Genomic DNA, 144179 nt, shown 5'->3' with positions numbered 1-144179 from the left:
CTCAACTGTAAATTGGTATAATTGTAAAAAATGTACAGGAGAAAAGGTTGAGCTTATGTTATCTCAATCCTTGATAAAAGTTTTTAGTTTTTTAAACTAGAGAACTAATATCAAATTTATGTGTTTATTGAGTGATAATGATTTTTAATATCAAGCAGTGCCTTGGCCAAGTAATATATATATATATATATATATATATATATATATAATGCATATGTGTGCATACATACCTATATCCAGAGGTGTGTATATATACATACATATATTCATGTGTGTGTACAATCACACACATACACATATATACACACATATACCAAAATAGTGCCATTTTATGGGGAAACTTCTATTCTAGAGTCCAAATGAAGAGAAATTGCTTATAGTTGGAGAGGTCCTTGAGATGTTACTTTTTGTTGACTATATTATGCTACTTAATATCAACATTGCAAAGCAAAGCCAGATAGATGAGAACCAAAATCACTCAAAAGAATATGGCCACCTTTCACTCGTTCCATAAGAAAAACCATAAGAAAAACCCGAAATGAATGTCTATTCTGTAGCATATGATATAGAGTAGTCATATAGATCTCAAGAAACTGATCCATCAGTATGTCTTAGTTCCTTTTGGGAGCTATCTATCACTTTCCCTGCACTCAGCTCAGGTTGGGTCCCTTGAAGTAACAACTGTTAACCAGTCTCAACAAGTATTCATTAAAGGTTTGTTAAATTTCTTTTTTTAAGAAAAAATCCCCAGGCTCAGAGGATTTACAAATGAATTCCACCAAATATTCAAAGAATAATTGGCACTAATAATATATAAACTATTTGGAAAAATAGATGAAAAAAGCATCCTATCAAATTCCTTTTATGGCACAAATATAGTGATGATACCTAAACCAGGAAGAGCAAAAAAAGAGAAAAACTATAGATCAATTCCCCTAATGAATATTGATGCAAAAATTTTATATAAAATACCAACAAAGAAATTATATCCCTATATCACAAAGACCATAAACTCTGACAAGTCGGATTTTGTACCAGAAATGCAAGGATGGTTTCACATTAGGAAAACTATCAGCATAATTGACCATATCACCAAAACCCCCCCAACAGAAATCATAGAGTTATAATTATCCCAACAGATACAGAAAAATGCTTGACAGGATATAATACTCATTTCTTATAAAAACATTAAAAAAGGAAATAAATGGAGCTTTCCTTAATGTGATAAATGTTACCTATCTAAAGCCATAAGCAAGCTTTATCTGTAATGGGTATAAGTTGAAAGACTTCCCAGTAAGATCAAGGATAAAGCAAGAATGCTTATTATCACCTCTACTATTAAATATCCTACTATACTGCTATAGCAATAAGAGAAAAAAATGAACGAATTAGAATTGGCAATGAGAAATCAAAGTAACCACTCTTTGCAGATGATATGGTGGTATATGAAGAGAAACGATGATAAAACTTATAGAAACAGTGACTTTAGCAAAGTTTCAGATATAAAATAAACCCACATAAACCACTGGCATTTCTATTTACTACCAACAGAGTTAAACAGCACTAGAGATAAGAGAAAGATCCATTTAAAATAATTGTAGTCCATTTAAAATACCTGGGGGTCTACCTAACAAAACAAACCCAATATATACATAATTACAAAAGATTTTCTACCCAAATAAAGTTAGTTCCAAACAATTAGAAAAATATTAATTGCTCATGGGTAGGTCAAGACAATACAACAAAAATGATAATTCTACATGAATTAATTTTTTTATTCAGTGCTATAGCAATGATACTACCCAAATACATTTCATAGAATTACAAAAAAATAATAAAATTCTTCTGGAAGAACAAAAGGCCAAGAATGCCAAGCAAATTAATGTGAAAAATATGAAGGAAGGAGGCCTAGCTGTATCAGATCTCTACCTGTATTATAAAGCACTACTCAACAAAACAGTATGGTATTGTCTAAGAAATAGAGTGGTAGATCAATGGAATAGATTAGGTAATCAAAACACCCACTATTAAATGACCATAGTAACCTAGTGTTTGATAAATTCAAAGATCCAAGCTTTTGAGGATAGATCTTGTTATTTGACAAAAACTGCTAGGAAAATTTGAAATCAGTATGGCAGAAACTAGGTGTAAATCAACATCTCACACCATATGCCACAATAAAGTTGATACTTGATATAGAAATAAATGGGAATGCCATAAACAAACAAAGGGAACATGGAATATTTTACCTGTCAGATCTATGGATAAGAGAAGAATTCATGACTAAAACAGACATAGAGAACATTATGAGAAGTGAAGTAGATCATTTCAATTGTACCAAATTATAAAATTTCAGCTAAACAGAACCAATGCAACCAAGATTAGAAAGAAAACCAAAAAAAAAAAACTGGGAAAATTTATAGCAATATCTCTGAAAAAGGCTTCATTGCTCAAATTATATAGAGAGCTTACTCAAATCTGTAAGAGTGCAAAGCATTCCCCAGTTAATAAATAGTCAAAGGAAATAGTCATTTCTCAGATGAAGAAATTAAAATTATCTATAGTCGTATGAAAAAAAAATATTCCAAATCATTATTGAGAAGAGAAATGCAAATGAAAATTCTGAGATACCACCTTATTCCTATGAGATTGGCTAATATGGCCAAAAAAGGGGAATGATAAACGTTAGAAGGCATGTGGGAAAATTAGGACACTAATAATGGTGATAGAACTGTAAATTGATATAGTCATTCTGGAGAGCAATATGGAACCCACAAAGGACCATAAAATTATGCATACCTTTTGACCCCTAAATTCCAGTACTGTGTTTGTATTCCAAAGAGGTTAGAAATGGGGAAAAGGACCTACTTGTACAAAATTATTTATAAAATCTCTTTCTGTAGTGGCAACAAAAGATGGACTGTCCATCACTTGGGGGATCGATGAACAAATTGTGGTCTATGATTGTAATGGAATACTATTGTACCATAACAAATAACAAACAGGATGAATTCAGAAAAACTTGGAAAGACTTATATAAACTGATATAAAATGAAGTAAGCAGAACCAGAACATTGTATAAAGTAACAAAAATACTGTATGATGATTAACTGTGAAGGACTAAACTATTATCAGCAAATCAAGGTTCTAAGATAATCTCAAGGAACTCATGATGAAATTTTATCTATAGCCAAAGAAGGGAATGTCAAAGTCTGATTGCTTATCCAATCATAATATTTTTTTCCTTCAGGAGTTTTTTTATTTTATGTGAGATATGTGTATTATTTCACAGCAAGAAGAATATGGAAATGTGTACTACATGACAGCATTGGTTAACCCAGTGATGGGCAAACTTTTTAAAGAGAAGGCCAAAGGAAAGGAAATGCTCATCTGTGAGTCTGTTTCTAAGGCAACTCTTTCGATGTTTCATTGTATTGTATCATACTCATTGTATTCGTCAGATTAGGAATAATGTCTCAAGGCAGAATAGAACATTTCAGAGCCCCCTTCCACCCTAATCCCCCCATAGTTTGCCCATTACTGGTATAGCCTATATCAGACTATTTATTGCCTTAAGCAGAGTGGGGAGGCAGAAAGAGAATGACTCCAAAATTGCAAAATGTTAATTTTCTAAAACTGTTTCTACGTGGAAATGGAAGAAAAATTTAAAGTTAGAGATTTTTTAGAAGTTTTAATGAGAATTGAAACAAATTTTAATAGTTTTCATACCCAGTTCGTAGTGTACATTATTATGGATTGATCTTATTGCCCTGGTCCCATATGCAGATATATGGCTGACAATCTTTCCTACATTTTTATGGATGTGTTCTATCTTATTCTGTGGTGTTGGTCACTGTTTTCTGAGTCTTTCAATTGCAATTTAGCCTTGATTAACTCATAATGTAACGTATCTTCTTTCATTTAATTAATAGCTGCTTTTCTTAAAGATCAATTCTAATTGATGAGAAGTACAATGATACACGAGCACCTTAAGTCACAAGCTTTTTGAGATAAGAACAGTCATAATCGAGATTTAAAAAAATATTTTTAAATTTAATTTTTTTTTAGAAAACATTTTCCATGGTTACATGATTCATGTTCTTACTCTCCCCTCCACCATCTTACCCCCCCCCCCCAAGCTGATGCGCATTTCCACTGGTTTCTTCATGTGTCATTGATCAAGACCTATTTCTATATTATTGATAATTGCATTAGGGTGGGTGATTTAGAGTCTACATCCCAAATCATGTCCGCATCAACCCATGTGTTCAAGCAGTTGTTTTTCTTATGTGTTTCCACTCCTGTGGTTCTTCCTCTGAATGTGGATAGTGTTCTTTTCCATAAATCCCTCAGAATTGTCCTGGATCATTGTGTTGCTGCTAGTACAGAAATCCATTACATTTTATTATACCACAGTGTGAGTTTCTGTGTACAATGTTCTCCTGGTTCTGCTCCTTTCACTCTGCATCAATTCCTGGAGGTCATTCCAGCTCACATGGAATTCCTACAGTTTATTATTCCTTTGAACATAGTAGTATTCCATCACCAATAGATACCACAATTTGTTCAACCATTTCCCAATTGAAGGGCATACCTTCATTTTCTAGTTTTTTGCCATCACAAAGAGCATGGCTATAAATATTTTTGTACATGTCTTTTTCCCTGTGATCTCTTTACCAAGCAAGAGTTAGAAAATATTACAAAATGTAAAATAAATAATTTGATTACATTAAATTAAAAAGGTTTTGTATAAACAAAAACAATGCAACCAAAATCAGAAGGGAAACAACAAACTGGGAAAAAATCTTTGTAACAAAAAGCTCTGACAAAGGTCTAATTACTCAGATATACAAGTAGCTAAATCAATTATACAAAAAATCAAGTCATTCCCCAATCAACAATCAGGACTTTTTGCTTTAAGTCATGAGTGGATATTTGAATCATGGACTTCTGCCACCCTTTACTAAATAGTCTGCTGAACATATGGCTTCATAAGTTACAAAAAGCTATGGCAATTAGTTTAGTGTTTGTCTGGTGGTTTTTTTTCATTAGTTAGAGTTTTATTATTAATGAATAATATAGATAAATGGAAGGGGAAGGAAATTGCCTTATATTTCAACAGTTAATTTGTGGTCTTCACGTGGGACAAATCAAATTTATAAATTTCTTTTCCTGCTAAGAGTCAAGTGGCCAAGACCAAAGTTGATAACACAGGGGCCTAGTGCTTTCAGCTAGATTTTGGTAGAAATGAAGGTGTGCTAAATTGGAACTGAGGTTTTGGTTTGTTTGTTTTTCCTTGTCAGGTTTCTTTTCTTCATTTCTTTTTTCTTTTTTTGTTTTAGTTTTTGTTGTTTAACCCCAGGACAGAGTCCTTGCTTTAACTGAGGTATTCCCATCCATCCCACTGTCCTCTACCCTTTCTCCTCTCAGATCTTTCCAACATGTCTGTGCTTCCCAAACTTAAATCATTTTTCATGACACCATCTGGACCTCAAGCTCCATCTCATCCTGCTTCCCTGGTACCATTGATTCTCATTTGATAAATACACCAAAGGGTAGAAAGGGAAAGGGGTAAGATAGTATTGTAATTTTATTTCTTTATATTCTTATTATTTATAAATATGTTTATTTGTTATTTATAGAGTACATTTTCATATTTAAAAGCATATAAAACAAAAAATCTGCCTGTTTTTTTTGCGGGTTGGAACAGATTAATTGCATTTCCATTAATTTAAATGGGGAAATTTGATTTGTCACATGAGCAAATTGAGTTATGAGCTTGACCAAGGAACGAATTTAACTCATGTGTCAAGGTACCACTGTATATTAATATTAAAGTGAAGTGACCTGTGTACTTAGAAGGTTGGAATCTAAATGTAAACTATCATGAAATCTAGAGTTAGACCAAAGAATTGAGTGGTGGTATGCAATAAAAAAGAGGAATAAACTGTAATATCAAAGGAATGAGATTATATAGGACATCAGAAACCAGGTTAAAGAATGATGAGCAAGTATCCTCAAGGGCAGTGAAGAAATGGAGAACAAGCATGAACTAGCAACTGAGATTGGCAGAAGTTTTGGGCATGAAGCTGAAACAAAGCTGGCAAGTCGTGCAGTAGTGCACATTTACCTCTGTTTCTGGAGCATGCCAGCTATATTTTCTCTAGATTATTAAAAGACTAACTTTAAGGATTTAAGAATTGGCCAGTGATTAGCCTCAGACATGAAGTTGTCCTAATTATTTGCCTCATCTTATATGTTACCAAGTACATTAATTAACAGTACAAAAGAAGTTTTTTTAATAAATTTACTTTGTTGATGTCATTATGCTATTAGTTTCTTTTCTAAATATTATAGCAAGCGTGATGAAAAGCATTTTGATTAAATTTTATTTTATTTCACCTTTTTCTTACTTGGAATCTTATTTCTGTGGCTAACTGAGCCATGCCTTATGATCAGAGTGCACATTGAAATGACGAATGAAGTTAAAAAACTTTCTTTGACTTACAACAATTTTTTTTCAAAATCATCTTGTTTAAAGTAAATAGTCCATCTGGTTTACTTTTTCTCATAGCAAAATTCCTAAGTGAGCTCTGTGACTGTGATGGGCTACATTCCACGCAATGAGGTTCTTGGCCCTAAGCAAGATGAGCACAATCTGTTTCTTCTGTTTCTGTTAAAGAAGGAGAGTTCCTTCATTTGCCTCTTTAATTCATTGCCTGCATTTTATGCCTTTCTTTGTCATAATTGGCTGCTCTCCTGCTGCTCTTTTTTTTCATACAGGTAAAATGAAAATACATTATAGATACATTTCAGTACAAAACTACTGCAGTAAAATAACATTAACACTTAAAATTTCAAATCATAGCATGAGGTGTTAGCTGTGTGACTTCTGTTGAAGAGGTAGACTCAGAGGGAATGCTTGAAAAAGTTGTACTACTAATGCCCATTCTGTACCTGTTCTATGAGTAAGCAGAAGAGTTTAGAGGGATGCTGGAATCAGTGGCATTCACTTAGGTATATGTTACACAAATTAAAAGTTTATTTTTAAGTGGCCGAAATAAGCCAATTTTACTCGCAGGTAATAGCGGCTTCCTCTATTTCCTTATTATCTTCTTGTAGTAGTTACAACAGTGACTTAAAAATTATATCTCTTTGGCCTAGAAAAAAGATATTTCTTTTTCTGTCATTTTGAGAAATAAAGTTTTAAGTGTATGTTTCCCTTAAGTATCAATTAGGAAACATTAAGGAAAAAAACTAAATAGACACAGTAAAAGTAGAAAAAAATTATCTAAGTTTTTTTATATTTTTATCCATTGAGAAATGTTGAACCATATTACTGTAAGATTGTTATTTATATATGTAAGACTGTTAATTGTATAAATTGTCCTCACTAGTGTCATCTTTAAATATAGGGTTTCCCCAAAAGAATTAGTGTTTTTTTTAAGCTTTTTATAGTTTAAAACTCCACTAAAACTTTTGAAACAACCTAAATAAAGGTCAGATGTCTGTTTTAACCTCAAGACATAATAGTATAAAATTATAATTTTTTGGTTTCCCTTAATTATTTGAGAATTGAATGTAAGGGATTACATCAATTTATCTATATTGACGGGCCAAATATTCCTCGATTGAAAAGTAAGGCATAAATAAGTTTTTCTTAGCAATGCTAAATAACATATTATTTCAAACCATATAACATTGTTTACTAGTTATTATATGGCTACCTTAAATGTTACTTTAAAGTTGGTCCATTTAAATTTTGCTTTTGAAATTTTAACTTTGGTTTCTCTTGAATTTTGTATTTTCAAACTTAATTTGAAAATATTACATGTCAATCAGTATACACATGCTGTAGTGTATCTCTGAAACTGATTTATTAGAGTTGCTTATTTAAGGAGTTAAAAAATCTTTTACTTGTCAACAGTGAGATAATGACGCACTATTAATCCTCATGTTATTTCAAAAAGTGCTATTTTAAAACTATTCATTTCATCAGTTCTGAGAACAAGGGTAAGGTAGACAGCCTGCTGTAAACCAATTTAAGATGTGATTGCATTGCTTTATTCCTGCAAAGCACGAATCAAAAAGTTGATTTAATGTGAATGTAGCTTTTGAAATCTTCCTTACCTCATTTTTAGAGATGAATATGATTAGGCAACCTTGAGAGGACAAAAGAGCCCATATATAAGAAGGGAACTTTCTTCTGCTATTTCCAGAAGCCAGGTTGGGGACAGAGACTGAAGATTAAGAAATGGTTACTTTCTTTGTTCATTTGTTCTAAATATGCTTTCTGCATAGGATTAACTCAAAACAAAAGTTTTCTCAACCACTTTATTAACAATGACCCCCTGTGGAGGAATTGGCAATGTGATTTTTTTTAACTGAGGGGGTTTTATTACTGGACTACTTGAAGTTTCTTTTTATGCAACAATTTTAAATAAGCCAAGAAAATCAAAATATCATGAAATGAATTTTGGAAACATTGCTTTCATTGTACTGCCAAGTGCACATATACATTTAAATTCAATAACGTATAGAATTTAAACTGAAATAAATGCATGACAATTTGGTTTGCGTACTCAGTTGAATATTTTTGCTGGTTTGTCTTTGCAACAAATGAATTCCAGATTATTCATTTTTAGCTCCAGAGGCAGACTCCCACAGGTCAAAAAGATCACAATAGAGGAATACTGCTCAGCATAGGTGAGACAATAATAGCTAATAACAGTCCTTTAGCAGCCAGTTGGTACAGTGGATAGGCTTCTAGAACTGGAATAAAGAAGACCTCACTACTTTCATATTTGGCCTTTGATATTAGCTATGTTACTTTGGGCAAGTTACTTAACTTCTGTTTGCCTCAGTTTCCTCATCTGTAAAATGGAGATAATAATAGTACCTACCTCCTAGGGTTATTGTGAAGATCAAATGAGATAATAGCTTAGCAAAGTGCATGGCACATAGTAAGAACTATATAGATGCTAATCATAATAATAATGATTCTAATTCTTACTTGACTTCTCTTTTCTCTCCTAAGAAAAAACGTTCTTTGGCTTGGAGCAAATACAGATAAAAGGAATTTATTCATTAAGATAAAAAAGGGAATAGTAAGAGAATATCAAGTTGCTTTGTATAAGTTTAAGTTAAATGTCCCACATAAACTATATCCTCAAAAACTGAAAGACATGACAGATGTGATTGCTGAAACATTGTTAATAAACGTGGAAAGATCATGAAAAATGGAAGGCATATTACATAATTAGAGAAGAGTAAAAGACATGATTTTTGAAAAAACAGAAAATGGAATCTACAAACTATGGATCATTGCATTTGACTTCATTCCTTAGAAAAAATCAGGAAAAATATATTAAAGGATGGTTAGTGAATATTAACACCATTTACTTCTTGAAAAAGAAATAATGATGACAAAGAATTATTCTTGCTTCATTAAGACTAAGTCATTGTTAAACTTTCTTTTCTTTTTTTTTAAGTCTTACCTTCCTTGTTAGTATGAATTTTAAGAGAGAAGAATCTCAAAGGCTAGGCAGAGTTGTGACTTGCCCAGAGTCAAATAGCTAGGAAATTTCTGAGGCCCAATTTTAGGCCCAATTTTCCTGACTCCAGGCCTGACACTCTATCCACTATGCTACCTAACTGCTCCTAAACTTTACTTTCTTCACAAGGTTATAAAATTAGTTTTTAATCACATTCCTGAGTCTTACTAACTATGTAACATTGGACAACTCAGTTTCTCTGGACCTCATGTTGCTAACTTATAAATGAGAAGGTTGGACTCAAAGACCTCTGTAGGTCTTTCTAAATTTATATCTGTGATTCTGCGTCTAGAAGGCTTCAGAAATCCTTTCTGACTGAATCCCTATTCCTATGAATGCTGTAGATATAACTTAGGAAGCATTTTTTAAAATCTCTTATGCCAATCTTGCAGAAAATATAGAGAGAAGAAATCTAAGTGAAAGTGCAATAACTAAGTGAATTTGGGATGTTCTGAATGATAAACCCTAAAGAAGAGTCATCAATACTTTGAAATTAACTTGGATTCCCCCTGGAATCTGTGCTTAGCCTCATAACTTTTTTTTAAATCAGCGATTTGTGAAGATGTAAATATCATAAAGTTTTAAGTAGTGTAGATTTGTAAATAGATAAATAAAAGGGTTAAATAGTATGAATTTGACAAAAGTGAGGAGAGTAGTTTAATAAAACATTTAGTTTTATTTGAGAAATACAGATAGAAAATAGAAAGGAGGAAATAGAGATTATTACTCCAGTATCCTATGACTATACCTAAATTCCTAATACTAACTAAAATTTCTAAAACCCGACTTCTTCTGAGGACATGTACTTCTTTCCTGGTCAGACCAGGCCTATCTAACCTACCCTATCTAAAATTGATTCACTAACTATCTATCTTATATTGATAAATCAACAGTCATCACTCACAACCTCCTTAAATAAGCTTTTATTCTCCAACTTTCAGTAGTAACTGCCAGTAGCAGAGACAGAGGACTTCCTGCTCTCAAGAGATCCAGAGGCAAAAGACCCAACTGCCAACTGATTCCTTCCTTAACTCTCCCTCCTCAACTTGTTAATGGAATCTTCAGCTCTGGCACACAGACTCCTGTTAACTCTGCTTCCCCTAAAGATCTCCCTCTCCTGCCTCTTAAAGAGACAGAGGGAGAGATTAAGAAAATCCCTTTAACAATATTATACATAGGCATGATACCATGCTTATTTTATTTGCAGGTAGAGCAAAGGCACACCTCACCAGAGGGAAGAATGAAAAGCAATACTTGGAAGTTTGAAGCAAATTTGTTTACTTTACACAATATTCTCCATATATTTGCATTTCTTGTTCCAGAAATATGGAGCTTTCTGTCATTTGCTCTTTTAAAGCTTTGTTTTTCTTTTCACATCCATATTTTCCTGCCAAATCTATAGTGTTTTTAACTTGAGAGAATTTTATATAGTAACTAGGTGGTGGTTTGTTTGTTTTTTTTTAGAAAGATACATTTTAAATATGGATACAAACTAATGCTTCCTACTCATGTTATTTTATAGTCTTCAAAGTGCTTTATATGCACTTTATATGCATTGTTGTCAATGCTCACTATGAAAAAGAGCTAGTGATATTATCCCTAATTAATAGGTAAAATATATGAGGTATAGAGAAGTTGTGACTCTCTTAAGGCTACATTATGAGGAAGTGAGACTGGAAGCTAGTTAGTTTTTCTTAGTTTTCCGAGATTTAAAACAGTACACATAGTATTGGAAAATTTAAAAGAGACTTCATTACTATATTATTTTTAATTAGCTGTAGGGCATAAAAGAGGCTAGGAAATATCTGCTAATTTTTAATCTAAATATGTTTATATATTGATTAGGAGGTTCATTATGTTTTAAACTCTAAGATAAAATCACTAGAAGATGTTAGTGCAAACTAAATTCAATATTTGTTTGATAAGATGACAACAATCAGAACTTTTTTTGAATTGATGGCATCTTCTTTAGCTAAATGGCAGATGAAGCCTAACTGGATGTACAGGGAAGGTTGAGGTTTTGTTTTTACAAGTAAAATTATTTTTAAAAGAACAGCAGTTTGTATTTCAAAAACATTGAGATTATATTCCTCTTAAAAGACTTATTGAGACTGTGTAAACATCTCAGTATGGTAATTACTATAAGACAGTTCTATGTGAGAATTATCAAAGGTGAAGGAATTTGAATAATGTAGAAATATTAATATAGGAATGCTCTCAGATTGCTCAGTGTATCAGTCACTGATTTTATCTTCCACTTATTGAATAAATGAAGCAACTACAATTTACTTGAAAAATTTATATATATTTTACAGAATGCTGTTAACTGTGTATGATTGTTTTCATTGTTATTATTGTTTTTATTTCATGACTCTAAACCTCAGTTCTCTATTTTTAATGCCTAAATGTACATCTCCAGCCTCCATCTCCTAACCCTATCTTCATCTTCCTTTCAACTCCTCTAGTTCTGAGAGTCACCATTTTTCCTTCACCCATGTTTATAGGATGGGTGGCTGGTTCTTTCCTCTTCATTCTTTATATCCAGTCTATCACAGTGTCCTTTATAATTTTTTTTCTGTTCTTACTACCACCATCCAGATTAAGGTTTTGGTCACTATTTGCCTGGATTACAGTAAAAGTTTCATTTAATAATCATTTCCACCCACTGCCACCATAATAATTTTTGTAAAGCAAGCTTTTGTGATATTATACCAAAAGTCTTAGTGTTATATTCCTACCTCCTAAATATGCCTATAACAACTATTTCACCAGGCTGTTCTGATATTCAAATAAAATTATGTTATTTAAAGCATTTTGCTGACTTTAAAGCAAAATATATGTTAGGAATTATATATTGTTAAATTTCACATATTTTTATGGAGTGCTATAACTTCAGATATAGATAACAACATGACAATATGAAGATAAGTTAGAACACATGTAGCATATATATATATATATATATATACATATATATATAATTATAACATTTTATATTCCCACTGTTGGTGTTTAAAAAATTACATTGGTTGTATTGCTGGTATATCATATCTAAACATTTAGTAGTATTTCATAGAAGTTAAAGTAATGAATGATACCCATTTCTTGTTTATTATAGATCTTGATAAATATTTATAACTATTGGGAGCAAACACTTGTTGTAGTATATTTAACTTAGGTTTTGAGATAATGCTAAGTATAACTTCCATTCCTTTGATACAGAAATATTGATCACTTATTTTCTAAGAACTTTCTTTTTTTGCTTTTATCCTTGCATAAATGGTCAAACTCTGTCCCTCAATGAGAATATAGTACTCTAAGGAAATGACAAGTTACATTGATTTACTTTATTCTTATTCCCTCAAGCAGAAGTTAAAAATATTTTCAAATTTTTTTCTCATTTTCACCTGCAGATTATACTGACATGTGGTACAGATGGCAGGTGTGGACATAATAGGAGTGTATTGACAGTTCTCAGAGTCTGACTTCACAGCTTCAGTGATAAATACAGTATTAAAAAGTCAATGGGAATCTTGGTAAAAACTGATATTAAAGTATATTTTTGTATTAGTACATGTGAATTTAGGACATTGTCAAAAGGATAAGATGGGGAGAATTAGATTTTTTATATATAAGAGTAAATGTTTATTATATACATTTTGTTTTTTGAAAATGAGTATGTTAATTAAAAAAAAACAACTCTTACTTTCTGTCTAAGAATCAATATTGATTCTAAGGCAGAATAATAACGGCTAGGCATGTGGGGTTAAGTGACTTGCCCAGGATCACAAACCTGTGGTCAGATTTGAACACCGGACTTACTGACTCTAGGCATGGTTATCTATCTATTGTACTATCTAGCTACCCCTACTTTTTAATTTTGTTTTGTTTTGTTTTTTATTTTATTTTTTTAAATTTAAATATTTTATTTTTTAGAAAAATTTTCCACAGTTACATGATTCTTGTTTTTACTTTCCCCTTTACCACCCACCACCCCATATCCAACACACATTCCCACTGATTTTAACATGTGTGATCAATCAAGACTTATTTACATATTATTGATAGTTGTATTGGTGTGCTCTTTTCGGGTTTATATCCCCAACCATGTCTGCATCAACCCATGTGTTCAAGCGGTTCTTTTTCTTCTGTGTTTCCACTCCTGCAGTTCTTCCTCTGATTGTGGGTAGTGTTCTTTACCATAAGTCCCTCAGAATTGTTCTGGGTCATTGCTTTGCTGCCAGTAAAGAAGTCTATTACATTCGATTTTACCATAGTGTATCAGTCTCTGTGTACAATGTTCTTCTGTCTTTGCTCCTTTCGTTCTGCATCAATTCCTGGAGGTCTTTCCAGTTCACATGGAATTCCTCCAGTTTATTATTCCTTTGATAACAATATTATTCCATCACCAACATATACCACAATTTGTTCAGCCATTCCCCAATTGAAGGGCATACCCTCATTTTCCAGTTTTTTGCCACCACAAAAAGCGCGACTATAAATAACTGGCATGCATTTCCACTGATTTTAATGTATGTCATTGATCAAGATCTATTTCCATATTATTGATAGTTGCACTGATGTGGTTGTTCAGTGTCTACATCCCTAATCATGTCTGCATCAACCCATGTGTTCAAGCAGTTGTTTTTTTTTCTGTGTTTCCACTTCTGTAGTTCTTCCTCTGAATGTGGGTAGCGTTCTTTTCCATAAATCCCTCAGAATTGTCCTGGGTCATTGCATTGTTGCTGGTACAGAAGTTCATTACTTTCAATTTTACCACAGTATATCTGTCTCTATGTACAATGTACTTCTGGCTCTGCTCCTTTCACTCTGCATCAATTCCTGGAGGTCATTCCAGTTCACATGGAATTCCTCCAGTTTATTATTCCTTTGAGCACAATAGTATTTCATCACCAGTATATACCACAATTTGTTCAGCCATTCCCCAATTGAAGGGCATCCCCTCATTTTCCAGTTTTTTTGCCACCACAAAAAGCTCAGCTATAAATATTTTTGTACAAGTCTGTTTATATATGATCTCTTGGGGGTATATGTGTTGAAATGAAGGGATGGAGGTAGGATGGTAGGATGCATGGGAGAAAGGAGAGAGGAAAGTAGAGGTAGGGAAAGGAAGGTAGCAGTCCCAGCCCCAGCAGGGGGAAATTGACCAGAGCCCACAAATGAATGATCAGAGAGCAACTTTAGGGTTTGAATAGCTAGGTTTTATTTTAATTAGAAAGGGAAATATCTAGGGAAAACTAGGAGGTAGGAAGAAAGGGAAAAAGACTCCAAGAGAGAGATCAGGGTCTCAGGGTAGAGAGAGCCCAGCCAGCCTCCAAGGTCAAGAGAGCAAAAAGACGCCCAATTTTCCCTTTGATACTTTCCCTGAAACCTCCCCCAAAGGAAGTGGGAGGTGTCAGGGGAAATTGTAGCAGAGAGAGTCCTGGGAGATGTAGTCTTCCAGGGCTTACAATAATTTAAAATGACACAGGTACAAACCCAGCAATGCTATAGCTGGATCGAAGGGCAGGCAGTCCTTTAGAGCTCTTTGGGTATAGTTCTACATTGCCATCCAGAGTGGTTGGATCAGTTCACAAATCAACCAGCCATGCATTAATGTCCCAATTTTGCCACATCCCCTCCAACATTCATTACTCTCCCCTTCTATCATGTTAGCCAGAGGTGTGAGGTGGTACGTCAGAGTTGTTTTGATTTGCATTACTCTAATTATTAGAAATTTAGAACACATTCTCATGTGCTTATTGATAGTTTTGATTTCTTTATCTGAAAATTGTCTATTCATGTCCCTTGACCACTTATCAATTGGGGAATGACTTAATTTTTTATACAATTGATTTAGCTCCTTGTATATTTGAGTAATTAGACCTCTCTCAGTGTTTTTTGTTATAAAGATTTTTTCCCAGTTTATTTTCCTTCTGATTTTGGTTGCATTGTTTTTGTTTGTATAAAACCATTTAAATTTAATATAATCAAAATTATTTATTTTACATTTCATAATTTTTCTAACTCTTTCTTGATTTTAAAAATTTCCCTTTCCCATAGATCTGACAAGTATATTATTCTGTGTTCACTTAATTTACTTATAGTTACCTTCATTATATTCAAGTAATTCACCCATTCTGAATTTATCTTGGTATAGGGTGTGAGATGTTGATCTAAACCTAATCTCTCTCATATTGTTTTCCAAATATCCCAGCAGTTTTTGTCAAATAGTGGATTTTTGTTCCTAAAGTTGGGCTCTTTGGGTTTATCATACAGTCTTGCTGATGTCACTTACCCCAAGTCTATTGCACTGATCCTCCCTTCTTTCTCTAAGGAAGGTTCTCTAAGGAAATGCTCATTGATGGTTTTAGATATACTGTTTATTATTTTTAGGAAAGGTCCTTCTATTCCTATACTTTCTAGTGTTTTCAATAGGAATGGGTGCTGTATTTTGTCAAAGGCATTTTCAGCATCTATTGAGATAATCATGTGATTTTTGCTGGTTTGCTTGTTGATATGGTCAATTATGTGAATGGTTTTCCTAATGTTGAACCATCCTTGCATTCCTAGTATAAATCCCACCTGATCATGATGGATAACCCTCTTGATCACTTGCTGGAGCCTTTTTGCTAGTATTTTGTTTAAGATTTTTATATCTATGTTCATTAAGGAAATTGATCTGTAGTTTTCTTTCTGTTTTTGATCTACCTGGCTTTGGGATCAGTACCATATTCATATCATAAAAGGAGTTTAGTAGAACTCCTTCTTTGCTTATTATATCAAATAGTTTGTATAGTATTGGAATTAGTTGTTCTTTGAAGGTTTGATAGAATTCACTTATGAATCCATCTGGTCCTGGGAATTTTTTTAAGGAGTTCTTTGATGGTTTATTCAACTTCTTTTTCTGATATGGGATTATTTAAGTATTCTATTTCTTCAACTGTTAATCTAGACAATTTATATTTTTGTAAATATTTGTATATCTCACCTAGATTGCTATATTTATTGCCATATAATTGAGCAAAATAGTTCTTGTTGATTGCCTTCATTTCCTCTTCATTAGAGGTGAGGTCTCCCTTTTCATCTTCGATACTGATGATTTGGTTTTCTTCTTTCCTTTTTTAATTAGATTGACTAGTACTTTATCAATTTTGTTTGTTTTTTCAAAGTGCCAGCTTCTAGTCTTATTTATTAATTCAATAGTTCTTTTATTTTCAATTTTATTGATTTCTCCTTTATTTTTTTATAATCTCTAATTTGCTCTTTAGCTGGGGATTTTTAATTTGTTCCCTTTCTACTTTTTTAATTAGCATGCCCAGTTCATTGATCTTTGCCCTCTCCAATTTGTTAATACATGCACTCAAGGGTATAAATTTCACCCTGAATACGGCCTTAGCTGCATCCCACCAGAGTTTGGTAGTATGTCTCATCATTGTCATTCTCTTCAATAAAATTATTGATTGTTTCTATGATTTCTTCTTTAACTAACTGGTTTTGGAGAATCATATTATTAAATTTCCAATTAGTTTTTGATTTGCCTGTCCATGGGCCCTTACTAATTATTATTTTTATTGCATTATGATCTGAAAACGTTACATTTATTATTTCTGCTCTTTTGCATTTGTTTGCAATGCTTCTGTGCCCTAGTACATGGTCAATCTTTGTGAATGTAACATGTATTGCTGAAAAGGTGTATTCCTTTTTGTCCCTATTTATTTTTCTCCACATATCTATTAAATCTAATTTTTCTAGGATTTCATTCACCTCTCATATCTCTTTTTTATTTATTTTTTGGTTTGAATTATCTAGATCTGAAAAAGGGATATTTAGGACCCTCACTAATATGGTTTTACTATCTATTTCCTTCTTGAACTCTGCCAGTTTCTCCTTTAGGAATTTGGATGCTATACCGTTTGGTGCATACATGTTGTATAATGTTATTTCCTTATAGTCTATACTGCCTTTAATCAGGATGTAATTTCCTTCCCTGTCTGTTACTCATATCTATTTTTACTTTGGCTTTGTCAGAAATCATGATTGCCACTCCTGCCTTTTTTTTCTCATTTGAAGCCCAAAAGATTTTGTTCCAGCCCTTGACCTTAATCCTGTGTATGTCCATTTGTCTCATTTGTGTTTCTTGTAGACAACATATAACAGGATTTTGGTTTCTAATCTACTCTGCTATTTGCTTTTGCTTTATGGACAAGTTCATCCCATTCATATTCTGAATTATAATGATCAATTGTATATTCCCCAACATTTTGGTATCCTCTCCTGGTTCTATCCCTTCTTATGCTATTTCCTTTTAAACCAGTGGTTTGTTTTAGACCGGTCCCCCTTTTCCCCTCCCTTGATTTACTTCCCTTCTACCCCCTCCCTTATTATTCCCCTCTTTTTATTTTTTAAGGCCTAATTGATTCCCTTCCCCCTCTCCTTTCTTACCTTTTTTGGCCTCCCCACTCCCCTGCTCCCCTTGGTTAATCCCTTCTGACTTTCTCAGTAGGGTTAGATAGAAATCTATATCCCAATGGATATAGCTACTCTTCCCTCTCAGGGTTAATTCTGCTGAGAGTAAGTTTTAAATATTACCTCTTAATGCTCTCTTCCTCTCCTTCTTATAATTGTATTTATCCCTTCCCCTTCCCATGCCCTCTTTGTGTGGTATAGAATGTCCTATTTTTCTTATTCATTCAAGTTTCTCTTCATGCCATCTACTATTCACCCATCCCCCTTTTTCCCCACTCCGTCTCATCTTTGACCATTTAGTGCTCCAACCTCTCCCTATGAATAATTCTTCTAATTACTATAATAGTGAATACAGTTTTTAAAGATTACACCTAACATTTCTCCATATAGGAATACAAATAATTTGATCTTATTAAAGCACTTAAAGAGGCAAATTTAAACATAAAATTTTAATTTTTCCCTTTTTCTTATTTACCTTTTCATGTTTCTCTTGGTTTTTGTTTTTGGATATTGAACTTTCCATTTAGTCCTGGTCTTTTCTGTGCAAATACTTGGAAATCTTCTATCTTAGTGAATGCCCCATACTTTCCCCTGGAAGTATATAGTCAGTTTTGATGGGCAGGTGATCCTTGGTTGTAGACCCAGTTCTCTTGCCTTTCTGAATATCATATTCCAAGCCTTGCGGTCTTTTAGCGTGGAGGCTGCCAGATCCTGTGTGATCCTGATTGGTGCTCCTTGATATCTGAATTGTCTCTTTCTGGCTTCTTGTAAAAATTTTTTTCTTTTACTTGGAAGCTCTTGAATTTGGCTTTTTTTTTCCTGGGGGTTGTCTTTTCAGGATTTAGTGTAGAGGGTGATCTATGGATCCTTTCAATGTCTATTTGTTTTAGTATGGAGTCCAAATTTCTTTTAACTTCTGCTTTTTCAGGAAGACCAATGATTCTCAAATTCTCTCTTCTTGACCTGTTTTCTTGGTCTATTAAGTTCTCATTGAGATATTTCATGTTTCCTTCTATTTAATCAGTCTTTTGACTTTGCTTTATTTCTTCTTGATTGAGAAATCATTGGCTTCTACTTGCCCAATTCTGTTCTTTAGAGACTGATTTTCTGTTATAATCTCATGATTTTACTTTTTGGTTTGGTCTATCCTGTTTTCCATCTGTTTAACTTTTGTTTCCAATTGGGAGTTTCTATCTTTTAACCTGTTAATTTCCTTTTGAGTCATTTCCTACTTCTCTTGCCAAATCTCTTCCATCTTTCTCATGATCTCAGATTTGAACTCTTCAAGAGTTTGTGACTAATTTTCATTTTTGGGGGGAAGGTTTCGATGTGATTACTTGTTTGTTCTCCTCTGCTGTTTGCTCTGTTGTCTGGATTTTTTTCTGTGTAAAAGTTGTTGAGTATTAAAGATTTATTTTTGATCTTTCTCTTTTGGGATTTTTGTGACTGGCTTGCCCTTATTATTTTTTCTTTCTCAGTCAGAAATCTGGGTGAGGCAGACAGGCTCTCTGCTTATGGATCTGTGGAGCAGTTTTAGCCTGAGTCACAGCACTGTGTACTCTCTCTGCTTTATTCTCACACCCAGGGTCTGTCTGTGCTCTTTAGACTCCTGAGGTCTCAGGTCTAGTTGTTCTCAGGGTCAAGCCTTCTGATGGTCCCCTTGATTGCTCCTCTGCCCAAAGCTCCTTTAACTGTCTCAGGGTGCTGCATCCACAGTCATGCACCCCTCTGCACTGGGTCCCCACCCAAGGTCCACACCTGTGTCTGCATCTGTGTCCATGCCTGTGTCTGCACCTATGTCCGTGTCAAAGCTTGAGTTCAAGGTCTGTTCTTTAGCCTCTTGAAGTCTAAAGTCTTGCTGCTCTCAGGAGCAGGGGCTGATGATTCCAGGTAGCTGCCAAGAACTTAATGAATGCCTCAAACTTGCTCTAACTCTTGTGAGCTGGCTTTGGTACTGTAGGTGGTGTGGAGGGGAGGGGGTTGCTCAGCTCGCCTTTTAGTGAAAGCTATTTCACCCCCTTATAGCATGGAAATGCCCCAATCCCAAGTACCTTCAATGCTGCACCCTGTTGTGGGTCCCTTCGTTTGTCTGGATTTGTTTTTCTGTCCTCTTGAGGAGTCCAATATTTGTGGGTTAGGAGAAGTTAAGCAGCTGCTTTTTACTCTGCTGCCATTTTAACCCAGAAGCTCAAATTTTTTTTCATTCTTAGAATTGGTTACTGTATTGTTAAATAAAAATTTAAATAAAAAATTAAATAAAAATAACATTCATCTGAAGATTCTATAAAACTATTTTTAAGTCCTGTTCCAAAAAAATATTCATTGCTTACCTGATTCTTTTTATTTAATCAGTAATTAACTCAGGAAAAAGAAATTAAGAGAAATTATTTAATTCATATCAAATGAATGCAGGTCTTTATTTTTAAGGATCAAAGTTCACACATTATTTGAAGTTTCCTTGTTATTATTTACAATGTGCAATCATCTTAACAAAAAAGTTTCTCTAGATAAAATTTTAATCATTTATTATAAACACATTCACATGCTTATTAGCTCAAGCCAAAAATAACATGACAGATATTGCTAAATACCATCTTAAAAAATGGAACTTCATTTAGTATTGTATTTGCAATCAGGAAGACCTAAGTGAGAATGCCGCAGACACTTACTTATTCCCTGTGTACCATAGGCAAATAACTTGATATTTTCAGTCTCATTTTCTCTATCTGTAAAAATGGGAATATTGATGGCATTTATCTTAGAGGATTTTCATGAGCCCTTGATGACATAATGTGCATAAAAGACTGCAACCTTTGAAGCATGAATACTATTTTTATTTTTAAACATTGATTCATTCTGAATTTTTTTTGACATTTGAAAAAAGTTCCTTGTTTATTTGTTGCCTCTATGAATAAATAGAAACATGAGGGTTGTTTAAGAAACATGACATAAATTTTCTTCCTTCATATTCAAGTGTGCCATTGTTGAAGGTAATTTCTCTTTCTCAACTGCTGTGATAATTACCCATTGTTTAGAATGAGGCTAACATAACCCCTTGCCATTTTCTCTGGCCTGTAGATTGAAAGGAAATATCATGATTAAGAAGCTCTTAACTCTTAACAAAAATCTTAACAAATACCAGTTACTCCATTCCTTTATTAATTGGAAGTAACATGAAGTTCTGTCACAAAACACATTTGTTTCTTTTTCTTGTGTAATTGATATTTATTCAGTTGTTTCAGACATGTCTGACTCTTCATTACACACATTAGGCTTTACTTGGCAAAGATCCTAGAGTGGTTTACTATTTCCTTCTACAGATCATTTTATAGATAAAAAACTGAACCAAAGAAGGTTAAGTGATTTGCCTGTGGTCATACAGCTAATAAATGTCTGAGGCTGTATTTGAACTCAGGAAGAGAATGCTTCTTGATTCTCGATTTATGACTCTATCCACTGTGCTACCTATTGGTTATTGAGATTTTACCTAATTTATATTAGACTTAGCATATACATATTAGTTTTGAACTATTTATTAATATGTATAATTTAGGAATTCTCTGTTTATATTATTTATTGAATAACTGACATGCCCCCTAAAGTCATCTTAACACTTGCCATGGTTTTATTTTTATTATAAAGATATTTTATGCTGTAAATTACATCTAATAACAAATTTCTATATAAGTTTACTGAAGTTATATGATCCAGATTGTCTCCCTTCCTCCTTTACCTCTCTCTTCCTGGAGCTGACAAGCAATTTGATCTGGATTATACATGTACTATAATGCAAAACACATTTCCATATTGTTCATTTTTGAAAGAGAATAATCATATAAAACTCCAACCCCAAAATAAAAACTCAAATAAATTAAAGTGAAAAATCATATTCTTTGATGTGCATTCAAACTCCAACAGTTCTTTCTCTTGATGTGGATAGCATTCCTTGTCATAAGTCCCCCCAGAGTTGTCCTGGATTATTTTATTGCTGAGAGTAGCTAAGTCTGTTACAGTTGATCATTTCATAGTATTGCTATTATTGTGTACATTGTTCTCCTGGTTCTGCTTATTTCACTCTGAATCAGTTCATTTAGATCTGTCCAGCTCTTTCTGAAATCATCCTGTTCATCATTTCTTATAGCACAGTAATATTCCATTACCATTATATATCACAATTTGTTCAGTCATTCCCCCATTTTCCATATTTTTAAAGTATTATTATGGTCCGACTACTTAGTGTTAAGCACATCAGCCAAAAGTTCTTTTTGCTTAATGTTTTTCTTTGGCCTTACCTTATATCCATGAGTCTGGCTTTGACTTCTTGTGTTGCATCCTTCTGTTATTCTGCTAAGTTAGGGTGTCATGCTTTAGGAAGTTATATTTTTTCTGCTTAACCTGTGAAGGGGAAGGGGTAGGGAAAGGGAAAAGCCCCCAATCTAGCTGCTAAAATTGTTATATCTTCCATTCTGACTGTTCTTGTGAAAACAGCTTCTTTTAAGAATTCATATTTATATTTTATCAGGATGAAAGGAAGAGTGTGTTATACTTTAGGAAGTCATGTAAGCTCTTTTCTAGGTCATACCAACCATTTTGACAACAAATTTATTGTGACCTTAATTATCCACAAACGTGAGCATTTTAATATGAAGAACAAGAAAGAGGATTGAATAAGAAGTAGAAATCATGATTCAACCTAATTTTACAAAATGCAGATTTATACAACTTAACAACTTGTAACAGATTCCTTTCCACAGTCAACCAAGCATTCCATAGCTCCTCAGGGAAGCACCCCTATCATGTAGAAAAGCTGTGACTGAGAGGTGAGATACCACCCCAAAACCAAACAAGTTCAATGCAAATTCATCAGATATTATAGAAGGGACCAGAGATATTCCCACCAATCTGAAGAACATTATAAGCAAGAATCTCAAAACACCAATAAAGGAAATCTTCAATGCCAGCCTCTGTACCCACAAATATTTGTCCATATAAGAATGATGTACACCTGAGAAAGAGGTTGAGGCCCTTAAGATTCTCAGTGTTTCTGTCAGTTCAGTACTGGTTAAGGCTGATGGCAAATTTGGTGGCAAGATTAAGAATCTTACCAGAAACTGCACAGAGCATGAGGCTAACCAAGAAGGAATAAGTACTCTTGAAAAACAAATTAAGAGCCTAGGAGATATGGTTACATGTTGCCATGCTTGAAGCCAAATTTCTCTTCCTATGAAGCCAAATTTCTCTTCCTATAGCAACTTACACTATATCCTGATTAATGCAGTTGCTCAGTTTTCTTTTGTTAGAGCTTTTCTGACTTCAGTAGCACTAAGCTTCAAATTTGTGTTATCCCTGTCAAGGGAAAATGAACCTTGAGTAATATTTTCTTGTTATTTATTTTTTTAAAAGGTACTAACTAAATTGTTCAGTTATTTATATGTTCTGCACTTTTTTCTTCTCTGCTTTTTAATAAAGGTTTTATTGATGCTTTCTTTTCTATATGTTACTCTCCAGTAACCTATTTCACACTAAGAGAACTCCTCCCTGATATAATGCAAAAAATAAATTCCTTCATTACTAAATCGACATTTGAGAGTATGTGAAAGCACAGAGGAAGTCCTCAGGACAAGAAGAAGAGAGAGGAAGGATGGGGGTCCAGAGATATCTTCTGGCTGCACTTGACCTTAAACAAGTCAGAGGAGTGTGTGTGTGTGTGTGTGTGTGTGTGTGTGTGTGTGTGTGTGTGTGTGTGTTTATTTCTTCCATCTTTTACCTTGCCTGAGGACCTAGGGGAAAGTAGAAATGGACAAAAGTACTGCTTTTCAGAACTGTCTCTTACTCTGGGGTATGTCTGTCACTGAGAATGTGTAGTCAGGGAGACATAGTTTCTAAAGGACAAAGGACTGGTCTAAAAGATTGGCAGCTCTTGAGGCCAAGGTCTTAGAATGGACAGAATGCTTGGATTGTGAATACTGAGGTTTTTCCACCACTGTATGCTCATTTCATCATTAATATTTCTGAGAATTAAGCATATCTTTTAAATACATATGAGGGGGAAAAGGGTGGAAGATCCATAATCATATTAATAGTTAGGTTAAAGAAAGGAGTGATTTTTTTCTTCAGGAAGCCCTACTCTCTTATGAGGGTTACAGAAAAAAATAAGGATAAGAGGAGATAGACACAAAGCCAATAAATGGTAGATTAGATTCTTGAGTATCAAAGAATAGGGAAGGAAAATGATGGTGATGAATTGAAATAACATTTGATTATGAAGTGACCCTACCAGTAAAATTTATTCAGAATGAGACACTAGATTGCAGGAAAAAGGGGTCATGAAAAATTTTGTACTGTATTATTATGTGTATTACAAAAAAATGAAGATACATTCAAAGTAAACTTGAGGAGGCAGAAGTTGAAGTTAAAGTGGGAAGTGGGAGATGTGATCAAATTAATATAAATAAAAATATGTAACTAAGGACTGATTGAAAAGAGAAATATTGATATGATTACTTAATGGAGGAAAGCACAAGCTTGACAATTATAATCTTAAATGTAAGTCAATTAAGCTTCTCAGTAATATGAAAAAAGTAGCAGAATATATAAGAAACAAGGATCCTGAAATTATCTGCATACAAGGAGAACAGTTCAGTATGTAAAGCTAAGGGCTGGAACAACAATGATTATTTTACAGACAGCTCCAAAAAGCACAATCACATATCATTATTTTGGATAAGATACACACTCCTACAATTTCCTATACCAGTGTCAGCAAACCTTTTAGAGCTAGACTGCTGGGCCCCACCCACAGTCCACCCCCAGACCAAGTGCTGCCCACCCCCCCCAGTGCTGTGCCCCTTCCCCACCACCTAGTGCTGGGAATGCCCTGTCCCCCCTCCCCTTTACCCCACACAGGGGAGGGAGAAAGCACTCCCATAGGGACGTTTGGATGAAATGAAGAACATTCTCAGTGAGTGGAGAGTCTGGGAGGGGAGTGGATCTGTTACCTGTGAGCTGTCCTCCTTACCCCCTGTGTGTTCCCATTGGGCTGCTAAGGCAGAGGGGTGGGTCATGTGAAAAAATGTCATCAGGCATGGTGATGAGGGGGAAGGGAGCAGTTCTGTCTGAGGCCCTTTGCCTTTCTAGTAATGAACTGGGTGAGGGGGCAGTCATGTACCCACAGAGAGTGCTCTATGTGCCATCTTTGGCAACTATGCCATAGATTTGACATCACTGTCCTATACTGTGCATACCCTTTGTCTCAGGAATACTGCTATGAAATGGCCTATTCCTAAGAGTGATCAATGAAAGAGAGGAAAAAAAAAACAACAAACAACCCATATGTACAAAAGTAATGACAAGCAATACTTTTGTTATAGCAAAGACCTAAAAAAAGGTGAGTACTTTGCCTATTGATGGGAGAATGGCTAAACAAAGTTTGTTATTTGAAAGTGATAAGAATTATTATGTCATAAGATGAAATAAACTGTTTGAAAAGGGAAAAAACTTGGAAAGAATTTTATAAACTGATGCAGCAAGCAAAACCAAGAGAGTAATTTGGTTACCATGACATGTAAAGAAAAAATGTGGAACAGCCTAAGAACTCTGGTCAATGTAGTATCCAATTATAACACTGAAAGACTGATGACAAATCATGTTACAGAATAGGGCATATATTTTCAGATTTAGCCATTTTTCAGATTAATTTTTCTTTTTTTGTTGTTGTAAGAATGAGTATTTAGTCAACTTAGCCCTTATATTGTTCAGTTGTTTCAGTCAGGTCCAGCTCTTTGCAACCCCATTTAGGGTTTTTTCTAGCAAAGATAATAAAGTGATTCGCTATTTCCTTTTTCATCTCATTTTAGAGATAAGGAAACACAAACAAAGTGTCTAAAACCAGATTTGAACTCGGGAAGAGATGGTTTCCTAACTTTAGGCCCATCACTCTTTCCACTGCAGCATCTACCAGTTTTTCTTAAATATATAGTTTTTTTACTTGTGGGCTTTTAAATTTCTTTTTTGGGAAGTTTGGAGGGAGGGAGTGAAATAAAAAAAAGGAATGAAAAGCATTAATGAATCAATCATTAAACAAAAAGAAGTTCATAAAGGGACATAGGTCAGATTTGAAACTGATGTTGAATTTGAATTATAGAAAAGAAAAATTTAGAACTATAGACAACCATAAAAGAGATCCATATCATTACTAGAAGAAATGAAAACTCTGAGACTTCATCTCGCAATAACCATTAAACTGAAAAAAAAATTAAAGAAAGTATGGGACTTGGACTTTAGGAATAAATGTGTTAATATATAATATATTATTGATGGAACTATAATCCAAGTATTTTAGAAATGATGTAAAAATATTAGACTATAGATGGAGAATGAGTTATGCATTCTTGGTAATTGTCAGTATGTTGCTTTATTTTGCTGCTCTTTGTCATTTATAATATATATTTGTTCATACAAATATATATATCTATATAGGACACACAAACACAGACTTATGTTACAAGTAAGGGATATTCACCTAAGCAAGTATTTGTAAATATAGGGGTAATAGGTATATATAAATATACAAAAAGTATCAATAAAACTTTTTAAAATACATAAATAAAACAGATTATGGGAAGAGAAATGTGGAATTGGTCACCTTTGTTTCATATATAATGTATAATATGTCTACTGTGTTATATAATAAAAGTGTACCTATATAGGCAAATATATTTATACTTTTATGAAAGAGCATACAAAATAAATTTTCACACTTGTTTACATACATATATTTCTTAATATTTGTATACTGAGAAATTTTTGCTTACAAAAGATCAGGTTCCCAATATAAAATTTTGTTCCCTTTAAAATTAGTGTCTATTATTTGGTGAAAGGCCAAATAAATTGTGGTATTTGTATATTACAGAATATAGTAATACCACTATAATAATAATGAATATGTGTAATTCAGAGAAACATGAGTAGTTAAAAATGGGATAAGAAGACCAGTATAACAATGATTGCAGTAATATAAATGTAGACATATTAATCAGTGATGGGCAAACTAAGGCCCGGGGCCAGATGCAGGCCCCTGAAATGTTTTATCCACCTGCACGACATTATTCCTAATCTGATGAATACAATGAGTAGGATACAATACAATGAAACTTTGAAAGAGTTGCCTTAGAAACAGACTGACAGATGAGCGCTTCCTTTCCTTTGCCCCCCTCTTTAAAAAGATTTTCCATCACTGTATTAAATGATAAAAGCAATCAGATCAAATGTGACATTTTAGCAAGAATTCTTTTTTGTCTTTCATTGTTGCTTTACCAGATGGCTTTGCTTGAATATTTTTCTTTTTAATAAAGACAGACAATATTGATAGAGGTTATTGGGAAGTAATTATGATACAAAAAATAGAATGAATCAAAACTTTCTTAAATTATATCATATATTTGTATGCAGAATTTGAAATATATATATTGCATAAAGCAAGATGTAACTGGTGGAAGGAATTCATATTGAATAAAGCAATTATTTAAATTAACTAAAATCACTTGTGAAATAATTTTTATTATAAGTATTCTTACATTTTTATCTTTTGAAGAAAAATTAATATTTTATTTTTATTTAAAAATTGAAATACTCTGGTTTAAATTTTTTTACTATTTTCCTGCAGGAAGCCCACATTTACATACAGCAAATTTAATTTTGTTTTCAAAAATTTTGTTTATTAAAAGGTTTTTGTTGCTTATGAAAAAAGAATCCTAGCAATCCATGTGTTTTTGTTTTGTTTTGTTTTTTGGCAAGGATACTAGACTGCTTTGCCATTTCCTTCGACATTGGATCCAGTTGATCCTTTTGATAGTCAATCAGAAGTTAGGTGACTTGCCCATGGTCACACAGTCAGGACATATCTGAGGCAAGATTTGAACTCAAAGATTCTTCACTTCAGGCCCAGTGCTCTTACTGAGTTGCTGTTGCTTCTTCAGGTTTGAAATGATATAAATTAATATGGAGTAAACACTGTATATATATACATATATGTATATGCATATACATATATGTATATATAATAAAAAGTATTTTCATCAAATCTTTTATTAGATTAATAAATGACTTCATTTATATTGACTCCTATTAGATGATTTTGAGTGTAATTTACTTTTACTATATTTGTACAATCTTTGTAGTCATAGAAAAGGAAATTCATCAGTTGTATTAACCACATTTCAAGATGGAAAGGATTCAAGTATAGTCCCAGTTATAGACTATCTGATGTTTGAAGACTAACCTCACTAAATCAAGCTTATCAGAATCAGATTGGCCATTAGTAGAGGAATCCTTTGCCTATGACAATCCATAGAAAAGTTTAAGTGACTTTTTCTGAGTCACACAACTTTCAAATGTCTGAGGAAGCATTTGAATTCAGATCTTCCAGACTTAAAGTCCAGGATATTGCACTGCACTAATTTGTGTACCTGAGTATAAATAAGACAAAGATTTAACATAGAAATGAAAAAAATATTTTGTGGTATTGTCATGTTTTTAAAGAGCAGATGTTATTCTCTAGGCTAGTTAACCTAAACCTGTTAAGCACTATGAACATTAGTGAAGGATGTTAAGCTTTTTAGGAGGATGACAGCAATTAAAGTCTTGAATGTCACAGAATTCATAGGAGGGTTTTTCTTGTTTGACTTTTAACATTGTTTATCTGTCTATTCCTGTTAACTTCTTTCAATAAGAGTGATGCCCTATGAATGATGCCCTTGTAGTGAACTATGGAAGTTCCATGAATTATTAATAACCATGAGAGTTTAATGTGGTTGTATAGGCCCTGAAAGGCAGAGAATAGTGTGTACACTGTAAAGACAATTCTGTTCACCTCATCTTGATAAATTGAGAGCATCAAAAACACATTCTTACTTGTTAATACAAGAAGTGGGGGAAAGGTGATTTGAGAATGCATCAATATTTAGCCCTTTTGTAGAATCTCAAAAGGGTAATAGTGAACAGTGTTTCTTCATAAATAACTGTCTCTCTTATCTTTGTGGTTTAGTCTGGTAGACTAATTCCTTTCTGTCAAGTTAAGTTTTATGGTTTAATTTTTGCTTTACTCCTTAAGAAAGAACTGAAAAAGTAAAAACACAATCATAAGGTACCTGCTGCACAATCATTAGTTCTGTTTATATGATTTTATTCTTTTAAAATGTATTTTCTCCTGTGTATTAATCTAATAGGCAACAGGGGCCAATATAATTGCTCTTATGACAGTAGCAATTGTTTTATCAATATACCATCTTATATAGAGATGTTGACAAGAGGTTAGAAATTGCACCAACATTTGGATATACAGTTTGTAATGTTGTTTTACACAAGGAAACAATATTTATAAGATCCCAAATGTGTCCTGTAACTGAAATTTAACATTTAAAGTATTATAAAAAAGGTGAACATTATGAAGGTAGAATTGTATGGATATAGTGGGATTCTGGATAGCTCTCTTTCTGGACCAAATTGTGTTTTACTTAGTTTCTCTATTGCATAGTTATTCCTTTCATTTATAGACTTTCTAACCTGAGGGGTTTAAATTTAACCCAAATTACTTATTGATATAAAGAAATGTCTCTTTTGTGAAAGCAGAGCTGATTTATCTAGTACATCAGTACTTGTAACAACTATTAAATCCATTCTCCTAAATTTTACTCCTGTATGGTTAACTGCAAATTTAAGCATAGTTTACTGATGCAAAAGGTCCTCAAACTGTTCCTTTTTTGTTGTTTCTGAGGCATCCAAGAGTAACAAGCTACCCCATTGTGTAAATTAGCAAGACCTTAACATTCATTGTTACTTATTATAGTTGGAGGTTGTAAATTGCCATTCCTTTAGTCATGCTGAGAAACAAATTGCATTTATAGAAAAGTTAACACCTTTGTTAAGCCATTCCACTGGTGTGATAATTTGAGATTCCTGGTAGGTTTGTCCAGTATAAAAAAGATAATACAACCAGAAAAAATTTATATACATGGCCTTATAAAATGTATTAATTTTTAAAGGAAAAATAATCCATTGATAATTTATCTATAAATTACTCATGTGCCAATGTAGTTTTTCCTATAATTTAGATATATGTAGATTTTTCTATAGTTTAGCCATACTAAAGTTGAGGCATGTTTTGTAGAAAATCTTAATTTAAATGGACCCTAACTTAAAGATGTACCAGAGAAAGTAGAAGGAAGATTATTTAGATGTTTTCAGGAGGATAAATTGCTTCTTCCTCAATGGTTTTTTTATGCCTCCCCTTTGGTCATTTCTTTTGTTCCTCTAAAATTAAATGGGACACAACATAACTCATGAAAGATTTTCATACTGTCAGTATTTCAAGTTTGTTTCCAACTTGGGGGCTGTTCTACAGTAAATTACCATTTGAGTTGGGGCAGAGGTAGTTACAGATACTCAATCTGCAATGATTATTGTCTTTTTCCTGGTCAGTTTTAAATTCTTTCATGATGTTTCAGAGAATTTGATAGTTCTTGCTTATAAAATGATCAATTTTAAAAGGCCAATTTCTTTATGCTCTTTCATTTTTTATCTCCAACAAAGAGATACCATCTATTCTTATATGGGTGCTACCTTCCAGGTATCTCTACTTGGTATTCTAATAAACATTCTGCATTCTTAAATACCATTTTTTACCATTCTTTTAATTCTCTTAAGAAAACTTACTGTTAAAAGGGAAAATATTGAAAATAAATGATTACTCTCATATTAGCTTTTTTGGAGTATGGTACTACAGAAAATATAAATATTTGTTCATAAATCAGATATACTATACTTGTTATGAGGTAAGATTATATTTATCTAATTTGTTCAGAAAGGAATCATAACAATTTCATTGTGGTTTTGGTTGAAGCTATTTATGTAATTGAATATTTGAAGGTAACTGTTAAACTTGTATTTTCTTTCTTAGGAAATCATCCATTGATTTTAATTGCTGTGGGGATAAAATTCCCATCTCTAAGGACCATTTAGTAACCTTTTAAAATATGTAATTTTTGACATGTAAATAAATCTATTGGGGGAAATCAGCTCTTTGAAATGGATCTTGAGTCTTTATAGTCACAGTTTATGCTGCCTTGATTTTTTTGGGTAAAGAGGCAAGCTTTAACTCTCAAGAGTAGAAAGAAGTGCATTAAAATCAGAGATCTTGGCATACTTCAGCAAACATAATCGGCCTTTTGTAGTATTCAGAATATGTTGGTAAGATGTAGCCTGCATATTTGAAATGAAGAAGGCCTATTAATTTAAAATTGATTGGAACATCTTCATGAAATGATGAGGGTAAATCAAGAAAATTAAATACACTCTCTAATGGGAAATACATAATATGCAATGGAATACCAGCTGCACAAAATATTATTGTAGGTAAAGCTTGCATTGCTGATAGCATAGAATATTGTATCTAAGCTCTTTTATAATGTTGCATTTGCCTATTTGACTTGGAGATAATGATAAAGCTTTTGAGTAACTATCTTTTTTTAGTCTGTTAAATATTTTATATACTTAGTGACTCTCATATGACTTAAACACAGGTGCTACATGTTAATAATAGAACTTGTCTTTTAACTTTAGGTTCTCTGTTTTTCTTTAGAGTCATATATGGGAGAAAAACGTAATTAAAAAATCTTCCTCTTGAAATTCTCTGCTAAAATATACTTCAGTGACAAATGAGATACTTCCCTATATTTCTTTTTTCTTTTCTTTTTTTTAAATTAAACCCTTAACTTCTGTGTATTGGCTCCTAGGTGGAAGAGTGGTAAGGGTGGGCAATGGGGGTCAAGTGACTTTCCCAGGGTCACACAGCTGGGAAGTGTCAGAGGCCAGATTTGAACCTAGGACCTCCTGTCTCTAGGCCTGACTCTCAATCCACTGAGCTACCCAGCTGTCCCCACTTCCATATATTTCTATGATACATTGAAGGAAGACAAGTAATTTTTAGAATATAACAATAAAGCTGGCTGACTTTTTCAGACTGGACCTCAATTTTGCATGGTTACTGAATGCCAGAGTAGCTCTTAATATTTCAGGATAAGAAATCAGATTTTATGATTTGCATAGGATCAGCCCTTAATAAATGCTTGTTGACTTGATTTGAAATTCCTAACCCCATCTATGAATACCTTTCTTTCCTGGTGATTAGATCTATTTAGGAAAAGAAATAGATCAAAGGATTAATAGATGAACTTAAGACCAGTATTAGAAATCCTTTAGTAATATTCCTATCCAAAGAACTGTTCCTTTTTTCCTCCAAAATTACATAGTTTATCAGTGATGGAGACAAACTGACAAAGCCTTATTCTCCAACCTCACTTTTTTTTAGAATTTCAAGAAAGGCAAACCTGGAACTTGCAGATGTTCACCTTTTTTAAGCTTAAGAACTCACCCTGCATCATTGGATAGAAAGTTTTTTCTCCTTTTTCTCCTTGATTCTACTGACCGAAGAAGCCAACCTATCATCTAGGGCAACATATCTAACTACTACCAATATAATACAAAACAGAATTACTAGCTTTTAGGTTGAGAAGGACTTCATTGATCACAGGGCCCTCAGAGACCAATCCAGTCACTATCTGAAGTAGAATTACCTCTTCAAACTACCTAATAAGGGAACATCCAGCCCGTTGTTCAAGAGTTCCATCAGCTCCCAAGAAAGTCTATTCTACCATTGGAATACTCTATTTTTGGAGAGTCTTCCCCCCTTATACAAAGACTAAATTTGCTTCTTTGAAATTTCCAACCATTATTCACCCTTGATGGCCAATTAGTACAAATCTCTTCTTTTTCATATGACAGGACTCTATAAATGGCAACTGTCATATCCTTTCCTCCTCCAAGTCTTCTTTTCTCTAGATGAAACATCTTTAGTTTCTTCAGGCATTCCCCAAACAGCATGATCTTGAGGTATTTCACCACCTTGTTCGCTCACTTCTTGGTATTCTCTCACTTATAAATATCCTTTTAAAAATATTCCAGAGTTGCTATAACCAGTGTCGAATACACTGAGTTATTATTTCCAGAGTTTTCAATTTCATTTCTCTTACTGCAGCCTAAGATTGTATTATATTTCTTTTCTCTTCTTTATTTTTCTTATTTTTTAGCTCATATCCAATCCAAGTCATTTATCAAGCACCTATTATATATGAGGCATGATGTTAAGGTTCTGGATATAGAAAGATAAAATGGAAAATAGATCTCGTATTTAGGCCTTAATCATCTTCTAATTATAACCTCTGACATTTATATAGAATGTCATAGTTGGTCAAATGTTTCATATGATATATCTTTTGAGCCATATTATAGCTTTATTTGGTAGGTACTACAGGTATTATCTCCATTATACAGATGAGAAAGCTAAGGCTCAGGAGGATTAAGTGATTTGTCCCTGGTCACATAACTTCTAAGTGTCCAAAGCAGAAATCAGATTTTTTTCCTCCCTCTCTATTTTTGCCTTTTTGTTTCCCTGGCTTCTGTATGATGTCCCAACTAAAACTCATCTTCTACAGGAAGCCTTTCCCAACTTTTTTTAATTTTAGTGTTTTCTTTTTCCTAATTATTTCTTAATCAGTGTTTTTGTAGCTTGTTTTGTACATACTTGTTTGCTCATTAAGAGCAGGCACTGTCTTTTGTATCTTTTTGTTTCCCTAGCACTTAGCATACTGTAACGTAATAGTGTAATAATAATAGATGCTTGATAAATGTTAATATTGATTTTCAATTTAAAGCACAATGCAGTAAAAAGATTAAAATTAATATACAATAATTATTATGATTTGAATGTTTTGTTAATAATAACTAAAGAAAAAAACACTACCTAACCCATTCCTGATCACAAAAGAAAAATAAAGAGAGAGTAGTTACAGAGCTTATAAATAATACGTGGCCACATATTGTGGTGGAGAGATTAAAAGGACTTCTGGGAAATACTGAAGGATTTCTGGGGGATGAAATCCAGGGTACAAAATCCTGATTAATACAGCAGATCAGTTGTTCTCAGCTTCTAAGTATAACATTTTATTTTTTGGTAAAACAGGCTACCTTTAATATCACATTTTTGACTTCTTTGGGATTTATGGTCCACTTCAAAAAGGGGGTGAAAATTATGGTTGGATTGAGTATACAAGAGGGTGGTTGCCAGGAATTTAACCAATTCCAAATGATTTTTATGGTAATTTATTTACAAAATATAGAAAGAATGAAAGTTAAAAAATCAGAAAGAAGATAGGGTAAGATATATAACCTAACACACTAAGTATTTTGCTCTGGCCCCTGGCTCAACCCAGGCATGACTAATTAGTCTTTAGCCAGAGGGGCCTCAGCCTTGAGCCAAGGGGCTGAGGGCCCAGGGCCCTGGGATGAATAAAGCAAGGTCTTCAGTGATGAAGCCTCTCTGGAGAGGAGAGTTAATCTTTTCACTCACCCACGTGGTAGTTCTAAGGAGAAATAGAAAATAGTCCAAGATCCTCAGCCGGCACTCCTCCAGGGTCCAATTCAAGGTAAAAGAGAGAGACTCCAACTTGAGTTCAATACCCTGAAGAAGCACAGGAAATTGCAACTCCTTTTTAAATGCACTTCTTAACTTCTTTTCTGTCACTTCCTGTACATTCCTTACATTTTATGTGTACCAATTACAGGTTTTGCTTAGGACTGCCCAGTGGGCTGTCAGTCGATTCTGATTTGTCACCCACTTTAGCACACATGGGTTACATAGTTCCCCAACTCAAGTGTAAGTGGGGTATTAAACTTTTGGTGACTAAATCTAAAAATGGGCAGGATAGAGTTAATTCCATCTTCATACTCTAAAACATTTATATGTTGCATGTGTATGCATTCATGCACAGACACACGAACACATGCATACCCACACTTGTGGAATTGATTTTTTTTAGCCACTCTGTAAAACTTTCTATTTATTCTTATTAAATTTCCTCTTATTTGATTTGGCCTCTGGTCCTGACCTATAGAGTTTTTTCTGAATCACTTCTCTTTGGTTTAGTGTTAGCTATTCTTCTTGACTTTGTATCATCTTCAAGTAAGTGTGAGTAGTTTATAACAATGAAATTTATACATGTAGATATACAACCCTTTTGGCTAGATGAGGGAGAGGGAAGACTCAAACAAGAACTACTGTCATTGGGAGAATCATGATGTGATCTCCATGTGAAAGAGTCAGTCCTGCAGTACTCTGAATACAATCATATAAAAGATGGAATCGGAAATATTAAATTAAATGACCTAATCCCTTTATAAACTGAGAAGATTTAAAGAGAAAGCAATACCACAGAAGCAAAAGTATTTAGCCAGCCCTCATTAAGTCAGTTCAGTCCTCAGCAGAAGTCATACTAGAAGAAGACCCTAGTTCCAGATAAGACACATAGATAAGAAAGGGAACTAGAGAAGGAGAGGCCAGGTAGATCGGTCTTTCATTATGTGTGACTTTAGGGAAGTTTTTAAACCCTTCTGAACCTCAGTTTTCTCATCTGTTTAAAAAATGAAAGGGCTAAATTAGATTATGATTAAGATTACTTCTAGCAATAAAGCTATATAATCCTTTATATAAACCACAGTCCAAAGTAATTTTTCTGAGGGTATTTGTCAAAGATGGAATTTTGGCTAAGAATCATGTGTATAGCTGTTTCTCTGCATTTGCTATAGAGTCTGTTCTTTAAAAGAAGTATCCCTTCTTTGGCATATATAATGAATATTTTTGAGGCCTTTATGTGTCCTTTACAAAATTTTCCTTGAGTGTCATGAATAAAAGAAATTCATTGATAATATGGTAAATGAGTCAGTTCAGATGAATTGAACAAAACAAAAAACCCTCTGAAGCTTACCTAAAAACATTTACCTAAATTTGAAAGAGGAAAATAAGATCATTTTAGATAGGTATGTTCCTAAATTTCCTAACTGTGTGTAGTGAATTCCCTGCAGCTAAGATGCCAACTCCTACGTGCACTCAAAAGTTACATTCCCTAAATATGACCATATATACTTTACCCATAGGGTTCTTCAACATTACTCCTAAGGGGTTGGGTATGTATTAATAATGCTATTGTCTTGAGCTCCCATTTCAGTGCATTCTTCACAACATTATTAATTTATTAAGGAGTATCTATCAGTTATACAATGGGAATAGCTGTTGCCAACAACCCCTTGCAAAGTCTGTGGAACACTCTTCCTCTAATACACACAGAATCCAAGGGAAAGTGGGATCCTCCAGCTTAGAATATACATATGGCAAAGAAGTAGGTTCATATATCCTGGTTACACAAAATTTCTCCCAATAGACTCTACGTTCTTTTAAGGCAGGGACTATCCATTTCTCTTTTGTATCCCCACTTCTTAGCATATTTTCTGCATTTAATAACTATTAACTTATTTATTGACTGACCTCTGTATGATATGCTCAAGGAATTCTACTTAGAGATGTTTAAACATCTTTGACAGGCCCGTTATGGAGATCTGATTTTGACATCCTACATCAAATCCAATCTATTCAGGCACAGTTGTTGGTCACTGTTGCCCTTAGGACAGTACACATTTTCTCTTTTTTATTCCTGTTTTAAAGGTTTTCTGGGAAGGAAGTGGGAGAAAACTCTTTTTGTTAGCCTCCAATGTAGCGACATTAAGAAACAGAGTTGATGTAAAGACAAAAGATAGAAACAAAAATAAATAAACACATAAATAAATAAATAAATATTTTTAGTGAGATAAAGGTATATATATTTTTCCCATCCAAGTTCACAAATCCCCCAAATCTTATCTCCTATTTTAGATCTCTTGATATTACATTACTACCAATGGAGCTCATGAACTATCCTTCTGTTGTGCTCCATTTTTTTAAAATAATTTTTTATTTTTAGAAAAATTTTCCATGGTTACATAATTCATGTTTTTACTTTATCCTTCACCCCCTCAACCTGCCTACCCCCTCCCCTGCCGTAGGTAACTCGCATTTCCACTGGTTTTAACATGATTGGTCAGTCAAGACTTATTTACATATTATTGATAGTTACATTGGTGTGGTCTTTTCGGGTCGACATCCCCAATAATGTCCTCATCAACCCAAGTGTTCAAGCAGTTGTTTTTCTTCTGTGTTTCCACTCCTGTAGTTCTTCCTCTGAATGTAGGTAGTGTTCTTTTCCATAAATCCCTCAGAATTGTCTTGGGTCATTGCATTGTTGCTAGTACAGATGTCCATTACATTTGATTTTACCACAGTGTACAATGTTCTTCTGGCTCTGCTCCTTTCACTCTGCAACAATTCCTGGAGGTCTTTCCAGTTCACATAACAAGGTGGGCCATTTCTCTTGCAAAGCTTATAATTTGATAAATTCTTACATGATAAAAACTAAAAATACTAAAACCACAACCATAATATAGAAGGATTCACAATATACAAAGGGGGCAAAATACAATTTAAATACAACTATTTGAGTATAATGAGGACAAGATACCATTGCTGGGATTGTACCTTAAAGAGAACAAATATAAACAGACTTGTTCAAAAATATTTATAGCCGTGCTATTTGTGGTGGCAAAAAACTGGAAAACAAGGGTATGCCCTTCAATTGGGGAATGGCCAAACAAATTGAACAATAAATATATTTTTAAAAATACAAACAAGTATAAAAACATGAATTTTGAACTGGAAGTCATCTCAGATGTGTTCCAATACCAATCCCTACTTTGTGAATAAGAAAACTGAGGCTTAGAGAGAATAAATGATTTGCCCAGTGTCATATAAGTAATAAGTTGTACAACTAGGATTTGAACCCAGGGCTATATTCTCCAAACTTCAAATCTAGCTTTCTTTGTAGTGTACCACCATGCCTCTTAAAGAGTTTGTGAATAAGTTGGTGTTTTATTTCTTTTTCTACATCTAGTAACATTAAGCATATTTTTCTATTATTGATAGATTATTAAATGGTTATAACTATTTTTCTCCTCTTAATTGAATATTATGCAAAATAGCAAATTCTACTATGTAATAAGTATAGTGATGCAACAAACTTAGCAGATGCAATAGTTAATTCCCACTGTAATTTTTAATTCAATATAGTGGCTTTAATCATATTGATAAAGATATATAAGTGCTTAGTTTTTAGATGAAAAAATTGCTTTTGTATATAGACATTTGGTATGCCAAATTAAAGGAATCCATGTTAGGCAACCAGTGGTTACTCATCTATACTGAAACATTTTAAACACATTTATGTTGTTCTTTATTCATGGACTTTATTCTTTATTGAAGTGAATCTTTGATAAAGCAAATATTTCATCTGAGAGTCTTAAAAGTAATTTCAGTCTTTGAGGTCACCTGGGATAATGCTTCTGGTCAAGGAAGGAATCTCTACCATACCATGTGCATTTAATGCCTATAGCTTCTTCTGGAAATCCTTCTCTGGCAGGGAAGTTGCTATTTTTAATTGAAGTTCATTTTGTTAGATACAACTTCTTGGTGCCAAGAATACAGTTGAATCCAGATTCCATATGGTATTTTTTTGTAATTAAAACTTTAATATTTTAAATTTCATTAAAGCAAGGTAGCCTCCTTTTTTGACTTGTTTGATGCTACAGTTGAAATAATTCAGATTTTTTGAGTCAGAGAACCTGGGTTCAGATATCACCTCTGATATTTGCTACCTCTAAGATACCTTCCATCTCAAAATCTAGAATTCTGTGTGTTGTTTTATTTTGCTTTTCTAAAATACTTTTTTTTCTGTCTTTTGTTTTTACATCACCTCTATTTCCCAATATAGAACATTAAAGTTTACAGAGAGTTGTTTCTTCCCACTTCCTTCCCAGAAAGCCTTTAAAACAAAGAACAAAAAGGGAAAAAATGCAACATTTCAGCAAAACAAACCAACACACTGACTGAAATAAAACAAACATTGCATCTGTAGTCTTTCACATCCTAGTCCCTAACCTCTTACAGAGATTTTTGAAGAGAAATTTGAAAAAGAAACATCATTAAATCAGAGGCAAATAGTAGGGGAATGCTAAATAAGCCTAGAGATGAAAATGAAAAAAAAGATTACAATAAAAGCAAATCAAGTTTTTACTTGATTTGTAATTGAGTAATAATTTTTGCATTTTGTATTTTTTGTATTACTTAATTGTAATTGAGTAATAATTATATTTGATTAGTAATTGAGCAAAAGGTAAAATTTATTTGAACAGAAATGAAAACATCTATAAAGGACATAGAAAAGATTTAGCTATCATGCTTTCAGCCTGTGAAATATATATATGAATAACCTAATTAATTTGAATATATTGATAAATTTGATATAGTCTAAGTTCCTAATGCAGTATTAATTTGGAAAAAAGGGTTTATTTACCAAATAATGTAGTAAAATATTTTTCAGGTGATAGTCAGTTAGAAATGTACTTAAGCTGTATTTAAAAAAAAAAACAAATTGTGTAATTCAGATTTTTTCAGTGCTTCATGCCCATACGTTATTCCTTTGTATGGTAGATAGATATTTTTCAGCACACACTTCAATTTTAATATTGTTATGTCCTTTATTAATGGAAATTGCAAGCCCTTTATAGGTTTTAGTAAATTGTTTTAAAGACTTTTTGTGGCAGAAAAATTAATCACCTATGCCAAACCTGCTGATGTGTTTCGAAATTCATTTAGGTTGATCGTCAGATAAGAAACATAACTTGTAACCTGGCCTATATTTTAAGACTTTCTTGTTTTGGGAGGATTTGCTAGAACTAGAATTCCTACTTCAGGGTTAAGAAGAAAATGCTTTGTAAATTATTGTACAAACTTTTGTTCAAGTTTTAAACTGGCAAACATAGTTAAATATTCCTAGCACACATACTACAATTTTAGAATAAAGTATTTTGGGGAACTACAGTTATTTGTTCATTTCACTAGGACATTGTTAAAATATATTATTGAAATGACTTCTTAGCAAATCTCCATGAATTCAGGCTCAAATTCATTCTGCATATGATTTTAATACTAATGTTTATAAAAGGTTATTTTATAAACATTTCCTTCAAAACTCTATTGAGATTCTGATGATCAAGTTCATACCCTATCATATTAACTCATAGTTACCAATTCATTGTTATCCACTGGACAATGCAATTTACTTTACAGTACCATTCATCCATGTCTTCACTGTACCTTACCTAGACCATCTGCATTGGTTGTGTTTGTTTTATGAGGCTGAAGTGTTAAAACTTTTTTTATATTATTTGAAATGTTTGGGGAAAAGATAAATCTTTTAAAATACTTAGAAAATTGTTGCATTTTTTTTTATTAAAAGCAGTGCAAAAAAGTAGTGAGAATCATTTGGAGGAAGCTGGCAGGTACAATTAAAAGAATGGTGGAGTTGGAATTAGGAAGACCAGAGTTTAATACATACAGCCTTCAACACTAATTATCCATAACATCTAAGCAAGTCATTTAATATCTAGGAGTTTCACCTAGTTTCTCATCTGTAAAATCATGTTAATAAGAACATGTTTCACAAGATTGTTGGGAAGATCAAATGAGCTTTTATATCTTTAATTTTATTTGAAAAACTTAAGTGACATCTTTAGAATAATAAAAAAAATTAACAATCATATCATCATCATCATTACTGTTGATGGTTGGGAATAGTTCAGAGGAGCTAATATAGGCAGATATACTTAAATTCCCTATTAAATCCTTAAAGGTTGATTGGCTGAGGAGATTTACATTACTAGTAAAGTGAGATGATATGTCCTACTAATAGTCAAAAGGAGTTTTATACTGTCAGTGAAGGAACAGTTTACATAATTCTTTCTCTAAATCTTTTATTCTGTGAAAAGGAAAAGGCAGGGAGTTGAAGGGAGCATCAGGGAGTTTTCAGCTATCTGGACTCCTAGAGAAGTAAAGTAGGGTTTTTTTAAACAGCCCTAACCAGGTAAATTGATTTTCTGTGACTAAGAAGAGGACATTCTACCAGTCTGCAAGAAAAATATCCCAAAGGCACTTTGATGCTGACCTCGAAATCTAGGAAGTAAGCCTTCTTTCAAGAGAGAATTCATAGTAAGTAGGGAAAGCACCATTTTAACCAAAGTCTGGGGACTTGGTTAAACTAATTAAAATCAATTTATCATTAATCACAATTAACTATTAGTAAGAAAGATGCTAAATATACTTGAGTTTTTATTCCTTTAAAACTTTGTATGCAAATGTTCATTTTTTAATGGTTCAGACAAATCTTATTTAGCTTATAGTGCTTGCAAAACAGTAAGCTAGACTTTAGGGATGTGAGGACTTTACAGTCTAATGTGGGGAAAGTTAAAACATTTAGGTAAAGGCAGCTGGGTAGCTCAGTGGAGTGAGAGTCAGGCCTAGAGACAGGAGGTCCTAGGTTCAAACCCGGCCTCAGCCACTTCCCAGCTGTGTGACCCTGGGCAAGTCACTTGACCCCCATTGCCCACCCTTACCACTCTTCCACCTATGAGACAATACACCGAAGTACAAGGGTTTAAAAAAAAAAGGAAAAAAACATTTAGGTAAATCGGAATGATATAATGTTCTTTTGGGGTCTAAATCTATGTCCTTTTGGTATAATGTATTAAGGGAGATTAATAATGAGAAAGTTTCACTCAGGTCTAGGAATCCTGTATGGATTTATGGAGAAGATGTCAATTGAACTAGACTTTATACTTCAAAAGTATTGGGAGAATACATTCTAGAAAGCAGGCAGTAGCCTATGCTAATTCATGAAAGTTAGAGAATATAAAATCCAATCTGGGAATAGATAGCAACTGAAACATAAAAGTTATGAAGGGAAGTTATGTGAAATAAGGCTGAAAAAGTAGGTTAGAGGCATTTTGTGGAAGACTCTAAGAACAAAGCTAAGGAGTTTGTATTTTGTACTCTATTTGGATGTAGTGACTAGAGTACTGGGACTTATAGATTAGCCATCTGAACTGGTTTTAAATTTTTGTGCTTCTACTTCCTAGTTTAGATAATTCACTTTCACAAAATAATAGATCCATAAAGAGTGAAGAAATCATGGCATCATAAATTTAAAGTTGGAAGCAATCTAAGAAGTCATCTAGTCCAGGCCCTTCATTTTACAAACTAGGCATCTGAGAATCAGTGAGATTAAATGACTTGCCTAGAACCATCCAACTAGTGAATGTTTCAGGTGAGATTTAAACATAGTTTTTTTCTGACTTCAAGTTTAGTGCCCTCTCCACTATGACATACTACCTCTGGAAAAATGAAAGATATAATTAGTTGGTTTAGCCTTAGCAAGTTGCTTTTGTTTTACCTTATCTGAAAAAAGAGGGAGGAAGAAAGAATAAATGAAAGACAGTGATGGTTTGAAGGAGGTATGTACATCATCTTAATTTAATAAAGTAGGAAGTGTGACCAAAACACCACCAATATAACCTTTTGACAGTGTACCATAATTGCATGGAAAGTATCTAATCAGTGCAACAAAAATTTTATTCATTGCTTACTCTGTAAAAAAAAACAACAAAACAAACCTACATTGGGTAAAAGAAAATAGAGGCAACATGGGAACAAGAATGTCATCTTGAGTCTTGACTTCAATCAGCCAGCCAGCATTTTAAAAGGATAAGAACCTACTATGTGTGAGGCACTATTCTAGGGCTGGAAAATAAAGACACAAAAATGAAACTGTCTCTGCTTTCAAGGAGCCATCTGTCTCATTTCCATTTAAGTAGTCAGCATTTTAGTCCTCATTTACTAAACTATTGTAACAGCTTTTGGTTGTGTTTAGATTTATGTTTCCAGTATCTCTCTTCCCTGATCCACCTGGATACTAACATAGCTCTTCCCAAGTCATAGGTTTGACTATGTCACTCCTCAGCTGGGATTGTACTGAATACAATACTGAATACTGAAGAAACTTTTCAGTCTTGCATTTAAAGCCCTCTACAATCTTGTTCCAACTTACCTTTCTAGTATTATTTCACATACTCTCACTATGTTCTCCAGCCACACTGTCCTGCAAGGCATTCCTACAAATGCAACTTTCTGTTTCCCATTTTTGTGTTTTTCTGCTCATTTCTGCTTCTTAAAATCCTTGTATTTTTTAAAGCTTCAACTCATATGCCATTTCTATAAACATCTATGATCTCTTTCTGGTCTTAATGCCCTTTCTGTCTTCAAACTACTTTGTATTGACTTATCTATGTGTTTATTGTGTTCCTTAATAGAATATAACTTGAAAGTAAGGATTGTGGAGGTTTTGTCTTTGTATATCCAATTCCTTGTTCAGTACTGCCACATGATGAAATTCAGTGTGCTCTTAATAAATGTTTTTTTGTATTATATTTTGCCAAAGATAGAATCTGTTATGGAAGCCAGGAATGAGGTAGCAGTCTCTTACAACAAAGAGAAGGAAATCAAAAGTAGAAATTTTGAGTTTCACTTTCAGTTAAAAAACTTGCTCATAATCACACAGCTAGTTTGTATTAGAGGCTAATCTGGAGTTCAGTTTTTCTTATGCCTAGTAGCTCATTATTCATTATCATGATCTCTCACCTTCTTTCTCTTCCTCCCATCTGTATATGAATATGCATACACATGTAAATATATACATATACATGTATATATAAATACACCTCTGCTTCATTCTAGTGAATACTGCCCTCACTTGGGTTATGCCTATTTGTACTATTGTTTTGTCTTATGATTCTGATCCCTGTTTTTCAAAACAAATTCTATTTCAACTACTCATTTTAGCTATATATGTACTTTATGTTTGAAGTATGTACCTTTTAAACACCATATTGTTGGATTTTGTTTTCTAATTTATTCTGATATCTTTGACGATTTTATGGGTAATTTATCCTGTTCACATATATGATTGTGAAATGTTTTTCCCACCATCTTATGCTCTTTTTAAAAATTGGTTCAGTTCCTTTAATAAAATAATAATATAATATACAAATATAGCATGGATATAACTAGGAGAACTTTGAATTTAACATATATATGTATATATATGCATATATATATATATATATTTAGTTTAGTTGAAATGCTTTTGGAGACTTCATCCCTTTTTTAAACTCTAACAATTATTTCCTTAAAGTTGACAAGATAATGTCCTCCTAAAGGCCTTATAGAAATTTCTATACTCATTCCCCTTTAGCTGACAGATTTGTATTTAATCCACTGATTTGCACCACAAACTTCCAAAGGTGGCTCTGTGGAGTAGATGTGATAGCCTAATTCTTTCAAAGGTGGCTCCAAATCAGCCATAGCAAACTGGGAGGCATCTTGAATTTCTTTCCTCATTTCCACATCAATTTCTTTTAATTCTTCAATACTGGCAAGTTTGTTGCTCACCATCTATCCTTGAGAAGCATGAGAGGATCACTCTTATTCCTCACTTCCCGAATTTCTTCATGTGTATGATAACTAACACCAGGGTCACTCATGCTATGTTCATGATACAATATATCTATAGTTCCATCAGCATGAGGCTGTAAGATTTAAATTAATATCAATAACTCCAAGTGTTATATTTTTATAAGATTTATTAGTAATCACTTGAAGTAGAAGAAAAAAATAGTAGTACAAAGCTTAAGTATGACCAAGAGGGGCAAGGTTACACCAAAATATATCCTCCCCACATTATCATGCAGTGTAAGCACCTATCATAAGAGAGTTCTGGGGAGCAAATTCCTTCTACAGATCTGTAATAGTTGTTCAGTCTATCAAAAATGGCCCTTTTCTGATCTCCAAGAGCCACAAATTTTTTTTTGTTGCCTCACAGACACATAGGACATCTACTCTTATTCCTAGAATATAGTCTCCTCTTTTGTAATAGTCAGTGCTAGCTGCTGCTTTCTTTACAGAAGTTTCACTTCCATATTGATTATTTTCACAAATGAAAATACAAAGCAGTTTCCACAAAGCTACCAGATTATAAGTTTAAAATATCTGGCCTTGATTAGTGGCACAATCTCCATATAAAGTAAAACAAATTTCATATTTTCCATTGTACTTGCAAGCCAAGGCAATTCCTTTTTTTCCCCCAATTCCCTATTTACTAAAAAGTTGTCAAAAGAAAAGGAAATTAACGAATACTAGTAATCTATAATTGAAGTAGTCTTATTTTGTTCCTTTACTATTTCAAGCTTCATTTGGTCTAGACCACAATCATTGGTTTTTACCCATTTTCTCTTTTTTTTTAATCTTCTCTTTTTGATCCAAGTTTTAAAGGTGATTTATTTTGCTTCTAATTATTCCCAAACTCTACCTTCCTTTTTAAGCTCTCCTCTTCCTTTCCCTGCATGTTTCCTGCTGAATTACTACTCCAGATTGTGTGTGTGTATGTATGTGCATGTTTATCCTTCCTTTTTCTTGGTTCCAGTATCAATGAGTTTCACAAAATACATTCTACTTGCCCCATCCCTCCTCTCTGGGTACTCTCCTGGAATATGCCGAGTTATGAGAAATAGTAAATTTCTCCCTTTTGTGCCTCAATTCTTCTTTAATGCATTCCACTTTCCTTAATTTTTGTTCTCTTTTAAAACAAAGCACAACAAAGCTACTTTAGGCCCTACATCTATCTTTCTTTACTCCCTCTGTGATACTCAAAGTCAGCAAGATACTAGATAGCTTGTCTGTTTAACCCTTTTCCAAATGTAAATACTTCATCATCATTTTGTCCCTTCCAATTAATCCAATATATTTACCTTTCTAGATTCCTCTTCTTTTGTGATTAAAAGATTTTACCCATATCTATTCTTTTAATCAGGAATTCTTGAAAGTCCTCTAATCTGTTAAAATTCCATTTTTTTCTTGTAGAATTATCCTTGGTTTTAAAGGATTCTTCTTCATAATCATTTTCTTTTTTCTTTTAAATTTTTGTATTCTACTATTTCATCTTTATTAAGGTAGAATATAATATTGTGTGACTTTAACATTTTATTGGCATAGGTAGGGGAACTTATATGAGCTCGCTTGCTTGGAGGGTAAGGAGACCTCATATAAGAAATTATACTTGATCTGAACTTTGAGGAAGTGAGAGATTCTAAGAAACCCAAGTGAAAAACACATTCTAGGCAGTGGGAGGAAAAGAATTGTTCAAAAGCATGAAGAAAGAAGGACTTTCATATAGGAGTAGTGGCAAATAGGATATTTTGTATATCATTAGGTCATAGAAAGTATGAGGGAAAATAATGTGTAAAAAACCTATAAAAGTAGGCTGCAGCCAGAATCAAAAGGGCTTTAAATGTAAAATAGAGGTGTATTTTATCACAGAGGCAATAGGGAGTTATTTGAGCTTTTTAAGCTGACATGTATGATATAGTCAGCAGAGTACTTTAGGAAAATCAGTGGTAGCTATGAGTAGAGAAGGGAGATGATACAAAGAGAGCAATTATGAGTCTATTGTAAAGGTCAAGAGATGAAAAGTGATGGAGATTTGAACACGGGACAGTTATTTTATGGGTACAGAGAAGGGAAAAGTTGTAAAAGATGTTTTGGATATAGAATTGATAAGACTTGGAAACTAATTATATATAGGAAAAGATAGAGGGAAGAGGTGAGAATGACTCCAGGTTTAAGAATTAGTGTAACTGAAAAGGTGGTGTTGACATCATTGACAGAAATAGTAAAGTTAGGAGGAGCCTTGAATTTGAGAGGGAAAGGAAATTAATTCTGATTCATGCATACTAAATTTGAGATCTCTATGGAAGTCCTGTTCAAGATGTACAATGGTCAGATGGTGATTTTAGACTGGAACTCATTAGAACAATAAAAGGTAGACATATGTAGCTGAGAGTCATTTGTAGAGAGATGATAATTGAATCTATGGAAGCTGATGAGGTCACTGAGTAAGAAGATGGAGAGAAGACCCAGGCAAGTACTTTGGGGTATCACCACAGTTTGTGGCAGTCTTTAGATGTGACCCAACAAAGGAGACAGTAGGGAGGAATAAGATATGTAGAATAATCAAGAGAAAATAATGTCACAATAACCCATAGAGTAGCCAATAGTATCAAATACTGCAGAGAGGGCAAGAAAAACAAAAATTGAGAAAAATCATTATTTTCAATAATTAATAGTATTGGTCACTGTGGAAATAACAGTTTCATTTGAGTAATGAGAACAGAAATCAGACTTAAAAGGGATGAAGAGTTAAGGAACACATAAATATTTACTGCTTTCTTTTAATTTGGGGTCAGAGAGTAAGAATTATACCTGCACTTGGGGGCAATTTGGGTCATTCTGAACCTCTTAGTTAAAAAATTGACTATACACTCTGTTCAAGGAGTACCGTACTTTAACTGTAAAGAGACCCAGAAAATATGGCAATTGGCTTACTACCAACTGTATCTTCATAGTTGGAAAAAACTGGTAGCCCTACTTAAAATTTCTAGTCATCCCAGTAAACTCTGATTTATAAATCTGAACCTTTATCTGAACACAAAAATAATTTTAATATATTAATGATCAGATCCCAAACTGCAGCTGATGTTGACATCAACCAGTTAAATTAAGTGTAATTCATATTTGGACAATTATCTAAACATGTAGTCAAGGAGTCAGTAATTTAACATTCTTTGAAACAATGAGATGGGTGTTTACATACCCTGTATTAACATTTTTTGGCTTGTTCTAATTTGAGATTTTTCTTGTTTTATTTCAGTACAGATCCTGCTCTCTTAGCTAGGAGAGAAACTTGTCATCTAATGTAAAGATTAACCTGGTGGGAATTCTGTAATATGCTATTGTTTTGTTGATTATCTTTACTGCTTGATGGCTTTCCTAAGACTGTGTGGAAAATAAGTATGCTAAAACTTGATACGATTTTCTTTTCATTTAGTTTTGATGTTTTCTTTTTTAAAGGTATGATTATTTTTACCAGTGAAATCAATAGAGTTGAAAGCTTGAAAATGGATAGATGTTAAGACTTCCTTTTAATTCAGCCTGGTATTCTGTCTGCCTGTCTTATAAGAACTTGACTCTTTTGTGTGAATTTGCTGAAGTATTTGTCCCTTATGAAAGCCAATATAATCAGGAGAGCAAGCATAGATAAAAAAGTTACGTAAAATTGTATTTTAGTAGCAAGACTGTTTTGTGACCATGTTCTGCAGGCAGACTGGAGGTGACAGTATTATTTACTTTTTGTTGCTTGGGGTCCAAAGAGAATAAATTGCTATTGATTTTTGAGACATTACAGTGAAGTGTCTGAATGCCTACAGAATAGCCGGGTGGCAGGACAGCCAGTGATTGTATAGAACCTGCCTTTGAAAATGAAAATTCATTTTCTTGTTATTGTCATCAGGATTTTTTTCTGATTCTTGCAGTCAGTAACAAGAAGATGTTTGTGGGGAGCAGTTAGTGTTATAGAACTATTCTATTCCCCCACCCAAAAAATAGAAGCCAGTACTTACAAAGCCATTTGAAATAGATAAATTCTATGTATGTAGTTGTATGCATGTTGTTTCCAATATAAATGTAACATTTAATGTTGTAAGTGTCATATCCACTTTGCCAATGACACATTGACATTTTCCAAAGATCTAGCAGGATATAACTGGAAATTAGGTGCATTTAATTGTAAAGTGTATCTATCATGAAAAGTTCATTTTCTTGTTCATTTCTCATTTTGTTATCCAGATATGACCTTTAAGTATGTACATTTTTAATCAATCTAGAGAAAATTGGAAAAATCTACTTATTTGTTAGATGTATTTTTCATCTAAACATATTCTTTTTCATATTTCTTACATGATGTCAGTCACCTTCATAACTGCCTGGTGTTAACAGGGAGCTGGGACAAAATTAGTGAAATAATTACAAATATTACTTGATTCTTGAATATAATTTTTTTATGGTCAATCATATATATCCAGTGAAATTATATAGGATGACTCATATTGCCAGGATTCCTTTGTATTCATTGGGTTGTCTTCTCTCTCTCTCTCCCTCTCTCTTTCTCTCTCTCAATAAATCATTACCTTCCGTCTTGGAATAAATACTGTAAATTAGTTCCAAGGCAGAAGAGTGGAAAGGGCTAGGCAATGGGGGTCAAGTGACTTGCCCAGGATCACACAGCTAGGAAGTGTGTGAGGCTAGATTTGAAGCCAAGACCTCCCATCTCTGGACCTGGCTCTCAATCCACTGATCCACTTAGCTTCCCCTTGTCTTCTCTTTTTGATGTAAACTTCCATGCCAAAATTACTGGTATAAACACAAACTCACTGCTAAGCTATTATAATTATCCCTGTTGGAACTAAACTTTATAATACTGGAGAATGGCAATGGAAACAGAGGATATAAACTGCTGTAGCTTTCCAGTATAAGATAGTTCTTTTGAAAGAGAAACGTATGCACCCAAAGTCATATGTAATCAAGAAACTTACAGCTGAATTTATTATATTCTTAATATGCCCAAGAAGCCTAGAAATAAGTAAACCCTAAAAATAAAACAAAAGAGATGATGATACCCTAAAATACTTTTCTTGCAAGTTGATGACCTATGTAGGCTCTGAATTTTTGGAGTCTTGGTTTTTGTTCTTTAGTATTATAGAAAAGGTAGTCTTTTTTCTTTGCATCACCAGCACTTACCCTACTCCCTGATTCACAATTGATGTTTTAAGATACTTAATTGATTGATTGTTTGATCTTGAAGTTAGAGAGTCCTGGGTTTCGCCCTGGTTTGCCAATTTATAGATGTGTGTCTTTGGGCAAATAGATTAACCTGTATGGGCCTCTGTTTTCTCTTCTTTGAAATAGGAATAACAACTTTATAGTTTCTGTGAAGGATCAAATGAAATCATGTATATAATGAGCTTTATAAACCTTAACTGGCTATGTAATTACAAGTCTCTGTTATTTACTTCTATGTGACTATTTTGATTTCCTAGGCAAACTACTTTCCTACATGAACTATTGCTACTATACAATCAAATGTTGTATTTTGAATGTTTCCCAAGGAGAATATGGTAGAGGCAGATATTCTGGCCCTAGGAAAAAGTGGCAAGAATGATTTTCCTGTAAAATATTTGAAAATCTATATGACTAACTTTCTTGTTAAGTGTTTTTAATGCTTATTTCCCTATAGGACATAAATGCCATTCTAGTAGGGGACTATCATTGTCAAATATGTTTGAAAAGGTAAGATTTACAATGTCTACTGATATAGAACTTGAATCAGGAAAAGTTTTATGCATGCCTACAGATATATACATATGCATGACATATAGGTATATACAAATATATAGTAATTTTATAAATTTGTGTGTATAAAAGAAGCAGTATTTTACATGTAAAATAAGGCTAATATAATCTTTAATGCCCTCTTCCTCCCTTTAACATAAGGATTAAATGTAAAAATGGGTGAGAAGTCCTTTTTAAATACTATTTAAAATTACCAACCTTTCCAATAGAACATATGCTTTTTGTTTGTTTGTTTGTTTGTTTTTTTTATAAACCCTTAATTTCAGTGTATTGTCTCATAGGTGGAAGAGTGGTAAGGGTGGGCAATGGGGGTCAAGTGACTTGCCCAGGGTCACACAGCTGGGAAGTGGCTGAGGCCGGGTTTGAACCTAGGACCTCCTGTCTCTAGGCCTGACTCTCACTCCACTGAACTACCCAGCTGCCCAGAACATATGCTTTTTAAAGACAGGTGACTTTAAAAAAATTTTTATCCTTGTAGCCTAGCACAGTGGCTTCTACAGAGTAGATGCCTGAGAAATATATGTCAAATGTAAATTTTATGTAATTTATTCTACCTAATGCAAATTCAGCCATAGTGAGGTTAACAAAAAGATTATTCCTTTTGTTCAGTTGTGTCTGATTCTTGTGACCCATTTGGGATTTTCTTGGCAAAGATATCACAGTGGTTTGCTATTTCCTTTTCCAGCTCATTTTTAAAAGTGAGGAACTGAGGAAAACAAGGTTAAGTGACTTGACTAGGGTCATATAGCTAATAAATGTCTGAGGTCAGATTTGAAGTCATGAGCTCAATAAGTTTACATTCTACTATAGTAGTAACTGATATTTTTATAGAAGTAATAAAGCACTGTACATACACATTTTGAGATTATTCATATTATAATTTATGTTTTAAATTAAGGTACTATGTGGTATCCTTTTGGGGGATGAGGAAACTGATGCTCACAGATTATTACTTGATCTTTTTCATACAGCTAATAAGGACCAGAGGCTGTATATGAATCCAAGACTCTTTTGATTCTAACAGTGGTTTTTTTCCACTATACTACCCTAATTAATTGGAAAATTTCTAAATATATCATCTTTTGAATCCTATATGTTGGGATTATCTACTTTGTAGATTGTGTTGATTACTGACCAGACATTTGATTTTGTTGAAATAGGGAAATCTTAAGTAAGAAATTCAGCTACCAGAGCAGATCAACATCTATTTTGAAATATATATTCTTAGAGAGTTACTTGTTTCCCTGAGGTTAAATGCCTTACCAAATGTGAAACACTAAGCATATATCAGACCATGTACTTGAATCTATGTCTTCCAGCCTCAGAAGCCCCTAAATTTGTTTTTGTCTTTTGTGTTATAATAGCAATTCTTATTTCCTAAAAACTGATATTTCTTAAAGAATTCAAACTGACTTATAAGTTCATTCTGAGTATTTTTCCCAATTTAGGAAAAACAGTAGGACTTCTTATTATCAACATGCTCGGTCTCCTGTTTATATGTAGAATCCATTGTGTATAAGAATATTTAGGTTTTAAGTTATTTTGTATAATATGCTGTTGGCACTTATTGCCTAGTTTTTAATTCAAAGACTAACCAGACACCTGAGATGCTATAAACTGTTTTCAGTCTCCTGTATATCACTGTGTTGTATAGATGTGGGATTCATGTATTGAATTAGCTCATTGTTAATGATGATTTATGCCAAAGAAGTAAAAATAAAAGTTATTACCTAGAATGAACATGGTTATGTAATGAATACAGGAATGACAAGGACTGCTTTAGTGCTTGCCAGGTACAAATGCAAAGTTAAAAAGGCTCAGAGCCTTCAGTGCTTTAGGTAGATCCTTTATGGGAGAACTTAGGTAAGAATCATGGAGGCAGGAATGGATATGGACTGGTTGAATTCTGCACCACTGGAATGATTTCATACAGTTAAGTCAAAGATTCATTTATGAAAGAACTGAAAATGTTCCAAGTATCATTATGTTTGCTGTCCTCCTCCTCCTCCTCTTCCTTTTACTTTTTGTGTGATTTGTGCATGTGGGAGTAGGAAGGAATGATCCTTAATTGTGTTGCAGAACTGTTATTTCCTTTTTATATTTGTATTTCCCAATGCCTCTACCAGTGCCTTCCATATAGTGAATGCTTAATTGTTTTATTTGTTATTCTTGTTAGCTGCTTAGTAAATTAACCAAATTAATTTAATGAGTTTGGCCAAAGTGTTTTTGAAAATTGTTTTTGTTAACAGGACATTTTATTTTTCTTAGAATAAAATCTTTGCAAAGATGCGTTAGGCAATTACAAGTAGTAGCTATGGGACTTGAGATCCTCTTCCACTTTTAAAATTTCAACAGTGAATATGCTTAAATTTTTACTACAAATTTACTTTTCCTTATCCATAACTGACAATATAGTTGATTGTTCTTTTAAAGTAAGTTTGTTTTTTTTTTGGCAGGGGAAGTATGCAATGTAATGTAGGTTTTGATGATATTTCTTAGTTTTCTAGTGTGGATCATAAAGGCTATAATTATTTTTATTTGGCATCAGATGGGTTAATGACAATGGTGTACAAGAAAAAAAATTTTGTGATAAAAGCAAAGTTACTTTGAAAAATGTGCTTTAATTGAAATCCCATTTTAAGAGTAAAATTATATTATTGATTTTGATCAAAATGTCCTAGACACTGATGTATTCATCAATTCCTGTTTCACTAGGGTTATAAATCTTTTAGCAGAAGCACAAGAACGTGAACAAGATGAATATTTTCAAATTATAGTGGCACATTTCTTATAATGTGCAACTTTTTTTGATCCGTATGTAGTGCAGGAATGGAAATGGATTTTGAGAAGCACTGTAGAAAAGTTATATATAATGATTCTTCTGTCAAGAATCAAAGTCAAATGATAATCCTCTGTTCTCAAATAGACTTCTCTACCCGGGAAACTCAATGTTGACTGAAAATATCTTTAAAAGTCAAAGGAGAAAGAGCAGAAAGTATTTTGTTTTCAAGTGTAGTCAGAAAAGGATTGTATTTAAAATTGCAAAATTCTAGTTCCTTAAATGTACTTATCTAAGGAAGGTCTAAGAATAAAACATTTATTTTTCTTGCTGAGCTATAGAGGTTTGAAAGATTGTATATGATTAATCCATAAAAAATGGCAGACCCCTGAACCAACATTACCTATGTAAATGGAAGGCTTTTCACAGCAGGATATATTTTACTGCTTAATGCTCCCCACTGTATACTATTTCTCCTATTTACCATTAAAGAATTTTATGTGTTAGATGCTGTTTTGCATACAGCTCTTGTTTTAAATGTCATGACATTAAAAATGCATATACCCACTTGAAAAATTCATTTTAAAAGGTCCTTTAAATACTGTTTGTCTTGAAATAAGGTTTCAATATACTTGGAACCCAAGTGACTTAAACAATGTTGATGCCTAAGTACCTAATTATCCTTCAGTTTATTGAAGATGTGTTGTATAGGAGATTCAACATCAAATTCCACTTTATATTCCTTTCATTGTAGTCAGGGGGCAAGGAGTGCTCAATATGCTTTCTTTCCTGAACAGAAAGATAACTTTCCATACGCTTTCCAAATTCCCATGGAATGATGCTATGCAGGATGAACACAAATATTTTCATTTTAATTTTGAAAATTATTTATTTAATTATTTATTTGATTTTGATTATTTAATTTTGATTAAAGTTTTAAGACCCGAATAAAGATATTAAATAAATACAAATGGCCAATAAAAATCATGCCACCTGATATTGTGAATTGAATGTGTATTGTGTATTGAATATAATATTGCATATTGAATGTTTACTATAAATTCCAGGACTATGAAATAGAGTATACCTTTAGGGAAGTATCTCCTGCACTTGTTCACCTAAGGATTGTTAGCTAGAAACCAAATAATCTAGTCCCTCATCTTCTCCATTTCACAGAATCAAAATTAGGTGGAAGGGACCTCAGAAATCATAGGTTAGTTCCTCTGACTTTTCTAGATGAGAAAACTGAAGTCTAGAGGAATTAATTGACCAAGGTCACACGGTGGTGATTCAAACCCACATTTTCTGACTGACAATCTATTACAATACTGTTTTCATTGAAAACCCATTGCCCTCTTCTAGTGTCTTGCCCATAGAAGGGATACCATAAATGTTTGTTGTGTTATACAGAATTGAATTATCTCATTTGATTATAAAAATAATTCTGTGAGGTATTATTATTAATAATCTTAAAAATTAGAAAACCAAGAACTAAAAATGCAGAGTGCCTTGCCCCAGATTACACAGCACTTTTGGGACATACTAAGGATGAGAAACTGGATCCTCAGATCTCACTGCAGGCATCTTTCCACTATAAAATTAAAATAGCATGGAGCTTCTCCAATTATTTTTGCTGTTTTTGTTTTCAGGTGAACAGTTTAGAGAGAATAAGGTTAGTTTTCTATTTAGCACTTATAAATCATTTGGATATCCTTCATATTCTGATACTAAATTATATGTTATAATTAACAGTATTTTTATCTTGTTCATGAAGAGGAAAGTGATATAAATGATAATCCGATACTCTGTATATTTTTTGAGTAAGACCAAGTCACAACCACTTTTCAGTTTGTCACTGGGTTAAATGGCATACATGATAGTTGTTACATTCCTCATATTAATATTTGTCAGATGTTGTCATGGACTTAATAAGTCTGGACAAAGCTTTGTGAGATGTTCGACCTCTTCAGGATATGACATAATGGGTTCATGTGTTCTGATGATGCTGACACGACATTTCTGACTTTTGAATAGGTTAAAGCCACTGTGGTGTTGTCCAGTTACATCTGAGTTTTTGTGACCTGCCCCCCCATCCCCGCCCTTCAACTCCCCCAGACAGTTTCTTGGCAAAGATACTAGAGTGTCTTGTTATTTCCTTCTCCAGTGGATAAAGACAAATAGAGTTTACGTGAGTTGCTCAGGGTTACCAGGATACTAAGGATCCAAGGTAGGATTTGAACTCAGGCCCTCCTAACTCCAGGTCCAGAACTCTATCCACTGACCTACCTACCTGCCTTTAGACAAGCAGTAATAGCTTTAAAAAGGTGTGGGAGTTTGGTGAAATTATGGATGATTACAAATGTGAATGATTGCTTGTCTCTTCTTAAAGGGGAGAAGGAAATAGGAAAGAAAGAGATATTTATGAATTACCGTGTGCCAGGTTCTGGGCTAATTTTTTTATTATAAATTAATATTAAAATGCTAATAACTTTACAATTATTATTTCCTTCATTTGATCCTTACATACCTTAGGGAGGTAGATCCTATTATTATCCCCATTTTATAAGTGAGGAGACAGGATGAGAAAGATTAAGTGATTTGTCCAGGGTTATCTAGCAACTAAATGCTGAGGCTAGATTTGAAGTCAAAGATACCTGACTTCAGGCATAGCGCCTTAATCACTGTATCTACCACCTAGCAGCTTTTCTGGTGCTTATGGTACTAATTTCCATTAATAGTACATCTTTGGTGGAAACTTTATGTTAATACAAAATTGATATTAGAATAAATTTAGTTCAGGAAAAGTAAAAAAAATTTTTTTTAGTATGTGATTTTTATTTATGTGATTTTTAGTATGTGATTTTTTATTAAAAGAATGAACCTTATACTTATGTGTGCCTGTAATTGTAGAAACTGAAAGAGAACACTGTTTATTTCTATGTGGGATTTTCTATCCACAGGAGAAAAGGTTCAGTTATTTGACTCTCAGGAGAATATCCTTTTGTTATTTGTATTTCACAGTGTACATTGACATAAATAAATCTCATTTTTTCTTCTTTATGCACATGTTATTTTCTTTTGTTGTCTCCAAAGAGATTTGATGCCAGTTTCCCCCTCCCACAGAATGTACCTCCCAATCTCATATTAATGCAACATTATGACTTAGAATTAAAATGCTTGAAAGAAAATTCAAAGTTTATGATCCCCCAAGCCACCATAATTCATGCATACTGCATAAACAGTATATATTAGGGGCATACATTTAACTGCATATCCTTACCAAAAAATACTACATATATGCTACAGAAACACTGAATTACAATTACTGTGGGAACCATAACTTTGAACTTCCTGACTTGTGTGTTTAAATTCTCAACCTAATGTCGAATTAGCATAATGTTTTCACTGAATACATTATTAGTTCCAAACAGGTTTGTTGGTAAAAAATATTAAAAATATAATACTTGTAAGATTGTCACATTTAAAATGGGATAATCAAAAACATTTAAATATGTTTTAATATGACCTTTAATAAAGAGTTTCTTCAATATCTTTCATATGTTCCAAAATCTACCTACATGGAGTTTTAACTAGGCAGGGAAACATGAGGAATAGAAAAGAAACAACCTTTTTTATTTCTAGATCATTTGATAGAATCATAAACATTTTTGTATTGAACTTAGAAACCTAGTCTAGACAAGAGAACAACTAGTTAGGACTCCTAATTATGCACATCAGGAAACCAAATGACCACAATGTAGGCCATTGCTGTCTCATTTAAATGATTAGTTCGTTTCTATTGTCTTGGTATATAGATAGCTCCTTTTGTAACATGCATTTTTAGTCTTTTTAAAATGACCTTTTTTAATGAATATATATATATATTCATATATATAAGAACATTAAAAAAGAACTTAATATTTCCTAAAATAGAATTATCAGGTGTGAAATCGTGGCTTCAAAGTGATTATTGTTATTTTTTGCAAAATAAAATTTCTAAGACTCACTAGTAACAGACATTTAGGATATTATTGGAATCTTTAAAAAGTATTTTCCTTACTTGATAGTGTTATATTATACATATGGCATTAAAGTGGTTGTATTTCTCATGCTTGGAGCCTAAAGGATAAATTAATAAGATATAAGGTAGTAAAAAATTTAGAGAAGAGGTGACAAAATAATGCACAGAGTTATTTGATGGGTCTAGTAATGCTCTACATAATAAAAGTAAGTTTGATTAGTTAACTTGGCCTCAAGCATGGTGGTCTCCATGCCACATTTAGCATTTTCCACTAATATAGTGACTTCTGAGGTATCACTTTTTAAAGATTTTTACCCTCTCCTTTCCATATTTGCCTATCTTCCTACTGGTGATACACAAGAAAAAGAGGATATGATGGTTCTAATATCACAGAAGGGTTGGTGAATAGTTTTGATTTTATAAAATTCACAAATTACATGGGTTTCTTTAATAAAAAGGTTTTTTGTTACCATATATCCATCATAGCTCAAAATTTATTATCACTATCACTTAAAATTCAGAGTTGACATTAGGTTACTGCTCTTGAATTTATAGATTAAAAAGTACTGTTACTTTGATTTAATTAAACCCCCCAGTTCCTAGCATTGTGTTCTAGAGGAGAGTAGATATTTGTTTAGATTTAAGGTGGTTCATTCAGAGAATATGCATATACAAATATGTATAGGGTCCTCAGTAGCTCCATAATGAGAAGTTCTTCAGAAGAATTATATTGATAGTAAATATTGAAGAATATAGGACTTGACTTTTCTTTGGGAATATTTTGACACAGACATCTCTTTCTTTAAGCAATCTGAATGCTGCATGATGATCTCACTAAGGTGCTTTGCTGAACCTTATCAGGCAATGGGCAATTGACTCTATTCCTTATCAAATATTCCTTTTAGCTTTTTCTGGTGAAATATTTTCAGTCTTTCCTGCATTTTTGGGGCAAAAAATATTCTAGATTTAGGAGGCAGCAACAAGAGCAAAAAATAAAGTAAACCTACAAAGTGAATTATATAATTTTACCTAAATCCTTAGTCTTTATCAGGGCAGAATGAAATTATGTTTGTGTTTTGTGTGTGTATTTGTGCATGCACATGTCTGCATTTGTTCTTAAAGCAAAGGAAAAGTTTTTGTCCTGTGTCTATTTAAAGCTTGTCCAAAGTTTTACCATCTTTGGCACTATTTTTTTTACATTTTCCCCACTAAATATTTGTAGCCAAATCCTATATACTTGGTAGACTAAAAAATATCCTTTTTTTGCATTGCAAAAAATCAGCTGGCCAATACAATGAAACTTATTGAGTTCATGAATATATTGTATTTAGACTAGAATTATGTGTGGCTTTAGAATTACCTAAGAGAACCACCTTATTTTGAAGATTTAAAAAACTGAGTCCTTAGATGAGTTATATAGCTTGCCTTAGTAGAATCTGCAGAAATAGAAATCCTATTACAATTTGGTTATGAGGCTTGAATAGAAGTCTGATTGATAAGAACCAAAATATTTTGTTAGAATGGAGGCAGGTCTATATGACTGAGTCTAGTTTAGTATTCAAATATAATTTTGTTTGGTAGAGACTCCAGGAAATCATTTATAGATTTAATGCAAATTCAGATTAAGTAACAATATAATGGATACTGACATTACTATCTAACATAGGCCTTATAAAGGTAGGATGAAATCTGAAAAAGCTATAAAATTCATTAAAAATTTACTAGGAATTTTACTAGGCAGCCACTAATTTTAATCAATGAGATCAGACTGAGGAAAAAATGGATTTCTTTACAAGAATTCTTATTAGATGATATACACGACTTGCAAAGTAAACTATCACTTTAAAACTCAGTTTATGACTAAACATAATTTCAGGCCTACAATGACCATCAGACAAAATGTTAAGAAATCTAGTCAATAAAATTTCTCAATGCATAAATTACCACATTTAGAAATGATTTCATTAGTTTTCTCAAATTGCCGTTTTAAAAGTGATGCTGAAGGCTTACTATTAGAAAGGACTATTATATCATACTACAAGAAATTATCCAAGAAAACTACCCCAATATCCTTAAACAAGAGGACAAAATAGACATTGAAAGAGCCCATAGAATACACTCTACACTAAATCCTCAGGAATGTAATAGCCAAATTCAAAAGCTTCCAAGTTAAGGAGAAAATATTACAAGAAGCCAGAAAGAGATAATTCAGATATCAAGGACCACCAATCAGGATTACACAGGATCTGGCAGCCTCCATACTATAAGACCACAAGGCTTGAAACATGATATTCAGAAAGGCAAGAGAATCAGGTCTACAACCAAGGATCACCTACCCATCAAAACTGACTATATACTTCCAGGGGAAAGTATGGGCATTCAACAAAATAGATTTCCAAGTATTTGCCCAGAAAAGACCAGAACTAAATGGAAAGTTTGATAACCAACCACAAAAACCAAGAGAAATATGAAAAGATAAATAAAAAACTAGGGGGAAAGAAAGAAAAATCTTATCTTTAAGTTTTCTTCTTCAAGGGCTTCAATAAGATAAAATTATTTGTATTCCTATATGGAGAAATATTATGTGTAATTCTAAAAAATGTACTCACTATAATAGTAATTAGAAGAATTGGTCATAAGGAGAGGTTAGAGTACTAAATTGTCTAAGATGATATGGGGGGAAGTGTGGAGGGAATAGAAGATGGCATCAAGAGAAACTTGAAAGAATAAGAATAGGATAATTTATACCACACAAAGAGGGCATGGGAAGGGGAGGGGATGAATACTGTTATAAGAAGGAGAGGAAGAGACCATTAATAGGAAATACTTAAACCTTTCTCTCAGTGGAATTAATCCTGAGAGGGAAGAGTAGCAAGATCCAATGGGATATCAAATTATATCTAACCATATGGTTGAAGTCATAAGGGATAAACCAAGGGGGAGGGGCAATGGGGTGGGGAGTTCATAAAGGGAAGGGAAGAAAGGAGGGAGGGAATTCATTAGACCTTAAAAAATAATAAGAGAGGAATGAAAAGGGAGGGCGGGTGGAAAGGGAAATAAACCAAGGGAGGGGACAAGAGGGACTGATTTAAAACAAACAACTGGTTTAAAAGGAAATAGTGTAAGAAGAAGGGAGAAGGTTACCAAAATGCTGGAGAATACACAGCTGATAATTAGAATGCTGAATGTGAATGGGATGAACTTGCCCATAAAACAAAAGCAAATAGCAGAGTGGATTAGAAATCAGAATCCTACCATATATTGTCTACAAGAAGCACACAAGAGGGGGGTGGACATACACAGGGTTAAGATAAAAGGCTGGAGCAAAATCTTTTGGGCTTCAACTAAAAAAAAGAAGGAAGAAGTGGCAATTATGATTTCTGACAAAGCCAAAGTAAAAATAGATCTGATTAAAAGAGATAGGGAAGGTAATTACATCCTGATAAAAGGCAAGATAGACAATGAGGAAATGACAGTACTCAACATGCATGCACCAAATGGTATAGCATCCAAGTTTCTAAAGGAGAAACTGGCAGAGCTCAAGGAGGAAATAGTAACTATACTAGTGGGAGATCTAAATATTCCTCTATCAGATCTAGATAAATCAAAACAAAAAATTAAAGAAGAAGGAGATAAGAGAGGTAAATGAAATCCTAGAAAAATTAGAGTTAATATATATGTGGAGAAAAATAAATAGGGACAAAAAGGAATACACCTTCTTTTCAGTTACACATGGTATATTCACAAAGATTGACCATGTACTAGGGCATAGAAACATGGCAAACAGATGCAAAAGAGCAGAAATAATAAATATTACCCTTTCAGATCATAATGCAATGAAAATAATAATCAGTAAGGGCACATGGACAGGCAAATCAAAAACTAATTGTAAATTAAACAATATGATTCTCCAAAATCAGTTAGTTAATGAACAAATCATAGAAACAATGATTTCATTGAAGAGAATGGCAATGATGTGACATCCTACAAAAATCTATGGGATGCAGCTAAAGCAGTACTCAGGGGGAAATTTATATCCTTGAGTGCATGTATTAACAAATTAGAGAGGGCAAAGATTAATGAACTAGGCATACAAATAAAAAAAAACCCAGAAGGGCAACAATTTAAAAATCCCCAGTTAAAAAGTAAATAAGAGATTATAAAAATCAAAGGATAAATCAACAAAATTAAAAGTTAAAGAACTATTGAAGTAATAAATAAGACTAGAAGCTGGTACTTTGAAAAAATAAATAAAATTGACAAAGTACTGGTCAATCTAATTAAAAAAAGGAAAAAAAGAAAATATCAGTATCAAAGATGAAAAGGGAGACCTCACCTCTAATGAAGAGGAAATCAAGATAATCATCAAAAACTATTTTTTCCAATTATTTGACAATAAATATAGCAATTTAGGTGATATGGATGAATATTTACAAAAATATAAATTGCCTAGATTAACAGCAGAAGAAATAGAATACTTAAATAATCCCATATCAGAAAAAAGAAATTGAACAAGCCATCAATGAACTCCGTAAAAAAAATCCCCAGGGTCAGATGGATTCACAAGTAAATTCTATCAAAACTTCAAAGAACAACTAATTCCAATATTATAGAAACTATTTGTCATAATAAGCAAAGAAGGAATTCTACCAAACTCCTTTTATGACACAAATATGGTACTATCCCAAAGCCAGGTAGATCAAAAACATAGATGCATAAATCTTAAACAGAATACTAGCAAAGAGACTCCAGCAATGGATCACAAGGGTCATTCATTATGATCAGGTGGGATTTATACCAGGAATGCAAGGATGGTTCAACATTAGGAAAACCATTCACATAATTGACCATATCAACAACCAAACCAACAGAAATCACATGATTAGCCCAATAGATGCTGAAAAAGCCTTTTACAAAATACAACACCCATTCCTACTGAAAACACTAGAAATTATAGGAATAGAATGGCCTTTCCTAAAAATAATAAGTGGTATATATCTAAAACCATCAACAAACATCATCTGCAATGGGGATAAATTAGAAGCCTTCCCAATAAGATCAGGAGTGAACCAAGGATGCCCATTGTCACCTCTATTATTTAACATTGTACTAGAAACACTAGCAGTAGCAATTAGAGAAGAAAAAGAAATTGAAGGTATTAAAATAGGCAGTGAGGAGACCAAACTGTCACTCTTTGCAGATGATATGATGTTCTACTTAAAAAATCCTAGAGAATTAACTAAAAAGTTAGTGGAAATAATCAACAACTTTAGCAAAGTTGCAGGATACAAAATAAAAGCACATAAACCATTAGCATTTCTATATATTTCCAACACATTGCAGCTATAATAGTTAGAAAGAGAAATTCCATTTAAAATTACCCTAAACAATATAAAATACTTAGGAATATATCTGCCAAGACAAACACAGTAATTATATGAACATAATTATAAAACCTTTTCCACATAATTAAAACTAGATCTAAACAATTGGAAAAACATTGAGTGCTCTTGCGTAGGATGAGCTAACATAATAAAAATGACCATCCTACCCAAATTAATTTACTTATTTAGTGCTATACCTATCAAACTTCCAAAAAACCTTCATGCTGAATTTGAAAAAAATTATAACAAAGTTCATTTGGAGAAACAAAAGACCAGGAATATCAAGGGAAAGAATGAAAAAAAAATATGAAGGAAGATGGCCTAGCAGTAACAGATCTTAAACTGTAGTATAAAGATGTAGTCTTCAAAACAATATGGTACTGGCAAAGAGATAGAAGGGAGGATCAGTGGAATAGACTAGGGGTAAGCAACCTCAGCAAGACAGTCTACAATAAACCCAAAGAACCCAGCTTTTGGGACAAAAATTCACTATTTGACAAAGACTGCTGAGAAAATTGGAAAACAATATGGGAGAGATTGTGTCTAGATCAACATCTCACACTCTATACCAAGATAAACTCAGAATGGGTGAATGATTTGAATATAAAGAAGGAAACTATAAACAAATTAGGTGAGCACAGAATAGTATACTTGTCAGATCTCTAGGAAAGGAAAGATTTTAAAACCAAGCAAGAGTTAGAAAAAATTACCAAATGTAAAATAAATAATTTTGATTACATTAAATTAAAAAGGTTTTGTACAGACAAAACCAGTGCTACCAAAATTAGAAGGGAAGCAACAAATTGGGGAAAAAATCTTCATAAAAAAAACTCTGACAAATGTCTAATTATTCAAATATACAAGGAGCTAAATCAATTGTATAAAAAAAATCAATCCAGGGGCAGCTGGGTAGCTCAGTGGAGTGAGAGCCAGGCCTAGAGACGGGAGGTCCTAGGTTCAAACCCGGCCTCAGCCACTTCCCAGCTGTGTGACCCTGGGCAAGTCACTTGGCCCCCATTGCACACCCTTACCACTCTTCCACCTATGAGACAATACACCGAAGTTAAGGGTCTAAAAAAAAAAATCAATCCATCTCCCAATCGATAAATGGGAAAGGGACATGAATAGGCAACTTTCAGATAAAGAAATCAAAACTATCAATAATCACATGAGAAAGTGTTCTAAATCTCTAATAATTAAAATCAAAACAACTCTGAGGTATCACTTCACACCTAGCAGATTAGCTAAAATGACAGCAGGGAAGTATAATGAATATTGGAAGGGATGTGGCAAAATTGGGACATTAATGCATTGCTGGTGGAGTTGTAAACTGATCCAGCCATTCTGGATGGCAATTTGGAACTAGGCTCAAAGGGCTTTAAAAGACTATCTTCCTTTTGATCTAGCCATAGCTGTATTCTTGAGCAATTTAACCTCTTTATACCTTTGACAACACACTTAGTCTAGAAAAAGTGCTTATATGCATCAGTAGAAGGAATTTCTTTATCTAGGGGTTCCCTACAAAAATGATATCATGGATTTAGTTTAAATTACTATGTCTATCCTGAAGAAACTGAAGAAAGGATGATTCTAACGGCCAACTTTAATAATAAAATAATCACCCATTCATACCTATGTCTTTTGAAATCTGGCCACATTTATTTTTCATTCCCTTTCACTCTCTCATCCTTGATCTCTGCTTTTTATATTGGGTCCTACCTACAAATTTATAGGGTCTGCATCCAAAAAATATGGTCAAATCTACTACATCCTAAAAAATTTCACTTTATTTCATTATTCTCTCAAGCTAAGCTCTTCTACTACTACAATTAAACTTTATGCTAGTTTCCTTATTTATAAAGTAGAGTTAATGATGTCTGATTGTTATGAGGATCAAATGAGATGGATTATGCAAAACATTGTCTAAAACTTACACTGCTATGTAAAATTTGGGTATCACTACTTTTCCTTTTCATATACCTGGAAAGAGTGGTCTGTACTTTTTGCCTTCAGTTGATATAAAACCCACCTATTTCCCAATACCTTATAATATGGTGTCCAACTGTACTGAAATATCTGTCTCAGAGGTTGCCTGTGTTAACTTATATATATATATATATATATGTATATATATATATATATATATATAATGAATTTATTCTAAGAATTTCATCATCCTTGACCTCTTAGCTTTTGACACTGTCATTAATATTTTTTCTCTTGTAATTTTTCATTACTTTATCTTGTATCTTCAACAAATAATTCAATGCTTTGCATAGAGGAAGTACTTAATAATTATTTTTAATGAGCTATATTAGACCCAGGATAATATTCTAATTAGTACTTACTATTAACCAATAGAATAAATCAGTTCTGTATTAAAATAAATAATTATTTTATAGTTCTTATTAGCAATTGCTAGAAAGAGGCTGATATATCAAGAGAGAAAATACAAAAGGTATAGTTGTCAATAAACTAACAAAATATTCTCTTCTGTAAGACTACAAAAATGAACCATAATTACTCATTCATTCATTTATTCACTTATTTATTATCTCAGTCCTTCTGTTTAAAGTCTTATCTCATTCTGGGATTGGCAAGAAGATTATGCAAATCTTTGAGCAAATTATTTCAAGTCTCTGTGATTCATTTTCTTGTGTAGAATGAGAAAGTCAAACACTATGTTCTACAACACCATGTTCTACAAACTGTCTTTTCCTAATTTTAAGTATTCAGTGCTCAAATTAAATGATCTGAGTGTGTGTGAGAGAGAGAAAAAAGAGAGAAAAAAATGGGATGAGATTTGGTAGAGATAGGGATATCCCAAATAGAAGATGATAACTGGAGTGGAACAGGAAAGAATAACTTCCTATTTTACTGGTGAGCTGTTTACAATCCAATTATCAACTTTTAAATGCTTGTCAATTTATGTAACACCCTATGCCTTGTTCACAAACATGAGTATCTAAAAATATTGCCTAAGCAAAAAGCTCAGTTGTGAAAGGTAATAGTGTGAAATTCAATAAATGTGTGAAATTTAAATACATCCATTGAACAGGCATTAGTGAACCTAAGGAAAGCAGCAGATATTGAAAGAAAAAATTATTGTAAATGATTAGGCAAAGATTAGATAAGTAATACTCAAACCCAGTTAATTTTTAAATTATACTTCTGTGTTGGATACAATAGAACAATGATATAAGTTTGCTTTTCATAGGGTGAGGTTAATATTTTTATTCATCTGGTCCAGAAACTTTGGAAAATATTTCCATTCATACGGTATAAATAAGTACTAATTCCCCAGTCTTAAACACACAATTCACAAACATCTTTTTATTAAAATAGAAAATGTGTAAAGAGGTGAGAGCAAAGGGCATAGGAGAAAGTCTTGGGGTATAACCATATTTGGCAGGAGAGACAGTAATAATTATTTAGCAAAGAAGACTGATAGTGGATAGCTAGTCAGGTGGATGGAGAACCAGGAGAGAGAAATGTCATGAAAGCCCACAGGGTGGGTAGTATCCATGAGGAAGGGAGGTATTAATAGTATCAGGTGTGGTGTAACAGAGTTCAATAAAACTGGGACTGTGAAAATACCATCAGGTTTGGCAGTTGAGTCCATTGGTAGTCTTTCAAAAGAATATTTTGAGTAGTGCAATTGTGTAATGAATTTGAAATGAAAATGGAAGTAAAAAGTATTGCTTTTTTTGGACTGTGGTTATGAAAATAAATGAAAATATTATGTTATGAAAATATCTTGAGAGAACTGCAGTGTCAAATGAAAGGTTTTTTAAAAAATATGTGGGAGACAGACATTTATAGGCAGTAGGTAAGAAAATAGTAGATGGGGAGGTTGTAAAATAGATAAAAGAATGGAAGATTTGCGAGTGTGTTCTGCTAGAGTAGTGGTCCCTAAACTTTTTTGGCCTACTGCCCCATTTCCAGAAAAAATATTACTTAGCGCCCCTGGAAATTATTTTTTTAAATTTTAATAGCAATTAATAGGAAAGATATATGTATTAATGTTTATACCTTTTCTTCATAAAATATAAAGGTATAAATTAGAAACATTGAACTTTGAAATTATGAAACTATTTATTGAACTCAGAATAGAATGTAGTACAAAAAAAGTTAAAACCTGTGGCCATCACTGCCCTCCTGGATTGCTGCAGCACCCACCAGGGGACGGTGGCGCCCACTTTTGGAATCACTGTGCTAGAGTAAAGGGAAGGCTAATAGGGTCAAGGGCACAAGTTGAGAAGTCAAGTTTTCCTTTTCAAGGAGAAGGGCCAATTTTTTTTCTTTCTAGTTTGGAGTAAAGGAGGAGAGAAAAGGAGCTGATATTAAAGGTTTTTTAAGTATAGAACAGGGAAGAAATAAAAACCACTTTTCCAAAAAATTTAATTTATTAATCAAAAATACAGGTATGCATATAGTCTTGTACATGTGTCTATAAATTTCCACTGCTAATAAGAAGAATAGTATTGGCCTCTTAGGAATGTTTTCCTTATTGTATAGTGAAATTCATTGGTTTAAACTGGGTTTCCACCATCAATGAAGCTAAATAGTTTCCTTTACCTTAGAAATAATGCATTATTTTATTTAAGCATAATTTAAACTTCTTATAATTGGAAATTTGGAAATAATGAATTACATCTTAGTAAAATACATTGGACTTGTAATCAGAGAGACCGGGGTTCAGATTTTACCGTAGACCCTACCTGTGTGACTGGGAAAATTGTTGGCCATTTATGTATCTTAGATACCTCTGTGAGACTTATCTGCTTCTAAAAACTGTGTTCTTTATCAATGGAAAGAATTGTTATGCATAAATTTTCTGTACTGATGAAATTATAGATTCTTTCCTTATTTGTATATTTTATTAGCAAAAAGGGAAGCAAAGTTTTCGATTTTGTAAAAGCATGATGATGATTTTTTGAGGAAAATACTAAGTTTCAGACATAATGGGTAGAGGATTGTCTTTGAAATTGGGAAAACCTTGTTTCAAGTCTTGCCTCTGACACATATACATATGACTGTAGGGAGGTTAATTAAACTTTCCATCCCCTAAGAAAACTAAGTGGCAAACTTGGAGATAAGTTATGTTATCAGTGGAAGGAGGTTCTACAATAAATCTCAGCATTGATGAAATCATTGATCTGGATCCCTTCTTACCCTCTAATAGCCCACAAAAAAATAAAGTTTCAATTGTGTAGTAAATATTAACATGAATAATTTTTTTCTATTTTAGTCTTTTTAATACCTTCCTAAAGTATGAAGAAGCCTATTTGATGCAGTGAGATGGCTTCTTTATTAGGAGTTCTGAACCTAAGGACTATGAAATTAGTTAAATATATATTAAATATATAGTATATGTTTTAAATATATAATATAAATTAATGGATATTTATAACTGTATTTCCTTTGTCATTTTGTATATTTTATTTCATATATTTGAAAAATTATTCTGAAAAGGGTTCCATTTTCTTCACCAGATTGCCCAAGGGGGGGTGTTAAGAATTCACCAAAAAAAGGTTAAGAACTTCTGTCTTAAAGAACTAATTTGGGAAATTTCCTGAAGATTTTAACTTAAAAACCTTTAATTCTTTTTTATTACTACCATATATTATCATATTATATATATTTGAAAATATGGGACAAGATAGTGTAGTTCTTAATATATGGATGATTATGGTCATTGCATCTTGATGTTTTTAAAATATCTTTGATTTTTCAGTTTCCTATCAATCTTTTGGCTTAAACTTAAAAGGACTATAAATTTTTTAAAATTGTTAAAAATAAAGATTAGGAACTTGAAAGACTTGAATTAAAAATTCTGATTGGAGATTGATGTAAATTTAATAGACTTTGGTTTTCTGAAAATGAAAAATCTGGAAAATTCCACTGTGTGTATATATAGGCTGAGGTTCTTCAATCAGGGAAGGTATCTCTAAGGTACAGGGGAATTGGGCCAGTAAAAAATGTTTTATATCTGGCTGGAGGACTTCTCTTATTAATTTCTAAGTCCCTTGAGGGAGGGGACAAAAGGGCTCCTCCCTGCCACTGAAACTGATGGCTGCAGGAAGTCTTAAATAGGTACTTCCTGCCAAGATGGATGCTTGTGGTTCCCTCCAGAAATAAAAGAAAATAATTCCTTCCCTCTTTAGCCCTTGTCTTAATCTTCGATATAATGATTCATCAGAGTCTTGTATAGGTAACAAAGGGGATTTATTAAAGTCAGGAATAATCAGAGGGAAAGAGGTTTTAGGTTTTCTATCTTCTGCTAGGGAGAAGGCTGGATGGTGGGGGAAGGGTCACAGGAGAGGTTTAGACTAAGAGAGTCCAGCTCTCCTGGTCTGGAAGGTTTGACTGCCTTTGAAGTAAAATATTTATCAAATCACTAAATTGGGGTTAACTTGTTTAGGATACCCTACTTGCCTACAGAATCTAAACCCACAATGTTCAATCACCAAGCCACCCTTCCTCCCTTAGGGCCCAAAGGGAACTTCAGGGAAATAGCAGGGATGTAATGGAGAGATCAGGGAGAGGTCCAGAGAAATCATATAGGTCCAAATTTCCCCAAGACAAAATAAGCACAGGCCAATGCCAAAGCCAAAAGCTAAAGCCAAGGCTAAAAGCCGAAGCCAGCAGGCTAAGCCAAAGCCCAAAAAGCAAAAGCCCCCAGTCAAAGTGAAAGCCAGAAGGCAAAAACCCTGTCAATTGGACTTCAGCCATATTTATAGCCTCAGGCTCCAACTGACTTTCTGAAGATTCTAAAATCTCCAACTGCCTTTCTGTGACAGTTTGAAATTGCAGAAGCAAAAGGCTTCTGCTAGCAATCTTGCATTACATTGGAATGCACTGCAATTTATTGAGTAGGGGAGTGAATGTAGTCAGAGCTATGTTTAAGGAAAATCTTTTTATAGTAGTATAGAGGATATAATGAAGTGGTGAGATAGTGAAGACCCAAAGACCAATTAGGACAATCTTCTGAGGTCTCTTTCTTTAACATTGTATAAATATATCTTGGTTTTTTTTTCTAGATATGTCGATACAGTTTTTAATAACTCATTTCTGATATTTGGCAGTCCATGTTTCTCTCCCTTCAAATCCTCCCCCCTTTCCAGAAAGGCATGTAATTTGACATAGGTGATATATATTTTATCATATAATACATACTTCCATATTAGTCACGTTGTGAAACAAGACACATATTGCTTACACTAGAGAAAAATTCATGGAGCTTGGACATTTCTCTTTCCCTAAGCTGAAAATTAATAAACTGCATAATAATGATGAATGTAACAAAACTGTTTTTGACAAGTTAACTCTAAATTCAGAGTTATATTATTATATTATTCTTAGACACTTTTCAGCTAGCTGTCAGGAATGTAATGTTGTCAGTAAGTACTTATACTTTGCTCTAGGTGTATGTATTACTGACATTCCTGAGAGTTATGAGTAGAATGAGCATTTTTGTGCTGAATCACATTTTAATTTTTTTTTAAAATCATCAGAGAGATGTTTTTTTTTTTAAATCTAAGAATTCTTCCATTTAAGAATCTATTTTGTGTATTGGTTCCAAAACAGAAGAGTGGTAAGGTTACAGAAATGGGGTTAAGTGACTTTCCCAGGGTCAACCAGCAAGAAAGTGTCAGGTCATATTTAAACCCAGGGTCTCCCATATCTAGGCCTGGCACTCAATCCACTAAACCACCTAGCTACCTCCTAGAGATGTTTTCACATCAACTACTTTGGTCTTAACAAAAAATGGAAATCACATGAAGATTAACTAAGAGGGACAACAAAGATGAGCATGCAGAACTGAAGGCACATTTAAGGGATAGATGAACAAATATTCGTAAGGTCTCTAGAATACTCCTGCTTTAACATATAACACATTTGTATGGACTCTATCAGCAAGGTTGTTTGACTTCCTCCACTGGCACAAAGCAACAATAGAGTAAGAGTAGAAAAGTGGATGATAGGGGCAACCCAGAGTTGGAAAGGTAGCATAACCAGCAATAGGACAAAGGGATACAAGATTCAAAAATATCCCCAAAAAGGACAGTATTCAGTAAGTGGTTAACTTTATGGTCCTCCTTTCAAAAGGGGAAAAATGAGGCCTGGGCTAATGTGATAGACTGGAATAGCAGGAGAAAGTGGAAATAGCCAGAGGCCTTGTTGAACCCAAAGAATACCTTTTGAAAGAATGAAACAGAAGAAGAAATGGAAAAAATAAGGTTATTATTTCAGAGAAGAATATCAGAATTCTGGTGGAAGTGAAATGCTAGTGATAATAACAAGATCAAATATGGGACCATCTCTGTGTATTGGCAAGGTAGAATGAAGATGTTAAGACATAGAATTTAAAGAAATTAATGTACTTAGAGACTGATGTGTTTGAGTGAGTAGAAAATGTATGTTTAATTTTTAAAATAAATAGAACATAACCGTATTGTTCAAAACTATAGTTAGCAGAAGTTCCCTAATTATTTGCAGGAAGGAAAATGTACATAATGGGATAATAATTTCTTTCCAACACTTCACCTGTCTGTAGAAAAACAATTTGGATCACATAACTTCATAAAACTTATGTGAGAAATTGTTATTAAATGTAATTGATACTATAGAATATATTTACAAAAATATTCTATCCAATACGTCGTTAAAAGACTGTTGTAGTGTATATTTATAAAGTAGTTATCTATGAAGATTCATTGATCGTATCTCAGAGGAAGTGAAGTGGTACAATGGATACAACAAAAGGTTGCAGGATCTAGACTCAGAAAGCCCTAGACTGAAGTTCAGCCCCAGATATTTATGAGCTGGGTGACTATGGGCAAGTCTTTTAACTTTTGTGCCTCAACTCCCTCATTTTTAAAATGTAGATAATGATAGCACCTGCCTCCCATCTTTGAGTATAAAATAAAATAATATTTGCATAGTGCTCCATAAACCTTAACCTAGTTTTCCTATCTTGAAATAAACTCCTTTGCTCCTTTTGCCTTAAGCTCTAGAAAAAAAAATTCTCATTTCATTTCATTTTGCTTTGGTTTCTGTTTGCATTTTTTAATACTATCAACTTTCCCCTATTCCTTATCTGATGTTTCTATACCTCCTGTACTATTCTGCCTAAGGGTATGAAGTTTTAGACAAAGAAGTATGTCATTGCAAGACATTCTCATTGTTATTAGAGATATTACTTGATGTGAATTTTCTAACACTTTTATTTTATGCTGACTTAACTGGGAAATCTCAGGAAACTACTTTTGTAGAACTAATCCAATAATTGCATAATTATACTATGGAAATACCTGTTAATTCAGCAATACCAATATTCTAATAATGAATAATTGACTTGTACGGAGAAGTAAAAATCATGCTTATCAAATGTACAAATTACACATAGCTGGAGGGAGAAATAGTTTATTGATAGAATCAATATTTCAAAAAATCATTGACATACTGGAACAATAAGCTGAAATTTAATAGAGACACATAAAATCCTGCGTGTATATTTTTAAAAGTCAACTGCATAAGTATAGAAAAGTCTGATCAGCAGTTAATATGAAAAATATTCATGTGTTATATCTGAGTCCAAGCTCAATATAAGCCAAAAAGTATAGCCTGGATACTAAAAAGGTCACTTATTTTGGGGCAACAGCAATAGAAGAAAAATATTCAAAGCAAGAAAAGTAATAGTCCACTGTACTTTGCATGTGTCAGACCTTTCTCATTCTAGGTATTTTGTTTAGTTCTGGACATAATATTTTAGGAGAAATGTCTGTAAACTGAAGCATATTTATTCAAATACAGCCAATATGACAAAGGCTTGGGAAACAAGCAGCTTGAAGAATACTTGAAGGAAGTGATGAGGTATTACCTTGAAAAAAGAAAATTAGAGGAAACTGAAAATAGTCATTTGAAAATACTTAAGGGATTATTATATGGAAAAAGGATAATACTCTGTGTGGCTTCAAATAATGAATCTAGAATTAGATGGTGGAATCCCATCCAGGAAGCAGGAGTTGTCTAAAATTTGAATAAGCTGAATTGACATTAGAGTTGTTTCATCAGAGATTAAAAAAAAACTATTTACTTGTTAGGAGGTATTATAGATTTATTTTTTGCATTGGGTAGGAATTTGGACAAGACAATCTCTGAAGATTCCTTCTATTTTTAAGAATATAGGATATAAACACAGAAGAAATTAATTCCCATTATCTTCAGAGGTTGTCAGGGTTTGCAAAGCACTTTACAAATATAATCTCATTTTTATCTTCACTAGAATTCTGGGAGATAACTATTATTGGTATGCTCATTTTAGAGATGAAGAAACTAAAGTAGGCAAAAGTTGAATGACTCCTGTGGAGTCTCAAAACTAATAAGTATCTGATAAAGAATTTGAACTCTATTCTTCATGAATTCAGATCTAGTACTCTACCCAATAAACCATTTAATTTCCTTGATTACATTAACTTACATACACTGTAGATGTTCAGATATGTTGTGCTTGCTTTCCTTTGTTTATAGTTTGGCTTAGTTTTGACTTATGGCTAATTATAGTCTCTGCTTTTCCTACTTATAATCTGACTACTATTATTTGCCAGAGGGTGGAGAAAGTTCTACTTCTGTATTTGAGCAAATTATATCATGCTTATTTGAGGTATATGGATAATCTTAATTTTTTTAGCTAGAAGGACATTATTGATTATTTAATAAAAACTCTTGATTTTATGTTGTGATCAAGAGGCCCTTAAGTATGTTGAGCTTTCTTGAACTGGATCTGATCCTTCAAGGAGGTGGAGATGGGGGTAAACTGGCTTCTTCCTCTTAATTAAAGAGATAGCTGTTGTCTGTATTTCCCCAAAAGTAGGCAACAAACTTTTCCAACTTGTGTATAAATACTCAATGTACAGTACAGGTAGTGGGTATGGAAGAACCTTTTTTTTTTCTCTATGATCTTCTGAATGAGGAAATCTCACTCTAAAACAGGTATTTTAAATTTGTGTTGTAGCACTTTTTGGCATTATGGTAAAGCCTTTGGACTTCTCTTACCCTGACATTTTGAAATAAATAAAATACAATAATAGAATTACATCCCCCTCACTCTCAGAGATCCATGTCCTGGAGATCAAAAGTCCTTGTTCTAGAAATCCTAGTGTTTGAACTCTAATATGGGAACTTTCAAAATTGTAGTTACTTAGGAAATTGCCCTTTATTGGTTTTGTAATTAGATTTCAGGATCACACTGACTAGAGAATTCAAAATCCAGCTCCTCACTTCTCACCCTCTCCCCAAATGCACACACATATGCCAACAAAACGATTTTGGTTAAGGAATGATGTCCTTTTATTCCTTTCTCAGGTCACCAGCTTTTTGTAAACCACTCAAGTAGTTACCTGTGCCTTATTATTCACCTCCAAACAATTTCTAATCTCTATGCTATCATCAGATTGTTTCCACAATTTCCCAGTTTAACTTCCGATCCACTTCCATTTACAGATTGTGCTTTATTTGAGACTATGCAAATCAGTGGCAGAACTAGGACCAGATTATAAATCTTTAAAGTCCTAGTTCAGCATTCTGTCTAGTGAATCATACCACCTACCTGGTGTTGGGACAATCATCCGTTGGATTGGTTCTTACCCTTCTGTGAAAATTCCTGGTGATTCAGTCGTTAGTCTTTAAAATCTCATTCTGTTCTAATTTGTACTAAAGTTTTTTTCTGTGTCCATACATGCATATGTGCATGATCTCTATCCCATGTCAAATTTTAAACTTAATAAGGAATAGGAATCTTCTCATAATTATTATTGTTTTCTTTTTTTAATGGCTTAAACAAAAGGAAATTTATTTGACAAGCAATTGCACTGGGTTATACATGTATCATTGTTCAAAAAATTTCCATGTTATTCATATTTGCAGTACAGTGATCTTTTAACATCAAAACCTCAATTATATCCCCATTCAACCACTTGATCGATCATGTTTTTCTTCTGCATTTCTGCTCCCACAGTTCTTTCTCTGGATGGGGATAGCGTTCTTTCTCCTAAGTTCCTCTGGATTGTCCTGGGTCATTACATTGCTCCTAGTAGAGAAGTCCATTATGTTCGATTGTGCCACAGTGTATCAGTCTCTGTGTACAATGTTCTTCTGGCTCTGCTCCTTTCACTCTGCATCAATTCCTGGAGGTTTTTCCAGTTCACATGGAATTCCTCCAGTTCATTATTCATTTCAGCACAATAATATTCTATCACCATCAGATATCAAAAGTTATTTATCCATTCCCCAACTGATGAACAACCCTTCATTTTCTAATGTTTTGCCACCACAAAGAGTGGGGCTATGAATATTTTTGCACAAGTTTTTTCCTTATTATCTCTTTGGGGTACAAACTCAGTAGTTATATGGCTGGATCAAAAGGCAGGCATTCTTTTAAAGCCCTTTGGGCATAGTTCCAAATTGCCCTCCAGAATGGATGGCCCATTTTATAACACCACCAGCATTGTATTAGTGTCCCAATTTTGCCACATCCCCTTCAACATTTATAGCTTTCCTTTGCTACCATATTGGCCAGTCTGCCAGGTGTAAAGTGGTACCTCAGAGTTGTTTTAATTTGCATTTCTCTAATCAGGAGGTATTTAGAACACTTTTGCATGTGCTTATTGTTTTGATTTCATCATATGGAAACTGCCTATTCATGCTGCTTGACCATTTATCGATTGGTGAATGACTTGATTTTTTAAAATTTGACTTAGTTCCTTATATATTTGGGAAATTAAACCTTTTTAAAGAGAATTTTGTTATAAAAATGTTCTCCCAATTTGTTGCTTTCCTTCTAATTTTGGTTCATTGGTTTTGTTTGTACAAAACCTTTTTAATTTGATATAATCAAAATCATTCATTTTACATTTTGTAATGATCTCTATCTCTTGCTTGGTCTTAAATCTCTTCCTTTCCCACAGATCTGATTGTTATACTATTCTAATCTATTTATGATTTCACTTATTATTGTTTTCTTAGTGTTTAAGAGAGTACATAGGCAATGGGTCATTGTTCTCTGAATGGGATTATTTCATTTTTAATTCATTCCTCTTTTCTCCTACCTTTATATTACTGTTCTGATAATATTGAGTTCTAGGACAAGGATGGGGGGAGATGAGGATAAAACATTTAATAATATTGAGATAAAATCTGTCAAATACCAAGTTGCTTAAAGCAAAAGGATGTTATTGATTACAGCTGGCTAAGCCTCAGTGAATAATTATTTTATTACAAGGTATTCCTCTGCATATTATTAAACTCTGATAGGACAGGTATATTGAGAAGCTAAATTGGATTATTGTGAGCATAACACATATACTTCTATCTGTCTTATTTAAAGATTACCTGATAAGAACAGCTCCTTGTAATCTGGCCTTAATCCACTCATTATTAGCTAATTCAGTGGGATTTTTAAATTTTCTTATTCTTCTTTTCACTTCTAGAGTAAATCATCCCTTGCTTTTGGGCGACTTTTTCCCTTAGGTTCCATGACAATGAACTTTCATGATTGCCTTCTTATATTTATCACTATCTTTTTTTTAATCTTTCTTTATGAATTTCCATTCCTGTCTTTTCTCTTAAACATGGCTGTCTTTCTGTCTTCCATTCTTGGCCTTCCATTTTAAAAAATTCTTTCCCTTAGTGATCTTATTTGTTTTCATGCTTTAGTTTAGATAATTCCAAAATGTTTATCTCTATTGCCAGCATTTCCCTAGAGATCCAATTTCATAATTCCAAATATTTTCATTTGTATACCTCTCTGTTCCTCAGTCTGAACTCATTTAAATCAAATCAATAAATCTTTTTTAAACTATTACTATATACAAGGAATTAGGTACTGGAGAGAGGAGGAACAAATTAAATAATCTCTGTTACATTTTATTTGGGTGATAGAAGATCCACTCCTTCCCATTTGCCCCTCCTTCAACCCCTGAGAAGGCAAGCAATTTGATATTGAGTATGCATGAATGTGCATGTGAAATAGATTTCCAATATAATGATTGTTTGAAGGAACTTGCGATGTTTATTCCTGAGAAAGAAGATTCAGGAGAGAAATATTATCTATATTGAAGGGATAGTGTTTGAAGGAGGTATTAAAATGGTTTTGTTTGGCTCCAGAACTAGAGCTGAGAGCAGCAGATAGAAGTTGCAAAAAGGCAAACTTAAACTTGAGTGTAATGAAGTAAAGTACTAAAATTTAGAGATATCTAAAAGTAGTGAACTGCCTGAGACATTAGTGGGTTTCCTCTCAATGGAACCTTCTTTGGGAGTTCATAATAACATGATTTAGTTTTCTTATACTTTGAATTGATAGTTATTGATTTCCCTTACAACTTTAAAATTATCTGATTCTATGAGTATTTGGGGGGGGGAATAATAAGGTTGCATTAATTTCAGTTTTATCTATTTCTTATTTAAAAAATTATTTCTTTGTTACATTAGAATATCCAGTTAACTCCTTGCCTCCCTCCTCTGCCCCTTTAGAGAAGGCATCATTTGATGAGAAGATATATGTATATGTAAAACTATGTCTTACTTATTTCATTTTAACATTTTTTCTCAGCAGGGGACATGCACAAGGAATCCCTTATGTTTTTTTGCCCTGTATAATGTTCTCTTGTTTCTGCTTATTTTACTTATCATAATTTTATCTAGATCTTTCTGTGTTTTTTCCAAAATTAACCTGTTAGCCATTTCTTACAATGCAGTAGTACTCCATCACAATCATATGCCACAATTTGATTGGCCTTTCTCTAGTTGATGGGCATCTTTTCTATTTCCCATTATTTACCACCCCAAAGAGAATTGCTTTAAATATTTTAGAACATAGAAGTTCTTTTTTCCCTGATCACTTTATGAAAAAAACCTAATAGTGGTATTGCTGAGTCAAAAGATAAACAGTTTTATAACTATTTGAATATAATTCTTTATCAAAAAGACAGCGTTATTTAGAATCCTGATTTTGTATTGTTAGTATTAGATAACCTGTTGTTAGAGCTACCATATATAATATTAGCTTTATGTTATCTCAAAATTTGGTAATTGTATCTTCTTTTATATAAGCTATTTCACATGTTCAAGTCATAAATATACTTCTATTACAAATGAAGTATTGATGTATTTATTTTAAATGTATTTGTCCTTACATAATTCATTAATTCATTTTTTATTCTAAAAATTCAATTGGTTTGTTGCTTTTAACACTCTAGAAGTAGTTTTGTAAACAGAAGTTTTATAACCAACCAGGCTATTTTTCCTATAAATGCATTGAACAAGTTATGTACATTCCCCAATTTTATTTTGTATATTTTAATGAATTTCTTGAAAAATCTGCAATGAATGTCACATTTCAGAATACCAAATCTTAAAAATCATAATCAAGGAATTTACAAGACCAATGAATACTTTCCTCATAACTACATAAAAGGGAAATATAATTTGTCATAAAAAGTAATTCACATTTTTAAGGTGGAAAATGTATATCAATAAATTTTATAGACTGCCAGAGTCTACATAATTCTTTTTGGAAGTAGGAAAATAGTTTAAGCATCACGTAGTAATGAAAATATGTATTCATTCAACATTTTATTTATTTTATCTATTATCTCATGATCACAGAGTAACTGATGGCTAACCCATTGCTATACTAAAACTCTTGTGGGATGTCAGTAGAAATCAAGGAATAATCTCATCAAGTTAGTTTGTATGTCACCCCACTGTATAGCAAATTATTTGATGTCATGGATAAGATATATAGGATGGGTCAGAATTAGGTAAATTATTATCTGCATTGATAAATGGAATATCCATATTGATGAGATCACAGATCCATTGGGGTAATAAAATCAATTATAAACAGATTGAATGTGTTTGTGTGAGTATGTGCAGGAAACAACTGAAGAATATGCATATTTATCAGACCTAATGCAGTCCATGTTGAGGTATGGAGTCTTATTTGACTCCACACCCTCTCTTCACATGGCCCTGGCACTGGTCTTGTTCCTTTATTTTACTCAGAAGGATTATTTCCTGTACCAGAACTCATGCCTGATTGGTAACTGCCTAATGTAGTCATCTATATCAAGCATGCTCTTATCATGCTTCAGTTAATTTCCCCTCTTTGTGTTGTGTCTGTAGCCCCCATTCTCTTGCCAAGTAGACTGCTTCTTATTTTGTAAACCATACATTGAAATACTTAATGCTTTTACGTCCAAAACTTTTCTGCAGTCTACTTCTGCTGCACCCCATCTCATTCGCATTTCTTTTACTCAGTCTGCTGTAACAAAAAAAGCAGCAAATAAATAACTGTAAAGAATTATGTATGTAAATTATTAAAGAAATGAATTATCATGACACACCATTGTGAAATGCATCTATAGCAGTTTGTAGGGAGAAATTAATAGCTTAAAAAACCTATATCAACAAATTTAACAAAAGTAATACCAGTAAATGCAGCCTGCAACTAAAACAAAAACAAAGATATCTAAATAATACCTAAACAGTCCACAAAAAAATCCTAAAAAATAAAGTTTTTTCTTAGAATTGAAAAGAAAATGGCTACTGAAATAATAAAATTACAATATTATTTTTTTTGAAGAAAAGAACACAGCAACAATAAAATGGACAATTGATTAGACAATTTTACTAAACTTAAATGAACTATAGGGAGTGGGAGGAGATAGAACCAAGTATATATATATATATGTATATATATATATATATTTGCTTGTGATTTCAGCAAACATTTAAAGAACATTTAACCTTTCTGCTACAAAATGTTTTTAAAATAGAGGAAGAAAAAATTATAATAAATTCCTTTAATTATATAAATATCATTTTGATACTCAGACTAGGAAGCAATAAGGTAGGAACATAAAAGTAAGTATAAAATAATTTACATAAATTGTTTTATTTCTGTTTCATTATAGTTTAAGAAATACTGACTATCAAGTAATAAGACAATAAAGCTTTTTTTGTAATAAGGGAGGTTTTGGGGTGGGGATGTCATAAATATGATATAAAAGAATTAAAGAACTATTTTTAAAAGAGGAAGACATTTGGATGATTAGCTTTGAGAAGAGGAAATTGGGGGATACGTAGTAGCTTCTTTAAACCATTTGAATGTCTGTCATGTGGAAATAGGATTAGATTTTTTTTTCATTTGGCCCCAGAAATCATAATTAGGTTCAATAAGTGGGAGTTGCAGAGAGGCAAATGGTAGCTTATATAAACCAAAACTTTCAATTAGAGTGGTCTAAGAACAGGGAAGATTTGCCTAAGGAAGTAGTGGGTAGGTGGGTTTTTACATTTGTTAGGGATATTGTCAAAGCCTTTTTTGTTGTTATTCAAATAGAGGCTTAGACTAAATAATTAGAAGGTACCTTATGATTATTTGATTCTTCTTGGAAAGATTAAAGTGGTTTTAAATGCTTACTGAAATCAATTATTTAGTAATTATCTTAATTTTTTCTACTTAAACTATAATATTCTGTCAAAAAATAATTATAGGAAATATTATAAAGCAAAAATGGAAAACTTTAGTTTTGACAGCCAAACAGTAGAGTGACCGTGATAACATTAGCATTTACACAAAAAAGCTGAACTTTGATAGACTCAGTTCAAGGAGGCTTAAGTAAATGAAGTACTAAAAAGACTTGTTATAAAATAGTGTTTTCATTTTTAAAGGGGTTCCATGACATGGACCCTGAGGACAGCATTAAACCAGGCTCCAGTATACAAAATTACTGTTAATGAATAATTAAGGGTCAGTTTACATTTCACTCACTGTAGTTATCACACTATTTTTCTTATTAGTTTGCAGCTCATATTTTGTCTAAATAAATTATAGCTGAAGCCAATGGGGGAAAGAACATATGGGATTACAGCTAATGATGACCCCAAATCTGCTTCTCATTTTCTTTACATCTATTTTGTGTATTCAAAGACCTTTTTCAAGTAATTGAATCTTTCCTTTCAGTGATTGAACTTCAAAGAAGCTTTTGCAATTCCCTTGTTTTCTATTATAACCATAAAATTAAAATTTTTGTCCCAGGCTCTGTAATTTAGGAAAATTTCTTTGGGAGCAAATTAAATATGAAAACTCACTAGTTGTGTAGAAAATAGATTTCACTTTACTTGCTATTAAGTACCAATTAATATATACCATCCTAAAAATTAAATATGTTACTATTTTCATCAGGGTCACAGAGTTACAAAACATGTCTGGGACTGTCAAATATGTCTAGCCACTAAGCAGCCTTTCTGGGTGGCATTTAGCTTGTTCTTCCACTTGGCACAATGGGAAAAGCAACATACTCAGAGAGTCAGTGCGTAAAGAGGCCCTGAAGCCATGAAGACTTAGATTCAAATCAAGGTTTCATCATAGACCTACTAGGTGAATATCAAGTCACAAGGTCTCAGTGGTCCATTTAACTAAAATGTGTAAGTTTTAGAGAAAGGGCTGACTTGAATTGGTCAAGGGAGTTTTCTTACCTGAGTGTTCCTCTACAGGACAAAGAAATCACAGATCCAGGCCACTAATATAATATCAAGACAGCTAAATAATCCAGAGCAGCTTCAATTTGTTTAACCTCAGATTCTCAACTCTATAGGCTAAATTTCATGTGAAATGTCACTACTTTCTTTTACATTTGATTATTTTTAAAGATACCACATTTCTAAGTGAAATGTTTCTATTTCTGTTAAGAAGATAAAAAAGAGTTAATAGTTTTTAACTTAGGTAGAAACAAATACCTGAGAAGAAAATTATACATAAAAGGCCAAGAATCACTAGACACATATTTGTTCAAAAAGGTTTGGGAGATCTTGCTCATGTAATATTTTATATTTGTAAAAAATATTTTATTACCCTAATTCTTAAAAACTAAAAAACAAATTGTTAATTAGCCAGTATTTGGTATAGTCTATTTCTAGGTAATACATAATATGTGTGTGTATATGTAAATGTCCTTCTGCAAAAGATAATCTAATTAAGCAGCTTTAATCAGTTTACATTCATTGTTTTATGCCTTTTTAGAGCTGTATAGCCTCTACATGTAATAGATACTCGGTATAACAGTAACAAGTTGTAATCATAGATTTAAGAAGTAAAAAATTCCAATTGTAGATTAAATAATTGTGTATGAGAATCAGTAATCAATCAATAATCAAATTGTGAGTAAAATAACAAGAAAAATTGCTTTGGCAAAGGTTGCCACATATGGAATAGAGAAAACTTAGTCAGCCCCCATAAGAAAATAAAGAAAAACTTTCACCTTTTGAAGAAGGAAACCTTTCAAAAGACAAAATTCTGGTTGCCCCTCAAGAAAAAATATTCAGCTCATTTGCCCACCCTATTCTACAGGAGTTTTGTGTAATCTGATTCTTTTGCATATACTATAAATACTTGTTATTTCCATAACTTCATGTTTTAGACTGTGCTCAGTGTGTCTCTAATCCTGATTGTGATTTACAGTTCTTATAATATAAAGTCAGTTTGGGCTCAAAAATTGTTCCCCAGTATTTTTCTATTATACTTCTCTTCCAGAGAAGGATTCTAGATCAGTAATGGTGAGATAGCAATGTTTTCTCTGTTGCAACTGTTCCCATATCTATGTTTGGGGGTTTTGAGCACTGAAATAAATTAAAGGGCCAAAGAATCTGATTCATCCCTTGGTTCCCATTGGGTCTGTCCTTACAGGGAGAGCAGCTTTTCTTTAGGTTGACTGTATATATCTGAGAAAGATTCCTCTGACTAAGTGGTTGTTACATACAAAGAATAACTAAAGTTTTTTCAAAGCCTGCATTTCTGATTTAATTCTTAATATTTCTAAACTAGTCTTCAGTCTCTAATAGCCTAAGGGACCATAGGGTTGTGGGGGTGTGCAGTGTGAAGATGATCCAGAGTGGCTTTAGAGTCATATTAAAGTCTAATTAGGATATGTTTAACAAAATGAATAAGAATACAATATGACATTGATAATGTTAATTTAGAGTGTTATTTTTTCAGTCAACTTCCAGTCCATTTGACTCTAATGCTCACATATTATAAGAATGATAAACAAGTAAGATAAGGTTCTTTTGTTCAGTATTTCATATATTTGGATGTCTTAAATCTGTCTTATACCTATTCCCATCCCCCTTTATCTCAGGAAATTGCTTGGGGCTAGAACAAGCCCATATATGCTACTTATCCATATAAGACTTTTATGTGAATAATATCCATCCTATTTGAGGGCATCTTCAATGAGGTATTATTAGGGAATGAATAGGCTTTTATAAGAAATAATTTACTTTTGAAAATATCTGCACTGTCACACAATTGACTGAAAAAATATTAAAAAATATATAATATCCCCCTGGTCTTATTGTTTGTTGTCTATAATAAACCTTTTGAATCAATTTGGAAAAATGCTACTTTGAAAGCTCTCTACCCACAAGGTATTTCCTATGCATACATCAAAATTATGCAATTTTTGAAAGATATAAAAACAAAATAGCCTTGTTTCAGGAGCCTTTGATAATTAAACAAAAGACAAGGCATAAAGTAGAGAAATGTGTGCTTGCCAGGATTATTCACTGCTCTCTTGGGGGAGATCCAAGATGGTCTAAGTTGATGAGGAATACTTTATAGTAGAAGTCTCTCAGATAATTCTCTTTTTGTGTGTGTGGGGGGGGAGTCTTTGATGATTGCTTAAATCTCTGGCATTATTGTAAGAATTCCTGGTTGGGATCCTTAGCATCTTAAGAGATGTCAGTTTGACAATCATCCGTATCATGGTGGAAGTGTTTATTGTGGTTGAAGAGACTGAATAATGCCTAATAACTAGAAATAAAGGCTTGCCTTTTTAATACCAGCAGTTTATCAGTGTTTTAGAACATTAGAATCTTTAGATACTTAAAACTGAATATACTCACTGGAGAAAGTAGAGGTATAGTGTATGTCTGAGAAGATTACAACACATAAAATGAGGATCCACCAAAAAGAAGTAGAGTAGGGATAACCTCAAAATAAAAGAAAAAACTGATATAATTATAAGAATAATAATTAAATTGATTAATTTAGTTATAAGTGATAAATTGACTTCCTATAGTAGATTTGTAGTAGGATCTGACTGAAAGTCATGAAGGCATAACTAGGGGCAGCTAGGTGGCTCAGTGAATAGAGTGCTGACAGCTAGGTGGCTCAGTGGATAAAGTGCTGAGCCTGGAGTAAGGAAGATTCATCTTCCTCAGTTCAAATCCAGCCTTAGACAATGGATGCTGTATGACCCTGTGTAAGTCACTCAACCCTATTTGTCTCTTTTTCTCATTGTAAAAGAAGCTGGAGAAGGAAATGGCAAATCCCTCTAGAACTTTTGCCAAGAAATTCCAGTGGGATCTTGAAGAGTCAGACACAACTAAAATGACTGCCCAACAAAAAATCTATTCTATAATTGTGAATGTGATGTTAATGTTTTCTATCCATCTACTATTTCCAATCTGAAATCACTGCCTTTTTCATTAAAGAAAATGTTGCAGGGTAGAAAAGGCCTGGTGACATCCTTGCAATCAAAAATATATGTAGATATTCTTCACAAGTACTGGTGTCTCTTGCAGTCTATTTATTAGAATAATAGATTGATATAAATCACAGGAGAAGCATCCTATGTCGTAAGTAGATTTAACTCCAAAGCCAAGAGAGCTGGGGTGATAACTAATGCTAGTCAGGTGGTCATACTTCATAGAAAAATCTGGTCTTGTCCTGATATCCTGGCAGTGGTACCAGGTGGTATTAGAAGAGTATATGAGATTCTTTTTAGTCAGCCATACTTCAGAATATGTTGTATTTAGTTGTAACAATACAATTTCTTTAGTGAATATAAAACTCTGGAAACATATGACTTCTGACAAGGGAGAAGGAAATATTAATATAGCCCCTTACAGTGTTCACCATTAATCCATGAATTGCCATGGTCCTTCTTAAGTATTTTTTGGATTTTCACTTCATTTTAGCCCTTAATTATCATTTTTTTTTTAAAAAAATATTAAATTGTAAAAGTAGCTTCAACATTATTTTGATTAAAGTTTTAATTGTATAGTAGTGTAAATGTCTAAACACATCTATAATTGCTGAAGTTAAGATATGGTCAAGGGAATTGACCTCTCAAAATATACTTTTAAAAACTGGAAAAAGTATAAGACATAACTTCAAAATATTAGTTACAAATGGTTCTTTTCAATATATAGCCCCACATTAAGAAATTTCAAATTGTAAAAATTATTTTCAACATAGGACTAGAAAACTGTTATGCATAGCTACATTATAACATATGCTAGTTGTATATCCCTAAATATAAAGGTCAATCAAGCTTATATTTGTTAACTGTCTCCTTTAGGATAAGTATTATGTTATTCACTGGGAATATAAATGTAAAACAAAATATTCCCTGTCCTCATTTTGTTTACAGTTTGTTTTGGGGTGGGAAGAGAGACTGTGTGTACACACATAATTAAATATAAACCACATACAAAATTAATAAAAAAGGTAATTTTAGGGGAGGAGAGAATTAAGAACTGGAGGAATAAGTACATTTTCCTTTATTCGCATTAATGGAAGGGTAAATTGAAGTTGTTGGATTTAATTTTCTTAGTTCTGTATTTTAGCTTATCAATGCAGCATTATGGCAGAAATGCTTCTTTGCAAAGAATATAGAGACAAGAGACAAGAAAGAATTAAACTATTGATGACTATGTTGCTGCTTCTACATTCTCTACTTTTTTGGTATGGATGGGTAGGTTGTTGACAACAGTCGTCTAACCCAGAGTGAAGTGAAATTTGTTCTATCTCCTCTGGAGAAAAATATCTCAGCCTACAAGACAGCAAACTATTGGCTGTTTCAGGAGATTTATATAGAATATAGAAGAGTTGCCATACCTCCCTATCTTTTTTTTTACTTTTGCGCAGCTCATTTTGAGTCAAGTTCTTACTCTATATTCTGATTTTTTCCCCAGCCCCTTCTCTTGGTTGCTTTTTTATTCTTGTAAAAAAAATAGTTACAGTAGAAAAAAAGAGTCTGTGAGAGGAATTTTGCCATGGAAAATGGAGCCAAGGGATGGATAAAACAGAGTCTCAGAAATTCCTTTTCAGCTCCTTTACTTCATATTTCTTTACATGCTGCCATTGTAGATTGGGCCAAGAATGAAATCGTCAGAAGGTGAAAGGGCCTTCTTTTAGTTTTCCATTCATGAATCATTCATCTGCTAGGCATTAGCAAAAGAGAGCTTACTGAAAACCTGACCCTCCTAGAAAAACATATGAAAGTAGTTTAGTGTGTCTATAAATATTAATAATTTTAATAACCAATAGTTTATCATATTATATAACCCAATTGTTACATGCTTGTTTTGTTAAGATGTTTCTTTAATAAAAGCATAAGATAAAATTGTGCAAAAAATAAGGGAGAAATCTAGTATAATATATCTTTGAATAAAAGATTTTTAAAATCTTTATCTTGCATAGGAGATGAATTTTATCTTTACTGACCCTATCTTATCCATTGTCCCTTTTGTTTCTACATTCTCTAAACTCCTAAAATACATGTGCTCTTATAGCCTTTTTTTCACCCAGATATAAGTTAACACAGTGACCAATGTTAAAAATATTTTCAAAACTTTTTTATTCAATTTAAGGTATAAATGCTGATAACCTTTTAGATGTAATCTCCTCCCAGGAATATTTAAACTTTACCATGAAAGTGGTTTAGATAAATGCAACATTCATCTTATTGTGGTCAAACTTGTCTTCCTACCATGGTAAATTAAAGAGATACACGTGGTCCTTACTTCAGTTGCATGAAAGTCAGCTCAAAATTGATGAAGGTGCCTCAGGACCAAATCTGGGTGTGGTCAAGTTTCACAGATACTTTTACATTTACTTAATCAGCCTTTAAATAGTCAAGAGCATGTAATATCTTCAAATATCATTATTTGTATCTCTCGCTAATTTAAAATCACCATTTATATTTCAATAGTGAATATGCAAATAAAGGGTATTGTTTTCTTCCTTCTTTTGCCTCAGTTTCTTCATCTGTAAAAAGAACTAGAGATGGAAATGGCAAACCACTACAGTATTTTTGCTAGGAAAACCCCAAAAGGGATATCGAAGAATAAAAGCATGAACAACAAAAAGCTCAAAAGTACTCTATGTATGAATTTAATCTTTTATTTAAAAAAACAATATATTGTTAAGCACTATAGTTTTGGTGTCTAATAATGACAACTCTTATTATGGTAACTGTCTGTATTTTATTTCCCATGAACATTTATCACATTCATTTGCCTGTGCATTGCTTCAATACTGGCAAAATTCCTAGATCATATTGTTTTCTTTTACTTAATGTCAAGTAGGACACATAGTTATTTAACGCATCGAAATTGCTGATAAAGTTGAATATAGTGTCTTTAAGTATCTCATCAAGGGAGGATAGTAGTATCTTCCTCTACAGTGAATGTGAGAACTTGCATTAGCCATCGATAATTGTGACAATACACTCAGAGTAATAAAACACTTTTAAGTTTTTTAAAGTGCTCTCCTTCCAATTCTTTGTAGCCTCATTTTACAGTTGAGGAAAATGTATGATGCTGCATCACTTTAGAATCACTAAATATTCTAAGACATCAAGGCAGGATTGTTAAACTATGTCATTAAAGTTTCAGAATTGGGGTTCAGAAAGCACAATTGCTTCTCTTACCTTTGTCCATAATTTCAAGAATTAGAAGGGTTCTTAGAGTTAAACCAAAACATGAACCACAAGAACTTCATGAGTTACAATTCCCTTTAATTTCTTAATAGAATTCATAAAACCTTTGTTTGAAAATCTCCAATGATGGAGACTTCACTACCTTCCACTCTACTATTCTCCATTAAAAAAATGTCCATTCCACCTTTGGAGAGCTATTATTTTATTTTTTTAAACCCTTAACTTCTGTGTATTGGCTCCTAGGTGGAAGAGTGGTAAAGGTGGGCAATGGGGGTCAAGTGACTTGCCCAGAGTCACGCAGCTGGGAAGTGTCTGAGGCCAGATTTGAACCTAGGACCTCCCGTTTCTAGTCCTGACTCTTAATCCACTGAGCTACCCAGCTGCCCCCTAGAGAGCTATTATTTTTAGGAAGTTCGCCCCACTGCATTAAACCTAAGTTTACCTCTATATACAAATTCTGGCCATTGCTTCCACTTCTGTTCTCTGGGACCAAACAGAAAAAGTCTAATTTCTCTTTTCACATAACAGTCCTTAACATACTTAGAGAATCTTTCAGTCTGTTCTCATCTCTTTCACCTTCCCATTTCTCTTCATTAATTTCCTGAACTTTAACCTTATATGATATCAAGAATCTCAAGAATTTTCACTTTCCTGTTCATCCCATTTTGCTTATTTTCTTGTCTCCTTCTCTCTGTGTTTCTGTCTCCTTCTCTCAAATATGGTCTCACCCACAGCAAAACTTATCAATATTATTATTAATATAGATTTATTTACTGTATCATTATTATTGTAAGTTGGGAGATGGAATGCTTTTTGGCTGTCATGTTGTCATGTCAGACCTAATTCCTTTAAATTTGCCTCTTTTTAATATCTCCTGATCATTTTCACAGGGATTGAAAAGAAGTCATACCTCTTGTATCTCACTGTTGAAAAACTGATTTTTTTTAACTCAAGAATAAGGTGACTTTTATTCCTATTAAATATCATCTTATTGAATTTGGCCCAAAGCTCTAGCATGTTGTAGGCTTTTTGGAACTTTGTTATCCAGTGTTTTTATTAATTATTCATCCCAGGTTTTTGTAATCTTTAAATTTGATAAGGATGCCATTTATATTTTACATAAATCACTAATAAAATAAATACCACAGTACCAAGAAGAGATCCCTTGGAAGGATACTTATAACCACTTTATAAATTGATTTAGAGATATTAATAAATACTCAAAGGGTACGGCCATTTAGAAGTTCTAAATCAACATAATTGTAACTTAGCTATCTCTCCACATTGTCAATAAGGATAACACGAAAGAATTTGACAAATGATTAATGAGTGTAGTTGTATCAAATATTCAAATGGAACAGTGATCTTACTGATGTTTTTCCCTCCCATCATTCTTGCATCTGATCCATGTCTATAACTCTTGTGTGATTCTTATCTATATCCTGTAAATTTATGACAAGTATTTCACCCAACATCCTGCACATCTTCCTTACTTTATCTTAACATCAGATGTATACCCCTGGAGTACATCACCTGTGGGGCAGCTAAGTGACACAGTTGATAGAACACCAAGCTTGGAATCTGGAAGACTGGTTTTCATGGGTTCAAATCCTGCTTCAGACACTTACTAGCTGTGTGAACTTGGTTAAGTCACTTAACCCTGTTTGCCTTTGTTCCTCATTCCTAAAGAAGGAAATGGCAAACGATTCTAATATCTCTGCCATGAAAATCTAAGATGATGTTATAAAGAGTCAGACATGACTAAATAGACTCAACAGTAATAATAACAAATATCACTTATCCTTGTTAATTCTCACGCTCACCTTGCAAGCAGATAGCCATCTTCTGTTTTGATTAGATTTTTCTTTGAAGATATACTAATTGGTAATTATTCTAGCATACTCATTCCCATTTCTCTCCATTTTCCATTGGCTAATGCTTCACTGATGCATAAAGTGTTCAATGATTTATAACCATGTAGTTTATAGAGCATTCCACGTCAGTCTAGAAATCTTGTCCAAAAAATTGTACAAGCAGGTAAAAGGAAATGAGGTAATCTAGCAGGACATGATCTTGATGAAACCATGCTAGATTCTTTGTGATCAATCATTGCTTTTCTTTTCTAGAAATGAGTCACCAAGTGAATAAGCATTAATGTTTACTAATTATGCCTTTAACAATGGACATATGATTTCACTGGTATTTAGATTTTCCAGGAGAGGAAACTTTCTTTCCCAGTGTAGGGTTGACACACTTCACTGCAATTTGTAGAACTAAAGATTTGCCTAGAACACTGATGGGTTCAATGCTTGACGGGTTAAATAGTCATTAAATATCAGAGGCAACATTTAAACCCAGGACTTTCTGGTTTTGAGGCTAGTTCTTTAACTATTACACCATGCCACTTTTTTTACCTTTAATTATATGCTCTAGAATTTTACCAGAAATGTCAAGTTCACTGGCCAATGATTTGCAAATTCAACTCTTGATACAATATTGGCCCATCTCCAATCTCATTATATCTCTCCATGATTTTTACAGATTAATAACGAAAACTCAGCAATTATCTCTTCTGATTGTTTTTTACAGTCTGTAAAATTAATCACCTGCTCTTGGTAACTTGAATAAATCAAGAGCACCTAAATGTCCTATGATAGTAAGATTGTAAATTTTTAACTCGAAGTAAGAGAAGAGATAATTTGGTTCAACATTCTCATTTTACAGATGAAGAAACTTAAATGAAGACTTTCCTTAATTTTTCTGAATACATACGATTTTAATAGAATAAAATTGCATCAAGTTTTTTAGGGTACCTTTAGAGTAAGTGGAAAAAGCAAATTAAATCTAAAATCTCCACCAAGATATAGTGATTTCCCCCCCTCCCGCCTTTTCCTCATGAGAGTCTCTGTCAACTTGAAAATTTCAGTACTTTTAAGCCACTTGGAGAAAACCAATCTATCAGATATTTAGGGAATGATAAAGTCATTCTAAATTTCAGGAAACATACAATTTTCAGCATTCTAACGTAATGTATTTTTGTTTTAATGAGTAAGGTGTGGTGGATTTTAAATGAACCATTCTGTACTGTCTACCCAGTTAATTAGTTTTGAGAATGCTGTTATTGAAGATAAGGACAGCTTCTTAAGGGAATAGTTACTTCCCTTACTAAATTGTGTTAAATCATGCAATATTGAATTTTACTAAGTTAGCTTTTCAGTGTACTACAGATAACAGCTATCAACAGGTGATTAAGTAACTTCATGGTGATTAATGGTTAAATTAGTTTCAGGCACAAATAACTGTCTGAAGATGACCTAGCTAAGTATAGAGTTTTATCACCCATAGTTTGGCCCCTAGGTGATGAACATTTTTTCTTGCATCCTTTATTGTGAAGCAAAGGCCAAAAAATGACTCTCAATACTGTTGGGCCTCTTTCATCTTCAGCAGTGGGAGGAGTAGAATACCAAAAGAGTTACAAGAACACAAAAAATCACACTTTTTAAATGTTTAAAAATATTAACTAATTTGTCAGCATAGTAAGTATTTGATCTTTCTTCACTGACCAAGGAATGGACATATTTTTGCAAGATCTGAACAGCATTAACATTACTATTCTCACAATAAATGAAACCTGGAGATAAAAAGTAGTAGCTGCTAAATGGAAATATAGTTCACAGCATCTACATGGAGAGAAAAGCAAAGAAGTTGGTAAAGTTGACTTCATTTTCCCCCCAAATAAATAAATAAATAGCAGGTGAGATAGTATAAACTAATAAATAGTGCAGAAATAAACAGAAGGGTATGTTGGATTGCCTTTGAGAAACTAGAAAGCTCATTTAATGATCACTAATTTATCTCATCTACAAAGGTCCAGCTTTTCAATAACAATATTCTACTATTGTCGATATTTCTATGATTCAGAAAACACTGTAGTCTCTGAAAATTTAATATCAATGATCTCTTCTCAAAAGGCAATGAGAGGTATGTGTGAGTAGGGTGTAATACAGAACAAATAAGAAACTTAAAAGAAGTTTAAAGTGGTCAAGGAGGGGCAGCTGGGTGGCCATGATGTGGAGTCAGAATGACCTGAGTTCAAATCCATCTTCTTACACATGTTAACTGTGTGACCCTGGGTAAGTCACTTAACTCTGTTTGTTTCAGTTTCCTTATCTGTAAAAGGAACTGGAAAAAGAAAGAGTGAGCCATCCCAATATTTTTGACAGGAAAACCCTAAATGGGGTCAAAGAGTCAGACACAATCAAAAGCGACTGAAGTGTTGGAGGTTAAGAAAATTATGTTATCAAAAAAAAAGATTAAAAGAAAAGATAATTTGGAGGGTGATAAAGTATAGATTGACAACCTAAAAGATAATGTTCTTAGCATGTCAGGAAAAGACAAGAGAGGCCAATAACATATTGGATGAATTTCTGTAGTGAACTTACAGGAGAATGTAAATGTTATTATATGAACTGAGTAGGCAATGATAGAGTTCTTTCTGGGTTGTTGAAAGAGCTATTCAAATCAATGGGTTCAAAGGTAAATCTATGTGTTTATTTGGAATTACTTGTTTGTAGTTTCCTACTTTTGTTTATAATTGTATATTCAATTCTTTTATCTTCAAATTCTTTTTTTATTATCAGTGCTTATGATATAAACGTTTCTTCAATGGATTGCTTTTATATATTTTATCATTCTTTTTTCTATAATTATTTTAGTTCCTATGATTTGTGTTTTTCTATCTACTTATTATTTAGGATATCAGTTAGCTTCAATTTAGGTCTACAATTTTGGTTCATATTTCTCTATTATTTTTATCACATTTCGATCACTAAAAGATGTGTTTATTCTCACATTTCTATATTTATTTATTAACTATGTACAAGCACATTATCAATTTTTGGAAAGCTGCTGCATTATGCTGAGAAGTAAATATACTCTTTTAGATTATTCTTAATTCTTTTCATGGACAAACCCATCACATCTAGTTATGATTATTAATTATTTCTCCCTTCATTAGAGTCTATACTCTTACTTTTCATTCCATTAAACAAAAGTTACACTAGATATGTATATATTATTTTCTTTATATCTGTGCTCCCTCATATCTAGCTAAATTCCTAACCACTTTAGTCTAGATCAGATATAGACCCCTTGTTTCACTGTTTCTTATTATAGTGTTTTTTGTATTTTATTTACCTAATCCAGTTAAGAGTGTTGTTCTGAAACCTCATTCTTGCCTTCATGCCTAAACTTCAAGAACACTAGTTCACTTTTACCTTCTTCCCTCTTTTTGTAATTCTTGAGCCCTCTCCATGACTACTTTTCATGATATCAACTCATATCTCTTCATTCTTTGTTTCCTCACTCTTAGATAAGGTAGACTTCAAAAAGACAATATTAGACACACATTATTGTTCAGCTGTGTCCAGCTCTTCATGACCCTTTATGCCATAACATAACAATGCTGTCAATGGGATTTTCTTGCCAAAGATACTGGAGTGCCTTGCTAATTCCTTCTCCAGGGGATTAAGGCAAACAAAACAAAAGCTAAATGACTTGCCTGGGATCACACAGTTCTCTGAGGACAGATTTGAACTCAGGTCTTCCTGACTCCAGGTCTGCCACTTAATCCAATGAGCCACTTAGTTGCTTTCTCAGACACAGTGAATACCAAATAAATGTTTGTTAATATTTGGATGATTGAGTATAATCTTTGCTACATTTTTACTTGAAAGTCCTCAAAAACAACTTTCTTTTTCTGTGAAGGAATCCTTGAAAGTCTATCATCCAAATAAATGTCCATTTTTTTTTCAGGTAGGAAAATTCATCACATTTGGGGAATATGTTATCTTGCTATTCCCACCATTTCTTTCTATTATTGCTATATCATATTCTGGGATTTCCTTTAGTTTTTACTGTCCAAAGTATCCCCATATCATCTCACCTTGTCTTCTTTATATGTAAACTGTCTCTTCCTCCTTGTTTGCATGACTCTTTAAATGTTAAGTTCTTAATCAAACATTTTTGGATGAGTTAAACTGGAGGTTCTTGTCCAATAGAGATCTGTGGATATTATCAATGAGCACTTTGCCTTCTTTTCTGGAACTTCTAGAAAAGTTTCTTTTATCATTTTCTGAAATATGTTTTTAGTCTTTTTAATCATATATTTCTGGGAAATCAATAATTCTCAGATGGTCTTTCTTGCCTAGTTCTGTTGTCAGGGTCTATTGCTTTGTTTTGAAGAAACATCAATTGTTCCAGCATTGGTGTTTTTAAAAAAAATATTTTATGATATTTGCTGTTCTTTCTCTACACATTTTAATTTTGACTCTTTTCCTTTTTGCAATGTCTACTGCTTTAATAAGATTTCCCATTTTGTTCTAAATAATAAATTTTATTGTTTAGATTTTAAGATTATTTCATGAGATAGTTTTCGTTAATTCTTTAATATTTTCATTCAGTTTAGAAAATTTTAGAGTAATCCCATTATCATTTCTGAAGGTCTAGTGATTGTTTTTTAACAGTATTATTCTTTTTTATCCCCATATATATACATATATGTATATGTATTTCTTCATTTTATCCCCTAATATTCATGTTATTTTAGATATAACATGGTATACTTCATATTGAGCCAGACTCAGAGTTAGGAATATTTTTAAAGTGCTTTGTCTGACATATCAATTCATCAGTCAGCTCAGTAATCATTTATTAAATGCCTACTATGAGCCAAGTCCTGGGAATAAAAAATACTGAATGGGCTTTGTTCATTTAGTCATTTTGCTGATCCTGATGTGGTCTGTATAAATAAACATTCTGAGCAAATACTGAACAAAATGCTTTAGTCATTCATGCTATGCTAGTATGCCATTTTATCTATTAACTGTGTTCTTTAGAGAAAAATGCTTCAGTTTGTTCTCTGATAATAGAAATGGAATTAAAAATATTAATATTAATGCATTTTAATAACTACATATGATCTATTAACTTAGAATGAAATTAAAATACCATAAGGACTTTTTTGATAATCAAAATGCCTTACATAATTTTCTTTCTATAGTAATGTTATATTGCGTGTCAGTCAGAAAGCTCATGAGGACAGAAGAGCATGTTTCATTCCTTGTACAATGTGCCCTACAAGGATGGTGAGCTTGTTTGTTTGTTTTGGTTTGGGAACTGGGGCTTTTCTCAAAGATACCTTTATACTTCAAATCCAGTGTTATAGTCACAAAAGCCCATAAGGTCTGATTAATAAAATGTGAAAAGTTAAGGTGATGTTTCTTTGGTTTCAGCCAAGTGACATTTTAATGAAATCTATGAAAAATATTGTCAACCTCTGTAAAGTGTGATGGGAGCTTTCAAATAAGAAAAACAATAAAAAATCTACTTCTATTAAATAATTAGTATACTTATCTAGGGATATTAAGAACCTGAAATTATTTTTCTTGATTTTTTTCATTCATAAAATTGAGAATCAGCAAACTCATAAATCATAATGACAACTGAAAAATTTGGATGGCAGCCAAATTAGGGGGGAAAACTAATTCCATTGAAAAGTAATGAAAATAATTAGTATTATTTAAAAGTAAAATAGGGAATCATTAATACTGAAATGAAATTATTCTAAATGGAACATTATCAGAATATATTTTAAATGTAGCATTAGAATGACATTGCCACAAGACAACGGTGGTCAAATGAAATTTTTAAAGTCATAATTTTACATTTATGAGCTTGCATTTATTATCTTTGAAAAATATATCTCTAGTCATGTTTGTGGTTCTTTTCTTGAATGTCCAGCTACTGATATAGTTGATTGATTTTTCATAAATTCTAACTTTTGTAGTTACTTAATAAAGAAAAAGGGGAAAGTTAAAAGAAGAAAAGGGGGAATAATTTATTAAACCTACACATTTTTCTTTATTACAACATAATAAACATTTGTTAAGCTCCTACCATGTGTAACTCATAAGCTCTGGTTATACAAATAAGAAGAAAGACAGTCCCTTTTCTTAAGGAGCTTATAATATAATGTAGAAAAACAATCTATAAAAGTAAGCTGGTAAATTGTGGGGATGGAGCCACCATAGAGGATCTGGCATGGGAGCATCATCCTCTATAGAGTTGAAAGTAAGCAAGCAGAACTGTAGATGGAAGGTGAAAAATACTTATTACTTCAATGGATCTTTGATTTTTATTCCCCTCCCAGCCCTATTCTTGGTTTTCCTTGTGCTTCAAAACCTTACTCTTTCTACTGCTGGCTCACTCTAGAAATTCATTCAGTTCCTTCAGATCCTGGATCTCCTTACTCTCTTAATATCCTTTTGTACCAATGACCCACTCACTTCAGTATGTCTTTTTGCAAGGTATACCTCTCTCTTCTCCAAATGGAGTCAGTTATGAGTTCCTCTTGGAGCTTCTGTTTTGTGGAAGCGTTGATGCCTACCTGCCTTCATTCCTCGTTCTTTTTCCTCTTCTTGACTTGCTCTGATCTTTAACATCATGCTAGGCACCTTCTTTCTCTCTGCTTCCCTTCTCTACTTTTCAGCCACCCTTTGAATATTGTCATCCCCCATTAGAAGGTAAGTTACTTAAATTTAGGGACTATCCTTTCTTTGTATTTTGATTCCCTAATGTCTGGCACATAGCAAATATATAACAATTACTTATTTTCTTCCTTCTTTCCTTGATATAATTCCAATGCTGCAGACCATACCTCCTTCATGTCTTTTTATTCTATATAATTTGTACCCATTCTTTCTATAAATCTTCCATAAAGGATATGTCCAAAAAATTAGAGAATTACTTTGGAGAATTTTAATATGCTATGGGTGTCAGTGTAGTACTTTCTATCTCCTATTGCTCCCTATTACTCTTGGCCTATTTATACCCTTTTTGATCATATGTTTTCTAGAGGATATTTTTGTGCTCCCTATTACTCTTGGCCTATTTATACCCTTTTTGATCATATGTTTTCTAGAGGATATTTTCGTGCCATTTTGGAGTAAAAATTATTATTGTGAACATGCTACAGTGTGTTTTTATCTTCAATGTATCTTCTTGTGGATCCCTTTCAATTAAATGCAATTTTTAATCCTCAGAGATCATGGAGTTCCATGATTCACAATCATACACCATTACTAAAAGAATATTGTTTTACGAAATATGTTGTTAAATCAGAGAGCAGCTTGTGATCATTGAAAGTGTTGTTCAATTTCCCCCAAAAAAACAGCCTCTCTTTTCCCCCTCAGTATTCAATTGTGGTTCCAGCTCATTCTCCATCTGCAGTGCCTGTAAAAGATGTATGTTTTCATGGGTAACTCAGTGGCTTGCCCATCCAATTTCACATAATGGGGTGAACATGAATTCTTAATCCACTGTCTTTTCTTAAGTCGATTATTTAGCCATCCCTTTTGTATGGTATTGGATATCATTAGAAGGCCCTGTAGTAATTGGGCACTTCATACAATCAGCACAATCTCTGTTTATAGGAACATCTCAAGGTTTGTACCATCCATATGTATTCCTTCTCCTATTGAGGATCTCCACAGGATATACTTCCTGGCAGCTGCTCTTGCTGTCTTTATCTTCTTAAGTGTTGTTTCCATTTCTTATTTGGAACATCAAATACTGAGATGCCATGACAAAAATGTAGTGGTTCTGATGCCTCCAGTCTCTTCCCTCTCCAATTCATCTTCCACAACCCACCAAACTGATCCAATTCATCTTCCACAACCCACCAAACTGATCCGCCTAAAATATGAGTCTGATGAAGTCCCTCCCCTCATGAAGTGCCAGCAGTTTCCCTTTGCTCTTTGACATTTTAACTTCCCCTTTTCAATTAACCTTTCTTTCCCTACTGATCTCACATTATTCCCCCTCATGTACTTTATATTTCACACAGTTAAACTGGCCTCTTTTCTCTTCCTCATACAAGGCATTCCTCTTCCATCCTCAGCCATACCACAGGGTTTAATTTTTTATGAAATGCTCTTCATCATCACCTACATCTCACAAAAACCACAACTTCTTTCAGGACACAATTCAGGCCTAATGACTACAGGATTCTTTTCTACTTGTTAGGGCTTACCTCCCATTTGCTGAACTTAATTTCTATATAATTATGTGTTTTATTGGCCTTTCATTCTAGTAGAATATATATTCTCTGAGGGAAGTAACTATCTTATTTTTGTTTTTATTTTTTATTTTAAACCCTTAACTTCTGTGTATTGACTTATAGGTGGAAGAGTGGTAAGGGTAGGCAATGGGGGTCAAGTGACTTGCCCAGGGTCACACAGCTGGGAAGTGTCTGAGGCCGGATTTGAACCTAGGACCTCCCGTCTCTAGGCCTGGCTCTCAATCCACTGAGCTACCCAGCTGCCCCTTATTTTTGTTTTTAAATACTCTTCACCTAGCACTTTACCTGGAATGTTTTACATATAGATATAGATATAGATATAGATATAGATATAGATATAGATACATATAAATAGATAGATAGATAGATAGATAAATAGATACACACATTCAGTAAATGATAGATAAATTGAGCAATATAATAATAATAATAATAATAAATAACTGGTGGAAGGGATAAATGAAATGGTTATCTTAAGGTTTTTGGCTTTAGGATCCTGGTCAAGTGGTAGTGGTTGACTTCCCTGTCTCTTGTATCTCTTTCATGGTGTATTGCTTTTCAATTAGGATGGATAGCCTGCCCTGTGTGTGACAATTGGTCAGCAATTTATGGAGTTTGCTGGCTACTTCTCAACAGAATTGGCTTCCCCAATGCTGCTTGTGGGAACTCTGATGGAAAGAAGAGAAACTTTAAAGAAGGAATAGGATTGTTGCTAGGATTGGGAGGGGGTGGTAGATGACATGGTGATAATGGTTATAGAAAAGAGCTACTCAATTTTTTTTCTTCACCGAGGAGAATAATCTTTTTATTTGAGAGCACAGGACAAAAATGAAAAATAAAGTTTTGAAACTCAAGATAAGTGGAAAGAAAGTAAAGGATCACCAAGATCTCTTTGATCGAGTCACCAAGTGATATGAAATATACTTCTTGGTAAAAAAGTAACTTAAATATTTGTTTTCTGAGCCACTATCACTAATGTACAAAAGATAATAATAAAGAGAAAAAATTGATAAAAGAGTTGAGTAGGGCAAATCTCTCGATTGTCAAGATAAGGAATAATATATTTGTACACTACAGATCAGTAGGCTTGACTTCTTTTTTCTAGCCACATTCTAGAACACACTGTTGAAAAATTGATTAGTAGAGTTATAGAAAAGGCAGTAATGAATACAAGCATTGAACATGGCTTTTAAAGAAAATGCTATACCATACTAATCTCTTTTCCTTCTTTTATCGGATTCTAAGATTCCAGTGGGGAAAATTTTAAGTTTACTTTAAAAAGAACTTAGTAACGTACCCTTTCAAATTTGGTTCAGATGGAACATCTCATATCAAACCTTTTATGATTGCCCCAGTTGTTGGTTTAATTGCCTTCTTGAAATTAATTATTTTTTACTTAACTGTGGGCATGTTAAAGTTTGTGAATACTATGAAAACTCTCAGGGTAAGAAGTATCTTCCATTTTGCCTTTGTATTCCCACTCTCCAGTATAATGCTTTGTTCCTGTTAGGCGATCAACACATTTTGTTCATTTTTAAGTTGACATTTGGATGAATTTCGAACTAGTTGAATTACTGGAATCAAAAGTAATCATTAATAGTTTAGTGCCAATGTGGAAATAGAACTTTAGTACTCTATGGATTTGTTCTTGGCCTGTACTATTTAACACTTTTATAATCACTTGTGCCTTATGGGGATTATTGGAATATGCTGAGGATATTTATATTTAAAACAGAAGAGAAGTCTAAAGGGGACAGGTATATTAGTTGTCTTCAAGTATTTGAAAAACTATCACATGAAGAAAAAAATGGATTTATTTTACTAGTGGTGGTGGTTACAAGGTACAAAGAGATATATTTGGACTTAATATAGAGAAAAACAACTTATGTTTTATAAATACACACACAAATATATATATGTATATATATGCATCTATTTTGTTAGTGGATTTTTATTCACACATGGGTTGGACTAGGAAAATCTTCAAATCTATTTCAACCATCTTTAGTTTGTGATTCTGACTTTTTAATAATCTAAGAATGATTAGGCTTATTTGAGTTTCACAACAAACTTTCTACAAAATCCTTTTCCCCTTCAATGCTCTGCTGTTTTGTGAAACAAATAAACAGTATTTAAAATCTACCATTGTTCTCCTTGTGGTTGAAAAATTAATTTACATTCTGAAAATTCTGAACTCAACCATATTTGCCAGGTTTCCCTTCTTCTTAAGTAGACAAAATGTTTGATAGTGGGATTAATTTCTGGGCTCTTTTGATCTCCTTAATGGTTGTATCTGATAAGTTCTGTGATAAATAATATTTATCTGAATAAATAAATTTTTCTTTATCCATTTTTTCTTTTTTTTTTTGCATTAACAGATTTGATTGTTTTGTCATTCAGTTGTTTCGGTCTTGTTTGATTCTTTGAGCTCCCATTTGGCTTTTTCTTAGCAAAGGTACTCTAATAGTTTTGCATTTCATTTTGCAGATAATTTTTTTGTTGTTTAATCATTCAGTTGTGTTCAACTCATTGTAACCTCATAGACCATTACATGCCAGCTCCCTTCTGTCTTCTACTATCTCCCGAAGTCTGTTCAAGTTCACGTTTGTTGTTTCCATAATACTATCTTTCCATCTCAACCTCTTCTGATCTCTTTTCCTTGTGCTTTCAATTGTTCCCAATATCAGAGTCTTTTCCATTTTTAGATGAGGAAACTGAGGCAAACAAGGTTAAGTGACTTGCCCAGGCTCATATAATTAGTAAGGTGAAGTCAAATTTGAAGTAAGGAAGATGAATCTTCCAGATTTACAGGCGGAATACTTTATCCACTGTACCACATCTGGCTGCCCTAGCATTTATTGTGTTAAATATAATCTTTCCATTTTTCCTTTTCCTTTATCTAAGTGTTGAGCTTGATCTTTTCTCTAATATAATATAATGCAAATGCCTGTTTGAGAAATAACTCCTACCTCTGTAACCAGTCATTTTCCATCAAGACATAGTTGGTTTCATGTCTGATGTGAAGTTTTTCAGGGCTCACCTTGATGAGTACCTTCTGATAGTCTTCTTGAAAAATATCCTCATGGCCTATAAATATAAGTTATCTAAATAACCTTCAAGACGTTAGTTTCTTAGATTTCACAATCTGTCTATATTTCCTAATATATTTTGTCTTTGTTAGTGGAAAAGATCTTTTCAAATTCTTCAAATAATTTCTTTAATTCTGAATTTACCATAACATTGTTTTCATTGAAACTGTGATTATTTTCATAATTGATTTTTTTGCTTTTGTTTATCCTGAGTATTGTAATGCAAGAAAAACAATTGTTGCATTTAAACAAGTTTCTTCTATTTGATCATGCAATAAAACAAACCCTTTTATTTGTTTCTTTAAGGTAAATACCTCAGAACAATCCTTCTATTTAGTTGTTACTTTGTTTTTCAGTTATTCTTGACTCCATTTAGGGTTTTATTTATTTTTAAATTGAATTTTATTTTTTACAATTTTAGTTAGAAACACTTTTCTATAATTGTTTTCTGACATTTCATGATTCAAATTCTTTCCCTTCCTCCCTCCTTTCTACTTGGTTAGACTTATCCTCCAGCAGAAGAAACAGGCTGTCACCAGGACCATATTGGATGTCTTTTTTTTCCCCAATAGAACTTTCCAGAACTTGTATTCTGCAAGTAGAGCCTCTAAGAAACCAGTTAATCTTCATTAATGCCCAATGAGGGACCCAAGCAAGGTTTTTGTGCACATACTACTGCCTATTTGATACATATCAAATAAGAAACAATAAGTAACATATTTGTGCAATCACTTTTCAATTTACAAAGCACTCTTACATACATTTTTATGTTTTTTCACAAAAATTACCATTTAAAATTTAAAGGGCTGATATTATTATCACATTTTTATAGATGAATAAATTGAAGCTTAGAGAGATAGAATTATTCAAAACTATTTGATGGGACCAGGTATTCTCAATCCTAATACAAAATCTCTTTCCAGGACACACACTGCCTCATCAAATAATGGAGAATCACTTTGATCTGAACTCAGCTGGGTGGTAGAATGAATAAAGGTGATGCACTTGGAGTTCAGAAGACCTGAATACAAATCTAGCCTCAGATATTTACTAGTGATGTCACCCTGGACAAATCACTTAAACTCTGTGTGTCTTAGTTTCTTCACCTATAGAATGAAGATAATAAAGCACCTATATCACAGGGTCATTGTTAGTATCAAATGAGATCATTTGTGAAATTATATTGCAAATCTGAAAGCTGTCTAGCAGCAGCAGCAGCAACAACAACAACAACATGAGTTTTTGCCTTCAGAATGATGTGATAGAGCTGTGTAGGATACCAAAAATTCACATGTATGGATAGAACATAGTATAACAGTTAATATCTCTTCTCTACCTAAGAGTTTTCTAATTTGTGTCCCTTCTCTATCTAAGAGGTTTCCTTACTAAATATTTGTAGAGCATCTATGAATTCAATAATTTAACAAGAATTTATTTAGATCTTACTTTCTATATGTTAGACACTATATTTGGTGCTTTGCATAAATAAGACAAAATTGAAATATTTCCTAGTATCCAGAAAGTTATATTTACAACTGGAGAAAAGGTATGAACATGGATGAATAAATGCATAAAATATATAAAGTACCAATAATTTCAGGTTTTTATTAGGGGTGAGGCTGATGAGGAAATAGAGTTTAGGTCAGGGAACGAACTTTATGGATTTCCTCCAGATCAGCACTGGTGTACAACTTTCATTTACCCAAATTAAAAGCTTTTATGCACATATGAGAAACATAATAGCAGTCTTCCTGCACAATCCAATAATTACTTGTTGAATATTTTTACCATACCAGGCATTAAATGGCATACAATGTTAAGAAATAGTCTCTCATCTTAAAGAAGTAAAATCTAGTAAGGTAGAAAAGATTTGCCCACAAATAATTATAATACACATTTAAGGTATAATATATGTATAATGAAGGAATTGGCCAGTAGAGTTCCAGTCCTGAGAACACATAGAGGAGGCTCTGCTTGCTGTCAACCTACATTGGATGGTTGGGTGCCTGTTTCTAGAAGGGTATGAGAACATGTAATAGAAGGAATATACCACTAATTTGTAACATGCATAAACATTCTTTGACTGTTTCCTGCCTATTTATGCCATAGTGAAGAAAACTTTTTAAATTAGCTGCTGAGTTGGGAAAAGAATGAACAAGCTAAATAACTGTGTCTGTCTCTCTTTCCCTCCTTCCTTTCTCCCTTCCTTCCTCTCTCTCTCCTTCCTTTTCTCTCTCAGGAAAGAGGTCTCAGGCCTTCTCTCTCCTCATACAAAAAATGTACAACATATTTTCCTTTGATCACTACCAGTCTGACGTGGTGTATAAAATAAATTAATATGATACTATGAAAAGAGAAAGGAAAGTAAGTTTAACTTTTGGCTAATAAGAGAGAGAGAGAGAGAGAGAGAGAGAGAGAGAGAGAGAAAGAGAGAGAGAGAGCCTCTTTGAGGAGGTGGCACTTGTTTTTGAGCCACAGCTACTAATCCAACAAGATCCGATGATGATAAAAGAAGTTTACAATCAGAATCAATGGAGAGAATTCTCATCCCATTGACATCTTGGCATTTTGAAGTATTGAAGTATAATAATAATATGTCTAGTTGGAGACAATAGTATGTTAATCACCCGTCACATCCTCTTTACAAAGATGCAAGTCATTTTAGGAATAGGACCTTAGATAATGATCAGCTCTGCCCAAAGCAAAATGATATGGCTTTGGCATTGTTAAAAATGGACATTTTAATAATGTGAGTGCTCATTATCATGCTGAACAGAGTGATGTTCAGATTTGGGATTGTTTTAAGGGAACTTTAATTACTGTGTTCCATTAGCAATTTGGGCAGTCTAGGAAATCAAAGTAATTGGTATTAGCTTTTCAGGAGATCACTGCTCTTTTAGTGAAAAGAAATTGTTAGCTTGGTAGGGGGTTATAGGGCTCAGGGAGAAATTACAATTTCTAGTTAAGTGAACCTTTCAGATATGGGAAACTTATTTGATAGGAAGCAGATTTTTTTGGCCATATGTTTAAAGTAATGATGAAACTACATCTATAAGATAAGGTAAATTCTTTTATTTGTGAGGTAAACAATAGTTTATCTTAAATCAAATATAAAGTTTCTTAAATTTTCCTATATTTATTATTGAGATATTTGTTTTAATTTATAGTTGGCAAGATTTCTCTACCTATGATGATTGTGATTGTATTGATCAAAATGGTTAGTCTTGTTAGGGCTCTCATTTGCAAAAGCAATAATAAAAATTAAAGCTCTAATGTGATGTTATGTAATATAATCTCATATAATACTATGGTGAGACATTTTTAAAAAACAGCTTCCCCAGGGGGCAGCGAGGTTGCTTAGTGACTTGAGAGACAGGCCTACAGATGGGAGGTCCTGGGTTGAAATCTGGCCTCAGAAACTTCCTCACTGTGTGACCCTGAGCAAGTCATTTAATCCTATTTGCCTAGCACTTACCACTTTTCTGCCTTGGAACCAATGCATAGTACTGATATTAAGATGGAAGATTTTAATGTTCTGATTCTAAGGGTTTCAAAAAAAAACCAAGCCCACCAAAAGATATAGCTTACACAAAATAGATCAATTAAAAGATGCCAATTGCTTTCTGTATCAAATCATTATTGTACCATTTTGATGTTTGGCACATTACATGTTCCAAATTATTCTACTATGACAAATAACCAAAACATGTTGACATAATGTTAATAAGATTATTTTTGTTGACTGAAACTTCATCAAGTTATTATCTTTGCATAGGCTGTTTCCTGAAATGTAAACATTTTGGATGGAACATAACTTTTATAAAATCTCCACTTATGTCTTCTGCAGTTGAATATATTAAGCATTTATGAATGTCAAATTCTTTCCCTATGTTTAAAATGAAAATCTATGAAAAAAGATTAATCCTCTGGAGAAAACATACTACAGTTAATAATAACCAACAGCTGTAAAACTGGTACAGAGATTTGTAGGTAATTAGCCAACAGGACTGAAAGACCATATGGTCAGGCATTATTCATTACTTATTTTTCATGGAAAAATTATAACAAAATAGGCTTTTTCCCTAATTAACTGTTATCTTTTGATGTATGCAGTGTGTTCTGTGTTCAACTAAAAAGTAATTTGTAAATTAGTATAAATATGTCAACACTTTTAGGTTATTTTAGACCACATCTTCATCTATAAATGGGAAATATAGCAACGTTTACTCTTTTTAATTATTTTTTTCATTAGAAACTGTGTATAAGTGTCAACTTATTTTATCATTGAAATTGAATGTTCTCTATTATAATTTCAAAAATACTTTAGTTACAATTTTAGAAGGAAGTCATAAAGAGTGGAATTTTTCTTAACACATATTTGTTGACTGAAGAAATAAACTAATAATTTGTTTTTAACATAACTGCTTATTGAACTATTTCAATATCAGAAAAAAATATGGTCTTCACAATGGAAATAACATAAAAGAACAGACATTGCTACTTTCTTTGCCTTTGTATCACGAGGGCCACTAAGATTCTTTTTGTGTGACTTCTAGCTTAAACCTTCTGTGTGTGTTATCTTCTTCCATTATAATATGAGCTCCTTGAAAAAAGGGACTGTCATCTTTTTCTGTTTGTATGTCCAGTTCTTAGCACAATTCTTTTCACATAGAAAGCACTTGAACAATGTTTGTCTTCCTTTCATCATTCTTTCCTTTTTTCCTTCCTTCCTCCCTTCCTTCTTTCTTTCCTTCCTCCATTTGTGATTAGAAAAAATGATTATTATCAATGGAAGTGAAATAATGTAATATTCTAAAGTTCTTATAATTTTATGTATGACATTTTGAAATTTATCATACTCAAACAAAAATAAATCTCACTGGAGAACTGACAAAAGGTTTGCCAACTTTTCTTCTTTTACTCTTTTTCCTTCTCTATACTAGAATGACTAGCTTCACATCTAAAATTTATGCAAAACAACAGAATTGGATCATTGCATTCTTCTAGCAAAGAAGTAATTATGATTTGTCTCTAAAACTTTATTCTTCCACCTACTAATGAAGTAGGATAAAACAGTTTATTCTGAGCTATAATAGTATCAAAAAGAATAACAAAATAATTATATATATTTTAGAAACCATAAAGTAGCAATGATAATTTGATTAAACTCCTATTGGTTTACAGATAAGGGGATAAATTCCAAAGAAATTAAATGACATGACCCAAATTATTCTTTGGATGATCTGGTGACCAATAATATGGAATTGACTTTCTTTTTTTTTCTGAAAATAGTCATTTAAAAAATCAGTACAGATCTAGCTTAATATGAGTTTTCTACTTTTTTACAATTCTACTACTAAATTTAGCAATGTATGAATATATTAAGCCTTGTTATGTTTTCTATTTAGTTAAACTGTAATAACTGTCTAAGGCATTGTTATTTATTACTTTAGATGCTTGGTTTTATAAATAGTTTCTGCTAAAATATTCTTTAGAATATTTTTCTGATGCTAACTGATGAATAAGGGCATTTATTCTTTAAAATAAAAAAAAAATATAATAGCTCAAAGTCTTTCATCTTCTCCACAAAGAAAAGTGTACTTAGAATGCTGATTATTATAACAGATTAGAAAAAACTTGGTTGTTTTTTATTTTAATTTTACAATGCAAGTTTGATAGACTAGGGTGCAGTTAAAAGCTATGAGAGATTTTCGATTTTTAAAATGTACCCATCAGTTAATTTTCTGAAACATGTCAAGTATCCCTGTATATAACTGTCCTTTCTTTGTGAATGAAAAAAAAATAAAACATTTTAAATGAAATCTGAGCTTCATGATTAGTGTTTAATTTTTCTCTAAAACTTACATTTATGAGAACTTTTTTTGGAAAAAATAATTTATATTACCAAAAATGAAGCAATTGAATTTATATTTTTTTGTAAATAAAAGGGAATATTTCATGAATGAATATTTTGCAAATTTTCAATTAAAAAACTTTTTTTTCAAATTGTTGCTTGATTTTCAGAATATATTTCTCTGTTAATATTATTACCAATTGTAATTGGGTTTGTAGGTCAGTCATAAAAGCAGGTTTAAAAACCCATATTATTCTGGAATTATAGTACTGATGAAACTATTTGGAGTATGTATGGCTATCTATCATTTATACCAATATATCTAGGAAAATGTATTTGGAACTCCAGTTTCAGAGACCAAGGGCCTATCTTCTCCTAGACGATGTTATAAAGACTCTCATGGCATCTTTTTATTCCTATAGATGGAACATTTAAACCATATATTTATTCCATACAATTAAGGAGTGTGATTTGTTCCATTTGTGAAAAAGGAAGTTCAGTATTATTTTCCAAAATTCTTATAACTTTTGAAGTCATTTAAATTAGCTAGTGTTCTACTTTTTATTCCTGATATCTAAAAAAGCAAATTGATTTTGGCTTTCATTTGTGTATAATAATCCATACCATCAGCATCCATGTTATAACCTTTATTGAAAAAAGAAATTCTATTCTATATTCTATTCTGATTCTATACAAGACTTTGTGCAATTAATTGTGCAATTAATTGGGACCAGAAGTGATACTGTTCCTCAGGACCTCTGTTCCCTTAGGGCTGGAAGTGATCTTGCTTCTCCTGCTTCCCATTCCCTTTTGACCAAAAATGTTCTTCTTTGCTTTTGCACCATAACCTAGAAAATATATAAAGCAGTGGAGTTGTCAAATGGTGTCTGGTCTTGCATCCTTTGCTCGCATAGGAATCCCCTTTTATCTCTTTCTGACCAGTTGCCAGGTTTTCTTTCTGGCTCAGCCTTGAGAGCTCCTTAGGCTGCAGCTACTTCTTTCATCACCACCTAATCCCATCAATGATGTTTAGTCCATGTTGGCTTCAGGTCCATGCATATACATTCTATGTCACAGATCTCTTTCTAATATGCAATGTTGTTCTGGCTTGGAGAACATCTTACCTTGAACTTTTGTTGGCTCTGCCACTTTACAATTCAATTTGCAGTGTAATTTTAAAGTTGTTTATAGGGGGATGTTGGGAAGGTTGACTCAGTTCTTTATCCATTCTACTCTCATGGCTTCACCTCTCTGGAAGTCCTAGGTCTTCCATGTCATAAGACAAATATGTGATTTGAGAAACCTTGTGGGGGTCATGGTTTTGTAAAGTGATCATTTTATATCTTTATTGACCAATCTAATAAAACCTGAACAGAAAATACTATTTTATATTTCCCCATGTTCTCCATAAAAAACTGTCATTTCATAATGGCTGTCCATATTTTCAATTTTACTTTGCTTTAATCTCCTTTAACAGTGCTCCAATTAGTCACTGTGGCATCCTTCTGACTTCCTGCCCATATATATTCTCTCTATTATTTAATAATCAACTCAAATATTGCTTCCATATAAAACCTTTCCTGGGTCTCCCAGTCTGAAAGGAACTTATGCAAGTCTTTCATTTGTCACTTAATCATATATTGCCATTGTATCTCTTCTATCATTGTTCATAAATATTTTACCTTTGTTTAAATGTTTTAACACAAATCTTGTTCCTGGTATATCTCCAGTTTTATTAAAAGCTCCTACATACAAAAACAAGAACCTCTTCTATATTTTGTCATTATGAGATCTTGTACCTAGCAGGTGATCAATATTATTAGATCAGATCAAAAGACTATATTTCTTTCACTGCCATCTATAGCTAAAAATCAGAGACCCTTATAGATATCCTTTCTTTGAATGCAATACTAACAAAGGCTTGTGATATATGGTAGAAGGATGATGACTTACTCAATTACAAAAGATTAAGTGAGAAAAAGTTTAATTTTATAGTTACTAATAGAGACAGGGGAGGGGATAACTGGGGTATTCAATATGCGGAGATGATTTTTCAGCCTCATATTTTTTAGTTTAGTTTTTTGTTTTGTTTTTTTTTAAACCCTTGTACTTCAGTGTATTGTCTCATAGGTGGAAGATTGGCAAGGGTGGGCAATGGGGGTCAAGTGACTTGCCCAGGGTCACACAGCTGGGAAGTGGCTGAGGCCGGCTTTGAACCTAGGACCTCCTGTCTCTAAGCCTGGCTTTCACTCCACTGAGCTACCCAGCTGCCCCAGCCTCATATTTTTAAAGGAAACTTATTAATGTACGTCTCATGCAATTTTCTGTGAATCATACAGTGTCTCTTTAAACTGATTCATTGTTTGGGCATCTTTTTAAAATATTTTAAACATATACAAAAAGCTAGTTTATGGTGTTATAAAACAGGTCATGCAACATATTTAGTTAAAACCATTAAAAAATATGGTTCAGGATAGAAAATTGGACTGTATTTCTCTGTGTATCTTTTAGAAACCTTCTCTATGAAGCAGATGTAATCATCATTGAAGTACAGTTCACAGCTTGAAAGCTTTGCTTGACATTAAAGAATAGTGAGGGAAAATGAGCGATTGCTATCATCCAAGTCTATTCTTTTTGAAATGTTTTTAATGTTGTCATTGTCCATATGTTGAAAATTCTTTTCGTAAACTGAAGATGGCAATTCACATCAGCATCTACTGTATATCAGTTTGTAGTTTTCACTTGATTTTTTCCATCTGTTTTCTTATTATAATAATAATTCTCATTTTGATTGAAGTTGAGATACACTGTAATAAGGAAGAGATGGTTTGGTTGTTTTACTAATGCATACTCTGAATCTTCAAACTGCTTGAGTTGTGTGTGAATCAAGTTAGAATCTATGATTGTTGAAAATCTAGTTAATTCTTTTATCTTATTGCTCTAATATAGTAAATTCTTAACGCTCATTTTTGTATAACTAAATAAAAGTCTATTTAATAAAATAGCAAATAAAGGTTGAAGTAAATACATAACATTAAGTTAAATAGTATTTTTGTCAAAATTTACAAATTCAAAGGATATTTTGGGACAAACTTAAAGGATATACTCTTTTAAAAGGTCATTAAATCATCACTTTCTCATAAAGGGAACTTTTTTCTTTTTAAAATATGCATGTTTATCCTGCATACTCTGGAAGTATTCCCCAAACCTTCCTCACACTGATTTGTTTGGTTTCTGAAGGAAGATTGCTATTCTTCCTACCTCCCCTATATACACCTTAGAATTCTAGGAATACCCTGAGGGGTTTGGGATAATTTTCTAGTACTATAGCTCATTTTCCCAGTCCTGTCTTGTTCCTCCAGCATGATATTCCTTTCATTTTTTATGTATTGATCTCAATTAGTGAGCCAAAATTAATTAATTAGCCAGAAATAATAAGGCCAATAGTAGACAGTTGGTACAAAATACCCCACCACTGCCACCACCAAAAAAAGGGGGGAAAAATAGTCTGTGATGTCCTTGTCACCAGTACTTCAGATTCTAGTATAAAGTAGTCTTATGTTTAGAGAGTAAATAGGACTGAAGCTTAACTCACAGATACTGTTTGTTGGAAGTCCTCTTCTGCCCATTTAGTGGGACATTCATGATGGTATGGCACAGCTTTAAGGCTCCTTAAAGGGTCCTAAAGTTGTCTTTCCTTGATGTGATTTTGTCCTCAGCTCCAAATATAGACACTATAGTCAACTTTTCTGGGGATTCTGCTAAGGCTAAAATGTTAATAAGTTCAAAATCCTCCAAACTTCTGAAGTTCACAGGGTCTTCCTCTGATCAAAGTTTAAAAGAATCAAAAAATACCTTTCTCCTCCTTTTTTTCACCCTCTTCTACACCCAGCAATTTCCTCTCAGGATGTTTTCTGGGAATGTCTTTTCCACTGACAGATGCTTGAGTCCCTGAGATCCAAATCGGTTTGAAACTTTGAATAAAGTCCACAGGGATATGAACAAGTTCCTCCACTATTACAAATGGATTTCCTATTGGGACTAGTTGAAATGCTTTTGATTGATTCAATGGAAATAGACTCAGTTGACCTCCACCCTTACATAGGTACTGAAATAAAGTTGACTTTTAAAAAATACAACATATTGCTTTGCAGTGAGGAAAGTGGAGTTCTTTATATTCCTGCAATAGGACATTAAATTAACATTTGAAGGAGAAATGACGAATGATTTAGGACTATGACATCTTTCAGTTCTATTGAATGTCATAGAATTTCATGCTAGAAGAGATCTTAGTGGTTAGGCAGTTAGACCAATCTCATTTCACAGGTGAAAAACTTAGTTCTTGGGACAGTAAATGACTTTTTCATTGTTATATAAATAATAATTAGCAGGACCAGATGATTTAATCTCAGGTAATCTGACTCTGATCCAATATTTTTTCATTATACCATGCTAACTCTAACTCAATTTCAATGAACATTCATTAATGAGCCTTATGTGGAAAGCATTTTGTTAGTCCCACAGAAAGAAAGCTATTATAACAAGGTGGGCCATTTCTCTTGCAAAGCTTATAATTTGATAAATTCTTACATGATATAATACTAAAAACACAACCATAATATAGAAGGATTCACAATATACAAAGGGAGCAAAATACAATTTAAATAAAACCATTTGAGTATATTGAGGACAAGATACAATTGTGGGCTATGGTCATTATTGACTAGAGAAATCAAGGAAAGCTTCTTAGAAGAGGTAGCATTTTGATTTGGAATTTTCAAGTAGGAGTAGAAATTCGGTAACTGGTTACATAAGGGAAAAAACATTCCAAGCATGAAGAAAAACAAAATATGCCCCTACCTCATGTCCTGCTTAGCATAGTATCCACTTTTCGGAGAGAATAGAAGTTATCTGATTGGTATTTAATTGGAATAGGTGAATTTCTGTTGTAGAGATCTCCTTTACCAATGCAGATCAACAATTTCTCTGTAACTTATGATCAGAGAGTTTCCTGACATCCTAAAAGATTAACTGTCTAATATGTAACCACTGTATGTCAGGGGAAAACTTGAACTCTAATTTTCCTAATATAGAATCCAGCTTCTATCCACTCTCTCACATTACCTCTCTTCTTTGGTCAATTTTCCATAAGAAAACTTATGAATTAAAGAAAAATTTCTTTTATTTGCCAGTCATTAACCCTAAGTTAATAAGATATGCATATTAATTTTATATCATTATTGTTTTAATTATTCTCTTTTGATCTTTTTTTTCCTGCCCAATAGATTGTAAGCCTTTTGAGGTAGAGATTTGTGTTCTTTTGTTTTTGTTTTGTTTTTGTATATTCAGTGCATAGAGCACTTTCTTTGAACATAATATATATTAATAGTAATAAAAGCTGAATTGAATAACTTTAAATATACATATCTGTGTGTGTCACAGGAATTGAATACTTACTGTTTTGAACTATATTTTGAAGTTACCATGGATATTGTCCTCATGTTCTGATGGCTTAAACTTGTATCACTTCATGGAAGGCTTCCAATTTCAGAGGAATTAAAAAATAATCTTTATTCTTCAAGATCTTAAATTTTTTATCATCTCCTTTTGCCAGGATTTGTTCCATCATTCCATAGCCAATGGAAACCTAGGTTTTTGTGTTTTTTTTTTTTTTTTTGCCATTGCAAATAATACTTCTAGTAACATTTTTAATGGAAGTATCTTTATCCTCCTTTTCTTCTACCTCCTTAGAGAATAATCCCAGGATTAAGATTACCTATTCAAAGGATCTCACTTTACAAAAAAAACAACAACTTACTATATTATTCAATATTGTTTTCCCAAAGAGTTGGACCAAATCATATCGTCCAGCAATTTAATAGCTTCACTGGGAAAACTCAATTTTTACCCATTCCATATACTGTAAATTCATCTTTTTTAATAAATATTTTAGGTAAGATTATAGAAAGGTTATTTTATTCTTTTGAGTTGTTATTCCTTTTATTTTTAGAACAGATGAATTATATATTTTTCAAAACTTTTCTTCCATAATAAATATGTTTTTTGTTCTTAAGGTCATTGATTACACTTATAGTTTTCCTATCATTTAATTTCCTATTTATTGTTTTAAATCATCCTTTCAAGAGGAAGAAAAGGAAGGAGGAAATTATGATTTCCTGGCCAGATCAGTTAATGAGTATTTAATGTATAGATAAAATATACCCTGATTCCTTTATCATGTATGAATAACACTTTTAGTTGAAAAGACAAGGATGGGATTAACTCAGTAGATTAATTAATTGTCCCTGAGCAGCTCAAAGCAGTTAAGGCTTAGTACTTTTGTGGAGTGAGACCCCTGTCAAGGAAGAAGAAATGGCATTTCTTCTCCCCCTCCTCCTACTCTGAGGGGTAAAACAGATCTGAGGAACCCAACATAATTTTCTATGGAGAGAAAAAGGACTTCCAGGCCCTGCAGTATAGTTATGAGTTGCTTTTGTAATGTGTGTATCCTCCAAAGGTGCATCAGTGTTATTGTACACTTAAGTCTGTTTACTCTTCCAATGGATGCTATATGTATTAGTGGAAGACTGTTTTTCTAGGCTAATTGAGAGAATGTTTTCTATCTTCTATTCTTTACTATGTCATTTAAATAGATTATTTTGATAAGAACTAATCGAGTCTTCTGGCTGATTCTTCATATAAAAACAATTGGTTTGAGGACATGAGAAAGTTTTAGAAGGACAGGGCCATAGAGTACACTCTAAAATTGTGAGAATAGGTGGACCTGGGAGGGATCCGCCATGTGATTTCAAGTACAAGTTGGAAGAAAAGGTCCTAAATTGAGATTTTCGGTCTAATTCCAACAAAGCCATCTTAAATAACTTAAAATATTTTTCTGTAGCCTCTTTGCTAATATTTTATTTAACATTTTTTCAATGTCCATTAATGATACTACTTTATAATTTTTTCTCTCCTTTATTTTTCCAAGCCCTTCTTTTAAGTCATTTTTTGGTTTTATACAAGGAAATGTCTACCTTTCTATCTTTTATGAAAGAAAATGTTGGTAGTACTAGGATTGTCTCAGGAAATCCCTATTCATACCTTGGGAAAATACAATGTTCCTTATCAAATGTTGTTCTCTGATCTACTGCATCAAATCTCAAACATATTTATAATTTGGTGTCACCTTGAAATGAATGCTTTTATGAGTATGACTATCACAGAATCTAAAGGAACTCAGAGACAATCTAGTCCAACCATATTTGATCTAAGATACACTGAAAAATATTCCTGGAAAATGTTTATTAAGTGTTTACAAGAAGACACTAGTTAGTTAGTTGTATCTTTGAACCGGCCTTCTTATTTTTGAATAACTGTTTTTTTCTTTATGTTAAATCTAAATGTGGACCTTGTGAATAATAATCCCACTTTTGTTCTCTGGAGACAAGAATGAAAGAGGGGAGAAAGTGTGGCATATAAGAAAAAGGGAAGGGAAGGGAATAAATATCAATATAACCTTTTTATAGGTCAAGCACTGTGCTAAATGATCTTAGAATCATGGGTTATAGATTTAAAGCTAGAAGAGTCCGCTGAGTCAAACATTTTCATTTTACATAAAAAGAACGTGACTTTCCCAAGATCACATAGCTAGTAAAATTCTTTTTAGTTATAATTTTTCCAGATTACATGTTAACACAATTGTTAATAATAGTTTTCTGACATTTCTTGATCTTTGTTCTCTCTTCTCTTTCATGTACGTGTATTATAATGCAATACATATTTCCATATTCATGATATTGTGGAAGAAGACATCATTTACACTAGAGAAAAATTCAGTGGAGGGAATAAAGTGAAGAATGGTATGCTTCTAACTGCATTCAGACTCCATCGATTAGGCTTTTTCATCATAAATCCCTTGGGAGTAGTCCTAGATTCTTACTTTCCTGATAATAATTAAATCATGCAGAGTTGATCATTGTACCTTATTGCTGTTTCTGTGTATAACATTCTTCTAGTTCTGCTAATTTCACTTTACTTCACATCATTTAAGTTTTTCCAGGTTTTTTGTGATCATATTATTTAACTTTTCTTATGACACAATAGTAATCCATTACAAGTATATATCACAACTTATTCCTCCATTCCTCAGCTGATAGGCATCCCTTCAGTTTCCAGTTCTTTGCCGCTACAAAAAGAGATGCTATAAATGTTTTGTTTTGTTTTTAATATAAGTAGGTCCTTTTCCCTTATCTTTGATCTCTTTGGGATACAGTCCTAGTAGTGGTTTTGATAGGTTAAAGGGTATACAGAGTTTTATTGCCCTTTGTGCATTGTTCAGAATTACTCTCCAGAATGTCTATTCAGTTCACAGCTCTACTGATAGTATATTTGAGTCCAATTTTCCCACATTACCTCAAACATTTATCATATCCAATAAAAGCTCTAGTATTGGTTTAAATAAATTATGAAGGATTTGTCTAAACCTGTGATTTTAAAATGAAGGGTTTTTTTTTCCTCATCATGTTTTAAACTAACAGATATGGGATAGACATTAAATTAAAAAAAGCTCATCAGCTAAAATACAATATTTTTGACTGACCGATATGCTGGGCATGAACTTTAGACAATTTAAAACAAATGAACAGGTTAATGGATTGAAGTTGAGCAGCATAAAATGTGTATTTCAAGATTTACTTGATCTCTTATGTGATGGCTACTATTGTTCTGTCAGATTCCAGCCCTGATGAACTCTCTTTGGGTAATAATTTATCCCTGTTGCCTCTGAGAAAGAATTTTATTTCATTTTAACATAGTGCATTCCTTTTAAACCTGTCTTAGCTTTCATAAGTTCAGAAGCATAAAAAAGAAATCTTATTTTGGGTCAGAAAGTTTTAGATGAAGCATAAGTTTCAGGAGGTCTATTACAGAGCTGTTTGAAGATAATACCAACATTTATCAATGTAATTGTTAAGACATCAGAAGGTCTTTTGGAAAAAGCATCATCAATATATAAAAAAGATACAGTGGAAAGAGGCAGCTTTACTTTTTTAAAATTCTTGGCAACAATATCTGGTTATTTTGTGGCAGTGTAGTCCTTGAGCATAAATTGCTTATGATTTTTTATTTATTTAACTCTTCCAAGGTAGCATTTAACAAATTATATTGCTATTTGTTATTTCAGACCTTTGTGGGCTAAAGTAGTTAATATCTGAAGGCACAAAAACAAAAGAATTGGCACACAAGGTCAGAGCAGTATTCCATTCTTACTAATATTCTTTGTCACCACATAGGCAGCAAGGAACAGAAATATATGGGCAAGCATGATTTTGTTCCTTTATACAAACCTCAGAGATTAAGAATTTATTCTTCAAATTATAACATCCTTTTATAATTTATTATAAATCAGTCATTGAAAGATTTATTGAGACTTTTGGAAGGCATTTGTTTTGGGTACTAAGAATAATTTTGTTAATTGCCTATAAACATTGATTTTACTGTTGCCATTCTAAACATAAAGCTCCCTATTGAATGATCAGCAAGCAGACATGCAAGAGGAATTGAAAAATATCACTATTATAATTCTTGCTATTAATTAATGTAACCAGAAGATATAAGAAAGTTGTAACTAAATGTAAGGATGGCTAACAAGTTCTCTTTGGAGAGGAAAAGAAAGAAATTGGTTTTATGATGTATCCAAAAAACGTAATTTCATGGGACATTTAGTCACCTCAGTGCTGGTGATGATCATAAGTGAAAAGACTACCATGAAGAAAATTGCAGCTTCAAAACAGATGATGAATAGGTAGAGATAGTCAAAGATGACCTTTTCTAGATCCTCCAAATCAAGTCACCATTTACATTCATACTCAGTTGATTTTAATGTGAAGATGGGCATAGGGGAGAATATTTAAAATATATATATATATATATATATATATATATATATATATATATATATAAGCAACTGTGTTTCAATAAAGAAATACAAAAGGCCAAAGGCTTTTATGCTCTTCAGAACCTTTGTGTTTATATACTACTTTATTTAAGAAAGTGTTGGGAGGCATTGGAAATAGTGAGAAACAGGTAATATTTTTTGAGAAAAAATGAAATTGCACATACATTAATGGGCATGAGACAACTGATCAATGATAAAGGCAGGAATAATTTCTAAATTAGCTCTCTATGTGCAGTGTGACTAGCAATGATTTAAAATAAATCAACCAACACCAGATTAAATATAATTATAACTAGAAATAAAGTGTGAGAATAAATTGATTATGTGGGGATAATTTTTTTTTATAAAAGGAACAAGAGAAAAATAGGAATGTCCTGGGAAAAGGAAAAGGAAGAGGAAGACTGTGAAAAATTACCTCATCTTAAAGAGGAGTGCAAGGAAGATGTTTTAGAGTGAATGAGAAAATGGTAGGGGAAGATCAGGAAATGCTTGAACCTCATTCACATCTAAATTGGTTCAAAGAACTGGAGGAATTCCATGTCATGAACTGGATTGACCTCCAGGAATTGATGCAGAGTGAAAGGAGCAGAGCTAGAAGAACATTGTACACAGAGACTGATACACTGTGGTACAATTGAACATAACAGACTTTTATACTAGCAGCAATGCAAGGATCCAGAGCAAGGCTGAGGGACTTATAAGAAAGAAAACTAGCCACATTCAGAGGAAGAACTATGGGAGGAGAAACACAGAAGGAAAACAACTGCTTGAACACATGGGCTGTTGGGGATGTTATTAGGGATGTAGACACTAAACAATAACTCTAGTCCAACTATCAATAATATGGAATTAGGTCTTGATCAATGATACATGTAAAACCCAGTGGAATTGTGCATCAGCTAAGGAGGGTCAGGGGCACTTGGGGGAGAGGGATTGAATATGAAATAAGTAACTAGAATAAACTATTCAAAATAAAATTTAAATAAAGAAAAAATAAATAGGTTCAAACAGGATAAAGATATCCTGTTTGAATATATATATATATATATATATATGCATATATATATGTTTTGTATGTGTGTTATACAAAAGATAATAAGAGTTTATTCTTACCCAACATGGAAGTAGGAGGAGAATGGGAAGGTGATTAAAGGGAAAGCAGATTAAAGAAAATAGTTGTTAGAAGCAAAGCAGATTTTAGAAGAGGGACAGGATAAAAAGACAGGATAAACAGAAGAAAATAGGATAGAGGGAAATGCACAGTAAGTAATCATATCTATAAATGTGAATAGGATGAACACATCCATAAAATAGAAATGGATAGCAGAATGGATTAGAAACCACATGGAACACACAAAACAATCTTATTTATTTAAATGAACTATATTGGCATTTAAAAGTGATAAAGTTGATAATAATGATAATATTATTTTGTATGACTACAGAACTCTAAGATTTGCTGGGCTATTTCCAAATAATAGCTCTAGTGAGGACAAACTTTATTATTTCCTTGTATATATGTATATCATTGTATAATTATTTTGTTAAATATTCATGTAATTTAAAAATATTGTTTTCATTTTTAGTTTCAAGTTCTCTCCTTCCCTTCCCCCCAGTCCTATTATTGAAAAGGCAAAAAATTTGATATCAATTGTACATATGAAGTTAGGTAAAACATATTTCCATATTATCCAAATTGCAAAGGAAAACATGGGGAAAACAGAAAAATAGAGAAAGTAAGTAAGTATGTTTCAGTCTACATTCGGAGTTCATCATTTCTTTCTCTGGAGGTGGATCACATTTTTCATCATAAGTCCTTTGGAATTGTCTCGCATCATTGCCTTGATTAGAGTAACCAGGTCTTTCACAACTGATAGCCCTCACACTATTATTAATTATGATATACAATGTTCTTTTGTTTGTGTTTACTTCACTTTGCATCAATTCATGTAAATCTTCCAAGGTTTTTCAAAAACCATTCTGCTTGTCATTTTTTATACCATAATATTTTTCTGTCACAATCACAACTTGTTCAGCCATTGCTCATAGATGGGCATACCTTTGATTTCCAATACTTTGCCACTACAAAAGAAGTACTATAAATATTTTTGTACAAATAGGCCCTTTTTTCTTTTCTTTGATGTCTTTGGGGTACAAATTGAGTAATGATATTGCTAGATGAAAAAGTATGATTAGTTTTATAGGCTTTTGGGTATAGTTCCAAATTGTTCTGCAGAATTATTAGTTCAAGAATCCACTAACAATTCATTACTGTCTCCAATTTTTCCACATCCCCTCTCAAATATGTCATTTTCCTTTTCTGTCATGTTAGCCAATCTGATAGGTATGATATGGTATCTGAGAATTATTTAAATTTCCATTTCTCTAACCAATAGTGATTTAGAGCAGTTTTTCATATTTTTCGTACCAATAGCTTTTTAATTTTTTCTTCTGAAAAATGCCTCTTCATATTCTGTAACCATTTATCAACTGGAAAATGGATCTTTGCTTTATAAATTTGGATCAGTTCCATTTAAAATTGGAGAAATTAGGCCTCAGAGAAATTCTGTAAAATTATTTCTGTGTTTCCTGATTTCCTTCTTATTTTTGCTGCTTAAGTTTTGTTTTGTGAATTAACCATTAAATTTCCTGTGATTTTCCATATCTATTGTTTTATCATTATCTTTTCACTTACCTATAGATCTGACAGACACATTTTTCCATGCTTCCCTAATTCACTTATGATATCATCCTTTATGTCTAATAAACTTATACATTTTGATCTTATAATATAATTTGAGGTTTTGGACTATGCCTAATTTCTTCTAAACTTTCCAGATTTCCCAGGAATTTTTGTCAAATGGGAACTCTTACCCCAAAAGTTTGGATCTTTGCATGTCACAAGCATTAACTTACTCTGGTTAATTACTTCTGTATCTTATATACCTAATCTGAACCGCCTCTCTATTTCTTGGCCTACTACCAGATTGTTTTGATAATTGTAATTTTGATATATAGCTTGAAATATGGAACTGCTGTGCCACTTTCCTCCACATTTTTTCATTGATTCTCTTCACATTTTTGGCCTTTTGTTCTTTTAGATGAATTTTATTATTTTCTATATTTATAAAATAATTCCTAGGTAGTTTAGTTGGTATGGCATTGAACAAGTGTATTTACTTAGAGACACCTGTCATTTTTATTGCATTTGCTCAGATTATGCACAAGCAATTAATATTTCTCCAATTCTTTAGATCTATATTGGTGTGAAAAGTGGTTTGTAATTATTTTCATATAGTCCCTAGATTTGCAAGTAGACTCTTTGTATTCTCCATAGTTTTCTTAAATGGAATTTTTTGCCATTTTGGTTTTGTTGATAGAACATAACCATACTGATGATTTATTTGGGTTTATTTTATAGCCTACAATTTTGCTAAAGTTGTTCATTGTTTCACCTAATTTTATAGTGAATTCTCTAGAGTTCTCCAAAAATATATCATTTGCAAAGAGTGATAATTTTATTTCCTCATTGCCTATTTTTATTCCTTCAGTTTCTTTTTTGTTGCTATAAATTGCTATAAATATTATTTCTAGTACAATACTGAATAATGGACATCCTTGCTTTACCTCTGAACTTATTGAGAAGGATCCAGGTTTATCACTATTAAAGATAATGCTTGCTCTTGGTTGTAATTAGATATTACTTAAAATTTTAAAAGAAGGCCCCAAAGATTCCTATAATGACAAATGTTTTTAATAGGAATGGATATTGTGTTTTGTCAGTGTTATTTTTTTTCCTGCATCTATTTAGATAATCAAATGTTTGTTTTTGTTATTGATATATTCAGTTATTCTGCTGGTTTCTCTGATATTGAACCAGCCCTGTCTTCCTGGTATGAATCTCACTAATCCTAGTATTATATGATATTTGTGATATTTTGCTCTAATCACCTTGCTAGTATTTTATTGAAATTTTTTGCATTGATATTCATTAAGAAAATTGTTCTGGGGGCAGCTGGGTAGCTCAGTGGATTGAGAGCCAGGCTTAGAGACGGGAAGTCCTAGGTTCAAATCTGGCCTCAGACACTTCCCGGCTGTGTGACCCTGGGCAAGTCACTTGACCCCCATTGCCTACCATTACCATTCTTCTGCCTTGGAGCCAATACACAGTATTGATTCCACGATGGAAGGTAAAGGTTTTGTAAAAAAAAAAAAAAGAAAGAAAGAAAAAAAGAAAATTGGTCTATAGTTTTTTCCTCTGTTTTTGCTGTCCTTGTTTTAGGTATCAATACCATATTTGAGTTATAAAAGAAACTTGGTAGGAGTCCTTTTCTTATTGTTTCAAATAGTTTATATAGTACTGGGATTAATTGTTCCTTAAATATTTGGTAGAATTCACTTGTAAATCTCTTTGATCCTAGAGGTTTTTTCTTAGTGTGCTTATTAATGGCTTCTTCTATTTCTTTTTCTGAGATAGTGCTATTTAAGTATTTATTTTCCATTCTGCTACACTGTACAATTTGTATTTTATTATTAATCAATTTTACTTAGATTTCCAGTTTTGCTAGCATATTATTGAGCAAAAAAAACCCTTTTAATTGCTTTATTTTCTTTTTCATTGGTGGTACATTCATCCTTTTCATTTTTGATATTTTTCATTTGGTTTTCTTCTAATTTTTAAATCAAATTAATTTACTGATTAACTTTTGATTTTATTTATTTATAATTTTATTTTCAGGACTTCTATTTTGATGTTTAATGAGGGCTTTTTAATTTGTAATTTTCTTAACTATTTTAGTTGCAGGACTAATTCATAGATCTGTTCTTTTCTCTTTTATTGATGTTCATGTTTAGAGTTGTTAATTTTCCTCTAAGTGCTGCTTTGACTGTATTCCACAAATTTAGAATGTTGTTGTTATTCTCTTTTAATGAAATTATTATTTCTTTGATTTGTTCTTTGAAGCACTCATTCTTTAGGACTAGATTATTTAGTTTCCAATTAATTTTTTATCTCTGCATCTATGGCCTATTTTTAAGTATACTTTTTATTACATTATGATCTAAAAAGGTTACCTTTACTATTTCAGCTTTTCAGTTTTTTCATTGTGAGGTCTTTATGCCATGGTCAATTTTTGTGAGGGTGCCACATCTACCTGCAAAATGTACATATTTGTTTCTTCTCTTATTCAATTTACTCCATGTGTCCATAATATCTAACTTTTGTAAACTGTTCATCACCTTAATTTTTTCTTACTTATTTTATGGTTATATTTACCTCTCTCTGAGAGGTGAAAGAATATGTCGCCTACTAGTATAATTTTACTATTTTGTGCTATAATTAATATACATTTTTCATATGATGCCATTTGGTGCATATATATTTGGTAATGATGTCACATTTTTGTCTGTGGCTCCCTTTAGCAAGATGTGGTTTCCCTTCTTAGCCCATTTAATTATGTCTCCTTTTGCTGACATCATGATTGCTTGCTACTCCTACATTAAAAAATCAGGTGAAGCATTATAGATTCTCTTCCAGAACCCTATTTTTAACACTGCGTCTGTATCTTTTTGTTTCAAGTACATTTCCTATGGTTTCTAATCCATTCTGCCATTCCTTTCTATTTTATTTAACCTTATGGAGTCCCTTATGATTTTTCTTTCATGTTTACCTTTTTATGCCTCTCTTGAGTCTTTATTTGAAAGTCAATTTTTCTTTTCAGCTCTGATGTTTTCATGAAGAATACTAGAAAGTCCTTTATTTCATTACATACTTTTTTTTCTATTTAAGGATTATATTGTTTCCTGGGTAGCTTATTCTTGGTTGTAATCTCAGGTTTTTTGTTTTCCAAAGTACCATATTCTAAGACCCGTCAGCATTGAAAGTACTAAATCTTGTGTGATCCTTACTGTGGCCCAATTATATTCAAATGATTTCTTTCTGATTACTTGAAATATTTTCTCTTTGACCTGGGAGATCTAGAATTTTGCTATAATATTTCTGGGAATTTTCATTTGGGTTTATCTTTCAGGAGCTGAATTATGGATTCTTTTAATGTTTTTTTACACTCTTTTTCTCAGATTTTAGTGGTTTTCCTTGATAATTTGTTGAAATATGATTCTAGGCTCTTTCTTTGATCATGGCATTCAATAAGTATAATAATTCTTAAATTATCTCTCTTTGATCTGTTTTACAGGCCGATTTATTTCTAATTAGATGTTTCATATTTTCTTCTATTTTTCCTTCTTTTGACTTCATGTTATTGTCTTTTGGTGTCTTATCAAGGCATTTTTGATGTCTTTGCTTCCACTTGCCAAAATCTCTTTTTAAGAAATAATTTTCATCAGTGAGCTCTTATACCTCTTTTCCTATTTGATTAATTTGTTTTTAAGGTTATATTTTATTTTCTTGTTTTGTGACTTTTTGACCAAGTTGTTAATTGTGTTTTTATAATTTTGTCCAAATAATATTCTTCTTTGAGGTTCTGATTTTGTCTGTATTGACTTCATTTATCTTCTGAGTTTGTGTCTTGAACTTCTCTGTCATCACAGTAGCTTTTTATGGTCAGGTTCTTTTTTTTTTTAAATTTGCCTAATTTAATTTACTTTATTTCATGATTTTGGAACGTATGTTAAAGTGTGAGTGTAAGGGGTACTGTTTCAAGCCTCAGGTTTTTTCCACAGAATTTTCAGAGCTAAATCATAGGGTTTTGAAGTTTTCATTGCTTTTAAAGGTGGTATGATCTAGAGAAGGATGTGGTTACTACTCACTTGATCTATACTCTTGTCCTTACCACTTACATCCTCATCACTTGGAGTTGCAAGCAATACAGTTCTTCGGGGTCCCTGAACCCTTTTGACTAAAAGCAATCTCCTTAGAACTTCCACTTCCTCTTGAACAAAAATGTTCCTCTCCATCCTTGAACTATGACTCAGAAGTGGAAATATACAAATTGTTTACCAAATACCTTCTAATGCTATGTGCAGTGTTAGCACATGGGTCTCCTGTAATCTTTCTGACCTTTTCCCTATGCCCCTTTATTTACTGTCTTGGCTTGAAAGCTCTGGAAGCTGCTTCTGGTGTTTTATCTATATAACTATGGATCCGATTCTACCCTTGTGTTGCTGATCTCTCGTTCCAAACTTCTCTGTTTATTTTGGGCTGACAGCAATTTTCAGTCAAACTTTTTGTTGGCTCTGCCCATTCAAAATTTGATTTGAGGTGTTTAGGAGAGAATGTTTTGAGGAGGGAACTCAGCTGAATGCTTTCTCTACTCTGTCGTCTTGGCTCTGCCTTACCAATATCCCTATTTTATATATGAGAAATTCATATCTTTTGAGTATTTTCCTGTGATTATACTGGTAATATTTATCTGAAGCTTGAATCAATTCCATATATCTTGACACAAAGTCTCATATCTTATATAAGACCTATTGCATCTAATGTGGTGGGTGATAGGAAAATATATTGATTTATATTATCACTATTTCCTACAAAAGTTTCACTTAGGCAAAGCAGTTGTTTCAACAAGGAGGCCAGAAACCAGATGTTTCTGTATTAAGCAGCAAACTCTTGATGTCCATGGAAAATGGTTACAAATGCCATCTCTCTTATATCTGTGAAGGAATATAGTAGAAGATTGTAGTATAATTGATTCATAGTAATATTTACATAGGTTATTGTAGAATTATGGAGTAATATAATTTTTGACTCATTGAATAAAACACGTATGTAGCATTTTTCATTAGTTTCTTAGAGAAGTTTCAACTTTTAAACTGGTATTTGAAATCTTAGGTCTAAATACTGCTAGTTTGTCCCATTTAATAAAATTTGGGGGCTGAAATAACTTGTTTATATATTAATAAATTATTTCAGTAGGGAAAATATTGCCACTATATTTCCTTTCAGTAAATTTTTCTAACCTTTGCATAATGCCAGTAAATTATAAGTAGGACAAGAACAAGATTTCCTGAGTCCTAGCTCAATTCTATCTCCACTGACATATTCCCTTTGGTTATATGAAAATATTGGTAATAATTTATGGCTTGATTAACCATTGAAGTAAAAAGTAGTAACACAATATTATCTCTTATTAAATATGACTCTATTGCAACTGTAGGCAAATAACTTAATTCATCAACCTCACTCAAATTTCTCATTTGTAAAATGTTCAAAAATTGTATATGTCAATCAAATTTTTAATAATTCTTTTCTGCCATTTTGTGATCCATGTTTTCTCACTCCCCTTCCTCCCCTCTCCCTAAGACAGCAGGCATTATGATGTAGGTTATACATGTACTACTTAGAATATTTTTTCACATGACTAAAGATAGTTTAAATTTATTCCTCTGAGAATTGCTTATTTATGTCAAGTGGGGAATATTTGTGTTTTTATAAACTTGACTCCATTCTCTATATAATTGAGAAATAAAGCCTTTGCCAAAGTCACTTGCTATAATTTTCCCCCCAATTTGTTGTTTCCCTTCTCATCTTGGTTATATTGATTTTTTGCACAAAAATGGATTTAATAATGCTTATAAAACCTAAACCCAAAAGGTGTTGTGAGGAAAGCTTCTTGCAAACCTGAAGTTACTTTAAAATTAAGAATTGTTCCTATTCCTATCATTGTTTCTATATTTGTCATTACTATAATTTAACTTGTTTTCTCCTTATGAGGTATAAAATATGCATACAAAAATAGAAATGGTCAGTAAAAACATGTTCAAAGTGATATCTGAAACATCATCTCAAACACTTCATGTCTCCATTCTCAAGAATTCTAGTATGAGCGGTAGCTGGATGTCTCAGTGAATTGAAAGCCAGGCCCAGAAACAGGAGGTCCTGGGTTCAAATGTGGCCTCAGACACTTCCTAGCTGTGTGACCCTGGGAAAATTACTTAACCAACATTGTCTAGCCCTTACCCCTCTTCTGCCTTGTGACCAAAAACACAGTATTGATTCTAAGATAGAAGGTAAGGTTTTTGTTTTTTTTTTTAAAAGAATGCTAGTTGGTTCAATTCGTATGCAGAGCATACTGCTTCCCATGCCATTTCTGTGCTACTCTGTTATATTTTAAGTGAGAAAAAACAATAAAATTAGGGAACATATTTCCAGTGGAGGGTATGTTATTACATATTCTCTATTACCTAATTGTCTTTTTACTTTCTCTTCTGAAACATGCTAAATACTTATATTTTTTATTGTACATCTCACTGATTACATAGGTGAAATGGTATAGCCAAGAATATCTAAGAAGGAATGTGGGTTTGCTACCTCTCTCCTATCAATCAATTTATTTGTGTAGTATAAAATTGCCATTTTTCTGAATTGAAGCAAGAGAAAGCCTTACATAATGTAATACCATTTTGATATACTTTGACATATACATTATGTAACAGTATTTCCCTTTGCTATACTTCACAATATAATAGAGGCATGCTTTTTAAAGTCAGCAACATCAGCAGAAATAAGATTTTAAGATGAAGCTACTAGAAGGGCAAAATTCTAACTCTAACAACTATGAGGTTTGTTTATTCCATATGAGCTAGAAGCATTCTAAACTAAATGATTAAGTTACAATGATCATGTAAAAAGAATATGATTAGGCAATAAGAAGAGAGTATATGGAAAAGGAAATCTCCCTGGATATTTTGAATAGCTTTTGAAATATAAGTTTTAATAATATTTGGATTCAAAGGTTAAAATTTTAGCAGAGAGATAAAAGCTTACTCTTAGGATCTCAGGGTGGCAGATAAAGAAACATGCCAGTGTCCCAGAAAGCACACAGCTATCCCAGGAAAAGGGATTTTTCCATTTCTGCCACCATTAAGATCTGCATAAATGAAAACTGTACTTCAGCGCCTAAAAAGTGAATTAAGTCCCAAAGTGCATGGCAAAACATACCTAGAGTTGGTGTATTAAAAATAACCATTATTGAGTCCATTGTATTTCTGTTCCAATTCATTTATATTTTCTTAGTAGTCAAAGAATTTCTATTTTTATGTCACAACGGGTCATGCGAACCCATTATACTTAGAAAGGCCAGTGCTATTACTCTTCCACCCATGCTATTTTCCTTGATAAAATTATTTTAAGGGCAGGAAGGAAGTGGCACAGAGCCAAGATGGTGGAGAAGGTACACAGACCTACCTGAACTTTACCAAATCTTCCAAAACAACTATGATATAATACCTCAAAATGAATTCTGCAGTAATATAACATACAGAAAGATGGTGTGAAATAATTTTTCATCCCCAAACAACTTTGAAGTCCCAGAAAACATGTACAAAAGATCTATTGCACCAGGATAGAAGTGGAAAGCAAAGCAGCATGCCAAGGAAGGCTCCCAGTTCAGTAGCAGGCTTTAGGGGAAGCTGAATTATCAGCAAAAACTTCTGGAGCTTTCAGCTCACACTGTAAGGACAGTTGGACAACTGTTAAGTAGTTATTACAGGGATCCCTTTGCTGGCTCTGGGTGTAAGACTTTATTGCATTTCCAACACACAAATCCAGAACCAGGATGGGGAGGACTATAAGTACATACCAACATTTGTGGCCACAGGGGAGCAGGGGAAACTGGTCAAAAATCCAAAGCAGAAAAGAGTGTTCATGACTGCTCACAGACCAGATCACAGGCCAGGAGAGAATTAAATATACCTCTCCTTAGATCAGACCACCTTAGAAGAACTGAAAACTTATAGATCCCCAAAGCTGGTTCTGAAAGAAAAGAAAAATGGCAAAACTTGGAGGGAATGAGGGGAAATTGAGACACTGATGCACTGTTGGGGGAATTGTGAACTGATTCAAACATTCTTTATAGGAATTTGGACCTATGCCCAAATGGCTATAAAACAGTACATACACTTTGACCTAGCAATACCATTAATATGTTTGTTTCCCAAAGAAATAAAAAAAACAAAATGGGGAATGACTTATATGTTTAAAATATTTAAAGCAGCTGTTTTTGTTGAGGAAATACTATTGGGCTATAAGAAATTATGGGGAGAAGGAGCTCAGAAAAACTTGGAATGACTTAAAAGAACTGAAGCAGAGTGAAGTAAGCAGAACCAGCAGAATGTGGTACTGGGCGGCAGCAATACTGTAAGATGAACAGCTGTGAATAACTTAGCTATTCTCAGCAATGCAATGATTATAAACAATCCCAAAGGACTTCTGGTAAAAAAATGCAATTTGCTTCCAGAGAAAGAAGTGGTGAAGTCTAAATCCAGACCAAAGGAAACTTTTTTCACTTTCTTAATTATTTTTGTTGTAGTTTCCTTCTACAAAGAGATTAAATGGAATTTAATTTTTTTACATGATTATACATGTAATTGCTTACCATCTCAGCAAGGTACAGTGTGGGAGGGAGAATATTTGAGACTTAAAATTCTTTTTTTAAATGTTGGGGACAAATGAAATAAAATAAATTGAAAGGGAATGGAGGGATATTGTAAGACATGCATTTCAACCTCCATCTCTTTATTGATGAGGAAATGAAACCTAAAGTTCAGTGACTTTGCCTCTGATCTCTCAGGTAGCAAATTTAAATCCAAACCCAGGTTCTCTTACTCTGATTACATTCCTCTTTCCATTATACTAAGAAACACTTCTGATTTGTCCCCATTGCAATGAGGTTCATGTTATCTTTTCCAAGGGTGAATTTCCCTGCTTCTTTATTTAAGAACTTAAAGGGTATCCTAAATCTATAGGTAATACTTTACTTACAGTTAAAAGTACCAGTCTCACTGCCTTCTTAAGTGTAGTAGAAGGAGTGTTTATCTTAGATTCAGAGAATCTGAATACTTATTCTGCACCTTCCATTTACTGCCTGTGTGACTTTTGGTAAATCATTTGATCTCATTAGAAATTTCCTTAATTTTAAAATAAATCATTAGACTAGACCTCTAAGACTTCTTCTAGCTCTAAATTTAGGATCCTAACTTATTGAATTATACTTTCAAAATTTCTAGTTTCAATTTAGTTAATATTAAAATGGATTAACATATTTGAAACACATTGTAAACCTTTAGGTGCTATAAATGAAACCTATTATCATCCTTTAGTGATCAATGATTATTAATTATTGTACTTATCTAATACCAATACATTAACCATTGCAGACTAGAATATATAATATAATTTTGGGAACTACAATAAACTCAAAATACTTCTTTGAAAAGTATTTATATTAAGAATCATGACTCCTCCTAAGCACAAGATCATGGTAAGAAAAATAAAGCATGACATATTGGTCATAACATGTCATGATGAACTCTTATGAGGCACAGATTATATTCACAAAAGGATGTAATGGATTACCCATAAACAGATCTGAGAGATGAAAGAAGCAAGATTCCAAATAGTAATTCTTTTTTATATGTTTCAAAAGCAGGTCCAAAGATATATCACACAAATTATTTAATTTATGTCTATATAAAATGAGAAAAAGATTATTTGCCTTGCATAGACTCCCTTCAATTTTATTAGAAGATGAGAGGAAACTAACTAAATAAAAGTTTCTGAGCCCAATAAATCTATTATTATGATTTCCAAACTAATAGTTATAAAATGATTTTAAAATTTTCTGCCATTAAGTGCGTCTAAATTAAGTCTTATCAAAATGAATTTAAGTATCCAAACAACAACATCATGGTATTTGTTATGCTGGTTTTCATGTTCATATTTAGAAAACATGGCAAGCCTAATAATAATCTAATGCTGTGCACATGTTATTTTGTTAATGGAATCATTTAAATAATTTTTAGAATTAATTTTAATTTTTGGATGATTTGATATTACCGCCTTGTAAAACTGCAGACCCTATTGAAGGGGACCCTGTAATGCACTGCCATTATAATTCAGGGATAATAATGAGTTATCTAGTAAATGGCCCCAAACAAATACCTTTGATTTAGGAAGAAATGGACTACCCCGGGGGGCAGCTGGGTAGCTCAGTGGATTGAGAGCCAGGCCTAGAGACTGGAGGTCCTAGGTTCAAATCCGGCCTCAGACACTTCCCAGCTGTGTGACCCTAGGCAAGTCACTTGACTCCCATTGCCTACCCTTACAACTCTTCCACCTATAAGTCAATACATAGAAGTTAAGAGTTTAAAATAAAAAAAACAAAAACAAAAACAAAACAAACAAACAAAAAAAGAAATGGACTACCCTCCAAAGCATTCTTCAGGAACAAAGCTATTATGCTGGTTTTGTTTTTGGCTTTGCATGGAAAAACACACCTTAATGAATCATCGCTTAGTATATAGTAAATCAGATATTTCTGTAATTATGTAAGAAGCCTTCATATATTTTTCCCATAGAGAAACTTGTGGAGGCAAATCCACGATACTACATTTAGAGAAGCAAAGATTCTTTGGGAGCTATGAATCTAAATAAGTTTCAGTCTAAAAGAGAGTTTTATTGCAGATTGATAATCCCCTTGCTTTATAATAAAAGTGCTGACACAGCCTTTGCCTAGGGCATAACAAATGCAAGGCTATAATGTTTGGCTGTCAAAAATTCCTATTTATTACCAATGCCCTAACAGATGTACTTTACTGCTGTTAGATTCCCCCCCACCACCACCACCAAAGTTAATTGCTTGTCTATCAAAAAGATAAACATCTTGTTTTTAGGTTTGGGGATATTATGTGTGAGGAAGAAAACAACATAGAAATATGTAGTGTCCAAAATTCATTTGAAGTAAGCACTAGCATACTGTTCTTAAAACTATCAGGCAGCCTAATGGAAAAAAACAGCGGTCTTTCCAAGTGCTGGCATCAGGTTTATAGGAGAGAAGTGAGAGTTCGGTAAAGTCAAATAGGTTGACAAGATTATAATTTTAAATATTAGTGAATTAAACCCTGAAAATTATTTTTTAAGAAAGAGCGCAAATTCTTAATTTTATAGAATTTTCAAAACTGGAAAAGATCTTTGAGATTTCCTCTCACAATTAAAACCCTGAGGAAATAGAAGTACCAACAAGTTATATGATAATAATATATTGATATAGCTCTTTAAACTTTACCAAGAGCTTTCCCACAACAAACCTGTAGTACAGTATTATTATCCCCATTGTCCATATGATGAGACTGGCACTGAAGTATTGATTAATAAACTAATATCAGAGCTATTCAAATCAGGGTTCTTAACTCCAAATTTAGAACTTATTTGACATCCAACACATGGGACCAGAACCTGGGTCTCATGATTCTTGGGTCAGTTTTCTTTATGCCACATCTAATGGTATTTTGTCATTATTGAAATAATTGCAGTAGAGTTTATTTCGATTAAGTCTTGGCTCTGCCAATTCTGCATGTCTCATAAATGAATGTCCCTTCAAGTTCTAAATCCTATGGTCCAATAGACATTAAATACCTACAATGTACTAAATTGGATAGGTACTGAGATTATATGCTTTAAAAATTATAATCTCTACTCTTAGGAAACATACAGTGAGAGGGAGTAGAAAAGGTGGAGATGAACAGTAAATATGTTCAAAGAAGCATTATATATTAATAGGAAGTGATGGGAACAATGGATAAATTTAGTCAAAATTCATTAAGAAAAATCTGAGAAAACAGATTCAGCTAGGTTGCTCAGTAAATTGAGAGCCAGACCTAGAAATGGAAGGTCCTGGGTTAAAATCTGACCTCAGATACTTCCTAGCTGTGTGACCTTTTAGCAAGTTACTGAACCCCCATTGCCTATCTCTTACTGCTCTTCTTCCTTGAAACAAATACACAGTATTGATTCTAAGAAATAAGGTAAAAGTTAAAAAAATCTGAGAAAGGAAAGAATTCATAATCTTGGAGAGCAATGCTGAGGATATGACTACAGATGGGATATGAATTGAGCTCTGAATGAATATAAGAATTCTTGAAAGCAAAGATGAACACATGTTTTTCAGCTCTGGGTAGGTGATGAGTAGTGTAAGTTTGTTTTTTTTTTTTAGTGTGGAGGTAAGAAGCAGAATATTCAATTCAAGAAATATGCAATTTAGGTATAAAAAGTATGTGAAGTGGAACAGTATGAAAGAATGATAAGTATATTGTAGAAGGTTTTAAATTTTGGGCTAAAAAGTGTGTATTTCATTGAAGGGTGGATATAAGCACCTAAATGTGCCATTGTTATATCAGGCTACCTTCATCCTGATATGTAGGAGGCTTTTGGGTCATCTTCTCTTGCTGTCAGTTGTTGTATGATTAGGAAATATAAGTTAATTTGATTATAACCTAATAAGGAATTAATTCTGCTATCTAAAGTATCATTTAATCCATTCCAAAATCAAATGTGATTTGACTTTAAAATTTACAATAGTAGGGGGCAGCTGGATGGCTCAGTGGATTGAGAGTCAGGACTAGAGACGGGAGGTCCTGGGTTCGAATCTGGCCTCAGACACTTCCTAGCTGTGTGACCCTGGGCAAGTCACTTAACCCCCATTGCCTAGCCCTGTAACAAATAAAATTAATATAGAAGGATATATATATATATGTATATATATATATAAAGAATATTAGGGTTTAAAAAATTTACAATAGTAACCAGAATTTATATGATGATTTTTTAAAATTATAGGAGGTTTCCTAGTTGTTCTCTGTGTGATATTGGTAGAGAAAAATATAGCTATTTTGTGGATATTTTACATCCAGGTTATGGGAAATAGTTTTATCTTTAATGAAACTGGTTAAAATATACTTTATTTTTTAAATTACTGAGCATATAGGTTTTTTATTTGACCTGTGGAGATTTGCATTATGTTAGTGTAAAAAGGATTATGAGTTTCTGGTATAAAATATTAGCCACCTGACATCTTTTTTTCTGGAAATTAAGAACAGAGCAATTAATTGATACAGAGAACTCCAGAATTTGAATCAGTACTGACCTAGGTTTAAATCTTACTTATGATTTTTACTAGCTATGTGACCATGGACCAGACTCTTAAAGACTTTTTCTCTTAGAGACTCAATTCCCTCATTTATAAATTGGTCATGTTAATTAATGCCTACATTACTTCCCTAATTAGTGTTGTTGTGAGCATCAAATGAGATCATGAACAGAAAGTACTTTGCCAACCCTAGAGTCCTATGTAAATTTCAGTTTTGATAGTCTTCACCATCTTCAACTCTGTTATGTTTTTTATGAGGTTAAAATAGAAATGGTTAGAGAAAAAGTCACTTTTCTGAATTAATTTTTAACATTTCATGTTCTATAAACTATTGTGTAAGGGGATTAAATGACTACTTCCTTTAATTGAATAACATTATCAAGGTATAAATTTATCTGCTATGAATCACTGATAGCATTGTCAGGTTAACTCTAGTAATAGATAGAAGGAGTGAGTTGATAGAGTGAGTTGATATCTACCTTATTCTGTTCCCACATGATTTTATCTTAGGCTACTATATTTTGAAAGTATTTCATTCTGTACAATTTTGAAATTATGAATATAGTTTATTTTTTAAATTATTGACCTCATAGGTTTCTATTTGAGATGTGGAGATTTCTCATATGTTAGCATAAAAAGGATTATGAGCTTCTTGTGTAAAATATTAGCCACCTGACATATTTTTTGGTATTGGGTATATGCTAAATTTTAGCAACCTTCAGTGATATGTTGTGGTTTCCATCATTTTATTGTATAATCTCTATCAACCAGCAAATCTACATTCTTAAAGAATATCTTCCTATAATTTTTGTTACAATTACCCATGAATGACATTTCTATCATTTATACCTCCAATTCTAAAATCAAATTTCATTGACTCAGTAATTTGTTGGATGCCTACTTGGTATTTCATTGATCATATTCATATGGATGTTACCTATGGAGTATCATTTGATCCATTCTTGGTTCTTAGATACTTTATAGGCTACATGCAGAGAGAAATCCCTTTCACTAATGGCATATACTAGCTGTCAGGAAAAAAAAAGTCTTTTTAGTCCAAAAGGATTTCAGTAAATTTTAACCTTGTTGTTATGTTCTCTGAAAACATCTTTCAGTCCTTTTTTTCCATTTGAATAAAGAAGTATAAATTTTTTCCATAGCCTACTTAGAGTGATGAACCTAGCATATTCTGTTTGTACATCTTTTCTATCCAATGTCATTCATTTTATCAGGCCTAAAATAAGTGTTAAGACTGGTATATGGTTTTGTTTGTGTGTGTGCCTTTGCTTTTTAGTTGTATTTCTTATATCCATTTGACTTTGGACTATGAAAAATTCAATTCTGCATATAATGTTATTGGATTTAGTCAATTCACAGTTAAAGCCATGGGTTTGTAATATTTTTCCACCCTTTATTTCTATAATATTGTTTTTCTTCAGATTTGTTTTTGTCATTTTACTTTTTCTCTCTGTAATTAATTTTGTTTGAGGTACTTTGTTTTCAACTCTGTTCCCAAAGGCTTTATTCCCCTTCCTGCTTCATTCTGCTCACCCTTTCACCAGACTTGGGGTTTTACTATAATTTTTCTTTCTTTGTTAAGTAGTTCAAGATTATCCTTCTTCTCATCAAATTATGTTCATTAATTTTCTTTTTATTGCCCAATTTTCAAAGAAGTTTTTATTTACTGTATCCTATTTTTATTAAATATCTTATTTTTGTCTGTTCTGAAATTTTGTTATGTGCATAGTGGATCATGTTCTTATTTATGCATTTATTAGTTTCTGTGACCTTCCTGGGGTTTGAACTTTGGAAGTACAGGATTTGAAATCCCTTCTCTAACAAGTTTTTATATTACTAAATTTATAGATCTGGCTTCATCATCCTTTTTCTTTCTTGCTGTGTCTCATTCTTAAAAGTATCAATTCATGAATAAAGAGCAGTATTATCCAGAAGCAGCACTATATGGTAGAAATTACATTGCATCCTAAATGGTATGGCCTAGATCTACTTTCTGCTTTCCAATGATCATTTCCATCCCAAAGCCATATTATCCCTGGGTCTGCTTTCTCCCAACCATTGTGGGAACTGGCTGTTTATAGGAACTCACGCATCCCTATTTTGGGGATCAGGATACATTCCCCTGGGTCAGGGAACTGCAATATTCAGAGAAGGTGGCCTCCCAATTTGTTTGTAGCCCCCCAATTTAACTCATTCTATGGTTCCAATTTGCAATTGGAACTCTTTAGCATCTCATCCATACTGGAGTGAGTACTATCTCCACTGTTTGTTTTCAATTTACTAGATTCAGTCCTATTCTGTTACCTCTTTTCCAAGAAATCACATCCTATTTACTATTTACCCACAGGTAGGGATGCATCAATTCTGCTTCTCCCTATATTCATGTGCCATCCTATTCTAATATTGTGCCTCACAAAATATATTCATTTACCTGTAGGTGAGGTAGAGTTTTTTTTTTCTTCTTTTTTTTGGCTATAGTGTTTCAGTTCTTGTCTTACTTTTCATCAGTCTTTCTTTCCTTTTTATAATAATTTCTTAACTTAGAGCAATCAGTTAAATTAATTGATTTTTCATTGGTAAATATATTTACGTTTTGTTAAATTTTCATTCGGAATGTTATGCAAGAGAAGTATGTTGGGGGCAGCTGGGTAGCTCAGTGGATTGAGAGCCAGGCCTACAGATGGGAGGTCCTAGGTTAAAATCTGGCCTCAGACACTTCCCAGCTGTGTGACCCTGGGCAAGTCACTTGACCCCCATTGCCTACCCTTACTACTGTTCTGCCTTGGAGCTAAAACACAGTATTGACTCCAAGATGGAAGGTAAGGGTTTTAAAAAAAAGAAAAAAAAGAGAAGAATGTTGCTCACATCTGTTTTTGTTGTTTGTTTCATGGTTTTGTTTCTCTGTTACAAACAGAAATTAGTTCTACATCATGAGAGACCTCTTGTAACAAATTAAAACATTTAAGTAAAAACTAATAACACAATGACTTTATCTGAAAATGAATCAATTTTATATCTGTACCAACTTCCATGTCTCTAGTTATTAAAAAAATAACAAATGTATTTTCTGTACCTGCCAGTATAAATCCCATTGAGGAAAAAATGAATTTCAGGTAATAAACATACATAGTCAAGAAAAATAAATCCCTTCAATGGCATGTAAATATGTATTTATACATGTAATTTTGGATGTATGGCTTATTCTGCACATAAAATCTGTCATGTTCCTATACTGATAGATAGCATAAATTGATCAAAATTTGTACAACTTTCAAAGTAATTTTTCAGTTTTATTGTTTTTATATAATTTTTTGCAATTTCTGTTAATTTAATTCTTCATTCAGTTTATTATAGTTCTCAAAATTACTCTTTTTGATATTAATATTATAGTTTGTTATTCTTTTTGTTAAACCTGCTTCATTCCATATCAGTTCTTATAAACCTTTCAAAGTCTCTTTGGTAATCAACTGTTTCTACATTTCTTATGTCACATTAATAATCTGTCACAGTAATCTACTACATTGTATTCAGTTGTTCCTCAATTAATGGGCATTTAGTTTTTTTAGTCTCCACAAAAAGAGCTTCTATAAATATTTTCATATATAACTGGCTTTTTCCTCTTTCTGTGATCTCATGATTTATTTAGTGCCATACTAATCAAACTACCAAAGGACTATTTTTATAGAACTAGAAAAAAGTTTATAGAATGAAAAAAATAACAAAATTCATATGAAGAAAAGAAAGGCTAAGAATCTCAAGGAAAATTATAAAAAGAAATGGAAATGAAGGCACTCTTAACAATACCAGATCTCAAACTAACAAATTTAAATTTAATAAAGTTAAAATTTAAAAATTTAAATTTAAATCTTAAAATACCATTACTAGACTTGTCACCTATAAGTGAAAGAGATCAAAGAAAAAAGGAAAATTTCTTTATTGCTATTTTTGCCATAATGCCTCAGTTCCCTCTTATTGAATTTGTATATTTTTCATTGAGGCTTAGGCTTAGTTTTGCAGGATGGGTCCTTTGGGGCTGCAATTCTAGTTCTTTTGCTTGACAGAATATATTGTTCTGTTACCTTTGATAATTTTTCCTATGTGTAGAATAACTTTATTTTATTTATATTTATTTCAGTCTTTATTTGAAAATCCTTCTACGTTTCTTTTTTAAAATTAGATATTTGTTACTAAAATCCAAATTTATCTACTTTGCAATGGAGTTTTGAGATTTTTTTTTGAGTAAAATGTTTAGATCTTCATTTCTGCTTTGCTGTTTGTATTCAGAAGTGAAAAGATGATACTGGGAATAGGTGGATAATTAGATGCCAGACAAACTGGGAACACTCTCACATCTCACAAGGGAAGGACTGACAGATAAACACAGGCAAACCAAATGGGGATGTGAGGTTTGGGAATGACAGTTGGTCAGCTAACTGACAATCTACCAACCAGGGAAAACCAATGAAGTGGGTTCTTATAGCTTAGAGGAGGCAGGAAGTACTGACAAACTGGGTTTATTGGTATTAAATGAGGGAAGTTGGAGAGAGGGGTTTCTATATTAAGGAATAGCCCTAATGGTTTAACTAAACTAAGATCTAAGCTAAGCTAAACCCTAACTAAAATAGGAGAGGCTGGAGAGGAGGGCTTTTCACTGTACTAATTCAGTGATTCCCCAAAGATGATCATAGATGCCACAGGAACCAGGTATAAGACCAATAAACAGCTAGTTAATCCAAAACAGACTCTAGGGAATAAGGTAGATAAATCTGCTGTCCGCCAACAGATAATCCAGACCTTTCCTCAACCTAGGCCATGATTGTTGCTTGGAGTGTCCTCTTCTCAGTGATAGCCCACGTATTTCTGAGCAAAGGAAAGAATGGTAGCATCTTGACTGTTGATTTGCTAGGAACCTACAGCTTTCCAATAAGACTATAATGTTTTTCCAATAAGAAAAGGTGTGGATCATAAAAGGGGCCAAAGAGGAATCTCGGATTTTTATCTTATATAGCCCAACCTGCCTGGCTCTGACCAGCAGAGTAGCTTTCAATGGGGTCCAGATAAAAATATCTATTTGAGACTCTGTTTCTCTTATTGGTCTCCCACAATCCCACACTGACAGCTCCTTGGATATTTGGCAAAGCTGGACCACACAGCCAAAAAACCTGCTTCTCTCCAGCTTGGTCAAACTAACCAATTTTTCAAAATCCCAGCTTCATTCCATTATGGAACTCTCAGGTCTTTTGACACAGCCTGACAGCCTGGGCACTAATGCCTTAGTTTCTTCATTAGAAAAGTCATTCTCTTATATTCAAAAGGCTTTTTATTGTCTCATTTCCTAATTTCCTTAATTCCTAATTTGTGGTTATTGATGTTTTTATTTTTCACATTCTTCTGGGAGATTAATAATCCTTAATTTGTCTCTTTGCCTTTCTGTCTTTAGCAGTATTATATTTGACATACACAAACACACACACACACACACACACACACATATAATTTGGGCTTTCTTTTACATTGTTGTCTTTTCATTCTTTTCTACAATGTTTTTCTTCATTTCAATACTTTGCAATTCCAAATCTATTGATCTCTCCTTTACTTCTTTAGAGATGCTTTCTATTAAGGATTCAACTTTCTCCAACTAGGTAATTAAGTTTTTAAATACTGCATTGAAAACTATAAATTCTCACCTACACCAAAAGATAAGATACATTATTTCAATCATGTTGAACTGAAAATATTTCTTATATACACAATGTAATCATGATAAGAAGTAAAGTGATCAGGAGTGAAAAAATCTTTTATATGTGTTTGTTATGTAATATTTGTTGGCAAGTAATAGAAATATAAAAAAGCAAAAGCAATTTCTCATTAAGGTTAGTGTTTAAAGGCCATAAAAGGTTCTTTAAATATAATTGCAAACTATTAACGACAATCCATAAGAATGTGCTATACAATTAATCATAAAAGAAATGCTCATCAAAATGTATCTGAGCTTTTACCTCACATTCAGCAAATGCTACAGGTGACAACATATTAGAATAATCAATACTAAAATAGATATAAGGTTTGGAAAAAATCAAGTGAGACTTAAATTTTTGTCCTTGAAAGAGTCCATATTTTATATCAGTTGCTCGTGGTGTTTTGTAGATGACATAGAGAACAATTTTTAAATAGATACTTACTTTAACAATTCTCTTTTAAATGGAGGACATTTTCCCATGTAAATATCTAATATTTTGGTATTTTCTTTATATTAGATATATTTTGTATACTTGTAGAAAATGACTAAGCAATGAGTGTGTAACTAAATCAAAGGCTTTGGGATAGTCAATAAAGGAAATATAAACATTAGTGTTCTTTGTAGCATTTTTTTCTTTAATGCTACTTTCTTATATTCATGGGACTTTTTATCACATCCTTTTGTTTATCAGACAATATGTAATTTTATGTTTAGAAATTTCTTGAGTAATAGCATCATGCAAATTCTTTCCATAAAGTTCTAAACACATAATTGGGAATCAATGGTTTTCTCATCTTTGATATTTTACATCTGGAATTGTAAGTACATATTCTGGCCTATGATTCCTCCAGAATTTGTACAGCTTATAAGTATAGACTCAATACCTCCTATCCAGTTCTGATTATTAGAAAATTCTTTGTATTAGGCCCCAAAACTACCCAGTTGTAACTTCCACCATTTGGGTAGAGTTTTATCCTTTAGGGCTACACATATTACCTACTTCTTTCAATTGACAACCCTTCAGATATTCAAAAAAGTTACATCTTCCATGAATTTTTTTCCCTCCAGTTCTTTTCAAATGTAACCTTGTATAGTATGGCTTCTGGAACTTTTCTCAACCTGTTGCTCTACTGTCATGAGCTCCAATTCATCAGTTTCCTTTTACAATGTGATTCCCCAAGCTGAAAACTATATATCAGAAGTGATATGACCAGTGCTCTGTATAGTGACAACTCCATTGTTCTTGACATTATACTTTCATTATCACAGCTTTGAGATTTTTCAAATTAGCATTTCACACTTTGTATTGAGACAGACACACAGATTGATGAACAGGTAGACCTAACATGAAATTTTGAAGCAAGCAAAGCTCATATTTGGTACACTTCAATAATTTCTCCCACCCAGATGCTCATCATATCATGTTGCTGTTGGCTTTCCAAGGTTTCTACTATGATATTATCACCTAAACTGCCAATTCTAAATGATATCCTGGCCGTTGGACCTATTGCTTAATCATTGTCCTTTATTTCCTTGTTTAAAACTGCTCTTAGCTAGCTGTCAGGTTGAAATAATATCATAAATTACTTAAATGAATTAGTGTGTTATCCCTCCCTAGGACATTTTATAAATATAATAAAAGCAGGTGTCCTGTAATTGTTCAATTTCAATCATCAGCAAAACAGATATCAATGCATGCTCCTATGATGACTTAAAATAAGTAATACTTTAGAAAGCATTTTATATTCACAGAGTAGTTTACATTATCTCATTTCACCTTATTGAGATTTGTTGTGAAAGTGTTTTTATTCTATATAATACAGTATACTACAACAAACATTTATTATGTATTCACTATGTGCCAAGCACTGTGACCAATGCTGGGGATATGAATAAGAAATAAAAAGGCAATCCTTGCCCTCAAGGAGCTTACAATCTAAAGGAGTAAAACAACTCACACAGAGGAAGATGAAACAAGGTGAGGGAAAAAGTAGGGATCTGGTTCAGGGGTGTGATGGGAAGTGAAGAAAATGACAAGTTGGCTGAGTTTCTGAGCCCTCTTTAAAAGGAGGTTTTGGGAGGAGTCTACCTTTCATCTCTCCATTTGGAGAGGAAGAAGAATCAGCTGAATATAATGATGAGGTATGAATACCACAGGTGATACAATCTTTGTGATGATGAGTTTCCTGGTGATGACCTTTTTTTTTTTTTTTAAATGAGGGAAGGATCAGATCAGAAGGAGGTCATGATGGTGTTGAATCCAAAGAGGGGAGCAAATGGGAAATAAAATTCTCATTTTAAAGATAAAACTTAGAAAAAATAAATGACTTCCTCTAGGTTATACAAGTTGTATCAGGTACAGCAGAGCTGGGACTGTACCAGTTCTTTCTGACTGGAAATGTATTTTTCTACTCAGTCCATCATGCTGATTTCACTGTCGCTCCTTATGACTTTTGCTTTCCTCATATAAAATAATGTGTTTGATTTCTAGTTTTCCACGGGGCCCTATATTTTGTTAACTGATCCTATAAATTAATCTGTGCTGGTACTAATAGTGGTTGATGATGACTTTGTTACCCTTTCCAGGTAACATATTTGTATTTTAACAAGGACTTCCTAGAAATAATATTTTAATCCTTTTTTCCAAAGTAAGATTAATAGAGAATACTTCAGAACCCCCTGAAATTATACCATCTACTTACCAGTCCATGCTTAAGATCATTCCTGTTCATAGCCTATATTTTTATCTATATACCTCATTCAATAAAAATTTGTATATAAGGTTCATAACTTTAAAACTTTGTCTGGAAATACATGACAATATTTAAGCTTAGATTCTGGCCAAATGTGTAATGTTGCTGAGCAAATGATTTATGATATTATACTGCAATTGTAACTTGTCATGTCGGAGAAGCAGGTAAACATTTCCAAAATAAATACTGCCAAAGCTTAGAGCTGATCCTTTAAAAATAGTTATTTTATGCTCAGGTCGTGTAATTTGCCAGTGCACATTTATGATTGGAAGACTATTTATATGGACTGGCAAGGCACAACGAGTTAAAGTAATAAAATAAACTGTACTAAAGGTACCTACAATACATGCTAATATTTTGTGAGAGCCACATTTTTTGTTGTTTTTAATCATCTCATTAAGACATAATGATCTTCTTCCAGCTGAGGTGTCTAATTACTGTCATATCAAATAGCCTGTTAATTGGTTAGAATAAAGCAAAAAGCCACCATGGACATATCTTCACTGCATTCCCATTGTATAGAAATGGAATAGACCCAGAGTAATTGGTAATTACATTTTTAGTGCAGCTCCTGTAATCTTCACATACCTCATTTGCCTATTTTAAAGTACAAACAATAGTATTACAAGTCTGAATCATTTCATGTTTGGCTATTTAAATTTTTATTCTTGTTATCCTTTTTGTGACTGCATGCAGAGATTTCATCAGTCAAAGTTTATACATATAAATGTTGATTCATTGTTTTTGAAAATTAAGAACTTGATATAAAAATCCCTGACTTGAAGTCTTTTTTAATGACAAGGGAAATTTTAGGATCTAAACTTTGCTTCATATGTATGCTTTTATTTATAATAAACACTCTTATCTGACATTAAGCCTCATACCTTACTGAAATATATTTTATATCTTAAAATTTTATGTATACATTTCAATGTTTATGTAGTTTATATGTAAATAAAAATATAAATCCATTCTTTGCATACACTCAGATTGCTGTGGATTATTTATTTTAAATTTCTATATGCAACTACATAAAAAATAAATTTACATTAACATACATTATATAAATCAATTTTTTCCAAGAGACACTAAAATATTACTTGAAAATTGGACTAAGGAGGTTTGTAAAACAGAATTTGTAGAATGTTTCCCTTTTTAGTCTCTTTTTCCTTTTGGTTGACCAGCTACCTCTTAAATTGCTAGGTATAATAACTTCTCTTTTTTTTATTTTCTCTTTCTCTCTCTGTCTCTGTCTGTCTGTCTGTCTGTCTCTTTCTCTCTCTCTCTCTCTGTCTCTCTCTGTGTGTCTCTTTCTTTCCTTCTCTCTCTTTTCCCCCACTCAAGAATTAGATACATTGAGGTAACTTTGCTGTAAAATAATTAGGTGAGGAGAAAGATTAGGATTATCACTAATACTTCACTACCTCACTGTTGACTTTGTTTTCTAATATTACGTATATAACACTATGTTTTGGCAGGTCCTACCATACTAGGAAAGCAAAAAAAAGTTGTAGAAACTGAAAAAATTAATTCTGCTAATGCATGGATGAATTTCATTTAGTGCTGATGGTTTGAGTAGCCATACTGATAGGGGGAAATGGATCTTTTTTAAGTATTAAAAAGTAATCAAAGATAAAAAATGGTTGAAAGGATATTAAAAAGCAGAATGCATTGTGAGATCCTTTGGTATCCAACATGAAAATGCGGTAATAGAATATTAAAAATAAATGGATACCCTGAGTAAATAATCAAGGTTGCTAGAATAAATAATTTCAACTCCTGTCATTTGTGGTTAATAACTCTGAACCCAGAGGAATCATTCTTTTTCTTGAAATGTTTTCCTATGGCAGTCCTCAAATCCTAGACTGTTCTCTCAAGTATCAATAATTAGTGCTTCTCCTCCTTGGCTCCTGAGAATCCTGGTGGTGAATTTCCAATTAGACAGTGACATATTTATGTTTTTCCATCTGTTTGTAGTAAGATAGACTAAGTCTGAAATGTAAAAAGGTACTTTTCCTGAAATCTCAACAATAACGCCTGATTTTCAATAAGGCAAAACTACTGACTGAAGGATTCATATTTAATGCAGGATTACAATTTGTGAATGAGATCATCATCATGTATTTAATTTTTGTTTTTTTTTTTTTATAATGCTATTCTTGATCTTGTGTATCTTATTACTCTATAATAAAACCCCTGTGCTTGGTAGGGTAGATCTGTTGTTTTGATCTCTGGGGCATTTTTGTCAGTCAACCACGTTCATAATGGCATAGCTTCTCAGGAAAAGATGGTTTCTATAATTTGTTAATACCAAATAATGCATTCCTCATTTCCTCTTAGGAGAAGTACTATTTGAGATATAGAGATATAGAGATGTATCTGTCTATCTATCTATGTGTCTATCTCTCTTTATATATGTATACACATATATACATACATATGTACATACATATTATATATATATATTTTACATATATATAATATATACGTTGGGAAGTTATCACTGTTTATAAAGAAGCAAAAATATCTGGTGCAAAACTAGTGACTCTTCAAGGCCAGAGTAATCTCTAATGACAGTTTAAAAGTCTTGTGTATGCTACTAAGACTGTTTCCTCTTCATTAAAATTGCTGGATCATTGACTGTCTGTGATGAGATTTACTAAGTCTGAAATACAACTAAATTTTCCAGAATCTTTACCATATCCCAGGATTCTCAAAAAGGCTGTGTCCCCGACTGAAGAGCTCACATTTAATGCAGGTATGAAATTTAGCCTATTTGGCATTCTGCTATCTTCTTTAAAATGAACAGTGGCCTATTGGGGGGGTTGTGACAAAATTGGGACATTAATGCACTGCTGGTGGAGTTGTGAATTGATCCAACCATTCTGGATGGCAATTTGGAACTATGCCCAAAGAGAGCTAAAATATTGCCTGCCCTTTGATCCAGCCATACCATTGCTGGATTTGTACCCCCAAAGAGATCATAGAGAAAAATATTTATATCCTCATTCTTTGTGGTGTACAAAAATATTTACAAAAATATTTATAGCCTCATTCTTTGTGGTCGCAAAAAACTGGAAAACAAGGGTATGCCATCAATTGGGGAATGCCTGAACAAATTGTGGTATCTGTTGATGATGGAATACTATTGTGCTCAAAGAAATAATAAATTGGAGGAATTCCATGTGATCTGGAATGACCTCCAGGAATTGATGGAGAGTGAAAGGAGCAGAACCAGGAGAACATTGTACACAGAGACTGATACACTGTGGTAAAATCAAATGTAATCGACTTCTGTACTAACAGCAATGCAATGACACAGGACAACTCTGAGGGATTTATGGAAGAGAACTCTACACACATTCAGAGGAAGAACTACAGGAGTGGAAACACAGAAGAAAAACAACTGCTTGAACGCATGGGTTGATGTGGACATGATTTGCGATGTAGACTCTAAATAACCACCCTAGTACAACTATCAATAATATGGAAATAAATCTTGATTGATGGCACAATGAAGAAACCA

General features: G+C 32.8%; 1 pseudogene; it reads right to left on the bottom strand.

Annotated features, from left to right (window-relative positions):
- Positions 1-44196: 44196 nt before the first annotated feature.
- LOC123246665 lies at positions 44197-123173 on the bottom strand (annotated as a pseudogene).
- Between the last annotated feature and the right edge of the window lie 21006 nt (positions 123174-144179).

Source organism: Gracilinanus agilis, chromosome 4, assembly GCF_016433145.1.
Source record: "Gracilinanus agilis isolate LMUSP501 chromosome 4, AgileGrace, whole genome shotgun sequence".
NCBI classification, from domain to species: domain Eukaryota; kingdom Metazoa; phylum Chordata; class Mammalia; order Didelphimorphia; family Didelphidae; genus Gracilinanus; species Gracilinanus agilis.
Note: the sequence above shows the minus strand (reverse complement) of the source record. Positions and strands in the feature narration are given on the sequence as shown.